Here is a 144,179-nt window from a genome sequence, read left to right as displayed (position 1 = left end):
TTGCTCACTGGTGGTGGTTGAGGAGATTCCCCCTTCTATGTAAAGCATGTTGAGTGCCCAGAAAAGTGCTATATAAATGCAAGGAATTATTATAAGACCATTATATCATAATGCGATTAAGATTAAGGTGTTTGTGGTGGCATACAGGAGTCATAAAGTAAGCACTCGCGAGTCCATTATATTAATATGTGTATGTGTGCTCTTGATGCACTGATCGCACATTGTATTTATGCACGCGCACAGACATTTCCATATATTCCATGCTTTTTTAAGACATCTACATTTATCTTGAAAAAAGCTTTCAAAAAATACAGATTTTTGAGAATCACCATTTAATCTATTGGTTTACTTTGCTGAATATAGCAAATGATGACAAAATAAACATTTGAAACAAGATAAATGGTCTATGATTAATTTCAGGAAGTGTGCGATTAATCACAATTAATCACAGAAAAATGGTGTGATTAATCTGATTAAATTTTTTATCTATTGATCTATCTGACCTAATGACATCATCACATAGCATAGCTGATTGGTTCACTCCTGTATTGGTAGCCGATGAGCTCAACATTCAAATATATGACTAGAGCTTTCCGTAGCAGTGCAGCTTGCTTCAGAATGCCTCCACCTTCCCCAGCTTCACCTGTATAGATCTGTTACAAAGTGATTTGTGTATGCTTATTTCATGTATGTTATATTTGGAGCAGCAATATTTCTTACATGCTCATAGTAGGGTCTTGTGAATGTAATGGCAGTAGCAAGTCTATGTACTTGCTCTGCCACAGCAGCAGCAGCATAGCAGTTCTATTCCGCCAAGACCAAATACATTAACATTGGCATGTACATTACCATGACAATCTCTCGGAGAGTTGTCAGGACAGAAATATATATATATATATATGCCAATTAGCACTGCATTGTACTTTATTTATCACATGCTGGAGATTTTTTTGGACTTGAAAAAAAAAAAATGTTTTCATACAGCAATAGCTGAACGCTGTTGTCCATATTAGGAGTTTCCAGGTATGACTTTCTGCGCGAGAGCGCCCTCCGGCTTCGAGTATTAATGAAACACACACACACACAAACACACACTGCAGGAGATTTTAGCGCTCCGTGATGTTCATTTCGCCTTCTGAGTCCGAAAAAAAAATCAGGTAATCCGCAGACTATCCTGTCTCTTTGAGTTTAAATCTTTATTTATTCACACCAGTTCTTGAAAATCTCTATACGAACATACCTGTCCGAAAAAGTGTGGGGGACGAATTTCTGTGATGATAATCTACGCCCCTGGATGTCATAGAGAAGTAGTTAGGTTAAAGGTAAGGGTGGGGTAATTGCTCAAAAACATAAATAGAATATACTTTTCTCCTAAGAATTTTATATGCAATTATTATTAATATATTATGGATCTTTCTTTATAAATAAACAGATGTGTGGAAACATTTTAGCTAGCAGGATAAACTTCTGGGTATTTTATCTTTACTAAGCAACTATTAAGCAACTATTCAAGATGTCCATAATCAACTACACAAACAAATTATCTCTTGTTGAATTTAAACATAAATAATTTTGGGTAACATGAGTCAGGATCCGGATCGTTGATCAGGTTTCAGTATGTCCAAGACCAAGAGCCCCACTTATGCATAGTGACTAATAATACAATTGTATTTAGATTAATTCCTCTATATTTATATTGACATACAGATTTTAAACACTTTTTTAAATTAGTCTCTTTAGGTAAATACAAATTACTTTTAGTGAACTACTGAATATCAGTTGAGAGTTACATCACAAAGAGCTGACATTTCAGTGAAAGATCAGGGCTTTTCAGTGAAACTTGAAGGGGATATTTCCACCAGTCACATGTAAAATATGTTCATCATTTAAAAACATGTAAAGGTTTCAGTAACACTTTATTTCGATTGTCAACTTTACACATTTTACTTAACACATTTTAGGTAACTTTGCAAATACATGTCAACTAGCAGTTAGTAGAGTATTAGTAGACTGTCTACTTTATATCTTCTAACACTTTCTTTGTCAACTTACTGTCAACTTATACTAACCCTAAACACTAACCCTAAACCTACCCTAACAGTCTACTCTGAGAGTTAGTAGACATGTAGTTGCAAATGAATGATAATTACATTACATAGTTACAAGGTTACTCATAGTTAGTAGAATGTCTAAAGTGGACTATCAAAATAAAGTGTAACCAAGGTTCCACTTCTGTCTCTTCAAATTCACAGTTCAGGGTTGCATTTCCTATGAGCATTAGCTGACATAGTTTCTATGTTACCCAGATACATTTCAGCAATTTTATGTTTCCTAAAATCATCACAAAGCAGCGTTGCAAAGTTTTGTTACTGTAATTACTACTGCAAGTTTGGGTTTGGTGGATGACAGGAAACTGTTACCTGCCTGACTGTACTGTACTGTGCCAACTGTAAAGTTTAGTGGAGAAGGGATAATGATATGGGGCTTTTTTCAGGGGTTGTGCTAGATTAGAAAGGGAATCTTTCACACCAAAAAAGGCAAAAAAAATTAACTGGGTTCTAAAAGAGACTTAATATCCACTTCTAGCGTTTTGTCAGCACTGACATCATCTGTTGAGAACAAACTTGACTTTAATAATGACACAATTGTGTTTTGCTTTATAGTTTAAATTCATTTGCTCGTAGCTGATGAATTGCGCAACATTAACACTATTACTGAACTATCTCCTCTCATTCCATCCTGATGATCCGACGGTAGCTATTCGCATCTCAGCTTGTCTAACTGACATTTCTTCCTGGATGATGGACCATCACCTTCAACTCAACCTTGCCAAGACAGAACTGCCTGTGATTCCAGCAAACCCATCGTTCCATCACAATTTCACCATCAAGTTAGGCACATCAACCATAACTCCTTCAAAAACAGCTAGAAGCCTTGGAGTTATGATTGATGATCAGCTGACTTTCTCAGACCACATTGCTAAAACTGTCCGATCCTGCAGATTTGCTTTATTCAACATCAAGAAGATCAAGCCCTTTCTTTTGGAACATGCTGCACAACTCCTTGTTCAAGCTCTTGTTCTGTCCAGGCTGGACTATTGCAATGCCCTCTTGGCAGGTCTTCCAGCCAATTCTATCAAAACTTTACAATTAATTCAGAACGCAGCAGCAAGATTAATTTTTAATGAGCCAAAAAGAATACACGTCACACCTCTGTTTATCAATTTGCACTGGCTTCCAATAGCTGCTCGCATCAAATTCAAGGCATTGATGTTTGCCTACAAAACTACCACTGGCTCTGCACCCATTTACCTAAATTCGTTACTTCAGACTTATGTGCCCTCTAGAAGCTTGCATTCTGCAAGTGAACGTCGCTTGATTGTGCCATCCCAAAGAAGCACAAAGCCACTCTTACGGACTTTTAAATTAAATGTTCCCTTCTGGTGGAATGAACTCCCCAACTCAATCCGAGCAGCTGAGTCCTTAGCCACCTTCAAGAATTGGCTTAAAACACATCTCTTCCATCTTTATTTGACCCTCTAACTTTAACACTCACTATTCTAATTCTATTCTTTAGAAAATCTAACTACCTTTTTGTATTCTATTTTCTTTTCATTTATTATGCAATTGTATATGTATGTGTGTGTGTATGTGTAAAGACCTCTAACTAGCTTGCTCTATTCTTTTATTTTTTTATTTTATCTGTTTTCTTTTTATTTATTATATTAGTTAAAATACCATGCTACGTGTACTGTATTAACCTAACTGAGACTTGTTATAGCACTTATATATCACTGCTCTTTTTGTTGTTTTTGATTCCTTCCACTGTCTTCATCTGTGAGTCGCTTTGGATAAAAGCGTCTGCTAAATTAATAAATGTAAATTTAATGTAAATGTCTCCAGCAGAATAATGGCAGTACTGTCTTCTGTAGAGCTGCTTATCATCACTGAATATACAGAGGACTCCTGTGGTCTTGTTCAGTTGTCCTGGTCTCCGCTGTCTTTCTGGGCTTTAGAGGTAATTTCTAGGCGCTGAGGTCCATTTCTAGGTCCAGTCCAATATAAAAGTTAGTAAAATTCTCACTATTTACTTGTTGCTTATTATCGTGCATATTACTAGCATATTAGCTCTTTATTAGTTATTAAAAAGCATGAATGAATGTATTATTCTGCATGATCATATACATAGACCAATGCTATATAACATTATATATATTTCACCCAAAAATAGCAATTCTGTAATTATTTACTCGCCTTTATTTATAAAACGTATAGTTCTGGTCCTTGATTCTGATTGGCTGAGCTGCGTTCAAAGCTGTTGTAAATTACTCTACAAACACACACCTTATATTCTAGTTCTGTTAATTTGACCACATACCTAAACTTAACAGCTACCTTACTAATTATTAGTAAACATCAAATTAGAAGTTTATTGTTTGTTTTCTTTTTTTGTTTGACCAAACGTCTCATAACCACTAATCAAAATAAATAAATAAATCAAATTCTGGTTTAAATTTGATTCCAACTGTAATGTGTGATTTAATGCTTTTCTAATCTGTTTGGTAAGACATGTAAACACTGTAGTACTGTAGGACAATACTATTCCAACAGTACTTGCTTCTGACTCTTATCCACCAGTGCAGGAAGAGGCATTTGTACTGCTCGTTAAGTAGCATGGCACCCATGTGCTTGTTGTTTCCTAATTAGAGCCAGCAATAGAAAAAAAATCACTGTAGCATTTCAGCATGTAAAACCTGTTTGGTATTAACAGTTTGAATAAGCTGTCCAAGTAAACATAGCTACTGTCAATAGGTGCATCTCAGAGCACATTTAAAAACACACAGTAAAGCAACTATATTCCATAATTCATTGGAACAAGATCACTTCCTCAAGAAAAAACTTGAGACAGTGTCACAGCTGTTTCTTTTGGTTCACAGGTCAGGGGGGTGTTCCCAAAAACCACTGTTAGCTGACAATGGTGATAAATTTCTTCATTATTCTCACAGATCAACAAAACCATAGTAAATATTTGTAAATATTTGCAAAAAATCATGTGGTTACAAAACAGCTCTATATCTGTGGTTAGAAGCGTAGTTGGTTGTCAGAATGCAAGATAATAAAAAAATAAGATGACATGCTGTATAATCTGTTTCATTTCGTATATACAGATTTCATTCTACAATTTTTCTTGTGTAATGGGAATTAAATGTTATGCTTCTGTGAAGTGTGAGGCCTTTGCCATCAAGAGGGCAGTTCTGGAGTTGAGCTATCTCCTTGGCTTAAGTTTAAAACTGTTGACAGGTCTACTACAGTGGATGGTCTGAGCCAAGGAGCCAATTTCCCAGGTCACCTATGTGATATTTCTTAGTGTAGGACTTCCACTCTGCCATGAAACATTGAGCAAGGGCAGCCATGGGAATATGCCGAGCTTGGAGCCCTCACTCAAGACAGCATGCCAAATATGCTTATGCAGGGTGCGATTTGTGAAAAAAACAGAGGGGTGGGGGGGGTGTTTTTGTAATGATGAGACAGAGAGGTTCGGATCTATGTGCAGAACTTTTAATGAGAATGGTCAGACAGGCAATGATCAGCAACAGCGTCAGGTATATATGGATAACCAGAATCGAAAACAGGAACAAGCAGATGTCGGGGACAGGCAGCAGAGAATCAGAGTCGGTATAAACAATCCAAAGGTCAGGTACAGAGAGATCAAACACAAGGAAAACGCTCGGAAATGACAGACACAGCAAATCAAGACTTCGCAGAGAGTGGGAGTCAGTGTGCTGCTTTTATGTGTTTGTAAATGAGGTGCAGGTGTGGCAAGGAAATTGGCTGACGAATGATGTGCAGGTGTGGCAGGGTGAATGTGATGCAGTGACTCATGGGGAATGTAGTATGGTGTGGTGCAACAGATAAGAGGTGCTAGAGTCCGAGTGACATCTGGTGGTGAGTGTGGAATTGTCCTGATTGGAGTGCCCTCTACAAAAGGATACTATGAGGGCTCAAATATCTGAAATTAATGCTCAGGTTGCTGCTATGCAAACTTCAACTTACAAGAAGTGCCAGACTGATTCCAACAAAAATTCTGATTTGATCCAGCTAAAGAAAGAGCTGATAGATCTACAAATACAAGTAGAGGCCATGAGAACATCCGTTTCTGGTAAAATGGCAAAAGGAAACACAGTATATAAGGAAATAACTGGACTGAAGAAGCAAGTGGCAGAGTTAAAGGCTCAATTGTCAGCCCCAGAAATACCACAACATCGGTCAAGCAAGATGGCAAAATTCCAGCTTAGGCAAACTGAGAAGGATGAGATCAATCATTTCAGAAGTGGTTCAGTGACGTTCACTCGTCCTCATCCTGGATACTGTCTTAGATGTGGTGAGGATGGACACCTTGCCATCAACTGCGAAAATGAACCAAACCTTTCGAAGGTGGATGAGAAGACACATCAGTTGAGAGAAAAACAAGCTCAGTGGGAACTAAAGAACCAAGCCACTACTACTTAGTCAACCCTCTGGAGTCGATTAATGCGTATACGCGTTATGAGTCATTTTCTCCTGATAACCCTGAAAAGAACTTAAATTACACTTTCAGTTTTAATCATACAGATAAGATCAATCCATCAATCAAATCTGTAAAGGTCTACTTTTTTTTGGATACAGACATAATAACAACAAAACTTTGTGAACTTATAAAATACATGTAAAGAACAAGGTGTGCTGTCTGAAGCCTTTGTCTGCGTTGATCTTCATTTACAAACACATCATTAAAATTAACTGTAACTCCGTGAATACTCAATGAAATGAGTATGAAAGAGATATCTATAGAAAGCTTCACATGTCTACTTTTAAACTAAACAAGCCGCCGAAAACAAATATTCTGTGATAAAGTTATCCATATGAAAACAACGCGATGTCCGTTTTTCACGTCTCCCTTCATTATATCTAATGTTACCATGCCACCACACTGAACGCGCTATTCAGATTCAAACTGAAGAGCGCGGCTTGAATACGCCCACAAAGAAGAAAAAGCAGCAAGACTGTTCTTCAGGTTTTTTATTTTACTGTTTGCTTCGCGACGAGAGGAATAAGACATAATTAACCCCAAAAAGATGGGATGTGGTTGAGGATTTGAGAAATGGATTTCCTCAGAAAAAAAGAATGAAGCACTTTATTCAGCAGAGATCGTAAACATGATTAAGGGGCCGTTCACATATCGCATCTTTTGTGCGCTCAAGTTTGTAATTTCCAATGTAGGTGCCCGGTATGCACGCTCATAATGGAAGCAACGTGCATGTGGTGCGACGCGCCCATTTTTTCCAGGAGCGTCCGCACCGCATCGAGTTAAAAACATCGCAACTTTTCAGAATGCTGCAAGCGCACCGCGGGTCATGTGACAAGAACTAACCAATCAGCTTCATCCAAAAACGATGAATGCTCAGCCAAGATGAAGGAACAGCTGTATATGGATTGCCATTTTGAAATACATTTAGTAGCAGAGCTACTGCGAGCGATTTTTAGTGCTGCAAATCCATTTATCCTTTGCTGGAATTTCAGCGTCTTCATGGACACAGCGCATCATTGTTGCTTAGGAATGGCAGACGCCTCAGGAGCGCTTCTGCCAGAGCGCTTTGGAAAGAAGGAGAAAGCAGAGCGCCTAGCGTTTTCCACGCGTTTTTAGCCGTGATATGTGAATGACCCCTAAGTCTCTTTTTTTTATTTAGATACTTGAACTAGTTTTCACATAACCTGTACACATTTTACTAGTTGGACTTTTTCCAAACTATAATTCCTGACTAAATGTATAATCAAGTGAAATATTATGAAGTTTCAATAACAATATACAATACTATACCATTCAAAAGCTTGATGTAAATAATATAAATGTAACAAATAAGGATTACTAACAAATGTAAAAACAATCGTCTCAGGTTACAAATGTAACCATGGTTCCCTGAGAGGGAACGAGACACTGCGTCCTCTGAAGGGACACTTTGGGGAACACCTCGTCATGATCCGTGTCTGAAGCATACTTTGAAAAACGCCAACATGTTGGCCAGCGACAGCCTCTGACGTTGCTACCAGCGCGACTATAAATACGCGCCCGTAGGACCCGTCACTTATCTTCTTCGTGAAGTTTGTGTCCGAAGCATGGCAGGGAGCTAGAGGACGCAGTGTCTCGTTCCCTCTCAGGGAACCATGGTTACATTCGTAACCTGAGACGTTCCCTGTCAAGGGAACTTCGAACTGCGTCCTCTGAAGGGACACTATGGGGAACAGTATACCCACGCCGCCATGCTGAGGGGAGTGCAGGCCAGAAACATGGCAAACACTAAGTACCAACTCTATCATTTCACCGGAAGTCGCCTCTGGGACGGTTCGACGGCTGTCCGTGACATTATCCCTTATGGCCAAAGGCCTAAGCTACATACCCAACTTACCTGTGGGGCCTCAGCCCGGGGTAGAGCTGAAGGCTTGGAATCACAAAAGATTCCTTTAAAGGGATATGGCTAAGAACCTAGCACTGTCTATTACCAAGTCTTGCCTGTCACAAAGGAGGGGCTTTCGTGGCACTCTGATAGAGCAGCTCGTAAATGGAATGGCCCGGGAGCAGAGCAATTGGAGGACGGAACGTACAGATGAAGCCTCGGCCACACCTGTACCATGGCGTCCAGCCCCAATGGAGCTGGATGAGTCAGAGGAAGCCAGAGGGGATAGTGCGATGCTCTCGAGCCGCAAAAAATGATCCACCTAAATCTGGCCAACCTTGCCAACTCTGCTTCAACACCTTGGTGTGAAGGCGCCATTCCTCTGCCTCAGCAGGATGTCTGCTCTCACAGTGCGTCTCAAAACAGTATGTAGTACTGGAGCGCTCTGAAGAAAAAAACGAGAATTCAGTCTCCCATGAGAGGAGGAGTCCGAGCTCCGAGCAGCATGCTCATAGGCGACCCTTTCAAAAAAGGGGAGCGCTGCTAACTACCACGAGAATAGCCCACACAGCCCCCCCCCCCATGTTGAGGGGCGGTGCTTGAGGTGTATACTTACAAATACATACTGGTTGAATGAAGCCCAAGGAACCTCGGGGCTAATCATCTTAAGAAAGGGAACGAAGCGGAGCGCGTAACCCTTACTGTACAGGATTTCAGAAAGTGTGCAGTCTTGCGTGCACACTTACCACTTACGTGGATTTCAGACAGTGCGCAAAGCGTAAACGTGCACACTGACCACCATGTGGTTTTGAGAAAGTACACAGGCTTAGCATGTGTACTGAAAGGTTACCTGACAACCACAGTCTGTGGGAGCTCACCTTCAGAGAGACCTGTGAAGCCTACTATCTGATAACCACAAAATGTGGGAGTTCACCTACAGAGAGGCCTAGAGAGGCCTACTACCTGTTACCAGATAACCACCTCAGTGGAAACTGAAGTAATATGGAACTCGACTACAGGGAGGCCTGGTGAGGCCTACTACCTGACAACCACAAACTGTCGCACAGTATGTGGGAGCTAAATCTCCAGGGAGGCCTGGTGAGGCCTACTACCTGACAACCACAGTATGTGGGAGCTCGCCTTCAGAGAGACCTGATGAAGCCTACTATCTGAAAACCACAATATGCTATTTAGTGGAAACGCACAGTATGTGGGAGCTAAATCTCCAGGGAGGCCTGGTTAGGCCTACTACCTGGCAACCACAGTATGTGGGAGCTCACCATCAGAGAGGCCTGATGAAGCCTACTACCTGATAACCACAATATATGGAAGTCCACACAGCCCCTCATGTTGAGGGAAGCAATGCTTGAGGTGTATAACAAATACACACTGGTTGGATGAAGCCCAAGGAACCCCGGGGCTAATCATCTTAAGAAAGTGAATGAAGCGGAGCGCGTAACCCTTACCGTTCAGGATTTTAGAAAGTGCACAGAGTCTTGCGTGCACACTTACCACTTACGTGGATTTGAGACAGTGTGCAAAGTGTTCACGTGCACACTGACCACCATGTGGTTTTGAGAAAGTACACAAGCTTAGCGTGTGTACAGAAAAGCATTGCAGAGGCGCTGGATCGTACAGGAGAGGCGAGCTCCAACCCTCAAGCTTGGGGAGAATCACCTGAGGCAGCACATACAGAAGGACTCCGTAACCTCCCCGGATGCGCCAAGCGGCCAGGCGGCCCCTCAGGGTGACCTGGCCGGACATCCATGAAATTTCCTGCAGTGCTGTGCCAATTCTGATGATCAGCCAGGCTCTGTAAAGGTAACTCACAGAGTTGTTAGTAGACATATAACCACCAGCAACATAACACCCATAAGCAGGTAAAGCAAGGGTTATGTACTCACCCACCCTCCTGTACTAGAGTCCCGCTTGCGGGGCGCCCCCTTCTGGTCCGGACCGTCAGTAAGGCGGTTACTATGAGCATAGAACCAACCAAAACATCATAGGTCCAGGAAAGGAGACTGTTATGTGAGAAACTTTCCACCTAGCAAAGACTTATAGAAGAAAAAGATTTATTGTTGTTTTAGAACCAAGTGATTCGGGACATTGTCTCCACAATGATGTATGACAGTGACTCTGTCACTCTGAGTTGTTTATTTCAGCTTCTCTGACAGAAAAAGAAGAGAAGTAGAAGTAGAACATTTGGCATGTTCTATACAATCATACAGTACTTGTAAATTATGCTTTAAATGCACAAGATGCCTTAATTACAATAAAAACGATTACCTAAAATAAATCTTAATAACATAATGCCTAAACAGTTGTAGACAAATGTTAATTTTACAGCTCAAACAACACAGATTATTAGAAAATTTGATTAACTAGAAAATTGCATGAGATGAATAGATAGTACACTGTAAAAAATTTCTGTAAATTTACAGCATATTAACAGCGTAAATATACAGTACTGAACTGTTTTCTAAAATTACGGTGTCTTACCGTAAATGCACACGTGATCGGTGGGAGAGGGGGAACCAAAGGCTAGCCGACACATGGAGGAGCATGGTTTCAGTCAAAGTTTTATGGATTTCATCTCAAGTTGAGGCTCATTTACAGGTAAGCAGATCAAAGTCTGAATACATTTTTATCTTAAACTGCAGCGTTTTTTTAATGTGGGAACAATATTTTAATTTACCTTTGACAAATCTTGCCAAGACGGTGAACTAGCATGTATGCAATTTTTACAAATTTCTCCTGAAAGTTAAGTGTGTGTGTTTGTGAAGGATTTGCATCGTTTTTTTTTCTTTCCTGGTGTAAAATCCTGTAAATGTTAAACTTGTAAATAGTTAAATATAAAATACTTGCGTTCGCTGATTATTTAATTGGATATGAATTGAACATATTTGGCAACTTTAGAAGATGAGCACGTGATCGGTGGGGGAGGGGAGCAACGGTTAGCGTCTGATACCAGAGAAAAGCATCATCAGTCTCTGTGAATAAAACGGATATTATCTCAAATATAATCTCGATTACAGATTGCAGATAACGAGGATATGAAGTAAGTGTGTTTTCCTGATTTTCTGAAACACTTATTTGCACAATTATATTTACATTTTGCATTGGCGCCAACCCAGTGTAGTTTAAAATGGAGGATTTGTTTTATTTGCATTAATGTTGCTAAGTTAGGTGCGTATAAAGTTGGTAACTTATATATTATCCTTATATGTTGGGAAATCGAAAATAGGCCTGTAAACTTAATTTTACTTAGGAAGCATAAACTCATCGCCTTTTGCATGAGCACTTGACTGGATAGATGGAAAGAGTAGCGTTAACGTTATGGTGAGAAACGTTTGTTTTTTTTCGGAGTGACACATTAGTCTTTCAATATAAGTCGTATCTAAAACTAGTTAGAGTGTAATCTAAATAACTTATTGTTAATAAAGTGGGCTTTGTATGTGAGCACATTTTAATTTTAATTTTGCACTGGATTTATTGGCACAAATCTCTATATCACAGAGGAAACGTTACTTCATTCACTTACATTCTAACTTGTTCCTCAGCCTCAAATACAGTTTTGTGTGTGTGTGAGAGAGAGAGAACGAGAGTGTGTGTGTGTGTGTGTGTGAGAGAGAGAGAGTGTGTGTGTGTGTGTGAGAGAGAGAGAGAGAGAGTTAGAGAGAGAGGAAGAGGAGAGAGCAGTAGACAGAATATTTTTAAGTGTTTTTAATGAAAAGTTGGAGGATGTCCCTGGATGAGAACAAAGATATGGTACACCTGCTTGTCAAGATTCTAACGTTAATGTCCCACTTCCAGGAACACGAAGATGGACTGGATTCGCATGCAGATGTAAGTATTTTATTTTCTTCTTTCCACTTCACCACATTATATTATGTAATATTATTATTTGTGTATTGTGTGTTCTCTACAGGTTGCAGCATCTGCATCTGATGTTGAGAAGACACTCAATCTACCTGCCAATCCTCATCTGATTTTGCTGGGTTAGTGTGTCATTGCACATGATGAAGAAGAAACATTTACTGATGGCTGAGATATAAAATTGTTAACATTGCTGTTGTGCACAATTGTTAAAATTGCTTCTTCTTTTTTTCTTTTTTTTTTTGTGAGTGTCCAGTCAACATTTTTGACTGCAGTTGCAAGTGTTTGCTGTGCACTACATCTTCAATCTGCAGTATCAAGAGGAGGCCTGTTGCACGTTAGAGTTTTTTCAAAGGTAAGTGTTTTCCTTTTTGCGTATGTTTTAATCACTCTCTTAGAATCTGTGGTAACACTTTATAATAAGTATACAGTAGTAAAGTAATAAATTATTTGCAAACTAGTTAGCTCAACCTTTCTCCTGTGTTCTACTTGTGTTCTTCCATTTCAGTTTTTTCAGTTCATCATCTGAAACACTGTCAAATGTGGTTTTATTCGCATGCCAGACACGGAGAAAATAGGAGAAAGGCATGTAGATCCACATTAAATCGAAACGAGTCAGAATATATATATAGATCGTTTGCAAATGATTTATAAGTGCTTTATTACTTTATACTTATTATAAAGTTTTACAAAATTAATCTAAATTCTAAACCAAATTAATTAATCAGAATTTTGAAAAATGGTTATTATACACTTCGGTAATGTGTAATGCAACTTTCCTTAGATGATTCTATGGAATAAACCCAGAAAGAGGCTCAAAGACCTGCCGAGGCAAGGTAGTCTCCAAGAAGACGGGGAAGGTGGTGAATAAGAAGTCCACTACAGTCAATCCAAAGGTTGCCACTCTACAAAAAAATCGAATGGACTTCAAATGGGACTTCATCTAGGCAAGTGAAGTTACACATACATTTTCATTAAATACAGTTCTTAATACAACTTATTTCACAGTTTACACACAGAATATTTCTCACATTTAAACTTGTTTAACAAAAAAAAAAATCAACATTTAAAAGTAGTCAGTTGAAAAAGACTGGTGTGACTCATTTTGGCTACTAACGTTGCGTCCCTGTAGTTTGCATTGCATAAAATAAAATAATTTACAGCAAAGAAACGGTTTTATAAATAAAATCCACAAACCTATATTTGACCCAAAAAAAAGTCGTCAGTGGCACTGAGAACTACCCTGAAGAGGATACAGTGCGCACTCATTACAACCCCTATGTTGTTGCGACTGTTCAGTCCCAGGTTACACAAAAACTATCCAAACACACAAAAAAATTTCGAGGTTGAAATAATATAATGATTTTATTAAAACCATGATTTTTTTTATTTTTTATTTTTTTTTGAGTACATGCACACTATTAATCAGTTTAGTTGGTCCACTAATGTTGCTCAAATGCACCGTTACCTCTCCGTCCTCTAACCGGTCACCCCACTTTATTCCGGGACCTAGCAATTTACAAATTAAGTACTGGTCATACTAATAGTGTGGAAACAATGAGAAAAAAAAGAGAAAAGAAGCATTTCCCATTTCTATGAATTATAAAAAATTGTATGCAAGCGCTCAACTTTGAAAAAAATTAAATAAGATTTACTTTGCGAAAAGTATATTATAAGTAAATTTGACTGTTCTAATATAAAGTGCAACTCACCTGTCATTCTCAGGTAAAATCTGCTTAATATTTAACTTAACACTCATGAAGAAATTAAGTAAATATGTTTTATAATTTTTTTTTGTTTTGTTTTAACTTTTTCAAATTACATCTTAATGGTTAAAATACATTTTAGAAATATGTTTTATTCTCAAATTCCATTTTTATTCCTGTTACAATTAAAACATGGAATAACAATTGTGTAATTATTCCTTAAACATCATTTTTAATGATTATTATTATTTTTATTACTATAATTCTTATTTGTATTATTATATTACTTTGAAAATGACATATTCTACTGTACAAAAGTGATATATTTCCGTCACAATCACATCACATTAGACCGAACCTTTATTTTGAAGGATTGATGTGAAGACGCTTGATTTTTTTTTTTTGTGTATGTGGGATAGAGCTGCAACTATTGATTATCTTTTCTGTAAACTAATGTGACGTGTGGGCGGAGCTAAAGAATCACGAGCGCCAGTAGGCTTTTGCATTGAGAGCGTTTGGAAGTTGTGACATTAGCATGAGGAAAAAAAACCATCATCCAAAACAAACCATGGTTAACAGTCAGATTCAGCCGTTTATTTATGATCCAGAATCAGATCCTGAGGCTGAAACTGAACGAAAGCAGCAGCAGCAGCAACGACTCGCTCCGAGCGGGGCTCGAACCCGGGTCTCCGATGGGAGGCGGACGCACTAACAAGAAGGCAGAGATATTTTAAGCAGTTTTACTCACCGCCTGCGGTTCCAACACACGATTGTGACCCTTTTTCGTTGGGATTGCATCATCCTTAAGAAATAAACGATACGCAAATCCGTCGTCAAACTGGGCCTTGTTTGTAAAACAAGCATCTTCAAAATGCAGGGAACAAACAAAAACACTTGCACAACTCCGTTGATGCTCTGTAAAAATAAACTCCATCCACTGGTCCCTTAATGCTGTTTTTTTTGGTAATCTGTGCAGCGTTGTCTTGCCCTGGCAACCAAAAACACAATTCTTTTGTGACTTCTCGCAACGCTCTCGCTCTGATCAGTGAAGTCTGTTGTGCTCTCAGTGCTCTGCTATACGGGAGCGCGCTCTTCCGGCAGAAGTGCCTCAGGACCCATATAAGGAAATTCCGCTCCATCTAACGTCACACAGAGCCATACTCGAAAAAAACTTTCCGAAACTTGTGACAAACCGGAAGGAGTATTTTTGGAACTTTGTCGATGTTTAGCATGGGAATCCAACTCTTTAACAGTGTAAAAAACTCAGTATGCATGAAATAGCATTTCACCCCCCCCCCCCCCCCCCCCCCTTTAATCTAGTGTTCCTTTTTTTGATTAACTAATTAATCCTTTGGATAACTTTACAAAAATTATAAGTACAACTTCTAACATAATATTGCAACTTTTATTAATTAATACACTAATCCACATCGCGATTTCAGTTAGTGTTCAACACTATTTTATTGTATTCATCACAAATGTGACAAATTCTGTGACAATCCACATTATTTGCCTAATTCCGTTTTCATGATTTGATTCTGTGATTGCCTCCATGTTTTTCACATCGTGGAAATCGTAGGGTCCTAAGTTTCTGAAATGTTTTATATTATTATACAGTATACATGTTTTTTGTTACGTTCTATTAAAATTCTGCTGATGTTATTTTAACTTAAAAAGGATTTTTCTCAATGTTTATGTTTCAGACTACACCCCTCCCTGGCTACACTTGCATCAGAGTTGGTGACAGTTTTATGCTTCTGAAACGTTCTTGGACTGTTCTACAAATCCTTGCCAGGTTTTGACTTATTACACCAAAATAAGATTCTTGTTCAGAAGTTGTTTGCCATTTCTTAAAGGCTGTTTTTAGGGGAACGTACACTCCAAGCCCATGCCCATGCATTGTCATACTCATAGCACAAAGCTAGACCTAAAACGGCTGCTTGTTTTGTGTTTTATATGGTCAACTTAAATTAGTTTAAATATGTCCACAGACTTCTGCAGGGTTCATTTTGCACATTGTCTGTTTTGTAAATTGGTTAATTTTCTTCTCTCTTCATCTCATCTTTCTCTAACACATACAAAGACTGATTCTTCCATTTTGATTGCTTATTTTTTTTTTTTTTTTTTTTTTTGAGAAAGCATTTGAATTATTGGTTGGGCACTTAAATAAATAGTGTTCTATAAGAAATACCCCCTTGGTCCTCTCTTTTCTGTCTATTTGCTGCCACTTTTTAGTATAAATTAAATGCCAGTTTGTGAATTTGTTAAAATACAGGTATTTTTAATAAAGTTAATGGTTGGCAAAATTGCCAGTTCTACGGTTTAGAAAAAAAAAAAAAAAACTAGAATACAGTAATGATCCTGAAAAATTACGGTACACCGCTGGAAACCCTGCTGCCAGTATATTACTGTTAATTTACAAAAAAAGCTGTAATTCAGAAAACTGTAAAATAACGGTACACAGCTGGAAACCCTGCTGCCAGTATATTACTGTTAATTTACAGAAAAGCTGTAATTCTGGAAACTGTAAAATAACGGTACACAGCTGGAAACCCTGCTGCCAGTATATTACCGTTAATTTACAAAAAAGCCGTAATTCAGAAAACGGTAATAAAACTGTAAAATTACGGTACACTGCTGGAAACCCTGCTGCCAGTATACTACCGTTAATTTACAGGACAATTTTTTACAGTGTAATTTTGTGATAATATGCCACAAATGCTGTTTATTGAGCCTAATGTTTTGTGATATGTACTCCTTTGTCTGTCTTCCTCATCACTCTTTTATTGCACTGAGAATTGTCATTAAAGGGGTCATATGATGCTATTTTCAAATCTCATTATTTTGTGTACGGTCGGTGTGTAATGGAAAATGTTAGCATGCTTTAATATTCAAAACAAAAATTCAGGTACTGTCCATTATTGCAGATCCTCTATATACAGTCTTTCTATAATGCGTTGATATCTACAAAGCCCTTCCTTTGAAATATGCATTGTGCTCTGATTGGCCAGCTGACCCAGTGCATTGTGATTGGCCGAAAATTTCAAACATGTGTTGGAAATCTACAACCCTTACCATAATGTGAGCTTTAGCTTCCAAAGCAATTATAAGACCAGTTTATGATATCATAAGTTTTATTATATCACAACATGCGTGTTCTGCTTCCGCTCTACTTGAGCATCCAGTGTGAAGCAGAACATGTGGTGAATCATGTTTGTCATCTTTTTTGCCGCCATTTATTAGTAGAGAAGAGAGGATACTACATTTGTAAACTGCTTTTGCTTTCGCATACAAACACAAAGTGTCTCCACAACATGGTGGCAACAACACTACTGCGATACCTGAAACCACGCCTTCTTTCTTTGCTTATCTATTTTGGTGGTATTATGCAAATATTTCCACGTAGTGAAGTAGATATGTGAGGGAGAATTCAATCGAGTCGTTCTTGGTTGGTCTAGATCAGCCTTCCCTTTTACATAGAAAAATTCATTTTGTGGGAGACTTTGAGCTTTGTAACTTTGCAGATCTTATACATGCACAAACAGAAACAAAACACATTAAAGTTTTGTGACATAATTATTACTTCAGAAAATCAACAGGGTTTATAGATACAGGATTGACTTTCTGAATGTGAATCTTAGAATCATCAGATTCTCGTGAATAAAATTCTGGGTGAACTATTGCTTTACAGTTCTATTTTCTAACAGTACTACATAAAAACTAAATCATCAGCTACCACATTCAGAATGCTATTTCATTTGTTTTAAAAGTGGCAGTTACCTTTTTGAAATGGATTTGCTTTGTATTAAAACACTAACAGGCATTAACACTAACATTTCACATATCCAACTGCAACATCAACAGTTTCTTTCACTCTTGGTTCCTTCCACCTTCCCCTGAAACAATAGGCCATCATCAACTAGTAGCCTCTTCATTCAAACTGGTAGTTTAAAAAAAACAACAATGAAATATTTAGTAATTACACAAATACTGTTACTATTCCAAGCTGGGATGGCAAAGACACAACAAAGGCAACACTGTAATGTTTACCTAAAAAGGAAGCTATATTGTTATTGTTTTTTTGTCAGTAGGCTGTAATTAATTATGTGTGATTATTTATTTTATTTTTTTATTGACTGACAGACAGCACTAATATTTTTATAGATGTTGGTGTTGGTAGTATAAGCTGACTTTACTGTTGAATATGCATTTGAATGACAACGCCCCCACCTCAGCTACTCAGACCACATCTCTGTTATGCTGATCCAGTGTACAGACAGCTCGTCAGACGCGACAGACTGGTTCTGAAGCAGATTAGAACCTTGCCGGCAGGAGCCATTTCCGCTCTCCAGGACTGCTTTGAGCAGACTGAGTGGCGAATATTCAGAGAGGCTGCAGCAACTTGCAACTCCATTAGCTTGGAGGAATATATGGCATCGGTTACCAGCTACATCAGTAAATGTGTTTTATGACATCACAGACACATGCCAACCAGAAGGCATGGGTGACTCCGGATGTGCATGCACTGCTGAAGTCCCGTAGCTCTGCCTTCAGAATGGACGATAAGGCAGCACAAAGAGAAGCAAGGGCCAAACTGTCTCGGGCAATCAGAGAAGCAAAGTGTGCACACTCCCAGAGAATCCACAACCATTCCACTACAGTTTGTGTACTGCCCAAAACGCTCAATAGATGATGTCATCACCACCTCTCTACATCTAGCTCTCACTCATCTGGATAAAAAAGACACCTATGTCAGAATGCTGTTAATAGACTTCAGCTCAGCATTCAATACAATCATTCCTCAGACCCTGATTAAAAAAGCTGAGTCTGCTAGGACTGAACCACTCCCTCTGTAACTGGATCCTGGACTTCCTGTCAGAAAGACCTCAGACAGTCTGGATCGGAAACAGTTTCTCCAGCACCATCACACTGTGCACTGGAGCTCCCCAAGGCTGTGTCCTTATTCCATTGCTGTTCACGACGGTGCATCAATGCACAGCTCAAACCACATCATCAAGTTTTCTGATGACCCGACCATGGTGGGTCTTATAAGCAAAGGCCATGAATCAGTTCATAAAGAGGAGGTGCATCAGCTTACGGATGGGTGTAAAGTCAACAACCTGATAAAATACATTTTAGCAACACACAAAGATCATATAAAATATAGTAAATCAAAAGCCAGAAAAATTTTATTGAATAAACTTAATTGGTTCTCACATGTCGCAATAATTTAAGGTGCAATCTTTATGAAAATGTAGTGTCGTATGTCTGTACGTATACTACATCACTAGGTTTGAAACACAGCTTACAAAGAAGTCATATTTAAAGCAAGCATCTCATTTGATCCATGTGAGCAGCAATTTATAAGATTGATTTATTACTCAGGGCTGTAACCACAATGAGGGGGACCAGCAGGGACGTACATTTTTTCTAACAGTGGGGGGGGGGGGGGGGGGGGGGCAGGGTTAATAAACGTAAAATTTCTCAAGAGCAGTTTTTGAATGCGACACAATGATAACACATAATAAATTGTACTACACAGATGAAATCCTTGATACTATTGATTTTGAGATGATGATTTTAATGAGTGCACACACTTAAAACATGTCTCTCCTCTCACTTAAAGTGTGCATGTGTGTAAGCAAACTGTGTCCTGTGCAGTCGCAAATAGACCATAAACACTTTATCTGATGTTTAAGTGAATAAAATAGCCAACTGACAGCCTGGAGTTCCTTAATTATTGAATTTGTTCTTTCTCACTGGACTTGTGTGTGTGATATAAAAGAAGAAAGCATTTGGACAAAAGCACTGTTAGGCAGGGGAGGGAGACTCAAAATGTTTCTAAACTTAAAATGCATTTTTGCACCATTTGTGTTTGTGTTTTAATACTTACACAAGTATGTACATATATAACATAGTATAAAACAGTATAAAACATTATTTACGATACACAGTATGGTTTTTAAATCATATTTTTAGGCGGGACAGCCCTCAAATCAAATCAAAAATAAAATGAGTATAAGCTGAATATAAAATTTTACTTTTTCTGCAAATTCTGTAGATTAAATTAAAGATATTTTCTCTATAATGTAACTTTTGTACGTGTTATAAGTTAATTTATGTACATGTGCAGTCATTCAGTTCCATTTAATTGCGTCTGGAAGTGTTTGGGGTTTCTTTATTGACATCAGAATGTTTTAACATGTTCTAAACTCTTCTTAAAGTCATTTGTTTTGTTTGTTTGTTTTTGTTTTGTATTTATTTATTTTATTTATTTATTTTTTGGAATATCTGGTGCAATCCACTGCGCCAGATGTTTTTGGCTTTTCAAACTCTCAGTGAATAGCTGAATTAGGATTGTGCATGGACATTTTCATAGAAATCTGATTACTCTTAGACAATACAGGTTCTCATGGAGGACATATGGGAATGTAAATCAGCAGCTATAAATGGACCATCTCATTATTCATTTGCATGCTGCCATTGTCCCCTTGGTTTGTTCTTTTGGCTGATTCCCCTTGACCCCTAAGGACAAACCCCACAAGCAAGTCAACCTGACCTTAGCACAGCTGACCTCACCTTCACTCCTCCCTGAAAGAAAACAGCCTGGACTTGCATTGGTACCTCAGACCACAGTCATCTCTGCCTGGAACAGCACAATCAATCCTACCATTACATATTAATTCCCCTATTAAATTTCAGTTTGAAATCAATCATATTAGAAAATGAATTGTTGCCTTGAGCAAGAGTATTTAAATAGGCCACTGTTTCTGTTTTAAATATTTTGGATTATTTATTTTTTTAACTACTGTTTTAAAGCACTTTGCAAATCACGTTTCAGGTTTTAAATATTCTTTCTTCTCTTTTTCACTTTATTAACATTTTGCTAAATATTATACATTGTTAAACACTGATATTATAAGTTGAAGTTGATAGATAGATAGATAGATAGATAGATAGATAGATAGATAGATAGATAGATAGATAGATAGATAGATAGATAGATAGATAGATAGATAGATAAATAGATAGATAGGAATGTCAACTAAAGACTGCTCCATGGGTTTTGCTCAAACCCTCATTAATATCCTTTATTATTGCTCAGTTCAATGTTAATGTCTTGCTGAAGCCCCTCTGCCAGCAGCTGCAGTCCCACCGCCCCCTGCTCCTTTCTCACCCTCCTCTCCTCTTGTGTGCTGTCCAGCTGCTGGTGCTCCCTGACCTCCCGACCCTCACTCCTGACCTCAGTGAGTCTTTCCCACGCCACACCCTTTTGTGTGAAGTTTGCCATGGCATCACAGTGGTCAGTGGTGATATATGTGCTATACTGCTAAAGGGACATTTCATAAAGGAAATGATTTGACTTAGAGTCACTAAGCCCAAAGAGTCAACACACTAGAGGGGCTTAGGAATATACTTTATAAATCACACCGCATCCTCCCAGTATTTGATGAGGCGTAACTTGGGTACTTGGGTAACTTGGGTACTGGGGCATTTACTGGCCCAAAAGTGCTTGTAGACAAGTAACTATGATATTTTGTACTATAGATATGGCCTAGGTTCTTTCTTCAATTAATGAATTTTTTTTTTAATTCAAATTATATTCCTAAAAGCTCAGAAAAATAAAATGACACATTTTCTCAATAAGCTACATGATTTAAGGCATCATTTAAAGCAAACTGTGCACAAACGTTTAATACTTACAATTAATGATCTGTTTAAATGCCTAGTTGTGATAGTGACATATCAAATCGTTTAAATCAAATCATCTCCAATCAATCTAAACAGGTACCAAGTTAAAACAAATGTATTTTATTAATATTCATTTCTAATGTCATGTGCTGCCATCAAGCATGAAGTAATACAATTTCCCTTATCAGGTTAACAAGAGGAAATATTTGTCATTTCATCCTTCCAGTATTTGGTACAACACTATTATGCTGGCAAAGGCAAGCAGATCAGTAATGTGCCTTTTTATTTTATTTTTTTTACATATTTTATATATAATATATTAACTGTACAGAACTAGAGTAAAAGTGAAATTCACACACAGATTGTCTTAAATATACCTACATGCTGTATATATTTTATGTATCATGTACTTTAGTGTTCTATTTGTTAACCTGTAATATGTCAGAGATCAATGGTATTTGACAGTAATGGCAAATTTTAGATAAGGTCTTGGAAAAAGTTCAGTTTGCTAAGCATATCATCAAGCCATATTTTAGAAGCCAGACTTAAGGGCTTGAGACACTCTCTCCAACAGATAGACTATCTGCAGCATAGTCACACAAGCCAATGTAGTTATTCTTCCATCCATCCACCTGTCATCTACTTCTCCCTCTCTCTTTCTCCCTCTCTCTCAACCCCCCAATCCTGTGTCACTTTCTCCATGTATTGTAGTACAAGAGATGTTCTCTTTTCAGGCCTGGTCTCTTAGGCAACCCCACTGCTGCATGTAATGAGATGGATAGAAGGAAAGGGAGAGAAAGATGTGGACACACACAGATACCGACAGAGACAGAACAGGATGCTGACCAAGACGGTCACTGACCACAGAACTCCTGTATGGATTTATCAACGACATTTGAAGCTCATGAGTGATGAAATTGGACAATGGAACTAAAGGTAAAGGAAAGGGAAAAGGATCACAGTGTCATGGGATTTCCATTTAATTAAATAATGGACATAATTTAACTGGATTGTACTTTATTTGACTGGTTTGGCATAAAATAACTGGTTATAAAATAACTCAAAGTCAGAGTCAAGATTATGATTTTCTATTATTATTTTATATATATATATATATATATATATATATATATATATATATATATATATATATATATATATATATAATATAAATCAGTCTTCTCTGGTAATGTCAGTGAAACATCTTCCATAGAGTCTATGGAGAGTGGTGATACTTTTTTTAACAAAAGTTTATGATTTATATGTATGCTTTATTCTTTGTTTCAGAAGACTTTTTATGTCATCCTGTTATCTGTGTAGCAGCTTGAGTGAAATGGATTTCTGTGGCCCTCTGGCTCCAGTTTCTCCTGTCCTCTGGCAGTCAGAGTCTGATTGTCCAAACGCAATTCTTGAGTCTTCCTGATCATTGTGCAGGAGTTGTGGATGGACATCATGCCTCTGGCTAGCCGCACTCATCAGTCTGGAATACGGTTCTTGAAGGATAATTCACCCATAAATGAAAATTCTGTCATCATTTGCTTACCCTCATGTCAAAACTATATGAGTCTCTTTCTTTTTGTCATCCTTGTATTGTTTTGCAAATGCATTTTCCATAAGGAATCCTGATGATAATTTATGAGAGAATTTAAAAAAGAATCACATTCCCTATTGGAATAATGCATTCCTTAATATATATATATATAAAATTTATTTTACTGAACACAGAAATTGTATGAAAGATCTGTTATTTAACAATGAGAAACAGTTAAGTTAATTCTGTGGAGTGAGTTTCTCTAGAAAGGGGGAAGAACAGCTTGTGTAGAAAATTTGAAATAGAAGATCAAGAGAATAGTATTATTGAAGAAATGCAAATGACCAGGTCAAAGCACAACAGGCTCACTGACCAGGCTAATCTCCATTACACACACACACACACGCGGAGAGAGAGAAAGAGAGAGAGAGAGAGGGAGAAAGGGGTTGTGGGGGGGGCGTGAAGTGACACAAACTAATACACAAATAGATGTTGAAACATTTTCACTCAAATATAATGAAATATAAAGACAATTTTTGTTTTCTTGTGAAACATACTACAATTATAATAAGTTATAATAAATTATTTGTACAGTGTATGCTTATATTTCTGTTGTTTCCTATAAACAGCATAGACTTTTTTATATTTGATGTGCTCTGTAAGGCAACCAGGACTTGGTTGTAAAAAAAAAATGAAGGACAGGCACTAATTTATGCAAGTTATTTGTCTTCTATAATAACACTGAAAAATGTTGGATTATATACAAATATTTTTAATAATATTTATGTTTTTTTGTGTACACTTTATACAATGCTAAAGATGAATTAGCCATTTAATGAATCTTTTTTAACATTGTACTGCATGGGATCCACAAGCAAGACCTGATGATATTTTATCAAGTATAATTTGAAATAAATTTGAGGAGCATCTTGTGTTTCAAAGGAGCAAGAACATCTTACCTTTTGTTCAAAGAAGTTGCAAAATCAATGCTCAGATCAATCAGTTCTATATATTTTTTTCATTTGAAAGAAAAAAGTAAAATCATAAAACTTTCTATGGAAATTAACTGAATTTAATTTCTTTTAAATCACATTTTCAGAGAATGTTTCAACTAAATCCAGTAAAAGACCATGGACCTAGATAATATCGACTGACTTTGTATTACATTTTCAAAATGTACCACTAATCCAAACAGAATTGAGCCAAATGGCATCAAATCATTGATTTGTTGCCCTTTTTGTTTAAATTTCTTTCAAACTTTGGAGAAAACATTTTATGTATCTAATGAGAGAGCACAAACCCCAGTTGTGTGATGACAGAACTTTGATAACCCCCATTAATCTCCATAATAACATTCATTCAGTTGCTCTTTTGCAACATTTGCATAGCAGAGTTGAGAGACCACAATCTGCTTGGAATTCTCTGCTGCTCAGGAATAACACCCTAATCATGGTGCAGTGCATGTGCTGTGCTATTCAGGGAGAGAACATAAAGAAGCAAGTATTATACTACTATTATTATTATTATTATTATTATTATTATTATTATTATTATTATTATTACTTGTAGTAGTTAGTTTAATAGTATTATTATTAATAATGTTAACCAATAGCCAAGTAGGTATTTAGGTATTGTTTTAGGCTAGGTGATACATGCTTATTAAAATCTTGCTAATAGTTAATGCAATTTAATGGCAGTTTAATTTAATAAAAGTTTCAGCCATAATAATGAATAACAATAGTTTTGAACAAGCTTTACCACACTGTGCCTCAAGATGAGGTTAAGCTTGGTGTTTAGCTTAAAAATCCTGGTGGTTGTTAGTGGATTTTCAGGACATGTAGTCTTCCACCAGCCACTGCAGACTCATTGGGCCCGGTGCAATGTGGCGCCAGGCATGATTCAAGTGTATGCTAGTTTTAGCCCAACGCAGTTATAATTTTTATATTTTGCGGCAAGTAGTTTGAATAGCAAATCCATCCATTTGTTCGCTCATGGGCATTCTGGTCTGAAAACGTGGCGTGCTCAGGCGCATTGCTGGTACATTGCAATTTTGAGGCAAATGAAATAGACTGCGCCATTGATCAACTGAAACCTGGTCATATTTATAAATAATTTTTTAGTTCAATGAAATTGTCTTGGTTTATGTGTGTGTATGTGTGTCAGTTTGAAGCAGTGACTCTTGAGGTAAAGAAAATAAATGTCTAAATGAATAGAAACATTCTCATGTAATTTAATCCCAAATCAGAAGTTTATTTTAGCAGGACACATAATACTTAGTTTTGTAGCTGTTGAAACAATTTTCAAATTATATTACAAAAATGACAAAAAGCATTTTCAAATTATAGAATAAAAATGATATAAGCATCTTGTTACGGCTACTGGTGTCTTAAGGAAGGCGCACGAGGAAGAAGGTATGCAAAAGGGTTCTTTTAATGATCGCGGGAGAATAAGAGAACATCCAACATAACGATACAATATTACATTAATCACGGACAAGGTGGAACTAAGAAGACGGTATTTAAGCATGAGGAAAGTAATCGGGAATGGAGACAGGTGGGGATTAATCAAATCAACCAAACAGGAAAAGGAACATGACCAAATAAGGAAACTAAAAGTCCATGAATGTAACAGTCTGCCCCCTCCCAGAACGAGGAATACCAGTGGAAGGAGGGAGGGTGGGGGTTCTGGACGCGGGTGTGGGGCAGGCAAGGGGCAGGCAAAGAGGGAGCAAGGAGCTTGGAACCCGGGTGGAGTGGAAGGAGGGAGGAGCCAGGGAGGAGCCCAGAGTAGGAAGAGCCAGATGGTGCTCCAGAGACCAGCCAGGATGACGATCCACGGTGGAGTCGATGGCGGGAGGAGCCATGGTCGAGGAGGAGCCGACGACACCAGGGGGCCAACTGACGGAGACTGCGCCGGTGGGTGAGGAGCCCAAGATGGATCAGAGCAGATGCAGTGCCAGGGTGATGCAGAGGGTCCAGAGGTGCAAGGCAGTGCTGAAGGCACCGGCGACCGGAGCCGGAGGGAAGGAGGAGCCTGACAGAGCCGGAGCGATGGAATGACGAGGCGAAGCCATAGGTGTGGAGTCCCGAGGCGACGGATGGTCAACGACTGACAAAGGTGGAACTGGAGGGATGAGGGAGCCCGGTGGAGATAGTGGGATGACGGGCGACGGTGAAGATGAGGGACTGAGGTGGAGTCCAGGGCTCGGAGGCTGGAGGCAGAGACAGGGAATCCACACGCCAAGATGGAGCTGGAGACTGGAAGTCCCGCGCTGAACCATCGTGCCCAGATGGCACTGACTGAGGGTGAGCTGTGGGACTGACTGGCACCAGCGGAGATGAGGTCAAGGAACTGGCTGGTCTAGGAGGAGAAGAGGGAGGGAGGCTGGGAGGAAACATAGGAGAATCAAGGCTGGACAAAACCAGCCAAAAAAACACGAGATTCAGGGCTGGGCCGAACCAGCAGAGAAACAGGAGATTCAGGGCTGGAGTGAACCAGTTGAAATGGAGCAGAGGAACTGAAAGGTCTAAGAGGAAGCAGGAGAGGGAGGCTGGGAGGGAACACAGGAGGATCAGGGCTGGACGGAACCAGCTAAGTAACAGGAGATTCAGAGCTGGGCAGAACCAGCAGAGAAACAGTAGATTCAGGGCTGGGTGGAAACAGTGGAGAAACGAGATTCAGGGCTGGACTGAACCAGTGGAAATGGAGCAGAGGAACTGAAAGGTCTAGGAGGAGGCGGGAGAGGGAGGCTGGGAGGGAACACAGGAGGATCAGGGCTGGACGGAACCAGTGGAGAAACAGGAGATTCAGAGCTGGGCAGAACCAGCAGAGAAACAGTAGATTCAGGGCTGGGTGGAAACAGTGGAGAAACGAGATTCAGGGCTGGACTGAACCAGTGGAAATGGAGCAGAGGAACTGAAAGGTCTAAGAGGAAGCAGGAGAGGGAGGCTGGGAGGGAACACAGGAGGATCAGGGCTGGACGGAACCAGCTAAGTAACAGGAGATTCAGAGCTGGGCAGAACCAGCAGAGAAACAGTAGATTCAGGGCTGGGTGGAAACAGTGGAGAAACGAGATTCAGGGCTGGACTGAACCAGTGGAAATGGAGCAGAGGAACTGAAAGGTCTAGGAGGAGGCGGGAGAGGGAGGCTGGGAGGGAACACAGGAGGATCAGGGCTGGACGGAACCAGTGGAGAAACAGGAGATTCAGAGCTGGGCAGAACCAGCAGAGAAACAGTAGATTCAGGGCTGGGTGGAAACAGTGGAGAAACGAGATTCAGGGCTGGACTGAACCAGTGGAAATGGAGCAGAGGAACTGAAAGGTCTAGGAGGAGGCGGGAGAGGGAGGCTGGGAGGGAACACAGGAGGATCAGGGCTGGACGGAACCAGTGGAGAAACAGGAGATTCAGGGCTGGGTGGAACAAGAGGAGAAATAAGAGATTAAGGATTTACCTCCAAAAAAACAGTCTATAAGGTCCATTAATTCCTTCATATAATTTACAGAAACCAGATGCAGCTCACCCTCAGTTGCAGGAGTGTTGGCAGGGCTTTCCTCCATAGCCTCGATCTCCACCAATAATCCCACGACGCACGGTGGTGCGCTTACACACCTGGTCAGTCGAGCTCTCGAGTCCTTGCTCCCCGACAATGATAGGCTCGGGCTCTGCGGCTGCGGTGGGCTCTGGCTTTATCTCCGTGTAGCAGAATGACAGCTGGCTGGTCTCTGGTTCAGGAGTGGGGCTAGAGATATCCTCTTTGGCGGTGCAGATGGTGAACGACGATCCATTTTTCTCCAGCACCCACTCCACGAAAGCAGCGAAATCCTCTCTGGGATCGTTCGCTGGCAGGCGTGCCTTAGACCGCTCGCTCAGGCCGGTGTAATAAAAGTTACAGAGCGAGCAGTCGGGGAAGTGGGTAAGGCACGCCAGATCGAGACAGTCCCTGGTGTGGTTTTCCAGCGAACGGTCCAGTTGCTCCAGGCACAGGAGTTGGACTGCTGGTGAGGCCATTCTGGGAGAGGGGAAAAACAAAATAAAAAAAGAAAGAAAAAAACACTAAATACACTTTCGGGTCCGTGATTCTGTTACGGCTACTGGTGTCTTAAGGAAGGCACATGAGGAAGAAGGTATACAAAAGGGTTATTTTAATGATCGCGGGAGAATAAGGCCACATCCAACATAACAATACAATATCACATTAATCACGGACAAGGAGGAACACAGGGTATTTAAGCACAAGGGAAAAGGAACATGACCAAATAAGGAAACTGAAATGCATGAAAGTAACACATCTAAACTGCCCTACATAGGCAAAGTGCAGTAACTGAAACACTGAAACTGAGAAAAATGCCTTTAAAGTTTTTACATAAGCCAGTCAAACATGTTATGGGTAGATTAGTGGCAATGTCAAGTCAAGTCACCTTTATTTATATAGCGCTTTAAACAAAATATATTGCGTCAAAGCAACTGAACAACATTTATTAGTAAAACAGTGTGTCAATCATGCAAAATGACAGTTAAAGGCAGTTCATCATTGAATTCAGTGATGTCATCTCAGTTCAGTTTAAATCAGGGGTGCCTAACCCTGCTCCTGGCGATCGACTGTCCTGCAAAGTTTGGCTCCAACCTTCAGAGTACCTACTATATGTATATGTACAAAGATTATTTGGAAAATAAATTACATAATGATAACACTATACTATTCAAACTCACTTTGGGACACTATCATAGCTTTGGAAACCTTGTCGGTGTTTGCACCAGTATACCAGAAGCCCCCATCTCTACAATAAATACACAGCACCGTTCAAGGGAGGTCTGAGATGGAAAAGCTGCTTTTTGGAAAAAAATGAAAATAAAATGGAAAAAGAATTATAAAATATAATGTCACAAATGTTTGAATAACAGTACTGAAATTATACTTTCTATTAGCTATAACACATTCACATTAATGGTAAACCATGTAAAAAATAAAAATAAAAAAATAAAGTTTTAATTATTATTCCTTTTAAATAAATAAAAAATAATGTAGCTTCAAAATGTTGGGTAAATATCTGGGAAAGTCAAACGAAACACTGACAGAAAACCAACAAAATGGCTAAAGAGAATGAGGATTGAAGTGGTGGATTGAATCCTGTCCTACATCTAAAATACTGCGCCACGACACTCACTTGCTTGCTTGCGGTTGTCCATCGAATCCAATGATGACGTCCACTTCTGTCGTTTAACCGGTGAGTTTTCTGATGGCTGAATAATCCGATCCTGGATCCACAGGTTCTATTGCATGTGGGTATATCGGTGTTACTGGTATTTATGGGTGTTTTTCTCCTGAGCCAACCTGAGGGTGATTGTGGCCTCAATACTCTTGCAGCCTGCTCTCCTCAGGATCTCAGTGTGAGGCACTCTGTCACACCAAGTGATTCCCAGGATGCACTGGAGACAGCAGATGTGGAAGTGTTCCAGGGACTTGATGTGGCGGCTGTAAGTAACCCATGCTTCACAGCTGTAGAGGAGGGTGGTGATGCAGACTGCTTGGTAGATGCATATTTTTGTGTTGAGATGAAGGTTCTTGTTCTGAAAAACCCGCCGCCGGAGTCTGCCAAAGGCAGCTGATGCTTGATTGATTCTGTTCTGTGTGAATCAGAATAAAATGTGTGAATCAGATAAGAGAGACAACAAAAACGTGCAGAGTTGGGGTTCTCCAGGACCAGGATTGGCAAAAACTGGGCTAGAGTAATGTCAGTCTGACAATGCCTGTTTGACATTGGTTCAGAGTGCTGTCAATTGCTGCCAGATTCATGCATGCAATATATATATATATTAATTATGAAATAATTCACAATAAAATATTCATCATATATATATATATATATATATATATATATATATATATATATATATATATATATATATATGTGTGTGTGTGTGTGTGTGTGTGTGTGTGTGTGTGTGTGTGTGTGTGTGTGTGTGTGTGTGTATTCCTTTACTGTTTATTATCATTTGAAAAACTTGTCATGTGATGTTACCAACATGCAGAGAAAAAAAAACACAGACAGCACTTTTCTTCGAGAAGACCCCTGCAGACTTTTATGAGTGTGTCATTGTCAACAATTCTCTTAAAATATCAGATCATTTTTTGAATGATTGAATTAATATTTAATATAATTTTTAATATAATACACATTAAATATAAATATGTTTTAGGGGGAAAAAAGTTTCTACATACAATATATTTTCACATGATTTTCACAAACAGGAGATGTTCAGTGCATGCCCATGCAACAGGTGCATACACTTACTTGTGCGCACATTGTTAATTACATGTATTTTGATTGTTTTTGATAAGGAATACAAAAAACTGTTAAACTAAACAATTACACCTGCCTATCTGTTTGACTGACAGTTTTAAGCACCGAGATAGCATTGATTTGTAATAAAACGTGTTCAACATAAAAATGTAATTTTTGTAATGTAATAGCTTAGATGTAGCAAGCTACTGTTGGTGTAGCTTAGCTTGCTACATTTCCCAGGGGGGTAGCTTCAGTGTAGTGAAGCTTCATTTACTGTAGAGTAACTGGTAGCTTAGCTCACTACATTTTCCAAGTAGCTTGCCCAACACTGAAGAGTACCAAGTTGATGGATGCAACATGTAGTCTGAACTGCAGTTTGAGGGAATTTATTTACTCAACATCTCACTTATAGCAGAAAAGGAATCTACATGTATTCTGAATTATAAACTTGCTTTTATTTTCTTGCTACAGATTATTGGAACTGAGAACCTGTATGACATACACATGGTTTAGCTACGTTTTAGCATATCTGTTTTCATGATTTAAAATGATAGTGCTTTACAAAACATTTCAGATTCGGTATCAACGAAACAATCACATTAACAACCATAAGGCGTCAAAGCTAAATCTTTTTTCTTTTCTTTTGGGTATTTGAGACACTCTGTGTTTAATAGACAGCTTAGCAGACTAACATTGACCACACACAGATGAATCAAGACATATCAATTTAAGTTTATAAAAACACACACTTTTGAGGCCTCTTTCACATCTTCCCGCTGGGTTTCATGCCAGTCCAGTCTTTGAGACATGATTTGTCATAGTGGGGTGATACAGCTTCCTAGGAGTATTTATTTTTTCTGAAGACTCATTTCATATCTGAAGAGGAAGCTGAAAGGGCAGTGCATCACAAAATCTGTGTCATGATTATTAGTGCTTGGCATGCTAAACCCTTGTTAGTAAAGCTTCTTTTAATCTTTTGGAGGAGGGAGGAAAAGAGGTTAGAGCACCTCAAGAGTACAGGAGGAGAGTAACAGACCCAGGCTTTATGCTCTCATATTATTCTCTGAGAATTGGTCCAACATAAGCAATACATTGGGATTGGCCATTACTTCAAATGCTTTTGCATCTGTTAACATCACCTTCATTTACTTGTTATGCATATCTTGAATTGTTGGATGTTTCCAACATGACCTTGCCGACTTTCATGTTGGTGCAGCCCAAAGTATATAAAAGACCTCAAATCAACTAAATCAGATTTTCACATCACTGCTGGAGATCCAAATTAAGCTGGAAGGTTACTAGCTGTGCATTAGGAAGTTAGCAGACCATTTTTGACAACAAACCTACAACCTGTTCATACAATTTTAAAGGTTAATTCACAATGCATACTGACAAATGCCAGCCAAAGCAGTATGTCACTTCTCAGGCGTTCCACAACCGAACTGCTATCAAGAAAAGGTGGTCAAGCTGGTTTTAGAAGGATAGCTAGCTGGATTCTAGCTGGTCTAAGAGCCAACAAATGGTTTAAGTTAATAGACCATTTTAAAACATGAACAGAGCAGCTCATAATTTTTTGTTGATCAAACTGGCTTTTCTTACTCGTTTGAGCTGGTCATTAGCTGGTAGATCATAATGGGCTACAGAAACAAAAATCCAAACAAAGAAAAGAAGTAAAGGTGGTCAAGCTGGTTTATTTAATGTGGTAGGTTGTTTCTAGCTGGTCATGAGCAGGTGGACCATCACTGGGTTAATAAACAAACATAACATCAAAAAGCATGGTAGGTGGTCGAGTTGGTTTTTTGGAACATCCTGGAACAAGAAAGTATAACCTGGATATACCAGTTTTAGATGGCCAAGCTGTTTTGAAACAAAGCAAATGGACACCCATCCATGAAACAGCTTGGAGCTTGAACCCAGTTATCATGTTCCAAAACATAGATACTATCATAAACTGAATTCTCCAATGACTATTTTCATAACATTCAGTAATTACTCACTTAAACGTATATTTGCAATGTTAATGGCATCAAAGCATCGACCTTATACGTGTACAATATTGAGATTGTTTTTAAATCATTTCTTTGCATGCAGGGAATAAAACAGTCTCAAAACACAATTAAGCCTTTAGAAACTCTATTAAAAACAGAATTAGCTTGAGCTGTTACACATACATACAGTTCGCCCATGCATTTGCTGAAGTTGAGTAGCAAAAATGTCAACAGAGATCTCACAAAAGCTAAAGAGAATAAATATTGTATTACTTTAGAAAGGCTAAGGATATATGAAGATTTCTAAGACATTTAAAGTTCCTAGAGACACAGTTCTCAGCCTTATTTCTTAGCTTAAAGTATGTTGTACCAGAAAACCTTTGAGGGTGTTGAAGAAAAAGCACAATATCATAAAATGTTTAATCAGAGCAACTGAAGAAAATCTGCAATGTTAAACCAAAGACTTGCAAGATGACCTGATGGAAGGAAGAAAACCATTTCAATGCAGCTTGTAAGAAGAACACTAGACAAGTATGGCCTACATGTTGAGACATCTTGATGAATACCACTCTTGATCAAGTAGAACAAAAGGCAGACTGGAACTTTATAAAATTCATTTCTGTAGACCTGTGGAGCAGAATTGTGATGCCTTTGGTGCAAAGACTGAAGCTGATGATCAATGGACTTTCCTGCATAACAGTCATCCCAAAGTACACATCCAAATCTTCTTCTGCTTGGTTCAGTGATCAGTCATAGAATGTTCTTTAGTGGCCTATTCAGTCTCCAGAATGTAATTCTCATTGAAAATGTCTGGCTGAATTTAAAGAAAGCAGTGATGAATGTGAAAACCAAAGATTATCAATGAACTGAAAGCTTTTTCAGGCCATGAATGGGCCAAGACTGTAGTAGAGAGCTGACATAAACTTCAAAGCACTTACAGACAGCATTTAATGTTGATTTTAAAGAATAAAAGATTCTGCACAAAATTTGAGTTTTGGGGGGTTGAATAATTTTGAACATAAATGTTTAAATGAAACCGTTGCTCATAAACAACAACAAGAAAGTCTAGAAATTACAAACAAGTGAAATACAACTGGATTAAAGTGTTTTGTTTAAATAGTGGTAAGTTTTTGGCTCATGAATTCCCAGAAATGCTTGTCAGTAGATGATTGTTTTGTTAGGTGTGTAAACCTCTCAAGGCTTGGCACTGTTTTGACTAAGAGGGTAAGGTCAGGTCAGCAACAGAGCAGTGGTCTAACTGATGTGGACCTGCTTTAGCGTAAGCATCATTACAAGTAGCCACCCATCATGTCCCATCCGTGGACATGACAAACACTCTCTGTGTTTCACTAGACTCGAGGATCTTCACAATCAATCACTTTCATCAGGTGGTATACATTTTAATCAGGAACATAACATTGTAATACAATTTGTTTTGCAATTATCAATTTAATTAATCAATTTAGTAAGTAAGGTGATAACTATTAGTTTTTTTTTTTTTTTTTACCCTGTTCACCTGCAGTGTCACACCTTAAACTTTAATGATAAATGGAAAAGTTCACTACAAATACAAGAATTTGGTTACCATCATTTACTCAGAAATGTTGTTCCAAACACATTATTTTCTTTCGTCCATAGAAAATGAAAGATTTAGCACAATGTAATAAATTAGAAAAGTAATAAATTAGAAAAGAATTTTAGCACAATGTCCATGCTGCTGTTTTCCATACAATTAAAGTGAATTTTGGCGAGGGACTGAAAAAACTCCAAAGATTAAAAAAGCACCATAAAAGTAGTACATAATATCTATATGCTATTCCTAATATTTTAAGTCCTAATGTGAGCAACAGATGGAAATTTGTGTGAAAGATAAACTATTTTTTTTTATTTTGCTTTTTATCATTTTAGAGCTTAAAGGTGCAGTCAGCAATTTCTCAGAAACAAGTAATTTTGTGAATATTTGCTAGTTGTCTGTGCTATATTGTTTTTTCCATAGACCTGAATGTGCAAATAGCGTGAAAATGAAGTGGATTGGATTGATCAGACAGAGTATTACATAGCTCTGTAAATATAGCCTATCAGCATTAAAGGGCATATACGATAGGGAATGAACGGTAAAATTAGTGGAAAGACTGTAAAGAAAAAAGAGATAACTGAGACATTACTAAAGAAGAAGACTTTAGAGAGCAGGAAGACACTGGTTCCTTTGTTTTTGCATGACACATGAATAACATTGGTTTTAGGACTGCAACAACGATTATTTTGATAATTGATTAATCTAACGATTTTTTAGAACGATTAATCGACTAATCATCAATTTCACTAATTAATCAATAGAATTTGATTGATTATTCAGCTCTTGCAATTAGTTAAAATACTGTTATGCATAACAAATAAATAAAATATAGTCTAATCACTTCAGCTTTGGGAAATATTATTATGTAATTACAATTATTATACAATTTATACAAATAAATATATTTGACACACAAAAAGAGATGACAGAGAAACCTTCTTATTTACCATTTAATTACTATATGAAAATTAACTGAATGACACATCATTCTGCCTAACATCTCCTTTCATAAGGATATAATATGGATAAGAAACAAAATAAAGTCAAGCGATTAGATGTTTTATTTATTGATACACAATTTTATTCACAATATACACTACCAGTCAAACATTTTTGAACAGTAACATTGTTTTTAAAGAAGTATCTATCAAGCCTGCATGTATTTTATCCAAAGTACAACAAAAACAGTAAAATTGTGAAAGATTTTTCACTATTTAAAATAACTTTTTTTTTTTTATTATTGAATATATTTTAAAATGTAATTTATTCCTGTGATTCAAGGCTGAATTTTTAGTATCATTTCTCCAGTCACATAATCCTTCAGAAATCATTCTAATATACTGATTTGGTGCTCCAAAAAACATTTATTATTATTGCTGTTGTTGTTGAAAACAGCTGAATATACTTTTTTCAGGTTTCTTTGAAGAATAGAAAGTTCAGAAGATCAGCATTTATCTGAAATGGAATTCTTTTGTAACATTATAAATGTCTTTGTAAATTTAAAGCATCCTTGCTAAATAGAAGTGTTAATTTCTACAATAATCCCCCACCCCAATAAAAAAAAGAAAATAAATAAATAAAAAAATATATTGACTCCAAGCTTTTGTATGGTATTGCGTATAATGTTACAAAAGCTTTTTATTTAAGATAAATTCTGACCATGTTACCTATGAATTCTTAAAAATGAATATCTTAAAGAGAACTTGGAGTGTGTAGGCGGCTTTTGGTGCTTGGTGCTTCTTCAATATTAATGAGATTCAGGTTTAGGAATCTGCTAGAAGTTACAATTTTAAAAGCGTTAGTGCAAGCATTGCTGTGAAATAGGAACGACCAGGCGGCAGAGGATTCTGCAAGATCTTAAAGCCTTTCTTAATTGGCTACTGGCTATGTTTGCAATTCAAATGATGATTTGTGCAAAAAGAATGATTAATTGGTTATTTGTAGGGTCTAGATCAGCCCTTCTCAAAACTCAGACTCCGGTCCAGATTCAGACCGGGAGGGAATTCGATCTGAAAAGACCTCCACTTTGTACTTCAAGTTCACTATTTGTATCACTCAGACCTCCGTGGTGCACACACACACACACACACAGTGGCGCATGAACCAGTGTTGTGTTTTTTACCAACTTCTTTGTGAGACAAAGCTCATAGCAATTAGCGACATTTTGGATAAACCTTTCATCTTTCATTCAATAGAAAATCACCGATTTCACCCTGCGAGAGCTAGGTTTTTCACGACCGGCAGAGTTAGCACCACATTCAACTGACTGAGCCCCAACAGACTAGTGAATGAATGAGTACAAAACAGCGTTTCCAAAAAATCTATCATTGTTGACTGTCTGGGCAAATGAACATGAATGTAGTTTGTCTGTAACTGTTAGGCCTAAATATGCACATATTTTGTTACACAGATTGACATTTGTGCTGCATGAAATAATGTAATATAATTCACTGCTGTATAACAGCGTATTTCAGTTATAAAAATGCAGTAAGCTACTTTATTCAAGTTAGCTAACAATTCAAAGAGTAAATGCAAGTACGACTTAATGACAATGAATATGATAATTGCAAGATACTTTATTCAGGTTAGCTAACAGTTCAAAGAGTAAATGCAAGGTCGACTTAATGACAATGAATATGATAATTGCATATATAGTTGAATTGTTATATAAAGTTATAATCATATTTATTAAAAACAAGTTTTGTAATAATTATTTCAGAGCTTTTCACGTTAATGAAAATTCAGATACGGACCTTTGAATGTATACTTTGAGAACCCTTGGTCTAGATTGTCATACGGCATATAGCTTTTATATGGAACTTTTTTCTGATGCTTTAAATACGGGACAATATCGTATTATACGGAACGGTTGGCAACCCTATTTTGCATGGATAGACTATATAAGTTTTTCTTGCTTAGGGGTTAACATCTTAACAAGCAAAGCAAATCAACATTAATTTTCACAATGTGTCTGTGAAACGTTGAGGTTCCATCGTAGTAGTTTCGTGCAAGCATGAATGTCATGGCAAAGTACCTCACGCAGGAAACACATAACACATAAATGCATGTTACTAATGTAAATCAAGCAAGCTAGTATACATAGGCCACACATTAGTAGACCAGAGGGAACAATATGGATTTTTTTTCCAGAAAATCTCTTGCACAAAATAAATTCAAGCACTTTCAAAGACCTGTATTGATGTATATCTACTTAGGTCTACTTAGACTTAAACCAGCTTCATGAAATAAGCCACAGATCTACAAGTCTATAAACAATCATTCAGCACAAAGCACATCTTGTTTCCAAATTATACAGGTTCAGAATAAAGTGTATGAGGAGCTGTGTGGTGTGCTGGATGTGCACTACCCTCAGTACAGTGACCGACACAGAATCCCATATATGTGTGCTCTGATCAGTGAGATGTTAAGACTTCGACCTGTAGCTCCCCTTGCTGTGCCCCACAGAGCCATACGAAACAGCAGGTGAGTATCAAGTCAAATCAAAGTGCTGTGATTGCTCATGATTAGTTTCAACTCTTCATTAGCAATTTTAAAACATGTAGAAACCAACCCGGCAGCCCATTCTGGATAATGCATTGGTCATATTAAACACAGGGCTGATTACTCACATTACTCACTAGCCCATCCAATCTGTTTTCCAAGAGCTTGTTATAGAACAGTGGTTTTTAACTCTGCATATTGTGTACTGTATCTGTACTGTATCTTGTAATGTAGTACTGTCTCTTCTATCTACCACACTCAGTTCAGTTCATGGAGCTATCGACTGATAATCTTAATCAGGTGCTGCTAATCAGAATTTTATTGTGAACAATACACGTATATGTTTCAAAGGGAAAATAATTATTTAAATCAAAATGTCTCAACTGGATCTTCTGGTGAAAAACAGATGATGCATGCATGGAATATACTGTTTGTAGTGATCGGATCTATCTATTGATCAGTCAATTCATTCATTTTTCTGAGGTCTGAACTTTTCTTGACAGATGACTGTGTGGTTTAGTTGACTAAAAATCTAAATTTTAGACTAAAAATGACTAAATTTAGTTGAAATAATCGTAAATGTGAAAAGAGGAGGGAACTGGTTGGTGAAACCACGCCCACCTAGCGGCAATCCACCTGTCACTCAAGTGGCCACGCCCTTAATAGAAATTTAAGGCTTAATATAATTAAAGGGGGGGTGAAATGCTCGTTTTCACTCAATATCCTGTTAATCTTGAGTACCTATAGAGTAGTACTGCATCCTTCATAACTCCAAAAAGTCTTTAGTTTTATTATATTCATAAGAGAAAGATAGTCCGGCTGGAGGCGTGACGTGTGGGCGGAGCTAAAGACGTCAGTAGGCTTTTGCGTTGAGAGCATGTGGAAGCTGTGACATTATCGTGAGGGAAAAACCATCATCCAAAACAAACCATGGCTAACAGTCAGATTCAGCCGTTTATTTATGATCCAGAATCAGATCCCGAGGCTGAAACTGAACGAGAGCAGCAGCAGCAACGACTCGCTCCGAGCGGGGCTCGAACCGGGGTCTCCGGCATGGGAGGGGACGCACTAACAAGGAGACAGAGATATTTTAAGCAGTTTTACTCACCGCCTGCGGTTCCAACACACGATCGTGACCCTTTTTCGTTGGGATTGCATCATCCTTAAGAAATAAACGATACACAAATCCGTCGTCAAACTGGGCCTTGTTTGTAAAACAAGCATCTTCGAAATGCAGGGAACAAACAAAAACACTTGCAGAAGTGCCCTAGGACCCATATAAGGAAATTCCGCTCCATCTAACGTCACACAGAGCCATACTCGAAAAAAACTTTCCGAAACTTGTGACAAACCGGAAGAGGTTTTTTTGGAACAAACTTCATTTTTGAAACTTTGTCCATGTTTAGCATGGGAATCCAACTCTATAACAGTGTAAAAAACTCAGTTTGCATGAAATAGCATTCCCCCCCCCCCCCCCCCCCTTTAAACGGATGAGTTCACCCCTCTCACAGTTCTCATGAAGGGCAAAATTAGCTATGTAGACCAGGCTGTAAACATGTTTTTTTTTCTGCTGTAAAATTAGGCATTTCAATATGGGAAGTCTATGGGATTGACTCCCTTTTGCAGTCAGCATCTAGCAGACAATTAACAAATTTACAGTTTAAGACACTTCCGTCTTGGCATCACGAGAGAGTGGAAGGGGGAAAAAATTATGCGTTTCAGAGCCATCAAACTGCACGCTGATTAAATAAAATCCCATGACCCAAATGTGTGAGAATTTAAGCTTTCTTACATTTGAACTGAACTTTCTTTCTTGGATTGCTTTCAGTACAAATATGCAAGAACTGCTTTCTTGGATTGCTTTCAGTACAAATATGCAACAATACCATAGAATTTTTCCAAAATAAAGTCATTTTTGACCGCATAATCAAGATGCCAACTTTTTGGAACAGCATCTGCTTTGTTGGCATGATGTCCAAATGCTGAATCCTTAATGCTGCCTGTGTAGGTTGCTCACTGGGTTCTGTAACAGATCAGTTTGAGTAATATTTAAACGACAGTGCTGCATTAAAGCAAAATGCCACAATTTTTTCCATATTCCACTATGTTTTTCCCTCAAATCAGATGAGTTGATGTGTATCTCTCCTGTCTCATTTGCAGTAACGTGGTACCACTATGCTAAAGTTTAGCTTAGCACTATTCATTCCTTAGGATTCAAACAGGGATAAATTTAGAAGCCACCAAACACTTCAATGTTTTCCCTATTTAAAGACAGTTACATTAGTAGTTACACAAGTAAGTATGGTGACACAAAATAAAACATGGCGGATAAAAAATGATAACTATAAAGTATGGCGGAATAGCACTTCGACCTTGGAGCAGTAATATCATCAGCTTTCAGGAGTGGAAAAAACATGGAAGTGTTTGGTAGCTTCTAAATTAATTCCTGTTAGGATCCTAAAGAATGAATGGCTCTAAGCTAAATGTTAGCATAGTGCCACCGCACGCTACATCGATTGAGTGCACCTACTGAGAGGGGAGAGGTACGTATCAACTCGTCTAAATTGAGGGAAGAACATAGTGGAATATGGAAAAGCGGTGGCGTTTTCTTTTAATTTGTAAGTTAGATTCCTGTGAGAAATTCATTCAGTCCTCTATTTAGTATTGCAGGCCATTTCATCCCCAAGAATACAATAATCATTCCTAATCTATATGGTGCCCACCATGATCTAGAGGTCTGGGATGATCCATACAGCTTCAAACCAGGTACAAAACCACACATACTGTCCAACTTTTCTAATTTGCATATTTACATAGTACACAATGCAGTGCTGATTAACTGTCACAGTGAATCTAATTTATTGCAGAACGCTTTTTGGAAGGTGGTGGAGGGTCCCTTCGTGCCCTGATTCCTTTTGGAGGAGGGGCCCGACTGTGTCTGGGAGAGGCAGTAGCCAACATGGAGATGTTTCTCTTCACTGCCTATCTACTGCGAGACTTTCAGTTCCTGCCTGCCAGTAAAGAGGAGCCTCTGCCTGACCTGCGAGGCGTCGCCAGCGTGGTTCTTAAAGTCAAACCACACACAGTTATAGCACACCCAAGAGAACAGTAACTGATTATGAATAGAGCACCGCAGGAATGAGTCCTAAAACGCACAAGCTGATTTTTTTTTTTTTTTACTTTCCATTCCATCATCCCAGTGTTAATGGTTCTTGAATAGGTTTTCAGTTAAATGCCTGAAATAATGTTTGTAGTTAACACAAGCTCAAGCTATTTTCCCATTTCATTCTACAGCATAAAGTACAGTACAGTAGTAATACCCTACTCTTGATTTTTTTGTGTGTCTTCAAAAAGGTGGTTGCTAATCAGGGGATAAATGGGACTAGAGGTTGTCAATGACTTTCAACGACATCACGCTAAACTAGAAAATGAATCCACTCGCTACTCCACATTTTGCGTTTATAATCACGCTCTTGCAGACCATTTTAACTCAAACATTCCAATTTGTAGATATTCAATAAAGATAGCAAGATCTGTCAGAAGCTTAAGTGGTGATGCTGAAGTCATGTGACCGTATGTGTAGTTCATTTACAGTCTAATTTTAGCTTTTAACTTCTAGCGATTGTATTTAGGCTTCAGAATTCATAAAAGTTGTGTTCATTTGTTTCTTGATGAACAAAATGTTTTGGAATCATACATTTATGAACAGAATTTTAGGAATCATACATTTAAGAACAGAATTTTCTTACTATCTGAAAGACAAATCCTGTTGGCTTTTTTATGAGGGAACCAGGGTGATGCTAACTTCCGGGTTGGCCTGCAAAAAATTCATCTCTGCATTATATAAATTATTTTATAGTTTAAGTTATAAACACCTTGATTTTTTTTCTATGCATTTTAGCTCTCATCACAAAATTTTTATATATGTTTAAAAAAGCAGTCCCATTGTTGACTACACTACAGTTCATTGTTTTGTTTTTATTATGTTGTCATTGTTATGATTGTCTGTAAACATGGTGATGAGTTAGGCCATTTGAGTTTGAGTTAATAATAAAGCTAATAAGATGTTTGAGTTGAACTGAGTAATGTTTTTGTGACGAAAATATATTTTAAATATATTCTGCCCCTTATATGATTTTAATGTGAGTTTGCATCGTTTTTAATTCATCAAATATTCTTGAAATGTCCTATACAATTATCTATCTGTAAAGCTGTTAAAAGCTATGGTAGCCAGTTTCTGCGCCACTAGTTTCGCTAACGGAAGTAGGCCTACAAAAATACAGCATGTTTTCAAGCTCCTTTTACTTCACCTGTTGAGAAGAAACTCCACAAGTTCGTTGTGTCGACTAATACCCTTTCCATCCTGAAAAAACACTGCACCTTCCACAGAAGATATACATTTATATTTTGTTTATATTTAGACCACTTTAATTATGTATTTACATTTATATATATATATATATATATATATATATATATATATATATATATATATATATATATATAACATGTACACATGAAAACACTGTATTTTTATTTCAGTGATGTTATACTTAAATATAATGTTCGTAGTGCAGTGCACAATTATAAGTGCATTGATTTATGCATCTATGTTTTATGAGTTCACAGGGCGGTGATGGAGAGTGTAACGTTACCACATCCACGACATTATGATTTTGTCTGTCTCATGCATGCTGCTTATCAGCTGTTAATTATCCAGTAGTGATTATATACATTCTGTTAGTAAGATGTTTATGCACTGTTATGACTTTTCTTTCTCTGTTAACAAGACCACAGAGCTTTATCGTTGGGCTTCCTCCTGATTGGCTGTTCCTCTGTCCTTTCAGCCTTTTGGCATTAGGATGCTGGACCACCTGGAAGGCCTTAAATAAATACCTGCTTGATTTAAAAGGCTGGAACTGACTTAAGCAATGGTTTCCAAAGACAAAGAGAGCCACAAAATGCTACTTTCATACTCTCAGGCTATTATCAGGCTTATACACTCTGGATTACTGCATGTAAAGCCCTTCTGTCTTATGGCGCTATAAAATTGTAATTATATTGTATTGTACTACAGGGTTTTTTTAATGTCTGCAATCAATTAATAGAGTGATTTGTATAAACATTAAATCCATTACACTGACATGGAGGGCTACAAAAATCCATGAGCAATGAATTCATTGTTTTAGCATCTTCTACAATGAGGTCTTTGTAAAGAAAGAATGGCACTCTGTTTAAACCAGTGTTGCCATGTCCACTCATTATGAGCAACTTTGGTAAATGCATTTGATGAATATACACATGGATTTCAATGTCCATTTATTTATGTGTAACATAAAAAGTTTTGTAAATTATATAATTATTAAAAATATGTTTTCTGAAATGCAACTTTAAGGGAAAGTTCACCCAAAAATGAAAATTCTGTCATCATGTACCCACCCAAATCTGCATGATTTAACATTTATTCATTTAGCAGATGCTTTCATCCAAGGTGACTTAATAAAGAAGAAAAGAACAAGCGATTCATCGTAATTTCTTCCTCCTGCTGAACACAAAAATAAGATATTTTGTTCTGCAGGTACATTAGTTTGTTCTGGCAATAGTGGTATGAACATAGTATTATATGATTGTGCAGTGAACAGGTTGAGCAGGGTCAAACAATGAAGAACAGAAAAGAAAAATCAGTGTATGCTGTTACAATTTATTTTAATTTATTTATCTGAATTTAGTTGGTTTAATGAAGTCACTAACTTGTGTTATAAAGCTATAAGCCCCAAGAAGCCATGGTTTACTGTGAATTTATAACAGCTAAGGGTTGTTGTTAGGCAAAGTGGTTGCTGAGCAACACACAGAAGTAAACTAAAGTGTATGCTTGTAGTGTAATTTACAACAGCTTCGAACACGGCTTAACCAATCAGAATCAAGGACCGCAACTAACATTCAAATATGAAATATTTAATTAAACGAAAAAAAAGAAAAAAACATCTCTAAACATTAAATGTGGATCCAGATTCGAAACACATGGGAATCACAGGCCAATATTTAATGCTTGTACATCAACGCTAATGTAAAACTATTTTAGGAAGTCTCCATTGACATATGATTTTACATTAGCCATAAGACTTTTATTTCTTCAATATTATGACACTTGTAATAAGGAAGGGGAACATTATGAACATTACTTTGGAAAATATTGCATCATCATACAGAGCTTAATATCAATTAAGTGTCCCTTCAGTTTTAAATGTATTATAGTAGCAGTACTTTTTAATACTTTTACATCAGAAAACCCTTCTACTCCTGCCTCAGTTTAGTGGTACTAGCTAAGTGAGGCACCTATTGGTTTTGCTTATGCAATTGATTGTGGAATTGCTCATGCACATAATTTTTAAAAACTTGTGACTCTCAGTTTTAATCTTAGAGGCAAATGATAACCTTCTTGCCTTATTTTTGCCTTTCTATGGGTTGCTAAATGTCTCCTATATTGGAACGGTCAAAGTCAGTCAGTAAATACTTGAGAGCAAGTTGACTATGTGTCTACAACCATAGTTATAGGCATGTATGATTTATATATATAGCAGATTGTTTTGGTAAACTAACACAATACAACGAGTCAAAGCTGTTAGCTAACACAACATTAAAAAGTTTCCAAAATTTAAAAAACAGTAATATTGACTTAGTACATATTAAAACAACAAATCAACACATTCTTACCTGTAAAAGTTTATCAAATTTCTCTGGGAATGTAATTTTTTTACCAGCAGAAGCATTGATTTATACTCATAGCATAATTTAACTTCAATAGCAAAATAAACATAAACAAACACTCGCATTTTCTTCAGAAAAGACCACAGTCTTCTGCTAACAAACACAAAAGATCATCAACTGATTTTAAGCTGTATGAGTCTCTATGTTCATTCACAATCCCACTGTGCTAGAAACAAAGGAACAAACACTTTTGGTTCTTTATGATTAATCACCATAGAATCCCTTTCTATATTTGTCAATTTGAACATAGCAATATCAGAGTGCTTTGTTGAGCACTTGACTTCCTGTTCTCCTTCCCTCATCAATTTCCATTAGTTTTACCCCACCACTGCAGTGAACGGCGCCTCTGTGCTGAACGAGAGGAGAGAGAGAGAGGAAGGGGGAGGAGAGAGATGGATATTGAGAGAGGAGGAAAAGTAGGAGGGGAAAAGGGAAGCCAAGAATAGCAGGTTGGACAGATGTGCATAGTCAAGAGCTGGTGTTGCCATCCAAATCCCAGAAACACCGGTGAACAGGCACAAACACGCCTGCAGAATCGCCGTGTAGAGCTTCAAAGCTGAAGAATGAGGATACAGTGACTTCAGCTGTTGAGGATCAGCCTCAGCAGATGGTAAGACTCTGCAAAACAATGGGAATAGCATCGGTCTGTGGAGCTTGACGACAATGGGAATGTCTTTCATACTGGAATTGTTGTACTGGATTTGCTTCGGGGGCAGTGATTTAGTAACACTTGTCTGTTTGCATTGCAGTGTGAAAAGAGCAGAGAGATGCTGTGAAGCCAAAGCATTTCTTTCCAGCCGCTGTCATTGTAACATCTTCTACTCAGGAAACATGTATGCCTTCTATTCTCTGCTGGTGTACATTTTCTACACTGTTTTCAAAAAGGAGGAGGAGGCAGCGCTCGAGGGGGTGCACAAAGATTCCCCGGAGGTATGTGTGGCTGCAGCGGACAGAGGCCGATCGACATTCTAATATATGCATTCCCTATTGTCTGCATAAAATATGTGCAAACAAGTCTTGGTAGAAAAACTGAATGATTGATTAAAAAACTAAATAAAATAAATTGAAATATAAAATAAAATGTTTTTTTATAAAATATTATTTATTCAATATAATATTAAATATAATATTAGATATTAAAAATGATATCAATATAAAAAACAGCCAGTTTCCTTAAAGTGTGAATTCGATAATGCATGCATTCACAGTCCCGTATCGTATGTCCTCAGGGGTTGCTTTAACACCTTCCAATAATCACATTCGTCTTCCCTGTAACTGACAGGGGCCTGGCCATGTTTCCACGGAAACAGAGAGGAAGGGGAAAGGTAGCCACACCCCCGGGTTGGGCAAAAGAGGGTGTCCAAGTCTGAGTTATTCGAGTAAGATTGTTTCCATAGTGTTGTTTAGTTACATGATGATCTAAATACAAAGAGATGATGTTCTGTGTAATCAGTATACAACCATAACTGAATGTGACATTTCAGGCAGCAGTAGTGATAGTGATGGGACGTCCCTCAGTGATGAAGATGATGAGTTAAATGAAGGTCATGGATTACCTGCCAAAACACCATTAACAGCTTTCCTGTCTTTCAAGCAAGAGGCAGAAAAGAGAAGAGCTACTAATTCTCCAGCAGAACCAAATGAAAAGGTGAAAAGCTCTACCTACATTTGCATTTGCCCACATTTCATTGTGGGGGTGATTTGACGAAGTGGTAGTTTGTATTATTTGAACAGACACTTTGTCAATGTTATAATGTTATTAATGTTCTATTAATGTTATAATGGTAATAATGCTTATAATGCACAGTTTGTTCAATGGTAATGAATGATAGTTCAAATTTTTGTGGCTTGAAGAATTGTGCTATTGCATTTTGGAATAAGTAAATTTGAAAAAATAACAGAAATGGAATGACCCAAATCAAGGACCTCATTAGACATTAATCAGGATGAGTGCCATATTTATTTTTTTAATGAAGTAAAATGGGGCTGAATATTGATTGTACTATATGTCCCTTGGAGCCTAATTTTCATTACCAAAACAATTCATATAGTCTCCTTATTTGGTGTGCTTAACATTTCCTAAATAGAATTTGTGGAAAGCTAGTTGAACATGAAAAAAAAAAGCTTGTTATCATTGCACAGCTTTTATTAAATAATTGAATAAAATTGTATGTGTGTTTTCCAGGTGACAGAGTCTCCATTGCTGTCTGTGATGACACACCTCCTGAGTTTCCTGGAGCAATATTCCCACCTGCAGCAGCTGCAGCAGCAGGCGGATCAGTACCGTCTGCAGCTGCGCAGACACCGCGTCCAGCACCGGCGGAAAATGAAGGTCCTGCGTGCTTCCTACCGCCAGCGCCTCAGAGACAAGAACAGTGTGATTAACAGCCTGGAGGAAGTGATCGCTCAGCAGCAGAGCCCATCGTCTGAAAATGAGGGTGAGACCTTTTGAACCTAAAGAAATAACAGAATTTCAATGTGAAGATTTTAGCTGTGAAAAATAACGAGTTTAATATTAGATGCTGCTATTACCTCAATATTGATTTGTTGGAGGATGCTAAAACTTTTTACTGTCCTTGCTGTTTGCTCTGAAGTTATCAGCCTTTAAAATTATATTTCTGGCTCACTTGACAAAGATGCTGCTGACTACACCCCCCCCCCCCCCCAAAAAAGGGATCAGATTCCTAAAAAATGAACTGTCTTAAGAAAACAAATACATCCTTATGTTTTAATTTTATTATTATTTTTAAAAAGAATATATGAAATAATCTTAACTTTATTCTTAGGTTAGAAAATAAGAAGATAGCAGTTTTATCATTTAAGAATTTTAGAACAGAATTTTATCAATTTGATATAGCTCTAGGTGATGTCATTTGCTGTTTGGATTCTGAATCTTGACGTCAATGGTGAAAGAGACGAGGACCCATTCACATCATGTGCACAGCTAAAAATTGTTTTTTAATTAAGAACATTGGAGAAAGGTGCTAAAAATAGCAGACAGATGGCTTTAGAAACTGGCAGTGACCCTCAGACCTACAGAGGGCATCTGGACTCTGGCGGTCTGTTTCTCCTCAGACTTCACCAGGTGTTCCTCTGTCACCTGCCAGCCAGACTCACTATTAAACACTGCATTGGTTTAAATTGCATGTCTCTTGCACTAATTCGATGTCAGATGTACTTGTCTTTGTAGTTCAGTGGATGCACATGATGTGCGTATTCCGTCAGGATTTACTGAGCTACAGTATATTAAACCCAGGGGTGTTTTAAAGGAGGTCTGAGATTCTGACGAAAGCTATCTGATCTGGTTCATCTTCATGGCAGTTGTGCATCCAGCATCTGGCCTCCCAGAAGTATGTGAAATCAACTAACACATTCATGGAAATGCACAACTACTTTATGGCCATTTTTAATCTAAAGTTTGGTTCACACCAAAAATGATAATTATGCAGAAAACTATAACCATAGCATCCACACCAATGCACACCAAACGTTGTTTATTAGTGCTGCATTTATGCTATCTGCTGCTTTCTGTAAAGTCAATGCTTCTGTTGAATCTTTGCACCCTTTCTATCCTGAGATACATGAGTTCTGTATAATTACATCATGATAAACCCTTCATTGCAATTATAGATATAATTCTCAAGCTGTGATTGAGAAGAAGCTAGAAGAGAAAATATAACTCCATTTCAGGGTGTTAAGATCCCTCCAAAAGAAAGAATCAAACACTGTTCAAATGTCTACTATTATATAATGAAATATATGTCAAATAAATGTATGTGCTATTTGCATACCTATGTATAGACAAAAAGGGGGAAAACAGTATTTCCATCAAAGGAGAAAGCTAGTTGCTGGTTATCTTACAGCAAGGCTAACTGGGATATGTTAAATCTATAGCCCCTTTGTCATGATACCCACATTTCAGAAAATTCTGTATCAGCCTGAAATACAGATATGATTCATGTCAATCAGATGTCTAAATGCCTCATGGGATTGGGAATACATGTGTTTGTTGCTTCTGAGACCTCAATATTTGACTATATTTTTACTACATTTTAGCCATGTAGTAAAAATGTCCATCTGTATGGCTGTCACATGTCTGCAGCACTTGGCTTGTTTCTCAGTGGCTCACAGAGATGAATGAAACATTGTGGGAGCTGCTTACAAACACTAGCAGAGCTTAATGTCATGTGCACCGCTGCTACTAGTTATTTAAATATAGTATTGGCATCAGTGGCTCCATGAAGAACCTTTAAAGGGATAGTTCACCCAAAACGTTTACTCACCCTCAAGTTGCTCCAAACCTTTATGAGTTTGAGTATTTTGAAGAATGTTGTTAACCAGGCAGTTGACGGTAGCCATTGACTTCGGTGTCAACATTTTGGTTGACAATATTCTTTAAAATATCTTCTTTTGGGTTCAACAAATGAAACTGTTGCAGAAATTTTGTTTTTGAATATCCATTCTTTAAAAAAAAACTGAAACCTTTATATTCTAAGAGTGTAAATATGCTTGAATGATTTCAGGTTTATTTTCTTACGAGAAAGAGACCAGTCAGCCAACAGTAGCAGAACTAAGTCATTGTGTAATATTTATTTAGCATTATTTTGTTTAAGCCTGTTCCTGGTCACGTTTGTTCTTCCACCACATTTGCAGTGGGATCCCCGTTAACAAGTCTCGATTCATCCATCTCACCAATCCAATCGCTTCACCTGCAGCACCTGTCTGACAGCGCCTGCCTCAGTAATAAGTACACAGCACAGGAAAAGACAGCATCTCTTACTCTGCATTTCCATAATTAACAGCGGGAAACTAAGTAAAATGTTTCAGAGCAGTTAGTCCACACGTTGCACAGGCCTTCGAGTTCAAAACTCATTGTTGATATTGTCTTGAACTTGTTGCTTAATGGAATCTTGCTTAATCGAGTTCTTATAAAAATTACAAATAGAGAACAACTGGAACAAAATTTGAGCTTTGATTTGGTATCTTGGCAAACTCTGGAGAAGAAACAATGTTCTCAAAAGTTCACAAAGTTTATAAATGTTCTCCATGTAATACAGTTGGCACAGTTTATTTTTTTATGTTGTTATAAAATATTTAATAAAAAAACTTGGGTGATCTTCATAAAACACATTCATAAAACAATATATATGCTTTTCTCTGTAATATTTATACCCTTTTGGGTGTGGAGGAAAATCCATAAATCAGCTGAGAAATTAATTAAGCAGTCGATTGTTCATGTGAATTAAAAGAGCCTGGAATTAGATTATTAAAAAATAATTCAATTAAAAATGTTAGAATAACTCGAAAAAACAAATAAAACATTTACTTTATGTGGCAAAAAAATCATGATATAATATATGATATTTATCTATGCAATATAAGGTGCTTAATTACTACAATTTCAGTTTATCTATTGCTTTTTAAATTTATTACCACTTTATTGGATTAATCATTTAATTGAGTTAAAGTCAATATGGATTATTAAATTATTTAAAATACTTCTTATATATATTGGACCCCCTTTTTTTCTTCAGAACTGCCTTAATTTCTCATGGAATAGATTCATCAAGGTGTTGGAAACATTCCTCAGAGATTTTGGTCCATATTGCTTGATAGCATCACGCAGTTGCTGCAGATTTGTTGGCTGCATATCCATGATGCAAATCTCTCGTTCCACCACATCCCAAAGCTGCTCTATTGCATTGAGATCTGGTGACTGTGGAGGCCATTTGAGTAAAGTGAACTCATTGTCATGTTCAAGAAACCAGTCTGAGATGATTTGAGCTTTGTGACATGGTGCATTATCCTGCTGGAAGTAGCCATCAGAAGATGGGCTGTAGTCATAAAGGGATGGACATGGTCAGCAACAATACTCAGGTAGGCTGTGACATTTAAACGACCCTCAATTGGTACTAAGGAGCACAAAGTGTGCCAAGAAAATATCCCCCAGACCACTACCCCACCACCAGCAGACTGCACCATTGAGACAAGGCAGGATGGATTTATGCTTTCATGTTCTTTACGCCAAATTCTCACCTGAATGTCACAGTAGAAGAGACTCAGACCAGGCAACATTTTTCCTATTTTCTATTGTCCAATTTTGTTGAGCCTGTGCAAATTGTAGCCTTCTTTTCCTGTTCTTAGCTGAAGGAGCTCCCCCCCATCTGCTTCAGGGTTCGACGTGTTGTGTGTTCAGAGATGGTATTCTGAATACCTTGGTTGTAACAAGTGGTTGTTTGAGTTAATGTTGCCTTTCTATCATCTCTGATCAGTCTGCCCATTCTCCTCTGACCTCTGACATCAACAAGGCATTTTCGTCCACACAACTGCCACTCATTGGATATTCTCACTGGTTCTTCATGGTGGAGTAAATGCTACGAACCTTTAGTGATTCTGAGATCTACAGAACCCCAGGGAGAGATATTGCCATTCCATGTGGCTTTGATCAATGCGCGCTCTCTAGTAAATAAGACATTTATATTAAATGATTTTTTTACTCTGCACGCTCCAGATGCTGATCACTGAAACTTGGATTAAACCGTGAGAATTGAGCCCATTCACTGAACTGGTGCCTCTCTTCGAGTCTGTTAACCTGAACACCTTAATCAAAACTCTTGTCTAGTCTGAAACCTACATTGTGTCCTCAGGACATTATTCGTTTTCTTTGACAGATTACTGACACTGTCAGTCCTGACTTGTTGTCTATTATTAGTAAAAGTCTCCAAACTGGGACTGTGCCCCACGACTTTGATCTTAAAAAAACTAATTTGGACTCGACATTGCTGGCTAACTTTTGCCCGATTTCAGTCTATTGCTCGGGTCTTGTTAGACCTTAGCTCTGCCTTTGGTCAACCATGATATTCTTAAATCTTGTCTTGAGGCATGTGTTGGTTTACATGGCACAGTATTACAGTGGTTTAGGTTATACCTTACCAATAGGAGGTATGTCATCAACATTGGGCATCATTCCTCTTCTGAGATGCTTTTAAGATCTGGTGTTCCCCAGGGATTGATTCTTGGTCCGGTAGTTTTCTTAATTTATATGCTTCCTTTAGTGTTTATTTTTACCAAGCATGGGGTCTCTTTCCATTTATATGCAGATGGCACCCAAATTTACATCCCCTTAAAGCGTTGTAATAAGTACGCCATTAAGCCCATTTTCTATTGCCTGAAGGACCTGAAATTTGGCTTACAAGTTTTTTTTTTTGCCTTAATGAGAACAAAACAGAGTTCATTTTGTTTGGTCCTAATGATCATATTGTACACGACTTCAAAACTACATCTCTGTCATCATATAGTACCACCCGTGTCAGAAACTTGATTTGACAATAACCTTAAATATGAGACTATTACATGGGTTTTAATCTCACTTCATTGGCTTCTAGTAAAGTACAGAATTGATTTTAAAATTGTACTGTTTGTTTTTATATCTCTTCACAGTCTGCCCCCACTGTACTTAACCGAGTTGTTACAGCCACATACTTTTATCGAGAGTGCTCAGATCTACTAATTCTGAATTGCTGCATGTTCCTAGGAATGTTGTTGGCCCAAAACTTTGGAATGGTCTCCCCTCCCCTCATCAGAACCGCCTCAATCTGTTTTTAAATCCACTCAAAAAACGTATTTATATTATTTATAATTTAATTTATATTTGTTATTCTTCATTAATCTACCATTTTGTCAATTGACATATTGATATTATATTTCAGTCTAATTTAAAATTGAATGTTACTTGCTGTTCTTTGTCATTTTTGTGAAGTTTTCTACAATTGTCTTAGTGAAAATTGTTTTACAGCTTTTCAGTGTACTTTTGAAATTCCACTCTAAACATATAACCTGTGTGTGTGTGTGTGTGTGTGGGTAACTGCATGCTTCCTGCAGCATCTCCGGTTGGGTTGCATAAGTTGGTTCAGTCCCTATGCGGGCTGCAAGTAGAGAAGAGTCAGCTGAGAGGAGAGCTGCGTTTGCTTCATTCCCAGCTGGAGCAGAGAGAACGAGACCGGCATACTAAAGTACACGCTTTCCAACAGCAGGTGCTCAGCATTATACTTTCCCTCTATTCATTCAGTCACCTATTCTATCCATTCCACTGCTCATTCAACCCACTTAGTGTTTTAAATAGCATGTCTACCACACCAATGATCCTGAAAGTATTTTGGGTTTTCAGAATCAGGTTTTAAGCTCTGCTGTAATCTGTTGGCTGCACATTTCCTCCATTTATCTGATCATACAGTATCATCGCCTTCACCCATTTTTCTTTCCAGACTTGCTAAGCTGACTGCACTGATTTTGTCCCTGTAGATTGATGAGCTGAAGAGCTGTATTGAAGAAAGAGAAGAGGAGCTGTCCAAACTCCGAGTTGCATCGGTAAGCTCTTGGAAGAATCTGTTCCAGTGCTCTGCATTCGAAACTGAGCACATCACAAACCAGGCCAGACAGTTTCAAAACGAGTTTATCTGGGTTGTTTCATTAGATACTTCTTTTCCAGGTCAGCTGTGACTTTTTATAGGGTGTGTTTTCTTTTCACCAGGGAGTAACAGACTCAGAAAAACGAGTGCTTTGCTTATCAGCAGAGAATGAGAGTTTGAAACATAGCCTCACAGTGACACAGAGTCTTCTGCAGCAGCTGTCAGTCATCCCTTCCCAGTCCAGCTCTGTGCTCATCAAGGTAATGCTGGCTTTTAATGCACTGGGTATACTTTAAATCTAACACATCAAAACTTCTTGTTTTGCATAGGTTTTTCTTTAGCTTACTGTCCTATCCTGCAGGAAAATGAGAACCTGCGCAGTCGCGTTCTGCAGCTGGAGAGTTCACTGCAGCAGCAGACAGAGCAGCTGTCGCGTCTGGAGCAGCAGAGGGAGCAAAGCAACTGGAGAAAAGCAGAAGAGCTCAGGAGACGAGAGGAGTGCGTGAGAGAGCTGAAGCTTGAATTGGACAAAGAACGCAACAAGGAAGCTGTGGTTAAAGTAGGAAAAATTCAAGATTATGAACTTTAAAAACCTAAAAATGCAAACACAATGAACTTGATAAAATATATATATATATATGTGACCTAGGCTAGCTGGTTGTTATAAAATAGTCGACGAAATTGACTACGCCACCCACAAATTCTAGGACGTGGGACCCTAACAATGATCTAATCTCTTTTTTGTTTTTCTTTGAATCACACAGGTGGTTCAAATAAATGAACTAGAAGCCAGAGTACAAAAAGGGTTGCTTTATTTTCCAGAATGAGCAAAATTTTATCTTCTCTTAAGAGTAGGAGGACTTGGTAAAACCATCCATGACACCAAAGAAACCAATAAAAAAATAAACTAATTACAACAATTAAACACCACTCTGAATGGATTTAAAGTAAACCAAATTAATTTCCAAAAGAAATAACACTCCAAACAAATCGAAATCTAACAACATTCAATAAGAGAAACCAATCATTAGACTGATATTCACATTAATTAAACAGAGAAATCATACTTTAACCCAAAAGAAAACATAAGAATGGCACTCAAAATAACACCCAAATCAACCTAGAATACTAAAATGGGAAATATACCACATGGGAGGAAGAAAAAAAACAAACCCAAAAGTCAAACCCAATCAAAAAAATATAAAGAAAATAAAAATCAAACCCAATCAAACCATTATACGTAAAACACACAAATCAAACAAGGCCTCCCAATACAACACTCTACCATTCAAATAAAACAGGCAGATCCTGCAAAATGAATGCCACAAATCAAAAAAAACAAAACAACCAAATCCCAAGTTTGGTGGGGAAAAAAACGATGGCCACTTGCCAAAGAAGGTTTTGATGTCCTGTAATTAAAACCATTTAAATTTTATTACACACCACATTCTACATTTAACAATCAAGAAAATACTCACGTTGCTAATGTATTAATGCTCCTTTAAAGGATACTTAAAGTGTATAAGTCTTTAAAAACTAGCTTAATCATTACTTACGTCCAGTGGTCGTAACAAAGCGCAAAATGACAAGTGCACTCTGCTCTCACCTCGATCATTAAAACCGGAACAATCCTACAACACATTTACTATGGTAAATGCGAATCTTACTACCAAGCATCTCCTTTACGATAAACATGATTAAAACAACAGGTTTACTCACTCCGAGTTTTCGGACACAATAGGTCAAGCCGTTCCTTCAACGCGCCAGCAGAGGAAGAAACACAAACTCGCTCACCAAGCGTAGAACGAGAGCAAACGCTGTTTCCTTGACGCCCGCGAGACTTTATACGCCACCTACCCATTACGTCATCTACCTACCTAACCGCACAACATACTCATACCGGTTACATCCACCCCCTCCTTCAAAGATCACCGTCCCGGTGACAACATTTAACTCCATCATAACCAATTCTAATCCCAAGGTCTAAAAGGGACATAGAGGGAACTAACGGAGGCTGAATTTGGTGGCCTTTGATTTTCCAAGGATCGCACTGGTCTTGGTAGATTGAATACATTTGAATGCTGGCCAGCCCTCGTCCTAAGCGACCGGCGTAACAAAGGTTCCGCCCGTTCTGGCTCGGATTCTCGTTCTAAAAAATCGAGGTGAGAGCCAGGGCCCGATAAATCAAGTACCTGCTCCACTGGACACTGGGACTCTGGGGGATGAAGGACCCCAGTTAAACATTGGTCTGGCTCCGACTCACCCAAATCCTCCCTAACAGCTGCCACCGAACCTCCCTCCTGGGCTACATGAAAAACCACAGTCTCTTCCTCTGACATTTCCTCTTCCTCAGCTAATGGTCTCGGATGGTCGTACTCTGACAGCAATCCTACAGGGGGGGGAATATTTACTACACCCTCACTTTTATCCAAGGTTACGTACCCATCAGGGAGCTCTCGCAGATCCGAGCGATGGACATTCTTCACGTGCTTCATTGTGTCTTGTTGTCTTACCTTATACACAGTGCCTACCATATCTAAACACTCTACCACCTCATACACCTTGGAGCCCCACACATCTTGGATCTTATGCCGGCTTGGGAAATGATTCTTACACAGAACCAGCGTACCAACTGGCAAAATAGGCACAGACTCTGGATGATGATGTGCTCGCTGGGCTGCTGCCACTCCCAGCTGTTCCCTAGCCTTAACATATACAGAGGCCAGATGGTGCCGATGGCTCGCCACCCAATCCTGGGCAGTCACTGGAGTGCCTCCTTCCTCCATCCCTAGAAGACCATCCACAGGAAGTTTTGGCTTCTGGCCAAACATAAGTTCATAAGGGGAGTAACCAGTGGACTGATGGGCACATGTATTATAGGCAAAAAGTAACTGAGGTAAAGACTGCGGCCATACCCTTTTCTTTTCGATGGGCAAAGTACGCAATAAATCATGCAAAGTGCGATTAAATCTTTCGCACTGCCCATTTCCCTCAGGATGATATGCTGTAGTCCTACTCTTCTGAATCCCATAAAGGTGGCACAGTTGTTTAAGCAATTCTCCCTCGAAATTCCGCCCTTGGTCCGAATGGATGCGTTTTGGCACACCATAAACATAGAACCACCGCTCCGTCAAAATGCGAGCCACAGTACTTGCCCTTTGGTCTCGGGTTGGGTACGCTTGGGTAAATTTAGAAAACACATCAGTCACTACTAGCACGTTCTCACATCCATTACTGGCCCGCTCCAAAAGTGTAAAATCAATTGCGAGAATTTCCAAGGGCTTTGAAGCCATCAAATGCCCCATGGTTGTACGAACTTTGGGGCGTAAGGCTTTAGAGACCACACAACGCTCGCATTTGATACACCATTGCTCAACATCCTGGCGCAAATTAGGCCAAAAACATCTCTCCCTCACCAAGGTGGTTGTCCTCTCTATACCTTGATGCCCATGACGGTCATGAAGGCTCTCCAACACTTCCTCCCTTAGAACCTCAGGCAATAAAACCTGAAGCACTCTAACCTTCCCTGGAGCCAAGAAAACTTCTCTATACAAAACACCATCTACTTGTCGAATACGTTTCCATTGGCGAACAAATTCCATTACTTCCCTAGACTCCCTTGCCCTTTCATAACGAGTAGGGGCCACTCCTCTTTGCCAATATTTCAGAAATGCAGCAATATGCACATCTGCCGCCTGTAGAACTTGCATATCTGCCTTTTCACGACAGGGCAGAGCTGCTATTTCTGAAGCTTGAGTACAGGTCGAAGCAGAGCTTAAACACTGAACTAAGGAAAGTTCATGAGGCAAAGTGATACCAGAAGCAATTTCCCTAACCCTTTTAGGAGCTAGATCCACAGGAAGACGGGAGAGTGCATCCGCATTGCGATTGGCTGTCCCAGGACGATATTTCAGCTCAAAATCAAACAACGCCAGCTGTGACGCCCACCGCTGCTCTACAGCAGCCAACTTGGCGGTCTGAAGGTAACTCAAGGGGTTGTTATCTGTGAACACCACGAACTTGACACCCAGCAGATATTCCCGAAACTTCTCGGAGATGGCCCACTTAAGGGCCAAAAGCTCCAGCTTCATGGAACTATAGTTTAACATATTTCTTTCTGCAGGGCGCAAGCCCCGACTGGCATAAGCGATAGGCCTCCGCTGGCCCTCCTGTTCTTGAGACAATACAGCACCAAGACCAACCTGACTAGCATCTATCTCTAACACGAATGACTTTGTGAAATCAGCATAGCCTAAAACTGGGGCCTCTACCAGTGACTTCTTCAAAGCCACAAAGGCATTCTCCGCCGCCTCTGTCCATCGTCCTTCCAAAAGGGTGTCAGTGCCTGAACCCCGCTTCTTACCCTTACCTTGGAGCTCCCCTACTAATCTGTGTAGAGGTGATGCTAATTGAGCAAAACCCTCTACGAACCTTCTGTAGGAGGATGCAAAACCCAAAAAGGAACGCAACTCCAAAAGGTTACTGGGTCGCTTCCAGTCAACTACAGCGCTGATTTTCTCTGGGTCAGTGGACACTCCCTGGGAGGAAATTATGTGACCAAGATACTTAACCCTTTCTTGAAAAAATGTACATTTTTGGAACTTCAATTTCAGGTTATTTTGTTGAAGACGCCCCAAAACCATCTCCAACCGTTGAAGATGTTGTTCAAAGGAACCAGAAAAGATGACTATGTCATCCAAATATAACAAAAGGGACTGGAACCGTTGATCACCAAAAATCCTTTCCATAAGCCTTTGGAAAGTACTGGGTGCATTGCACAAACCAAAAGGCATTCTGTTGTATTCAAAGAGGCCAAAAGGAGTGCAGAAAGCAGTCTTCTCTTTGTCCCGTTCGATCACTGGGACTTGGTTGTACCCACTCGTCAAGTCAAGAGTAGAGAACCACTTAGCACCAGTCAGCGCATCAAGTGATTCCTCAATCCTTGGAAGTGGGTAAGCATCCTTCCGTGTTTTCGCATTGAGTTGGCGGTAATCCACGCAAAGACGGATACTCCCATCCTTCTTTTGCACTATCACAATAGGTGATGAGTAAGGACTAGAACTAGGCCGAACTACACCCTGCTCAAGCAGCTCACTAATATGAGTTTTGACTTGCTCATACTGAGAGGGGGGCAACCGGCGATAACGCTGCCGAACAGGAACATTGTCTAGCACTGGGATCTCGTGTTGGACTAGGTGAGTACACCCCAAGTCACCCCCTTCTTTGCTAAAGACAGAACTAAACCGGGTCAAAAGGCATTTAACCTGCTGAGACTGCGTAGTGGATAATGAAGGCCATGACGCCTCATTGAAATCCAAAGATAGCCCACTACCTGCCTCCATGACCTGATTACAGCTCACCATATCCTGGCTATTCACGCTCTCCCCCAACGCAGATTCCAAAGTTGACTGCAGATTGACCACATACAATTGGCCCAAAAAAGTTTTTGGCCTAAGCCATTGGTCCTTTTCTCCCAAGTTTACCACCGGAACATGAACTACGCCCTGCTCTACTGGTAATAAACACTTTGAGATGAGGATATTCGCAGGTAGTATACCATCCTCCCCCATTGGAGGCTCCAAGAATACAGAAGTAATAACACGTGCCATACCTTGACTGCGACTTATAGGAACCCATTGCAGGGAACCCGCTGGCACACGTATAGCCGATCCTGCCCTTACAACTGCCTTCCCCAAGAACCCAGACTCGGCAGTAAGAGCTAAACTTTGGCACTCCAACAGGGCCTGCTTCCACTCCTTCCCGGCTTGCTTAACTGTGGGGGAGGAAAATAAACGCTCTTCGTGTTGACAAAAAAGCTCTTGATAGCAACAATTCAAAACATTCATGCCCAAGAGACCTGGGACTGCAAGCTTTTGTTGCCGTATAAGAGGATCTAGTGGATCTCTCATAATTAGTATCCCCATTTTAGGGAGGATCCTACCCAAAACCTCGACTTCCAGCTCCAAGTAGCCACAATAGGGAATGTCCAGCCCATTTGCAGCCTTCAACCGCAACCAGCTACAAGGTTTCAAACATTCCCTAATATGCAGTGGAAATGCAGACTCAAAGAAGCTCTCTGTGACCATTGACACCATAGACCCCGTGTCCAGTAAGCAGGGAGTTTTCACCCCCCCAAAACAAACTTCCACTATAGGGCACTGCCCAATAAGTTGGACCCAATCTTCCTCAAATACCCCTTTAGAGCCAGAAGAACCCCCCTCTGGTGTCAAGCTCCCAACACCAGAGGGTGCTAGTTTTCCGGCTGCTCGGGGGTTTCCCGTACAACCGTTCGACCTTGCCCATGGGATGACGGTCCCGGACCAATTCCTACACCCTCTCTCACATTCACGTGCATGCCTGCCAAGTCAGATCTGCAGAACCTTGCAATATGACCAGCTTTATTGCAACGCATACAGATTGGCTTGCCGTCGGCTTGGAACCGGGCAGAAACAGGCCGGGAGCCTACAGCACCCCCTACAGGATTTGATGGATTTATACTCAAGTGCTTCAAAATAGCATCCAACTGCGTCTGTTGCTTACGGAGACAATCTTTAAGCTCACCCAATTCATTAGTGGATTCAGAGGAAAATTGAGTTGACCTATACGTACCCACCACCTGAACATCTGCAGTACAAGAATGAGCTCGAGGTCTTATACTAGGAGTGCCTCCCTCATCTGCCCACCGTATAGCCTCAGCACGAACCTCTAGGAACGACATCTCAGCATTCAACCGTACCTGTCGTTTCAGCTCCCTACGAAGGGTATTATCCCGCATGTGTTCAATAAACTGATCACGTAAGGTGTGGTCGGGGTTACAAATGCCTGTCAAGTTCTTACGTTTCATTGCCTCCATTAGAGCCATGAGGGCGTGCGAGTATTCACGAAGCGATTCTCCCTCTAGCTGGCGACGTTGAAAAAACTGCTTCTGCAAACCAACCAAAGACTGAGAACAACCATACATCTCAAGCAAGATTGTAAAGATTTTTTCAGGATCATCCCGGTCGCTAGATGGGTGAAACTTTACTTCAGCCTTCGCTTCTCCATCTAAAAGATCATAGACGAACAAAGCTTTCTCGGCCACTGGAACCGGCCGAACGATCAAAGACCTACGTACTTCTTCAACCCAGTCTTCTGCCGTCAACAAATCAACAGACCTCCTCCCAGAAAACCTGGGACACTTTCTTTCACGTGGAACATAAACATAACGTTCAGATGCCGGGATGTTAACAGATGGACGGGCACCAACATCCAGTCTAGAACTAGCAGATTGAGCCTCATCAACAACCTCAACAGGCCTCCTTACAAGTTCTTGCCGAAGTTGCTGGTTATCTGTCTGCAATTGTTGTACCAATTCTGTCAAGACTTTAAGTTGTTCCTCCATAGCAATCTGTAACATACACACAAAAGCAAACCAGAAGACAACTGATGATAGATAAGGATCACCGCTCGTAACAAAATTAAATTCTCGGCCAGTTGCGACCACCGTTTCTTTCCCCACCCCACAAAATACACACTCTAGAACAATACAACCATTTGCACTCAGGCTTCTTTAATGTATGGGACCCTATCGACTACGCCAAGTGTGACCTAGGCTAGCTGGTTGTTATAAAATAGTCGACGAAATTGACTACGCCACCCACAAATTCTAGGACGTGGGACCCTAACAATGATCTAATCTCTTTTTTGTTTTTCTTTGAATCACACAGGTGGTTCAAATAAATGAACTAGAAGCCAGAGTACAAAAAGGGTTGCTTTATTTTCCAGAATGAGCAAAATTTTATCTTCTCTTAAGAGTAGGAGGACTTGGTAAAACCATCCATGACACCAAAGAAACCAATAAAAAAAATAAACTAATTACAACAATTAAACACCACTCTGAATGGATTTAAAGTAAACCAAATTAATTTCCAAAAGAAATAACACTCCAAACAAATCGAAATCTAACAACATTCAATAAGAGAAACCAATCATTAGACTGATATTCACATTAATTAAACAGAGAAATCATACTTTAACCCAAAAGAAAACATAAGAATGGCACTCAAAATAACACCCAAATCAACCTAGAATACTAAAATGGGAAATATACCACATGGGAGGAAGAAAAAAAACAAACCCAAAAGTCAAACCCAATCAAAAAAATATAAAGAAAATAAAAATCAAACCCAATCAAACCATTATACGTAAAACACACAAATCAAACAAGGCCTCCCAATACAACACTCTACCATTCAAATAAAACAGGCAGATCCTGCAAAATGAATGCCACAAATCAAAAAAAACAAAACAAAACAACCAAATCCCAAGTTTGGTGGGGAAAAAAACGATGGCCACTTGCCAAAGAAGGTTTTGATGTCCTGTAATTAAAACCATTTAAATTTTATTACACACCACATTCTACATTTAACAATCAAGAAAATACTCACGTTGCTAATGTATTAATGCTCCTTTAAAGGATACTTAAAGTGTATAAGTCTTTAAAAACTAGCTTAATCATTACTTACGTCCAGTGGTCGTAACAAAGCGCAAAATGACAAGTGCACTCTGCTCTCACCTCGATCATTAAAACCGGAACAATCCTACAACACATTTACTATGGTAAATGCGAATCTTACTACCAAGCATCTCCTTTACGATAAACATGATTAAAACAACAGGTTTACTCACTCCGAGTTTTCGGACACAATAGGTCAAGCCGTTCCTTCAACGCGCCAGCAGAGGAAGAAACACAAACTCGCTCACCAAGCGTAGAACGAGAGCAAACGCTGTTTCCTTGACGCCCGCGAGACTTTATACGCCACCTACCCATTACGTCATCTACCTACCTAACCGCACAACATACTCATACCGGTTACATATATATATATATATATATATTCCTTTTATTCCTGTAGTATGTTACTCAAACTGTGGAGATAGAGTCACCTTCAACTCTACGCCAACTATCCGAAGCCAGACAACAGAATGAACAGCTTTCTGAGAAGCTAAGCAATCAGAGAGAACGATGCCGACATTTGGAGGAGAACATCAGACATTCAGATGAAGTCAGCTGCAATTTACAGCACAAGGTTTTTAAGCATTATCCTTTTTTTTTATGATTGTACATACAGTATAACTTCAGCAAAATAACTCCAACTCTGTTGCTGGGATCTCAGATACAGAAGTCATAATTTATACAGTACATGTCAGAACACAACTGTAGAAAACCTCAGCTCTTCTAAAAAGTAGTGGCTCCACAGATCGCTGCATATGAGAGGGAGATTGGGACATTAAGGGAGGAGCTGCTGAAGGAGATCGGACATCTTGAGGAAAAGAAAGAAGAGGCTGTAAAAGTGGCAGCTAACTGCTCTCAGGAGCATCTCCAGAGCTTGCAGGCTCAGTTCACAAGTGAGTTTAGTTTACTGTAAATATACTACAATTCCTATGGTTTAGATCTGTTTCTTAAAGGAACAGACAATACAAAAATGAAAATATGCTGAAAATGTACTCGCTCTCAGGCATTCTGCATCCACACATTTAAAAATTACATCTCTTACTCACCAACGGATCCTATCCAGTGTAATTATGGAATAATAATTTCACAGTTTAGCATAAAAATGTCTGAATAATATGTTTTTATTATTATTATAATTATTTATAACATGCAGTTTCTTACTTCACAATAGATTTACTATTGAATTAAAGTCACGTTTAGCATTTGTGGATAATTGTGATGTTTTTATCAGCTATATGAACTCTCATTCTGACGGCACCCATTCACTGCAGTGGATCTGTTAGGGAGCAAGTGATGTAAATTTCTCCAAATCTGCTCTGATTAGGAAACAAACACATTCTTCTCTTCGTGTTAGATCACTTTCAGCTAATTTTGTGGGTTAACTTTTCCTATAAAATGGTTTTGGTGATTTCTGGAATTGCGCTTGACATTGTCTTCTGAGTGTGCTCATGAGCGCCCCTTTTGTTGACATTGTTAACGTGCATCTTTAATACATCAATGTATTGAGCTTAGTGCATGTTTATATGTGAAATTTCCAGCCCTCCAGAAGCGCCTGAGTGCGCTCCCTCCAACATTACGTACCATGAAGACCGATTATGCCAGCCTTCGCAGCCAGGTCCGCAACTTTTCGGACTTCTATGGAACAGCTATCAAAGAAGCCAAGAAACAGGTAACTAAACACCATACTTCCGCACAAACGTGTACTACATGTAGAACTTCTAAGATCTAAGAGTTGATATAGTCACATTATTTCTGTTGCTTTCATTTATGAATCATTTTCTGATATTACCACAGATTATGGCAGGTATAAATGAAATGTCAGAGGCCAACAAAGAACTTATGGAAAAATACAGAAAGGAGGTAGCTCTCCGCAGGAAGTACCACGAGCAGCTGGTTGAGCTTAAAGGTAGGCAGCATTCACGGTTTGAATAAAATTTTTTTTTTTAAAATTAGCAAAATCTAAAAGGTTTTTTTTTGTGTTTTTTTTCACCAGGTAATATCCGTGTGCTGTGTCGTGTAAAGCCAGTACTGAAGGAAGATCAACATGAGGAAGGCCAGACAGTAGTTGTGACAACAGACCCCAATAATGAATCTGCACTTACAGTTCTAAGCAAAGGAAAGGCCAAAAACTTTGAACTGGATAAAGTCTTTCATCCTCAAGCCACTCAAGAAGAGGTAAGTGGGGTATAAGCACTGATCTATATATATGACTATATTATAGATCAGTGGGTATAAGTCATATTTACATTAAAAACTACCTCGCTGTCACTAATATTGTCATTTTAATGACCAATATTAAAATTCATTACTATTCTGTCTAAATAAATGTACAAATTTAACACTCAAAACTGAAAATAACTCTTTTTGATATGATTTTCTTTATCACTCAGGTGTTCCAGGAAATTGAGCCGCTCATCACATCCTGTATAGATGGATATCATGTTTGCATCTTTGCTTATGGCCAGACAGGATCTGGCAAGACCTATACTATGGAGGTAACACATGGGGATCTGTAACTATATACCTGTCATAACACACGGTTCCAATTCCATACTTTAGACCCAGATGATCTGTTTCCATTAATTATTCAGTAAGTCTGTCAGGTCCCGTTAACCATCTGTGTCTGCTCAGGGTACTGTTGAGAACCCCGGCATCAACCAGCGAGCCCTGAAACACCTGTTCAATGAGATTGAGGAGAGAAAAGACATGTGGACATTCACCATCAGTGTCAGCTCAGTGGAAATTTACAATGAGGTCCTGAGGTATTGCATTTTACCTCTTCATAATGCCAAAATCTATGGTAATTGTTGGTAATTAAAAATGTTAGAAGCATTCAGTGAAGTGAGCTTTCAGCTCATGAAATAACCTGATATTTATGAGGAATATTAAAGGGTTAATTCACCCAAAAACGAAAATTCTGTCATAAATCACTCGCCCTCACATCGTTCCAAACTCATAAGATTTCCATTCGTCTTTAAAACACTAATAAAGATATTTTTATGACACGTGATTTCTGTTCTTGCCTTAAAAGTGTATTCCACCAAAGCTTGATACTTCAAAATATGAATTGAGTGTTTTAATTGAAGTCTTTTGATGAGACATGATTGCATTTTATAATAGACAGATTTAAATTAGGCTATTATTCATATATAAACATACATTCAGAAAATCCAATATACGAAGTGAAAACTCAACTGTACTTGCTTGACATGCAAGAACAAACCTCACTGGCAAACATATCTTCCCTTTTTCCATTAGTCTTTTAATGAACATTTCAGTTTCTCAAAGTTTTGGTTTAATGACAGGGTTTTCAAGGGTGTGAGTTTGACACAAAGAGTTTATTACAATTAAATCATCAACATTGTCTTGTTGCCATCAGAGATCTGCTCAGTAAGGATGGAGAGAAACTTGACATCAAGATCAACCCCGATGGGACGGGTCAGCTCCACGTGCCAGGACTCAGGGTCATGGAGGTCAAAAGCTTCCAGCATATCAAGAAAGTGAGTCCCAAGGTGGCATCTGTCAAGATAATGCTGACTATACAAAAACCGTTCTCTCCAATCATCTGTTGTTGTTGTTGTTGTTGCAGATTTTGGCCATAGCTCGAAAGAACAGGATTACATTTGGAACACAGATGAACCAGCATAGCTCTCGATCTCATGCCTTGCTCACTGTGACTGTGCTGGGCACAGACCTCGCCAGTGGAGCCAAAACCACCGGTCAGTCCAAAGATTCTGCATCTTTAGATTGCTTAAGTTGTGTGAGAGTTCTCAAAATCATGAGTTCCCCTTCAAAAAGCCCTCGCTATCCTTGAATGACCTTATTTTCTTGACCTCTCTTTTGCAGGCAAGCTGAATCTTGTGGATCTGGCTGGTTCTGAAAGGGTGTGGAAATCTGGGGCAGAGGGGGAGAGACTGAAGGAAGCCCAGAATATCAACCGCTCGCTGCTGGCTCTAGGAGATGTGATCCAGGCCTTGAAGGCCCACCAGACTCACATACCCTTCAGGAACTCACGACTCACTTACCTGCTGCAGGACTCACTGGGAAAAGGCAACAAAACCGCCATGGTTGTTCAGGTACAAAGATTTACAGAGACTCACTAGATAACCCTAGCAGCAGAGTCTAGGGTTACTAGCAAGGTTTAAAAATACAGTAACCCAGATTTGGTTTGATCATAGGGTTAAAGCACCACCTAACTAATAATTTCAGCTTTTAAATAAAGCCAATGAACAACAGTGCTCACGTACAAATAATTTGTCTTCTTAAGGTTTCTTCTCTTGAGAGCAACGTTGGAGAGACCCTGTGCTCGCTAAAGTTTGCCCAGCGAGTGTGTAAGGTGGAGCTGGGCCCCGCTGCACGAAAAATCGAGACGGCTGGACATAACGAAAGTAAAAATTAATGCATACCATCAACCCTCACAAGTAAACACCAGAAATGGCATCATCTCAAGTGCAGATGGACAAGCCTTGCACTTTTTAACCCGCGGCTGAGGTTTCCAAACCTACTCAAGGGCTACAGTTCTGGAAACATCTGTGATGCCACATACGTTCTAGTTTCTTCCGGCTGCCTAGCAATGGCTTTTCTCCTTCAGCTGATCTGCATGTCAAAGTCTCACCAACACCAATATCAAGACAAGCTCTCTGTCCCCATAAGTGCAAGGTATTACAGAAAATGCTCAACAGGGAAGACCTTGCATAAAGATCTTGCATAAAATCTTGTGTAATGCTTGAAGATATCCACTCAAAAAACTTGAAATTATTTGGTATAATATATAGTCTAGGAACTAATGACCAAACGATATATTTTTAGTGTATGATTGGTGTGGACTTCTGATAGGATTATGTGTGTTGAACCAGCCAGGATGTCTTTTATTAGGTTCAGAGTTCAGCCAGTTCAGCATTTGCTGATTTCATTTCTGACGTAGGTGGTATGTTAGCATTTCAAAATCCAGGCTAATAGCCGAAAGGTCACATTATTTTAACCCTTGAAGTGGTGATTCATGAACAGGACGGTTCTTGAGTTATTTGATAGCACCACTCTGTTCTGAAGGAGGAAATAAAGGCAAGATTTGGATAGGAAACCATCTGCTAAACAGGTATCTATACTTCACAAAATTATGTGCAATTGCACCTCTTAGTGGTGAGCATCTCATTTTTCATTTAAACATTATTCTATATTTTAGTACATTTTCATTATCTATTCGTTATAAACATACAAACATCTAACATATCAATATATTTAAATAAAGGATATATGATTATTAATTTTCTGGGATGTTTAGGATAAGTTTACGTTTAATGTGAAATGTCATTGGTCTCTTAGGTTCAGCCATGTTACAGAGGGAGGTGAGGAATGCACTTTATTAAAAAGATTTGTGCGGTCCATACAACTTATCTTTTAACTGAAAATGTACTGTAGGTCTATCTGTTTGTTTCGGAAAATTTGCATCTTTTAAATAATGGGAGAATAATTCTAGGAAAAAATCAAATAACAGACTGATTTAACCCTCCATGTACAAAAAATTTACTTGATTTTATAAAGTGCTTGAAGACACTGGCTCAAGTACACTCACTAATTTATTCAAAAGATCTTGAAGCCAGATGAATGTACTTCGATTTTATCTGTACTGTTCTTATCAATTATGATATTGTATTATTCTCTGCAATGGGTCTGATTTTAGCTCTTCTTTATCCGCATTCAGGTTCTGATTTAAAAGAAGCCTACTGACATTGGATTTTTATTATTATTATTTTAAGGCCCAGAGAAAAAAAAAAAAAAAAAGACAAGAGTCAATTTAGAAAAGAAAGAACTGTTTACTTATAAACAAAATAATTATAATAAAAAAAGAGAAAGTTTTCTTTGTGTACTCGATCTTTGCGCATCTCTTTCTCTCTCACACAAACACTCACTCATGCTGAGCTCAGCATAAGAAATCCGTTTTAAACACACACTGCTATGTAATGGGAAATGGGCTGGAAACTTCTAGAAAGTCTGTTGTGCGAGACTCATTCTCAACACAGATTCAGTCCGAGTCTCCCTCTTCCACGCCAGCTGCTCCAACCGCTCCAGCCAGCTCTTCCTCACTTCCCTTGAGCCGGTCACCTGTGGAATTACACAAATGCCGAGAAATAAACAAGCTATGGACATGAAGAATGTGTTTCACCAAAGATTCTCTAGTTCTGAATTGGTGATACAAAAATATTTGTTTTTAAGATATACTAAAGTAGTAATGTTAGGTCTAGTCTGTGCCAGAGAAGCGTATAGGGACAGGAAATCCATATATGATGTCATTAAGAGACATCAGAGCTCCAGGGCTTTTGAACCCACACAGCAATTAGCCTTTCATAAAGCCCTGGCGGAGCTCATTGCAAAAAAGCTCTATAACTACAGCTGCGGTATATTACTGATAAAAGAAGCAATGAAGAGATTGATTAATGTTTCAGTTGTACATTGTTGTTGTGGTTTTTATATCATTATAGATATGGTCATTAGTGCAGACTGGCCTCGGTCTCAGTTAGTGTGTGTCTTGTCATACTCACGTATAAGTTCAGCAATAGCCTTCTGTGTTCGCCTCTCTAATTTCTCAAGCTTCTTGGCAACGTCCCTCTTTAGATCCCTATTACCAAAACACGACACAAGATTTTAAATGAATGAAAATAGAAACTAAAATGGATCTCAATGACTATGATGCATGATTGTGTTTTAGAGGTAAAAATTGAAGGTTTGTACCAGTCTGGTTTTCTGGGGGCAAGATTTGCCAGATCCTGAGAACAAAGGACAAAAAAAAAAAAGGGAATAAGATTAGTTTAAATTCAGACAAGAGCTGCCCAGTGATTCTTGCACTGTTCGAGACAAAACTTTGCCACTACAAAACTAATTAGAATGTGAGCTTGTTTTATGAATTAATCATAATTAAAATATGTAAGACAGGGCACACATAAAGAGCAGCCAGTGTAATTTGATTAAATGGGGTCATATGATCAGTGTTGGGGAAAGTTACTTTTAAAAGTAATGCATTACAATATTGCGTTACTCCCTAAAAAAGTAACTAGTTACGTTACTTAGTTACTTTTTATGGAAAGTAATGTATTAAGTAACTTATATGAGCCGGGCTTGATTGTTTTTGATACAAGTACAAGTAGCTCTATGTATAGCAAATGTAAAAGCCCTTTCACACCAAAAATTTTAATGAATAAACCTCAGGCTGAAGGGAAAAAAAAATTCACAGAAGAAGGTTCAACACTTCAGCAATAAAAAACTTTTTTTTACAAAAACAATGAAGCACAATTGTAAGTTTATCTAAAGTCATTCTTGCTTAGTAGTGTTGAACTGGATCATCAAAGGTCAGGAGCAAAGATATTAGTTAATAGAATGGGATTAGATACATTTTTGTTATTTAACATTGCAGGTTTGCGTCATTTTCTGAGTTTGTATTTCACCGTTTTTATTTAATTTTGATGCCGAATACTAAATCAGTTTTTTTTTTGCCAGTGGGATGGATTAATGCACATTCACATTTAGTCTGGAACTACATGATTACTAGTAACTTGAAAAAGGTAATGGGATTACATAACTCACATTACTTGTAATGCATTACCCCCAACACTGCATATGATGCTGCTAAAAATAACATTATTTTGTGTAATTGGTGTAATGTAACGTGTCTATGCAGTTTAATGTTCAAAAAACACACTGGGCCCTATTTTAACTAAGTGCATGGTCTAAAGTGCATGGAGCAGATGCATTCAGGGTGTGTCCGAATCCACTTTTGCTAGTTTAACGGCGGTAAACAGTCAGCACCCCCAGGCGCATGGTCTAAACGTTTTGTCCTTATTATCCTAATGAGTAATGGGTGTAACGATTTTGGCCGTAGCTATAAAAAAAAAAATCAGAGTCTCATCTCCCTCCCCTTTAAAAGCCATTTGTGCTCGTACCATGGCCGGTTTGGTATTTACATGGCGGAATGAATGCACTGCATACATCTGAATATTTGGGTTGAACTGTTCTGGAACAGTGTTGTAAATAACTTAATCACTGATTTCTAATTGTGTCCTCTTTTGAAAAGTCAAACAAAGTAGCTTCGCTTTCACAATGAAACACACAGCATCTCCATGACATGGCACCAGCGGCAACAACAATACTATAGCGAGAATCAAAGTTACTCCTCCTTTCTTTGCATAATTATTTGGGCGGTGTTATGAAAATTTCCCCACATCGTCACCTAGACACGTGGGGTGTGTTAGAACATTTGAGGTAGGCGTGGTTAACTTTTATGAAGAATATCTCTTTGAATATTGAGACTTTAGTCTTTGCAACTTTTACAGATCTTCTTTATGCACCAAGAGTTTGTAACACTCCAAATAGAAAGGAAAAATTTTAATTGTATCATATGACCCCTTTAATGAACAGGCAACTCATTTGATATGGTTCTTTTAATGAATTGTTCAAAACAAGGCTCACAAATTACAGGTTTCTATTTTTTGTAAATGAATACTTTTATTTAGCAATGAATAATCAAAAGTGACAGTAAATACATTTATAATTATTTATATTTTAAATAAATTGTTTTTTTTTACTTGTTATTAAAAATCAAAGAATCCAGAATTATGGTTTCCAACCTTGATAATTATAACCACTTTTAATAATTGAGCATCAAATGCAAATATCAAAGTGATTTCTCAATGATCACGGGACACTGAAGACTGGAGTAATGACAGCTTTACCATCACAGGAATAAATTACATTTAAAAATATATTTAAAAATGAAAACAGTCATTTTACATTGTAATAATTTCACAACGCTACTGTATTTTTATTTCATTATTTCATTAAAAACATCTGGATTATTTAACATTTGACTGGTAGTGTATATATTCAGGAAACACTGGGGTTGTCCATATGGCATCACCTTTGAAACCTAAGACTTTGTATATAGGGAAAAATCCACTCACCACTTCCTCAATCACAGGCTCTGGGTCTGCAGCTTGCAGCTGGTCCTTGACCTTGTCCTCCACTAAAGTAATACAAAACAAGACCAGTCAGACAACCTATAACCCAACACCTGATCACCTGCTGTAATATCACCCAGCATTACTATTACTGAACGGTCGGTTTAATTTTCAGGTATTACATCTAAAAATATAAATTAAAGGTACATCCAGTTATATTTCCTGCAGGTAAGCCAGAAGTGTTCTCACCTGATGCAGGTTTTGCTTTGGGCACCTGTCTCTCCTTCAGCTCCTTGTCCTCCGGCGTGTAATTCCTCAGCTTCAGCTCTCTGCAAACATCATTTCAGGATTATGTAACTCACTCAGTCATGAACAAGTGTTTTGTCACTGCCTCCAATCTAACCTATTTGAGGATATTTTTAAAAAGCGATCACACATTCAATCACAGGAGAAACAAGTAACCAGCAGGTGGCAGTTCACATAAACATTTAGCTTGGACCATGAGCAGCTGGTGCTATTTGAGCGCTGAATCCGGCCTGTGATAGCATCCAGAGTACATTGGCTCGCCATGCTTACAAAGCGTCCCTTCATCTTTGTAGCACGAGCTAATTAGCATGTAGCACCTGACTATGTCTAGGGACAGCAGCCTCAAAGCTGAGAGGGGCTAAATCAAGCCCAACATCGCTCAACCAGCAAAAGTATTAACATCTCTGTAAGTTACAGCAAAATCGGCTGCTGGATCTCCAGGGGAGCATTGAGGGTTCTCCACAGCATGATCAACAGAAGATGGACATGAAGATTTGTTTCAGACGGTCCTATAGGAGATAGTCATATTATAATTTATAGTTTTTCTCCAGAGATGTGTGCCCATATTGACCTCAGAAAAGGGGCTATAGCAGGCCCACATTCATAACCACAATAAATCATTTATATTTGGGGGGGGGGGGGGGGATAAGATGTATACATTCACATGTAATTAAGGTAAATGTAATTACTTTTTAACCTGACGATTACTATAGTCATTAAATTGAAGCTTTTCTTTAAAATGGTATAAAACCTTGAAACCAACGCAAATAAAAGCATACTGTACATTTCTAAGAACCCGATAAATAATTTAATTAAATTAGATTTTCGTACCACATCTTACCCAGTTGTTTCAGCATTTGAGAGGAAAAAAATGAATGAATGAATGAATGAATGAATATGGACCTGCTGTAGTCAGGTCAATGACAGGTAAGAGTGTTCCATGATTATTTGTTTATTTAAAAGGATCTCCATTAGCTGACGCCAAGACGACAGCTAGTCTTCATATGTAAATACACATGAGAGAGAGAAAAAAAAAAAAACATTCCAAAAAGTACTAATTTAAATAATAATAAAATAATGAAAAACAACATAGCACGACAAATTAAAAATACAACAAATTAAAAAGAGTATTATTGTAATTTAGCATCTTTAAACACTTTAGATCTTTTAATCTTTAAAGTGTGAAACATACCTTTATCCAGGGTTTAGAATAGGGTGACCACCTGCTAATAAGCCCAAGGGGGGACAAGGGGTATGTTTCTGAGGGACACTGCCTTGCGCGGTGGTCCTCCCACCCCATGGGCAGACTCACTGATAGTGGTTTACTTATTTCTAGCACATACCACCTTACATGGTATATTAATAATGCCCTATTCCCCTAAACATGTGTAATTGCTGATGTATGCTCATGATGTATGCTTCCACTTATGATTTACTTTAGCTATTTAACTTATTTTTCATTACAATTTATTCACTTTAAATAAATTATAATATAAAATTATAGGATTAAAATGAACTGTAGTTGCTCAACATCACAGGAACAGTAAAAAAAAAAAAAAAAAAAAAGTCTAAACTCACAACTCCAGAGGTTATGCGTGACACATTCTCAATTTGTGGGACGCATGAATTGGGCTTCAAACGCTGTGCGCGCACGCGCTACACGGGACGGGTGGTCACCCTAATTTAGAACGACATTATTAACGACATTAAAATGTTTGTCCTTCAAATAAAAGTCATGTGATGCAACCATCATTTAGAAAACAATATTAATATGTCAATTTTTTGGACATGCTTGTGTGACTTTTTCACAAGGCAAAAATTGTAAAATGTAAAATGTCATGTCAGCTGTATGTCACTATTCCTTTTCAATGCTCTTGGGTGTAGGGTTATCAAACTAAAGCTTGATTAATTGGGGAAAACACTCAATTAATTTCAAACTCAGTCAAACCCCATTAAGGTCCTGCAAAACTTCATCAAATATTATAATCCCAAACAAGAGCATTGAAGGGTTTTTGAAAAACACTTGAAAACAACAGACTGAAACAAAGAGCTGGGAAGTCCTCCCTGTCCTCAACTTTCCAGGAAAGACTTCCTGACCACCCACTGGAACAATACAGGACCACTGGCTTTCCTCATCTACAGTAGAGCGGCCAAACAATCCAACACTTTCAGAGAGTCAAGAGCCGTTTTTCGAACTCTAAGTGAGCATTTCGAACATCCTGGGGTCCTGAATCATTTGTGGCCACGGCTAGTATATTGTTTTCTAATTTAATCACAATACAGAAAGACAGATTAATGCTTATGGGGGAAAAAAATGTTCTTGAAGTGCGAGGGGACTATCATCAGGCTTCCTTCAGCCTAAAATAGGCAGCAGTGGTACTGTTAAGTCTGACAGCTGACAAAGCCCATTTACAAAGAACAGTAATAACAATGTGGTTGGGCTGTAGAAGATTCCAAGTCAATTTGGACATTTGCCCTACTGCTAAGTTGTGACAAAATACTGTCTGGCGCACATGTGAAAGGCTGAGCTTCATTCAAAAGCTGAGCAGATATTCATTATCTGCCTCACCTCACTTCAGAATTTTGACAGCTTGAACAAAAAGACTAACAAAAGTGGATGTTTCCACTTATTCAGCATGAAATTCAATAAGCAGAAAACTCTTATGCACACTACTGTTCAAAGGTTTGGGGTCTGTGATTTGTTTTTAATGTTTTGAAATTATGTTATGTTTACTAACCAAGGCTGCATTTATTTGATCAAAAATACAGTAAGAACATTCATATATTTTGAAATCATATTATTATTTTTTTTTTTTCAGTATATTTTAATTAATAATATTCCTATTATGGCAAAGCTAAATTCTCAGCATCTTTACTCCAGTCTTCAGTGTCACATGACCCTTCAGAAATTATTATAATATGCTAATTTGCTGACGAGAATAGTTTTTTTTTATATATATATAATAAATGTTGAAAATTGTCAATTTTGTTATGCTGCTTTATAATTTTACCCCAATTAGGGTCATTTTGATTTTTTCTGGATATATTTTATCAAACTTTTATGACTAGTTTATTCAATGTTTTTTTGTCGCTTTGTTTTTCTAAAGTTTATCTGTCGAGTACTGCAGCATGGGAAGTGTCAAAATAACAAGTGTGCTGGGTGGTGAATTACCTCTAATTGTTTCCAAACCGTGTTGTCATTTTAATAATGCATTTTTATGGAGACACACCTTGAAACATTCTCTGCCTGACAGCCACCAATATCTCCTTAGGGGCGGGAACCGGAGCGGGACTAGCTGACATGAGGGGATCATGGCCAGACAAGCTAGCTTGGCATGCTAACCTGCGACGGCGGCTAAGTTAATGCCTTATAACCACAAAATGATGTATCAAGTGCTAAGATATGGTTATTCTATTATTCACTTGCCATCATGTCGAACCAAAACTGCATCATTTTCTTCTAAGGAACATAAAAGAAGATTGTCATACAGGTTTTAACATACACTAAGGGAGAAGTAGTCCATATTTTGGGTGATGATTGTTTAGGAACCTTTGCAAACTGTCAATTTAAAAAGACCTCTTGAGCTCAGGGAGGCGAGCACGAGTTCTGTGAATCTGAACATAAACAATGGAAAGAAAAAAAAAAAAAAGCAAAGAGCTTGAGGCTTTGGCTTGAGCGTGAAACAGAGCTGAGAGTGAAAGAGACCTTTACTTCTCAGCCCTTCTTATGATCATATAAACAGAGTGCAGCTTTTTATTTATTGTCCATTTAGAACAGGAAGCCTATTCAGCTAGGTCCTTTTTGTTTCTAAATGGTAGAACTGAGAATTTAGTTAAGTATCCTTATGTAAAAATGACACACGATTTTATATCTGTGAGTATTTTGTTATTTACCGGTGTCTGTCCTCTGTCTCAGAATCCTCCAGAGGTCTTTTTCTCTCAGGCTCTCCATCCTCAGGTGCATGTCCCTGTAGTAAAAACTCTACTAGTTATTATGAGCAAAGAGGCAAATTCAAGTTATGATCCAAAATTCTAATAAGACTAAGGTACAATAAAAGCTCTAATTCGCAGTGAATCAGTCAAAGATCTTCTGTGCACATTTAAAGGGATAGTTCACCCAAAAATGTAAATGTGATGTTTATCTGCTTACCCCCAGGGCATCCAAGATGTAGGTGCCTTTGTTTCTTCAGCAGAACACAAATGGAGATTTTTAACTGAAACTGTTGCAGTCTGTCAGTCCTACAATGGAAGTGGATGGGAATCACGGCTTTGAGCGTCAAAAACATACACAAACAAAACCAAATTAAACCCTGCAGCTCGTGGTGATACATTGAAGTGTAAAGAAACAAACGATCGGTCTGTGCAAGAAACTGAACAGTATTCATATCATTTTTTACCTCTGATTTTCACTGCAATGTCTGAACTGTCCTGAGTGAGTTTGCTGTTCTTCTTCGGCCTGCGCGTGAGTAGTCGTCTTCTTGCTTTACGGCGGATCGCAGACTTATAAGTACATTACCACAACCTATCTCTCAAATGGACCTTTGACACTCCCAATTGAGATTGCAGATAGAGTGTCAGTGGTCAATAGTTAAGAGATATGCATCATCACCAGGCGCAGGGTTCAATTTGGTTTAGTTTGTGTATGTTTTTTTTTACTCTCAAAGTCATGATTCCCATCCGCTCCCATTATAGGACTGACAGACTGCAATGGCTTCAGTTAAAAATCTCAGTTTGTGTTCTACTGAAGAAACAAAGTTACCTACATCTTGGATGCCCTGGGGGTACACAGATAAACATCAAATTTTCATTTTTGGTGAGCTATCCCTTTAAGGAAGCAAAAAATAAATAAATAAAACATTCAAACAGGGTTAAAAGGAAATTCCCAGCTTCAAACTTCAAAGTTAAATTCTAACAAAATGTGTGGCACGCCGATATACCACTGAAAATAAATGACTTGTTCCTCATGTTTTTAAATGTTACATAACACTTAAAGCAGAGACAGAAAAGCATTAGATCTAGTTATGTTATAGCTGCTTTTCAAGCTTTTGTAATGTTACAGTGTAACTGAATGTTGAGGCATCACTGAATTTAAAAGGGATGTATTCTGCTTAGTACAAATCAGTCAAGCACAAAATACAAACTGACAGGTAACTGCTAATATTATTTAAAGCTAAACGCCCTTCCTTGGATAATAATAAATGCATTCAATGTGATTAAAAAATAGAGCTTAACCCCTCTGGTTGAATTTACATGATGACAACTGATGTTAAATTGAACAATACTATGCTTTACTGTTATGCTAACTCGCTAACTACAGCATGTTAGCCTGCGAGAGTGCGCGTATTTCCCCGTGTCTTCAAGAAATGAACATTTATTTTCACACTCACTTGAAGTTGGCGGTCTCGCAGAGCTTTTAATCTTTCTTTCCTTTTCAAAGCTTGCTCTTGTAAAGAACCCACAGGTTTCTCCATGGTGAAAATAAAGCATGTGTAGAAGGATCTTCTTCTTCTTCTTCTTTTCATTTTTTGGCAGATTGCAACCATGACTTTTAAAGGTGCATACCGCCACCTACTGTATCAGAGTATGTAACATGAGCTATATCCATTGGTACTACTTTATATCAAAAAAAAAAAAAAAAAAAAAAAACCCCTAAATAAAAATTCTATATCCTATTGTATATCCCTATATTTTTTAGATATTGTATAACTGCTTTCTGTGTATCCTTTACCCCATCTCCTGTTGTGCCTAATAAACCTTCAAGGTTCCACTTCCTTCCTGTCTGACTGATCTTTTGTTTTAGCCTCATCCTCTCATCTCTATATTTATTACAATATAATGTGTAGAAGGATCGATGAATCTGTAATAGGTTATGCAGTCTGTTCAGCGCCGAGGTTGCTAGAAGAGCACCGAACACATCGATTTTGCTACTCAACTTGCCAGACTTTAACGTTTATAAACTACCTGTAAAATATGTAAATAACAAATTCATATACATATATTCATACATAGGCAATTATTTGATTATTTAGTTACTCGGATTCACTGATTCTAGTGACATATGCAGGACTTCGGATTTTTGTGAATTTGATAATTGACGTGAGGTAAGAAGGATGTGTAATTGCTTTCTACTGAAAAATGACCAAATATACAGGAATATTGTTATTTACATCCTCTAATGTCATATAATTTTCTTTCTTCCATGAAACACAAAAAATTACTCAGGAGCTTCTGTTTTTCACACAAGGAAAGTGGATGGTGATTTATACGTTAATATTTTAACTAACATTAATACTTTCATGTTAAGGCTGAAAACTGATAAATGGCTGATTTAAAAAAAAAAAATCTAAATTATTTAAAAAATGTAATACAATAAAATTAATAGTTTGCAAATTGACTTAAAAAAATAATTTACAGTAAGATATTTCAGATGGATAACCAATATCCTCTGGTCTGTTTAAAAAAGAAAGAACAAGTAACATTTAGAAAGATTGTGCAAATATTTATTTAAGTGATCGACACATTTTAATACACACACAGCTCTATGCATTAATAAAATCAGAAATTATTACTCTTCTGAATAGAAAAATGACATGACATGACATGATGTGGAATGTATACATTATACCTGGCCAGGGCAATACTGTCTCTACTGTAGGTCCAAACTTGTATTACTCCCATTGCATTTAGCAATGGGATTAATACAAATGGTGCAATATGACTCACTCTCACTTACACTATAATTTTATTTAATTATTAAAATGTAGAGTAAACTGTTAAATATTTTATTGTTTAAAGGTAATGGGCACATATTTGTAAAAGGGGTAATAGAAAGGATGCATTGTTTAAGATGTGGTATATTTTAAGTTATTTTAAAAGGTTACAGTCAAAACCATATTGTTGTTCCAGTAAGGCACCAAACACAATAGACCTTACAGAATTATGTTAAATGTGGTGGTGTCACTTACTGACAAAAACAAATGTGCCAAATGAAAATGGGCAAGCACAATAAATGGATCATTCAGTGTCTTCACCAACACAAGTTTATTTGCATAGTGTTTGCATGGGTGCTCAAGGGATCCAGTGACTATATGGATCTTAAATATTTTTGAATGTAAAATTGTGAAATTTTACTCTCAAAAGCTTAAGCTGTGAAAAGTAACCCGTCACATCACACTGTTTCTGTGATCAAAATGACAAGAAGGAAAAATAACTTTTATTATAACTTCTGTGGATACCACTTTCAATAGCTTTTCCGTGGTTTGTTCTCTATACCAATTCATCCAGATCCTGTTTGCTTCTAAATGGTGAACAGAGAATTTGTTTTGTCGAGTATAAATAATCCTGCAGTGTAGATTAATCATGGTTTTTCTTGTGCCTCAAAGGCGTTTTCAGGCTCTCCAACCTTAGGTGTCCATCCCTGTAGTTCAAATAAATTACAAACTAATTAACATGAGCAACATGACAAATCACAGCAAAGCCGTTAGTGAGATACAATGAATCAGAGCTAACGTCCCAATGTGTAAATTTCAATCAAAATGGAAACATTAAATATTCAAACAGCGTTAACTATACATAAACACATTTGTTATGCATTGCACACCCAGGACAATCAAACCCTCATCACCAAACAAGACTCAAGGCTTCTTTCATGTTTGGTGAACTAACACTTTAAATGTCATGACAGAACTTCCAAATCTTTGGAATGAATTGAGATGAAAGGAAAAATCCATGTTTATACTCCATTTATAGATAGATAGATAGATGGATGGATGGATGGATATTGTTATGTATTGTTTTATCTGTTATTGTGTAGATTGATTCTAATATTCACTTATATTCTGTTTCTGACCTTTATATGTTTATATGCTTTCAACAAAACCAAATCACCAGGAGAAGTCCCTGCGCTTCAGTGTCACATTCCATCCCTGGCGAATTCTCCCGATCAGCTGTGGCTCTACGATGCTCAATGGTTTCCCTTCGAGTCTTGTGCAGCTTTGAGGCTGAACTCCTCCCGGCTGTCTCTTGCTTTGCTCTCTACTGCCTCTGTAACGCTCGAGAGGAGGGGAGTGGAGCGCGAGCAGGGTAATAATGCGTGCACAGACAAGTGCGTTAAACTCCTCTGGAATTCCTCCAGCAGAGATGCAGATTCATCCAGCGCCTGACCCGCGATATTTCTCAAATACTGCTCTCTACAATCTCTAGTTTCTTTGCTCGGGATTGTCATTCTGACACGCCTTCCTTCTAAAAGACATGCAACTTTGGAAGCGCTTGGCAACCAGGTAGTGGACAGCTGTAGAGCAGCATGCCATTTCTAGCAAACAGTATTCCTTGGATCTTCGCTGAGTCAGTCCATGGCCCCTTCGTTCGTGGATGATGTATATTCAGATTGGTCTGACTGACGCCTAAGTGAATGGATCACGCAGAAGGGCGAGGGAGAATGGCTTCGAAAGAGCGACTGTACGAGCTGTGGATGTTATATTACACTAAGGTGAGTCACGGACAGGCGATCGCGCGAGCCACTCGACACCTGTTGGCTTCGGAGTTTATGTTGTCGCAAACTTGCCACTGTCATTTCATATTTTGTCGCGTCCTGCATATAGTTAAAAGGCAAGCATATTCGCCATAATTCCTATCCCCTTTGTGTTGAAACAGTTTCAGGAAGTGCGTCCGTGGTTATTTTTTGGGAAGGTTGCGAGCGCGTGCACACTGCACAGTGATAACATTTGACGCTCACTTAATATTTAATCAGTACTTTGTTATGAAGCGGGTGGCAATTGTGATGACAAGGACTGATGATATATTCGCTAATCATAACGCTATGGTTCATCACCATAGGTCAATTTGATGTTTACAGTTATCCTGTGTTTCCTAATTCTAGTGTTTACCTGTATGAGTCAGGTAATGCCATACTCTTCCTGCTTCTCTTTTTCTTTTCGTTATGCAGATAGTTTTTGATTCATAAGCAACATGGTTTCCAATGTCTTTAGTTTGTGTATTTGAAATAAATGAACAGCAGTACAGATAATATAATGTGTTATTTAATTTTTTATATTTACTTATAATGCATATCGGACCTCGAGGTACTTTAACTAAATACTTGAATTGTTTAAAGTTTATTTAAAATGTGCATTTTGTGTTTACTGAAACGCTTTAGATTTACTTGTGAATTATCTATGTCCGATTCGCGAACGAATCGTTCTTTTGAGTCGGATCTCCTAACGATTTGTCGACGAATCGGACTCTCGTCAACAATTCACTGACTAGAGAGTAGGAAATTGCATGTTTACAGTCTGGGATTTGACAGTTTTATCAGCAGTTTTATGACTTTGTTTTTATGAGCTGAATCTTGGTTGTAAACAAGTGAACTGGGGCCAATGGAATTACAGTGCAAACTGTTATTAATAATGCTTAATCCAGAAGCAAAGAAAAATACATTAAAGAAAAACAATATTAAAATGTGCAGTGTTAATATGCAGAAATTTTCCATATTTTCATTTCTACCCGTATTTTGATTAGTGTTTTAGGGTTAAAATGTCTGTAAACCTAATGGATGATGTCCTGGTCCTCAGATTTTTTCTTTTTTTAATTACATTGTAATCATCGTCAATATATGTGTACCCATGGATTTTTTATTTCTGAGACATTTAAAACATGGAATATGCCATGCAAGGATGTCAGGGGCCATGAGATTATGTCATGATGACTAAGAATCATTTTTTTTTAGCCGTTTGAAAGAAACTATTCAGGAATAACCTGATTCATAGAAATGAGTCGGGCTTTCCTTCACTATGAATGGAAAATAAATGGGCATTCCACATTAAGGATGGTTATGTTGACAACACCCTCTGGTGCATACAAAGTCCACACTGCACTCTTGCACATTTTTAAGAACAATTATTTTTAAATGATTAAAACGACATGTTGAAGTTGGGCATCTATGTATTCCATCTGAAACCCTGTCATTTATTGCCACGTTACTGGTCAGCAGCTGAAGTCGGCTGTAATGCCTCACTATAGCAAGTGTTCTTTATGAATGGCTACCATGGTAACCAAAACACCAGGTGCAGAATACAAGAAGCACCAGGGGTCACCATAGAGAAATGTCTACTTGCAGATCACTGTTTTAATTTGGCACTCACACTCTTTTAAAGAATATTGTATAGTTAGCAGATTGCATGGAAAATAAGCTTTATGAATTATGCAAAAGTGTTCCAGTCTGGTCTTGGCACAAAGTTCTCCAGATAGCTGGCAGTGTTTCTCTAGATCTCATTCATTTTATGATCTAAAAAGAAACCCTTTGTCATTTCATTCCCATTTATTAAAAACTTCACACGTACGGCTAACAGGGATCCATATCAGACATGCAAAGTAGATGGACTTGTTCCTCTGACTTGTTGCAGCAGGCATATTATGAGTCTGCCTTTTCCACAGTTACACGGATATAAATCTGATTTTCTGTGAAACATTGATAAAGGGTGTAATGTATGTGATTTTTGCACACCCATATTTATGAGTTAGTTTCCCCCTGCATGGTTGACAACACAGTGCTTTCCAGTGTTTTGAATCTGGTTTGATATACTTATTTTAATGCCTCTGCTGGCCTCTGTCTGCTGCGATTTTAACCAGATAAGGTTGAAAATTTGCTTGTTCATCTATGGGCTTATGAGGCCTTGCTCTATTTTAAACCCATTTAAAGCTCTCCTCACCTATTATGCAAGTCATTTGACCATAGAATGAGTCCTATGTCCTCCCAATGTAATGATGTCTCATGGGAAACTTGTAAATTTAATTTAATTTTGTATCATAATTGCAATTACATCTTAATTTAGAATCCGGTTACAGGCATAAAATGTTTTCTCATGATGTTAGCTTGAAGTCTGCATACATAAAAATTCACCCTGTTTATTTTTTTTTAATTTGTTACACTTGGATGTACATCACTGTACAGTAGGGATGTGCTTTACGACTAATGTCACTGCTATTTAAATAGAAATTTTGTAACCAACTAATTGTCTAATAAATAAAAAAAAACTCAGAAGACAACTGCATTGTGTGATCCATTTGAAACACTAAAACTCTGATTCAAAGTGTCAGATAATATTCAATTTGATCTTATTTTCTATCAAATGGATCAAATTTACAACACTGACAGCAACAAAAACAGCAGATGGGCTGAATGACAATCCACATTAAACTCTCTGACAGTAGGTGGCGCTTTTGGACAAGCAAAAATACAGTGGTAACAATGGTTGCCCCTCAAAACAAAGTAGCGCTTTGCTTATAAACACAATTTTATTCAGCATTATAGGGAGATAACATGAAAAAAAAAAAAACTTTTCTGTAGAAAGTTCCCTTTCATTCGTAATGTGTTCCCCTTTAAACCAGTAAACACAATCCCACACCTTCCTAGTGGATATTTCTCGGATTTTGTTTTCCACTCCAGATATTTTTCAAAATAATAATTATTTTTAAAACACGACACTAAAATGACTAGATTTCAACTATTTGACTAGTATTTCCAATGTCAACCAGCAGCTGCAGTTCCAATTAGTCGACTAGAGTATGAATAGAGTTCTGTAAATAAGAAATAAAAAATCTGCTGCTACTTTTTCATTGTGAATTTAAAGGTGGAGTAATATTTTATTTCTGGCACTGGCCAATTTGGCAGTAATCTTGGACTTACTGACACCTAGTGGTGTGGATGTAGCATTGCACAAATGCAAATGCTTGCCATTGTAGAAATGTTCCATTTGTAGTCAGACATGATTAATGTATTCTGGGCAGAAATGTGCTCAGTTAGGGGAAGGCTACCAAGACAGAGTGAATAGTATTTGGCTGGTCATGTGATCTTAAGATGGCTGCCCCCATATGGCGACCCTCTCCATGTAGAAGAAAACCGTTATGAAAAGAGTTTTCATCGCATGAGTCTACATGACTTTAAACAAATTGTGAATTAAATTCTTTAAACGGAAAACTTTTTTCAATGAGACCAAAATCTAAGAGCTCACTGTTAAGCAAGTGTTTAATGTTTTCAGTGTCATAAGAAAGAAACCCCATCAGAGGCAGCTGTGCACGATCGCAGAAGAACAGCAACATTTAACGTCATGTCATTCTAGTGATCTTGCTGTATTGTAATAATGTTTTCTTTTGGCTGCGAGAGCAATGCTGTCTCTCTGTCAGACCACTTCCGCTTTATCGATGTGATAAAACCACTTCCTGTCATGGTTACATGCTACCATTTGTAACCTCCCTGAGCAACCTGTTTGTCAGTTGACAAACACATAGTACACAGCATCACCCCTATTCAGCTGAAAACATATTGAGGAAGAGGTTTTGGAAAATAACAAGCTTGTGTTTATCTGTTGTGATTTTCGTGAGTTTGAGGGTTTACACGTTCTGTGAGCATCTGATATGTGGAGGGCCTTCATGCAGGATGATGTTGAATTAGTTGTCTGAATCTATATTTGAACTAGCCTTCTACAACGAAAGCAACAGTCCACGCAAATATTGTCATTTATGTACATTATTTTTATATGTAAAACAAAAGGAGGTTCTGGAACCTCTAGTTTCCAAACAAGGAACATTGATGGTGATTTATACTGCCAAGTTGCAAAAAAGAACAAAAAAAGAGTCATCAGTGGGGTTGAGATGAGGATGAAAGTGAGTAAATGATGAAAACATGGACAGAACATCATTGAATATTTCACCAATTCTATGAAATTTTCAGATTCAGACAGACTGATGTTTACGTAGTCATGCATAGTATGCTGTAAAACAGCTATTTATCGGTTATTTGTTGCTCCTTATCTTTCCTCCTATAGCAGGAAACTAACTTGGCAGGTGTGTGTGTTTTTTTACAGACAACAAACCTGCTTGTTAAACTGAATAGATTTTAGGCGGAGAGTCCTTGTGTAGGCAGCGTTGAAAAAACAGCACCCACCTCAATTCTTTGAACGGTCATTGTCTGCCTTTGTCATGTACCTGTAAGTCAAGTTTTTGAGATTGATGTCACGTTTAAGACAAATGTTTGTATACAGGTGCCTTTGTTTGACCGTAATCTGGTGTGAATGCCAGTGTTTCGCATGTGAGGCTTCAGAAAGCATTCTCACCTCTTGCTTTATCTTCCTTTGCTTTATATTCTGTAATTTAAAGGTAAAGCAAATCTTTGTGTTGGATAGTTCAATACTTTAATAGATGCTTAACGCTATTGCCTTTCCAGAGTACTTGTTTGTTGTCAGAAAAGTTGGAAAAACTAGTTTAACATTCGCTTTTAAAAATGAAAGTTCTTTATTGGCATTGATGGTTCCATGAAAAACCTCCTTGGAAAAGTACAATGTCACAGAAGTTTCTTTATAGTAGAAAAAGTCTCTTGAGATTATTGAAATATTCTTCACACTAGACAAAATTGGTCTTTTAAGTGCTGATCACTTCCTTTTTTTTCCACATCCACCTTTTGGAGAGAAGGTGCTTGATGCAGAGCCGTGTAGCTGGACGTCCAGCTCCCCTTCTTTGGATATAATGAGTGGAGCTTGAAGGCCCAACCACACTCTAACCCTAAACAATAACCCTGTCCATAAACATAACTAGATAAAGTTCCACCCATTAGGTCCACAGGGGTGGAGCTGGACTAGATCAAGCTCCACCCCCTAACCCATTTGGCTCTGGAATGAGTACCACTTTTGCTGCTTTAAAGCCTTTTTTAAGAGTATCCTGTGATCCGGCTGGCCACTTAAATCCATTTTATTCCATTTCACGTGAGACATCTGATTCATTATTTTAAAAGTTCAATGTTTTCTTGGGAATCTCTGGCTTTGATATATGCTACAGCATGTTTTAGCACTGGATGACTACTTAGTCATTCATTTGTACATAACTGCCACCAATTATTCATCCCAATCATACTTGGTGTCCACTAAAAAGAGGAATATCTAAATATACCAAGAATGTCCAAATGTAATATTTTGGAAAAAAATATCTGCAATGTTTATTTATTTATTAATTTCTTACTTTCTTTCTTACCTCTTTATCTTTTAAATGCAATTTTATCTTCACTTGACTTCGCTTGCAAACAGTTGTCTAAACCATTGGGTGTTTGCAAAGTTGTACTGCATACTTATCACTCTTCTGAGGCCTAAGGTCACTTACTGCCCCGTTTTAAAAATGAAACATCTTTATAAGTAGAGCATATACTTGGCAGTTACCAATGCTTATCTGCCAAAATCTGCTCTCGCCGTAAGTAACGTTTTTATCTGCAAATCTTTTTAGAAAATCCAATTACAGTCCACGATAGACCTCCTAAATGATTTCAATCAAGGTCTGAGTATTGGGCGGGTATGAGAATGAATCTGTGCTGTCAAACCCAAAGAGCTGCGACGTGTACTTTGAACGGCAGATTAATCAAAAATATATTTTAAAAAGGTGGCTACTTCCTGATTTTGTAATGCGTTTTATGACTGTCACATATTTTGTTTGAGTCACTGACGCAGCTGCTGACTTCATCACCCGCTTAAAGAGGCAGAGGATGTGCAGCAGCAGACTGTCTGGAACCGAAGTCTAAACCAGAAGGCTGTGATCTAAGCTTTGACTTCAGGCTTTTGCGTTGATGTGCCAATACTATTGTTTGTAAAGCTATGGCTTTGTTTTTATGTTGTAAGATGTTCTGTGATACTAAACTGCATGTTTAACTGAAGACCGTGTAGAACTCATTCTCTAGTTGTAATAATATGAATGTAGATTTATGTACTTGTTTGGTTATAGGCTGTATTAAAAAGAAATTCCATTACCGAGTAGGTTACATACCTAGACACCATTTTACTTTGGCTTTATAGGCTGCTTTTGACTCAAATCTAAGGCTATATCTAATCTTAAAATGCATTACGCAGGGCTGCATGATTTGGGGATAAGAATTGAGAATGAGATTTAAAAATGGTGTTTAAAAAATTTGATTTGCTGTGCTTGGTTATTATGCATATTATGCATTGGTTATTAACCTGTGCATTAATATGAGTAAATAATAATAATAATAATAATAGGCATGTTGATATATACATCACAAAGTTTTGGCTAAATTAAAATAAAATATTATTACTACATACAAAAAAAAAAAAAGCAATATTACCACTGTAATATTTAGTTGTAAAAAATATTTGTTATTTATTAATAATACAATTTATTTATTTGTTTGTTTGTTTGTTTTTATTTATGTATTTATTTAAGTGTCCCAAGGAAATATATTTTAATGTGTAATATGACTTGGAAGTGAAACTACAACTATTCTCTTCTTAGGCACTTTAAAACGGACAGTGTAACATTTAGCTGAACGTTGACTTATTTTTGTCACATTTTCAGCTTTTCACAAAACGTATTAAATGATTTATTAATAAATAATTGTCAGACCCATTGAAGACCAGTTCAGTGTAGGTAGCAAGAGGTGCTGCTGTAAGGTTTTCAGTGCTGCAGGGAAATCCACTTCACTTTTAGAGAAAGACTGTAAAAAGCCCCAGGTGGAGGGATAAGTCCAGGCCGCTGCTGTCAAGGAGCTCCAGTACTTTCCAAAACTTACCCATGGGACTGTTTAACTATTTTTAGCCCTCTTTGACTCATTTAGCAGCTTCAATCATCTGGAAGAAGGCTAATCAGGAACGGTAGCCACATTACTACTTTGTTCAATGGTATGTCATGAAGCTATTATTTATTTATTAATAAGAGGAAGTTATCATTTCCTTCTTTTACACTGATGTTTCACTAACGTTATTCTGTTTGCTTGTGTTGTGGGTGAAGCTAGTAGCCGTTGGTGGAGATGTGGGCTGTTTGTATGGAAACTGGTTGAGCATTTATAATTTGGCTAGGTGTGTATAAAGTTCAATAATTGTGAAAATAGTTTAATCTTAAAGCATTTTGAATGTGTGTTTCCGTTTGAAGAATATTTGAGGATTTTCACATGTATCCTGAGGCCTGTGTTTACTGACATTGAGAATAATTAATAAAAACCTCGGAGAAAAACTCTCTTTGTGTCCGCCGAGCAGCTGCGAGCTCTCGGAGCCGCCAGGAATCTCAAACAGAATGGCTCATCTGTGATCTGCCATCTTCAGAGAACACCACCAAGTAGCATTCAAGAACTGACCTGAATTTAACTCTACTTTATCATCACAAATGATCATATTAACAGAAAGGGGAAATGAATAGTGGTTTCCATGAATAGGCTACAAATTGGTGTCTCATTAGAGAAACCAATTTGATAAAATATTGTCTATGGCATGAAATTAATCTCGCATGAAAATGAGTTCGTTTTAAACACATCAAATGTCTCTGTCTCACCTTAAAATGGGGATTTGGCCCGTTTTAGACTCACTTCAACATAGCAAACAATGAAAAGCAAACTGTCATGATTTTTAAGATTAAATTACATAACTTTTGCATAAAATTGTGAAACCCTTTAACTATTATGGACAGGAAGACATAAATAATCTCATTCCAATTGTTTAATTTTAATCATTCCATTCTGTAACCAAAACATCTGGATGTGCATACAAAAAAGAAAAAAAGAAATTAAGACCGTTTCACGATATATTTCAGTTCTTAGATCTGCCTAAAACCTTTTCTTTTCCCATTATCAATTAAAGAATTTTAGCCTGCTGGCTGTTGCTGTTATTTTGGACTGTTTGTTTGAGGAAGTGCAAATTATATTTGTGTTGAAATGAAGCACCCCTGACAGATCATCTAGTGGTGTAACACAGGTTACAAAACCACCCACCCTCTGTGTAGACAAAGTACAATAATATAGTTATTTTCACATATTTCATGTGCAAATTAATGTTTTTGTGTCTTTAGAAAAGCAAAGCATCCAAATAGAACATGATTGGCGTAGCTGTCTTGTAAATCTGGTCTCAATAAACGAAATCTGTGTCAAGTTCAAAATCTAATTTACTGGATTCAGCTGTACCAGAGCTTAAAATGGAAAACTCATTAAGGGTGATGATATAAACTGTAGACAACACTGGGCCCACGGAGACACACTGTTGGCATTTCCCCCTGTTAAACTCAACACTTAGTTAGGATCAAGTGATCAATCGGCAAAGTGACTCAACCAGCTCAACTTCACTTCTGTCATTGCTTTAAAGTTTAAACGTAGAGTTTATTCCCCATGCTTTAAATATTTTTATTTTTATTTTTGATTGTTTTCATGCATCTGATCAAGTCAGGGCATGTCATTTCCACCTGACTACTGATTCAATGACTGAATCGACGATCGTTGCTCCATCTTCAGGATTCCCCCCAGCTATTACTTGAAAGCCACACCATATCTTTTTGTGGGATGAAAGCGTGCTATTACAGCACACTCAACCATGGTATGTGAACCAAAATGAGAGGATTCTCTGTTGCCCAACTGGGCTTTCAACTCTGTCAAGGTCTATAGAAAGAATTCAGTTCAATTTACAGCATCATCACTTCTTTTCCAGTCAGCTGAAGGTAGCATGGTGGTTTACGATACAATTGTTGCTTTTTTCAGTTTATTGAAAGTGAACGAGAAATGGGTTTGTCCAGCGTCAGATTTGAAGGGATGGTTCACCCAAAATCAAAATTTCTGTAATCAATTACTCACCCTCCTGATAATAGCCTAAATGAAATATGTTCATGATATAAAGTGATCACATCTCTTCAGAAGACTTAAATATACATGTCTTAAAGGGATTGTTTGCCCAAAATTTAAAATGACACCATGATTTACTCACACTCAAGCCATCTTAGGTGTATATGACTTTCTTCTTTCAGACAAATACAATCAGGGTTATATATAAGAAAAAATGTCCTGGCTCTTCCAAGCTTTATGACGACAGTGAAAAATAAGTCCAATAAAGTGTGTCCATCCATAAAAAAGTGTTCTGCACGGCGCCCTCTCGCGGCTGTAGACGGTAATGTTTTCTCTTGGTTCTTGGGTCTAAATAAATGCGACTTATAGACCAGTGCGACTTATATGTTTTTTTTTCCTCATCATGGCGTATTTTTGGACTGATGCGACTTATACTCAGGTGCGACTTATAGTCCGAAAAATATGGTACATTTCTCCTGAAGCAAATCTAAGCATTTTTTTATGAGAAAAAAAATAGCTATATTCGTGTACATGCATAGGGCAGTTAGCGGAAGCTAGAGATTATGGTTTATAACGTTCTAGATATGGATATTTTTCTTACAAAAATGCATTAATTAGTTTCAGGAGGCTTTTACTAAACCCCAGAGTCATGTGGTGCACTTTTTTTATGATGGATGGACGCACTTTATTGGACTATCGAATAGTGACACCCATTCACTGCCATTATAAAGCTTGGAAGAACCAGGACATTTTTTTATATGACTCTGATTGGATTTGCCTGAAAGAAGAAAGTCTTATACACCTTGGATGGCTTGAGTGTGAGTAAATCATGGGGTAATTTCAATTTGTGATTGAACTATCCCTTTAAGGGTTTAAAATGATGTGAGTGTAAGTAACTGATGACAGAATTTTTGAACTTACAGTGAACTATTGGGTTATTCTCTGAAAATCTTGACCTCCACAGTATCCGAATTCATGAACCCCAGAGTGAAGAATCAGAGTGATCCAGTTCTCAAGTTGAACTCAATTATTAAGTAATAGATGTTAACAGCTCACTTAAGAGGAAAATAAGCAATAATGACAAAAAATCTGAAATGTTTATGCCATCATATGACTACAGAAGACTTGCACTATAATACACACGCTTTATACATCACTCTTATGAGACTTTTATAGTGCCTTTTGTCGTTTTCAAAACATGAAATCATGTTAGAGGAGCAGCCAGTAAATTATTCAAAATTTATCTTTTGGTGTTCCTCGAATGTAAGGAATTCCTGGTTTAAAATGGCATGAAAGTGAATAAATAAAGACAGAATTTTTATTAAAAATGTTGTGAAAGGTTGCATCAGGCACACCATAGCTTACCGGTTTTAGTTCGTAGTGAGGTGAAACATACTCTACCAATAAATTTGTGGTAGCTCCAAAGGAGGAAGAGAACACGGTGACGATGTGCCCAGCTGAGAGAAGACAGGAAATGTGGCTCAGTTAAAGTACCTTGCCATTTCCTGGTTGCCTGACAGAAGTACAGACAGCAAGAGAGCAGAAAAGAGCAGAGAGGTGAACCAGCGGAGGCGTCCTGATGGATTCTGAATGATTCTGAGGCTTGCAGGTGGACACATTCTGGACTTTGTTGAAGCAACTTGGTGGGGGCTCCGCTGAGACTGAGCCCCTCCACCGCACATCACCTGCCATGAGACATGGACTGTCCCCTAAATGAACAACAATTGGTAAAGTTTTTATTTTTTTATTTTTTACACCTTCAGCAGGTTTAATGTTATTTTACAGTTCCTTTCTGCTGTAGTGCACATTGTTTATGTATACCAGAAGCCCTCTGTATTTTTCTATCGGATTGTGTACATAACAGAGAGTGTTTTATGAAGCTGCTGACAGCCCAACTTCCCCTGTATGAGTGGGTGGATCGAGCCGCATCATTTTAAGCTAAGCATAGCTCCTCGCACTTTAACATGTTTTCCACCAGCCACTTTCCAATGACAGTCGCATGTGATGGTTTGTTGGTGTTGGTACCCATGTGACTCATTCTTGACAGAAGTTTACAGTAAATGTTATTGTGATCTCTCCATCGAAGATGAATTAAGTCATTAGTTCCTTTCATTCATTGATGATGACTGAAAAAAAGAAAAGTCCGATTTACGATTCCACTGCATTCTGCTTACATTGCATTCAAGGTCTACATTTAATCAGTTAATGCGTTTTCTTGGAATCTGACCTATGACAGTGCATTGCTACATGAACATTCTACGAAGACTTTAGCATATTAAATTACCCATAGGACATGTGATCTGTTTAACCAGGCCTTCTGTTTCAGTTAATGCTGATTCGTGAGATTAAAAAGCAGGTCTTCAGTATGACTGATGGTTTAGGCACTTTTGCTGGCATTAGATCCAATCAAAGTTGTTCCTTCGCACTCATTCAGGACCAGTTTTCCTTGCTCCAGCTCATTCTTGGCTAGTGGAAAGATGACAAAATTTCAAGCCTCACACCTCAGACAAAAAAGGGACTTCTAGCAAAAATATGATTTGAAGAGCGATAATGGGAATTTCTTGTAGATTAGGTTGCAACGGTGGCGATATTAAGATCTGTTTATCAAAGAAACTAATACAACTCCAGATCATTGTTGGCATATGGCAAACATTGTAAAATGTACACTATTAGAACAAATGTGAAAAAAGATATTACATTTAGGTGTACCACAACCTGTTACTGGGGCAGTACAACTTCTGGACAACTTTATCTTCCCCTAAAAGGTGCATATAAGTACCTTATTTTAATTGGCACAAACATAATTGTGCAAATGATTCTTGCTTTTGTCCCATTGACAAAACCACTATCACTGCATTTATTGCATTATCACAGCATCCAGTGTTACACTGCACAAGTTTGCATACTCTGTAGTTTCCTGCTGTGTTAACACAAGTGTGTGCATGCTCTGATTTTGGAGATAGTGCCTGGTCATGCTCTTGGTCTAAAGGCATATTATGCATGTGCAAAACTACATCATTTCCATGTTAAATATAGTAGTTGGGTTGCCACAGTATTGACTGTACTAGTTGATAGAAGTTCAGAATAATCTGACTTCGTGTTCACCTGACCCTGATAAGATGCGTTTCTTAAGGGGCTTCCTGTGTTCAAAAACAGCTGGACTGAGCACAATGGATGGTTTTTTAAAAAGTGGATGTTTTTAATTTAGATGCAAAAGGTGTACGCATAGACACACCGAGATCAGCAGTTTGGATTTCCTTAAGTGTGAGTTTGTTTAGTAACCTAAACCTCTCTGTCCATTGGGTTTACCTATCAAAAAATGTATTATAGACTCTTACTCTTTCCTTTTATCTCTCTTTGTGTTTCAGAAAGATGTCGTTTACCTGCAGCAGTGGTTGGAGGCATTCGTGGCGTCTTTTGAGAAGGTCATTGATGTGCAGTCGACGGAGCCTCGCCGGTGAGTCAGTTACATGCTGAGCTATCAAAATGTCACAGACGCAGGGAGTTGATCTGTGGGTGGTCAGGTCCAGATGGACCTCTGACTATGATGGTATTTTAAGGCCTGTATTTGTTTAATTGCTCGTTTAATGGTTGGTGAGTTGGAAATGCTTTCATCTCATCCTGCAGATCTGATGTATGTACATCAGATGTGCACACCAGATCTGTGATCTAAAGATTAGCACATATACTTTAGGTATATAGAGCTGCGGTGTTGAAGATGAGGAATTAATTCCAGCAAAATGTTGTGGGTCAGCTAGAGTTGCCCCTTTGAAATTCAGAAAAACATAAAGTATATAATATTATATAAAAACAAATGACTTATGGCTGTCTGGAAAAGATTTTGAGGAACACCAAAACAGCAAACTGTTATGCAGTGGATGAGACATGCACCAAAACAAAACAAAAAAAATAGGGCAGACGAAACATCAATTTGTGTGAACAACCCCAATGTGCTTAGACTTTTTTGATGTCTATTTATCCGTGCTTTATCAAAACAAAATGAAATCAAAACAAGACAAAGCAAACAAACAAAAATCAAAACCAAACAAAACAAAAAAACAGGGCAGACGGAACATCAATTTTTTGTGAACAACCCCAATGTGCTTTTGACTTTTTGGATGTCTATTTATCAGTGCTTTATCAAAACAAAATGAAATCAAAACAAGACAAAGCAAACAAACAAAAATCAAAACCAAACAAAAAAAAACAGGGCAGACGAAACATGAATTTGTGTGAACCACCCTAATGTGCTTTGACTTTTTTGATGTCTATTTATCAGTGCTTTATCAAAACAAAATGAAATCAAAACAAGACAAAGCACACAAACAAAAATCAAAACCAAACAAAAAAAAGCAAAAACAAACAAAAGGCAAAAACAAACAGAAAGCAAACAAAACAACCTTCTCTTTTGTCTGCAGGCTGGAGGAATGGAGTGTCGATGTCCCGCTCCTCCCCAAGGAGGTATTGGTGTTCCTCAGCACCCAGCTCTGGCACAGCGCCCTCCACATGTCAGGGAAGGATCAGAGCAGCACGGCTCCACACCCACTGCTCCTCATCAAGTTCTTCATCATCATCTGCAGGTCAGTACCCACTGAGCACAGAGTGAACTCCATCGTTCTCTTTGCGATAATGCCCCAGTGACTCAAACCCCTGTTGATAAGCTTCTATGTTTGAACAGCAGGGATAACGAACGCATGGCTGCAGTTTATGCTGAATTGCATAGCTGATGTGGATCTTCCCTGAGTGTACAGTAATACCAATGTGAATCTCTGCTTGCAGAAATATGGAGAATATAGACTCTGAAAAGACCCCGGGGTTTGTGTTTGAGACGATCAAGCTCCTAAACTTCTGCTTGACTCAGGTGAGAAGTCGAAACGTCTGTGAAACCATTTTATAGTGGTTTGCACCCCATCTGATAAACTGAGCCACGTTGCTCATGTGGGGATTGCGAGTTTGAGTCTAGTTTACCGTATTTTTCGGACTATAAGTCGCACCTGAGTATAAGTCGCATCAGTCCAAAAATAGGTCATGATGAGGAAAAAAACAGATATAAGTCGCACTGGACTATAAGTCGCATTTATTTAGAACCAACAACCAAGAGAAAACATTACCATCTACAGCCGCGAGAGGGCGCTCTATGTCTTCAGTGTAGACTACAGGAGCACTGAGCAGCAGCGCCCTCTGGCGACTGTAGACGGTAATGTTTTCTATTGGTTCATTTCTCTCGGTTCATGTCAAATTAATTTTGATAAACAAGTCGCACCTGACTATAAGTCGCAGGACCAGGCAAACTATGAAAAAAAAGTGTGACTTATAGTCCAGAAAATACGGTACATCAATTCCTAATTAAGTTCCCCTTGTGTAATTTTTTTCCCTCTTCACCTCTACATTGTTTTATCAACAGAAGAAAGCCCCATAAAAGTCAAATGTTATTTTCATGATCAGTTTTCTATTGTAAGCTAGTTCAAATTTATGTTGCAGTTTTATTTATTCTAAACATACCAATGAAACATTTGTTCATATAATTGTATTTTTTTTTATTACACATCCGATTGAAGGTTTCTGAACTTAACAGAACAGGTTTAATCAGAAACCTTTGGGTGGAAGACATCTGCTTTATTCAAAGGAATGTTTGTGTGTTAACAAGCCGAAAACAGATAGATTTGTACTCGAGAGTATTTATTTATGTGTGCTACAGCTGAAGAAGCAGCCTGATGATCACGGCACTTTACAGTCGGTGGTACAGCATGGGCTGCTGCTGTGCGAAAATCTCTTTGACCCTTATCAGACGTGGAGGAGACGGCAGGCAGGGTGAGTGGGTTTCTATGAGTTGGACAGGTTGTTAAACCACAATAGGAATGCGTAGGAGCCATTAAGAGCGGCAAGCTCTGTTTCAGCTCCACTTCAACAGTTATAAACACACATTCAGTTTTCTTCTTATGCTCAGCTGTCTGAAGCACACACAGCATTAACTTCCCACAGCATGAGTGTATCTCTTTAAGGAGCACTGTTCTGCCCATCCACTAATGTGCGGGTTTGAACTGAGGTGTATTATGAAACATTCCACTTTTCATAGACTAATAGATTATTGAACCATTTGTTAAATATTTATTAATTGCTAATATGTGTATTTGGCAAGCGAACTGATTAGGTCCTTGCACTTTCGTCTCAGCATAATGGTGTATACAGTAGTAGATTAATCATATTGTACAGTGTTATAGCTGGAGATATATTTGGAATAGCCTATATCTCAAAATACCATGATATTAAAACATGGTGATATCATTTTACCTTTTGTTGTTGTAATTTTTGAGATTTATGCTTAAAGCAAGAGAAAAAATAAATAGCAGTGGGTAAGAAAAATAAAGATAATTCATAGCAACACCATGGTTTGAGTCGATTAAGGAACTTTCGACCTGATAACATAATTTTTTCGGCCATTATTGATATTATTATGCTAAAAACAATATATTTATGCTTAAAAGAAGAAACAAGTTGCCACAGGATGAGTCAATTAATCAACTTTATTATACCATTATAGTACCATTATCTATACATTGGTGTTGTTCATTATTATTAAGGTCACACTTTATTTTAGGGTCCAATTCACACTATTAACTAACCATTAACTATAACTTTTGCCTCAATTAACTCCTTATTTGATGCTTATAGTTTATAAGGTAGTTGTTAAGTTTAGGGAATTGGGTAGGATTATGGATGTCATGCATTATAAGTACTTTATAAGCACTAATAAACAGCCAATATGTTAATAATAGACATGCTAATAAGCAACTAGTTAACAGTGTGAATTGGACCCTGTACTAAAGTGTTACCAGAAGATGATTTACTGTAGTGTCCTGTAGCTTATTGCTTTGGTAGTAAGTAAGAACAAAGTAAGGAAGTATGTATTTCCATAAAAGGCTTTGATTTGTGTGTCTTTCAGCGAGGAGGTCAGCATGCTGGAGAGAAGCAAGTATAAATTCTCCCCCCTTGCTCTACCAGAGGAGCTTCCTTTGCTCTTCCACGGTATGTCACCCACTCCTGCCTTCTGACACAATCTTTAACCTCCATTTACTCCCATCTTCACATCCTGGGAGATATCACACATCCCGTCTCCCAGGAGACAAATGTTGTTTGTAAAGAAAGGCCGCTCTGATCCCTATTGTATTCATCCATAGTGATTCAGAGCTGTGATTTTTTTCATGTTATTTGCCTTTAAATGTTGTTCATGCAGCACAAGTTGTCCTTTTATAAGTTATAGGCAATGACTTGTATCGTGTTGGTGTCATGCTCTGTTTGGACATGTACTTGTGTGGTAGCTTGAAGAAGCAACCTATCATGTAGATATAGGGAGAGATCTACATTTTGTTTATGGACGTTTAATATAATGTACTATATAGGACAGTTAAGACTGGAATAAGAGAGAGGATTGGGATTAGGATGTGATGCAGGCTAGATTTGAACTGGACTCTGGACTGGACTATGTTACAGTTTGCAGGCAATAGCTAAAGCAAAAATCCTGAGAGTGATGCCAGCTTTGTTCAAGTGATTATTAGCTCTTTCCTCATCTATAGGTTGATAGGCAAGCTGAAGTGGGTCCAAGTGGCTTGTGGTCATGAGGAAAAGGTTCATGTTTATGATGTAATGATGTATATTTGTGTGAGGTTTGTTAGATTTTCTGATCTACCCAGCATGTCCTTAATTTTAACACTGACTTTAACTGTATGGGAAAAACAATAATAAGAATTCTGAATATTGTCTTCTAGTAAATGTGTACAGGTTTGGAAAGGTGTGAAAGTGAGTAAATGATGACAGGATTTCCATTTTTGAATAAACATTGTCTTTAACAAAAATATGTTTTTGCGCCTTAAAATGTTAAAATAAATACTATTGCACAAACAATGCTCCGCTTTAAAGGGGTCCTTTTATGCTCCTATTATGGTCCTATTATGCCACCTGCCAGCTTCAGTATAAATTTTGTGTCAAAATAAAATCAATTTGAGGGTTATTGTAACCAGTCTAAGCTTTTCTGCCTTAGGAAAGCTTGCGTGTCTCCGACATAGTCATAGCACTCATTAACACTCTAGTGCAGCTCAACCAGGTCTCATCCCATTTATCAATCTTTGTGAAATCACAAATCCTGGAAAAAATGCAATGTCGTCCAAATGAGTCATTTCGTAGTAGTTTTTGTGATTACTATTAAATAAAATATCTCCCTTTGAAATTGACTTTTTTTGCGCAAACAGCAACATTACATACTAACTAAAGTTGAAAAAGTGGAAAAGCATTATAATAGGACCTCTTTAGGATTCTAGTGACTAAATGACTGGTTGCACCCACAGACTGCCTCCAAGAGAGTGAACTAATCCCAGAGCCACTCGTGGTGAGGCTGGTACATCTACAGGGAGCTGTAATCAGTGGATGCAAGGTAAATGAGACTCTCCGGACCTCGTTTCATTGACATGTATTAACGTCTGTATTTACATCAGTGTGTAATGCTTTATGTGTTTGTGTGTTTCAGAAAAACGGCCTTCGCTCCATCACCCCCCAGGCTGTCAAGGACCTCATGTCTGTGCTGCGTTCCTGGTGCCTCACTCCTGCCTCATCTCCACAAGAGCCCAAGGACCCTCAGCTGCTCAAAATGACCCTGCGGTGCCTGACTGCAATGATCCACCTTCTGCACTCCAGCAACCTGAGCGACAGGCAGGTGGAGATCCGGATTGTACTGGACTGTTACTTCCAGCTGCTCAACTGGAACCGGCCTCCGGACAGCCAGCAGAGAGATATGCAGACCTGGGAGGATAACCTCATTACACTTCTCGAACATATGTTGAGTAAGAGAATATTCCCCATTACTCTTGAACCTCAATGATACATGATTTTCTTCCGTGGAGCACAAATTAAGTTATTTTGAAAAATGTCTCAGCATCGCCACCATTGACTTTGGTTAAAAAATAGTGTGTATATTCTTCAAAATATCATATTTTGTGTTCCAAAGGACAAATAAAGTCATACAGGTTTGCAAGGATGAATAAACGATGTCAGAATTGTCATTTTTGGGTGAGCTATCCCTTGAATGAACCAGTATTCCCTAATTGAATTATTCTGCCTTATGAAATGCCTAATTTCAGCCTAATTTGAACTCAAACTGCATTGCATGGATCCTTTGTAGAGAAAGCAATCCCAGAATGCCTTGCAACAAGCACAGTGAACAAGTTTATCCAAGATGGCCGAATTGGTAATAGAAATGTTGATTCAAATAAGTATTTAATTTTGTTCAAATAGATTATTTTAACCAATAGTTGTGTATTTTTTGTGTTGATTTGGTCTTTGCAGCATGTTAATAGCCCCTATCCCACAAACAGTCTTTACTGGTAAATTACCGGTAAACTACTGTTAAGAGATCATGTGTGAACTCGACCTTTTTTCAAAAATAATGCTAAATTCGATGTCTCTGAGCAAAAAGCAGCTGCATGAATGTGAACGATTGACAGAAAAGAGGCACAGCCATTTAGGGGTCATTTCCGGTTAATGATGTCACATAATTTACCAGTATTTTGAAACGGAGTTTTAGGTTTGAACTCTTTTCATTGGAAGCATCCAGTATTCTAAGATGGGTGGTTTCCATTCAATGAAATTTATTTTTAAAGGTGACATTGGATGAAATTTTCACTTTTTTAGCCTTGTTTTGCATTTAGTTAGGTTTCTGGCATGTCTGCCAGCTCAGGAAAGCTTAAAAGAAAGCACGCAGCCTGTTCATTATGCGCTGTCTGAGAGGTGTTGTTTTAAATGATCGTTGAGGTAATGTTACAGCCATTTCATGAAGACCCTGAAGAATCATACTGACATGTGGAAAATGGTCTTCCGGTGTCCCCTTTTAAAGAAATGATGCCATCACGTTCTTCCAGACCGACATAACTTGCTCTTGTGGAAACCAAATGACGATACACAGAATTCATGACTGTTAGGATGCTGCCTTAGGCCCTGATGAGACACAACACGTTTTTCAGGTTTGAAAACGTGAGGCTCAGTGCACCGCCCTTTTGTGGTTGACTCCTTTTAATTAAAAAAAGAACAGAGCAGTGCCGGGTCAAAAAGACAGTACAAGTCATTATAATCAGTAATTATGTCCCCACTGGATGCAACAAATGCCTCTATGTAATGGTTTTTATTGGTTTTCTCTCATTGTGCCGGGAGACGACATCACAAGTGTGTTAAGGGACGTAACATTTCCATCACACGATTGAAGCATTCAGCCAATCACAATGCACAGGATAGCTGGCCAATCAGAGCACACCTCGCTTTTCAGAACGATGAGCTTTGTAAAAATCAGCGTTTCAGAAAGATGGGGCATAGAGGAGAAACATTAATGTACAGTATGTGGAAAATAATGTGTTTTTTGAACCTTAAACCCCATAAACACCAAATACAAAAAAAATAATGTTCTTTTCAGTAACGTCATATGACCCCTTTAAACACTTTTTTGCCTTCACTAGTTCAATTATAATTTAGATTTAAATGGTCCTGCGGTGTGACAAAATCATTTTTGAAATAAAAATATTCCAGGTCTCTCAATTAATATAAGGTCATAAAATTGCATACATTACAATTATAACAATTGCATACGAAACAAATCATAAAATGCTGCTTGACTAAGTTAGTACATGATACATAAACTTCCCAAAAGTATTTCATGTAATATGATGTTATGTGATAATATAATGTAATATAATATATTGTAACTGTTGGCTTCTTGCAACAAAAAAAAAAAAAAAAAAAAAAAAAAAATCTAAATCAACACAACAATGTTGTATCATAAATGGTGAATTGCAGAGCTTCTGATCTAACCCAGATCACTGTGTATGATATGTTTAATGTATTTATGGTGAACTTCCACCCCTTTTGCAGAAGTTAATTGTAGCCAGTTCTCTGGAAGCAATATGATTCGAGAAGTTGCGAAAGCCCACAAAACAGCTATTTTATTGCATTAAATTTATTCTACCGTGAGTAATGCTGATGTCAAAGCACTGTTTAATAAAGTGCTTAAATCTGGCACTGTTTATCTCTCCAGAAGGCACAGGTTAAAAAGAGTGAAATGTTCTTGTGTTTTTGCCCTGCAGATGCTATCCCAGAGATCCTGCAGTGTTCAGACCGGCCTGTGTTACAGGCTATTTTTCTCAATAACAACTGTTTCGAGCACATCCTCCGCCTCATCCAGAACAGCAAGGTCAGAATGCTACCTTCTTAAACCCTCTGAGATATCTGCAGCAGCGCTGCACATTTCCAGCCCTGAGGATTCAAATCAGAATGGTTGAAATGTGGCAGACTGCTGATGTTTGGCTTGAAAAATAATAAGCAGACTACTGAACTCTGAACCAATGTAGAGGTTGCTTTTATTTTTTTTGTCATTAATCAAGATAAAAAATATATATATTTTTTAAAATGATTTTTACATAAGATACCAGCTATGTTGTTTATCTCTACTCGGGAAACGTTCCCACTGAAGGATGTCAGTAAGGATTTGAAGCATTTCTTTTAAATACATTTCATCAGCTGAATAAAAAGAAAAAAGGAAATTAGTGCAACTGTCCTAATATCAAAAGCCTCAATAGGTTTAATGAATTTCAGCATTTTAATAAATAATTTTTCAAGCAGTAAATTTTGTCTGCCAAATCAGTGTCAGGTGGTGCAACAAACATGCAGAAAAAAACAGCCGTACCACAGGACATATCAACTTTCCCAAAAGTACCATTTTGTTTGTGTTATTTTAGTATTACTTATATACTTATAGTTTTTATTATGTTTCTATATTCATATTTTAATTGAATTTTTAGTCATTTTATGCTTTTTTATAATAATTTTTTAATGTTTTTATATATATAATTTTTTATATATATCTAAATGTATTTTTATTTCATTCTGTCATTTTAGTACTTCACCTAAACATTTTTCAGTTACTAACGCAACATTTCTAATTTTCATTTAATAATTTAATACTAATATTTTATTTCAAATATATTTCAATTAACATACGAAGCAGTTATTTCACATACAATCTGTGAACAGAACAAAAAGGAAAAGATTAAAAATGTTTAAAAAAAAGTCATACAGCTGTCCTAATATCAAAAGCCTCAATACGTTTTATTTTCAAGTAATTTGAAAGTGAAAGTGAAGTGACATACATCCAAGTATGGTGATGACCCATACTCGGAATTTGTGCTCTGCATTTAACCCATCCAAAGTGCAAACACACATCAGTGAACACACACACACACACACATACACCGTGAACACACACCCGGAGCAGTGGACAGCCATTTAGGCATATTATAAAAAGAACAAAAAGAAAAGAAAAAAACATTTGTCTGCCAAATCAAAGTTGGTGCAACAAACATGCAGAAAAAACAGGAAATGATATCATAGAGAGGATCCCTTCAGACAGAAATAACAGATAGTTTCGTTTGGCCTTTGACAGGTCTAGTTCATTTCAGTATTAAAAGTCATGTTGCGCAGCTCACTACGATATTTATTAATTGAATTAAAATTGTATTGAAAGTAATGGTATTCAAATTATAAAAAAATATTTTTAAATAATTATTAAGATGTGTACACATGCATTCAAGGAAAACATGTTACTACTTGACTACTCAAATTGAAACCTTCTTTGAAGATGATCTAAAAATGTGATATAAAACCACATGAAACAACACGAAAACAAATGTTTCAGTTCTTAGAACTTTGAAAATGTATTTTAAACTAGATTTGTCATTCCCCCGTTCAGCTAGTATATTACTAAGACAGATAAAAATAGCCCATGACAGATGGTTTACAACCCAGTGCATCAAAACGACGAACAATAATTATTTGTAGCACAGCCTCTGTTTCGGTCCTGTGATGAAGTCAACTGTAGGTCCTGTGTCATATGTTTTTTATATAATCACAGTTGGTTTTGGGAAGCTGGGTGGTTTTTGAGCGTGTTGTAGCTAGCCTTTATGTCGCGTACTGAGGATTTCGCAGAGCTGCTCTCTTTCGTCTCTTACCCATTCATTTCGTTTTGCTTGATCTGTCAGTAAAAGTAAAATTTCTGCTTGCATATTTTATCTCGGACTCACTTGTGTTTATGTGTCACTTGTGATGCTGCGTGTGTGTGAATGTGTGTCTGTCCTGCAGCTGTATCAGAGTAACAGGTTTAAGGTGGAGTGTGAGGGCCAGTGTGACCTCACTACACGTTTGCTCACAGAGGCTGAAGTGGAGCAGGTACTTTCCCTTCACCGCTGATCAGTGTGGCGTTCGTCAGCAGGAAACCCACCCTTCACTTGACTGACACAAACACAGACACACAGACAAGTGCGCAGACACACAACCGCTGACTGAGCAACATTAGATTCTGCATAACAAGCTCGATGTAAGCGTGCAGTGTTGTCTAGATGAATATACAGAACCAAAGCATCTGAACGTGCCGTTGCATGTGCATGTTTAATGCAACCAAAAATATGGAACCGTAAGACATTAGCTGTTATTATGGTATCATAGCAGTTGGATATGACATGATGGTACTATCGTGTTCTAATGGTAGTTCTTTGCTTAAAAATGTGCAGATATATGAATGTCAGAAATGTGTCTATTTCTAACATTCAAATGTGCATGCATAATTGTATTTTAGAGATATTTTGATTATTAATAAACCTATGCATATTGCATGATTTTATAAGAGCTGTGTTGATGCAGTGTCAGTACACAGAGTTGGAGGGTGAGGATCCTGCTTGTGGTGGTGAAGTGTGTGTGTGTGTGTGTGTGTTTGTGTGTACTTGCAAGGCCTGTCACCTTGCATGTTGTCTTGCAGTGATCTAGATTTTTAGCATGTCTGGTGTAGCTGTGGTGCTGTAGGTGTAACATTTGGTGTGTGTTTCATTCGGTGGTCCTATTTGTGGTGAGGTGGTGGTAAATATTTCAAGGGTAAATTAAAGGGAAAATCGGTTTTACTGTTGCATGTTTGAATCTCTTTAATTAAATTCTTAACATCAGTTTGTATTCAGTTTGTTTTGAACAGAATCTTGCTCTTCAGGGAGGAATGTTCCAAATGTATAGATATTCTCCTTGCATGCATCTCTTTGAAACTGTTTTATTAAAAACAATATTTCACAAAAAATATGTTCAAACCACTGATCAATCGTTTGAGGTCGGTAAGATAATTTATTTATTTTTTCTTATGTTTTTGAGAGAAGTCTCTTATGCTCACCAAGGCTGCATTTATTGAATCAAACTTACAGTAAAACGATGATGTCATGTAATATTTCTGAATTTAAAATGTCATTTATTTGCTTTGTTGGCAGTGCAGAATTTTTAGCAGCCAGTATTATAACCTTCAGTGTCACATGATCTTTCAGAAATCATTTGGATTTAGTGCTCAAGAAACATTTCGGATTATTAAGAATTGAATGAATGAATCAGAATTTTGGAATTTGATCAATTAAATGCATCCTTGCTGAATAAAAGAGATAACTTCTTAAAAATCAAATGTTTAAATGAAAGCGTATATCATTATTTACTCACCTAATCCATATTTTGCTGTTATTTACTGTGGGAAACAAAAGGAGAAATTCTGAAGAATCTTTATTCAGCTCTTACAACAATATTTATAATGAACATATCGGTCATGCTCTAAAATGGATTAAACACCATAAATGCAGTAAGTAGTCTGTATGCACAATATTCTGCGTCTTCTGAAGCCATATGATAGCCCCGTTTGAGGAACAGACCAAAACATTTGTCATTGTTCATTGAGAAGTCAATGAAGCTTTGAAAGCTAATTCATGTACATCTTGAATTGTCAGAAAAAATGGCATTGGTACTTCAAAGAAATTCTCCTGTGGGCTTGGACAGAATATTTATCCTCGGGTGAACTAATCATTTAATACATGAGAATGTGAATATGAACTAAATGAGGTGTGTATTTTGGATATGTGTGTGTAGGTCTGGGAAAAGGGCTCTGACTGCATCACAGTGCACGCCATTCGAGTTCTCACCGCCATAATGAGCAACTCGCCCTCTGCCAAGGTATGACATGTCTTAAACCTCCTCTCCTCTCGCTCCTTATGCATGCTTTTCCTACAAGTCTCTGAAAGGTCAGCTTGCAGACATCTCTTATCTGATCGTGATAAGTCAATGTGCTTGCGTATGATAAATGTGCCCCTTTTGTGTATGTGGTTAATCTTATCAGCACATTTGATGTGGTTCTGCAGAACCAGGTCACCCATGGGGACATTACAACATGCACTTCAGTTATTTGGTCAGGTTCAAAAGTATCAAAATCCCATGTCCTGTCCTGTTTCATATATATATATCTGCATAGTGCATTTTGTGTTTTGGTTTATTTTGGGGAACAGGGTGGTAAGAGCACTCGTTGTATTCTGTGCTGGTTCATCTGTAATGTAACTGTGGTTTCGTGTGGTCTGTCTTCCCAGGAGGTCTTCAAGGAGCGGATTGGCTACTCGCAGTTGTTTGATGTGTTGAAAAGTCAAGGACAGCCCACTAAAAGACTCCTGCAGGAGCTGATGAACATGGTGAGTGAGAAGAAACTGACTGTAACTACTATCGCAGATGGTGTGACCTACATTTCCTTCCTTTTTGACATTTAGTCAGATGAAATGTGTGCTCGGTATTTTTACACAAAGTGAAACGTTCTCAATAACCATAAAATTAAAATGACATAATTTCACATGAGTCTCCTATTAGTGGCCTCATAAAAGTGGGGTTTTTTTACACGCAGAAAGGCGGGACAAATTGAGATCACGTGACCAACGGAATTCCATATCATTTAGAAAACAATTTGAATGGAATAAAAATACATTTTTTCAATAATAATTGAATAATTTAAAGCTCCCTAAGGCCATATGACAGCAACTGTGTGAAGAGCAGAAATAATGTTGTTTCTGAAAAAAGTATTTTAATGTGTGATGATATGTGTTATTATTTGATAATCAGCTCATTAGAAGTGAGCTCCGTGCATGAACTGTGTTCACATTGTCCATTGCTCCCTACTCCCTGAGCAGGGGAAATCTGTTGAAGTTTACCTCACTTCGGAACATTCATTCACTGATTTGTGCTGCGCAGCACCTTTACACACGGACAACTGTGACATCATATACCTCTGTAAATCAATACAATTTAAATTCACGTCTCGCACACTTCAATGCACTTTGATAGGAACATATATATTTGCTTCTAACTGGAATCATGGCGGAATATCTTGTGATGACCACTTCGCAGGGCACTTATGTTCGAATAGAACAAACGTCTGAAGCGCTAAGAGAAACGTACAAAATGTGGAGAGCAGTGGGGTGCGGGGACTGGAATTGAGAACCGCTGTTCTAGAGAATTCGTTCAGTCCCGCTCCAGGAAGGCTCTGCATATATTTGATGTTTCCATTTGACACAAATCTGACATGTAATTTCAAAGAATACTCCACATCCAAATTTGACTACTTCCATGCGAAAAAAAAGTTTATATCTAAGGTTTCCACTGATTCTGAAATGTGCATTCAGTGGACACTTACTATCCCATAAGGCTACAAGAGAAGAGTCCTATGATGTTGAATCCTGTCCTGTGAAGATGTTGCAGGTCACCAATCATTATTGTTAACTTAAACTTGAACTATTCAAAAATATAAAATATGAACGTTTACTGAAATAAAATTATATGTGTATGTATGTGTGTGTGTGTGTATATATAAAACTGTTAATTAGTAGCTAAGCCAATTTCCAATTAAAGTTGGGAATTAGAGTTGAAAAATCAATATTATGATAATTGAAAATAAAATAACTAAAATAAAAAAAATATTACAACTATGTAGATATTTATAATAAATAAATAACAATAACATAAAACCAAAAAATTCTTAAACTTGTAAAAAATTTAAAATATATATATATATATAAAACTTTAAATCTTTTATGAAATAATGATTCAGTTAGTTGCTGAGCCAACATTAAAATCGAATTAACTGATGCCGGTATACTAAAATAACTAACTTATATAAATTATAACTTATGTAACTTATATAACTTATATATTAAAAATAACTTATAACTGAAATAAGTAGACATATTCAAAATAAAATAGTACCAAAAAAATACTGAAATATATAACTTGTAAATGTAATCTATAATAATAAAATATAATAATATTATAATAAAAAAATCAAAATATGAATACAAATATGGATACTTTATATTAATACTGTAAAACTACATTAATGGTATTGAAATAACACTGAATTTCATATAATGTATACTTATAAAACATACTTATTAATGCTCAAGAAGTACGTTTTTCATCAAATGCAGTACGTTGTGTAACTATGAATTATTTCTGGATCGTGACTATCGCACTATCATAAAATATTTGTATCCTCATAGCATCACTTTTTGTTTTGTCCTTCCCCTTTCTTCATGTTTTCCTCTCAGGCTGTTGAAGGAGAGCATTCCCAGGCCATGCAGTTGGGCATCAGTAACGAACAGCCTTTGCTCCTGCTGCTGCAGTGGTTGCCTGACCTGGGCTCTCGCTCTCTGCAGCTGCTGGTGTCCCAGTGGCTGGCGGCCGTGTGTCGAGGAACTCTGTCCTGCCGCACTGTAGCCGTTGAAGCAGACTTAGTGGGTGCTCTGCTGGAGGTGCTGTCTGAACCCCCAGAGCGGCTCGACCGGCAGTGCGTGGATGCCCTCTTGGGTTTGCTGCAAGACTTGGGATCTCTTTCTCTAAGGCCCTGTGAACTGAAGAGTCTGCTGAAGCTCTTGCGGACTGAGCCCGGTGCACCCCCTCATCCATACTGTGGGCGCGTGGTTAGGGTGCTTTCTGCCATGGCGGCCCGTGGAGAGGGTGTGTGCAGCGCCTTGCAGTATTTTGACCTTATGCCCCCTATGGCGGGTATTATGGTGCCAGCTATCCAGCGCTGGCCAGGAAACGCATTTGCTTTCCATGCATGGTTGTGCCTCAACACAGACTTTCCTCCACCCCAACACCACTACTCCGAATCCCACCTGACAAACCCGGATAATATGGTTCGAATGGCTAAGGGACCACGCAGGAAACAGCTTTACAGGTTTGTTTCGAGACTACTCACGATAGATGGGTGTTATAATAAAAATTTCATCATCTGCTGTATCATTTCTTGTAAATGTTTTAGCCTTTTTGATATATATACATTCTTCAGTGTAACATGATCCTTTAAAAATCAGTTATATTTGGGGCTCATTCTTTTTTATTGTCATAGTTGAAAATTGTTGTGTTAATGCACATGATCAGATAATTATTAAACTTAGTAAATTATTAAAATTATTACTTATATTAAATTATTCTTTTAAATGCTATAGGTCGTTTTAGGCATCACATCATTATTATGTATTATGTTAATGTGGGTGTAAATAATGTATATTGTGCATCTGCAGTATTTGCAAATGTTTCTTTATCTGTAATCAGCAATTTACAAGCTTAACATTAACAATGATTTTACTGCTGAAAAGAAGATCAGAGATGGCATTAAAGTATTTGTCTTAACACTTAACACTGCAGTTAAACATTGCTATGATTTTAACCAGCATTTAGAAATTTTCCATATTTAAAATTTTTGCTTAATTTGATATGGCAAATAAAAGGATCATGAGTAAGTGATGAATATTCTTTATATTGCCCATGCCTGCTCGTTACAAAAGGCTTGTACGTATTTTATATCTGCATGAGTTTAGTACATTGATATTAGTAGTAATCTAGAACTAGCATTATTAAAAGCACGCTGTATTGGTGACCAAGAGTTCTTGTTTTGTGTGTGCTTATACCTTTAAAAGCTGTATTGTGTCCTGTGTGTAGTTTCTTCACAGCAAGCGGAACTGGCTTTGAAGCGTTTTTCACCACAGAAGAAGTTTTGGTGGTGGCAGTATGTACTAAAAAGGAGTACATGGCCATTTCTCTGCCAGAACACCCATTCAATGATTGCGCCTGGGTTAGTGACCTTACAGACAATTTTCACGCATATTACCATAGACCTTCAAGAAGACGAGAAAGCAATATTAGGAAATATCACATGTATTTTTACTGCTGAATTAGCTTTAGCTTGACTAGCCACTTTAGCATGATTTCAGTTAAAAATTAACCATGGTTTTATTATAGTAAAAGTGTAGTAACCATGCTTTTGTTTGGCATATTACCATTTGTATAACCACAGTTTTACTACAAATACTATGGTTAAACTAAAACCATAGTTCATTTGTGGTTATCATTGATTTCGTTTTTTGTAGTAAAACCATGGTTAATTTTCATAAGGGAAGAACCTCACTTATTGATATATATATATATTTTGACATAAAGTAATGCATTACAATATTGCGTTACTCCATTAAAAAAAGTAACTAACTGCATTACTTTACTTCTTATGGAAGGTAATGCATTACGCAACTTTTGCGTTACTTTGTCACCTGGACTATTCTTGCTTATTTTATTTTTTTTAATAACAAAAATGCCAAAATTTTAATTTACGGCAACTGTAAAGGTTCTTTTACTTCAAAAATAATAAACTGTCGGCTGAAGGAAGCACCTCTGCCTCTGCACCTCACTTCTAGTTTCTCTCAATATGGAGACGGGAGACAGGTGAAATGATAATAATTCAGATATTTTGTTGTTAATTTACAAGTAATGCATTACTTTACTAGTTACTTGAAAAATGTCATCTGCTTATGTGACTCGCATTACTTGTAACGCGTTACCCCAAACACTGATAATATCATTTCTATATTTAGAGTCTTATTCTTAGCCTTCTTTTCTTCGTTCTAGCACTCGGTTGCCATTGTTCACGTTCCTGGCCGTCGGCCCTTTGGACAAAATGTGGTCAATGTTTATGTGGACGGAGTGCAGCGTAAAACAGCACCCCTGCGCTTTCCTTCTCTGAATGAGGTGAATAAATGTTATTGTCTGCGGTAGTTTGATTTATTATGAACATGGTTCGTTTCATTGGTCTGTTTGACTGTCGATGTTTCAGCCTTTCACTTCCTGCTGCATTGGATCAGCCGGTCACCGGACCACTACCACCACGACTACCTCTCCGACCCTGCCCAACCCGTCCCACTCGCCCTCCGAGATGGCATTTGCGGCTCATGCTGGGCCACCCACCCTTGCACGTTCCCAGTCCTTCCCTGCATCCTTTGCAGGAGCCGCAGTGGGGCGGCCAGGTGTGAGTCGGGACAGTCTAGTTCACACCATCCCGGCAGGGCTACAGGACACAGCGTGGGGCTGTCCTTCATCACTGGGCGGCCTTTTAGCCACAGTGTTCATCTGCCATGAAGCTCTGCAGCCTGCCCAGGCACGAGCCCTGTTCACTGCAGGTATAAATGAGACATCCAGCACATTCATACAGCAGAAATTCACCTATCCATCCACAAAGAATCAAGCGTTTAAGAATGTCTATCTCTGTTTCACTTGACAGGTCCCAATAATGTTTCTCTGTTCAAAGCTGATGGTGAACCTTCAGAAGTCAACAGTAAATTAGTTTTATACTATACACCCCAGGTAATTATCTGCTCAGAGATTCATCAATACGTCCATCTGACTAACTGTTCTGTATACATATGATAATAGCAATATAATATCAATGTAAGGTTCAAAATTCTAAAGGACAAGAGCCCAGAAGTGAAAAAAAGTAAAAAAAACTCAACAAAAACTAAGTATTAAATAAATAAATTATATATGAAAGTAACATAAAATAAACCATATTCAAAAGTTAATTAATATCGATAAATATGTCCAGATAAATATAGTTTACATATGATTTAAATTGTAATATTCTAGGCCTTTAAGAACCAGATCTGTTTGGATTTGTCCCCCAACCATCTTTACGATGGCCGGCTGACTGGTCACAGAGTGGTGAACTGGGACGTGAAGGTGTGTATGCATTACTAAGCTTCATTATCTTTAAAGATCAGCATGATTCATCTTGTTCTGACATCACTACAGGCTTTTTTTTGTTTGCCAGTGTTGGGAAATGTGTGTATTCAACACGTACTTCTAGAGCAAAACTCATAAGCTCATAGATCCCTGCAGGAGCTGTAAATGCTAATTATGTTTTATTATCTTGTGTCGTGTGTAGGATGTGCTGAGCTCTGTTGGTGGGATGGGAGCTCTCCTGCCCCTGCTGGAGCAGGTGTGTTTACTGGATCAGGGCGAGACTGTGGGTCAGGAGACGTCAGATCTTCTCGGGCCAGAGCTCACGTCCTCCAGGGGCCCCGCCGGCATGCTGCTGCCACTGGGGAAGTCATCTGGTCAGTACTCTCTCAGAAGATATCCGATTCCCTACCCTCTCTCACTTCCCATGATTCATGTCCATGCATACATCAAGTAAAAAACATTAGCTAAAAAAGGTTTGTTGAGTCCTGCAAGCATCTCCAGAAAGAAGTCTGACGTTTTCACCAGAAGATCGATTTGGCATTACAAGGTCAAAAATAAATAAATGAAATGCATGCATGGATGAATCATTACATAACATTACATAGCAGTTGTGAAATGTTTCGCTATGTCCTTAGCTGGGTCTTTTTTTGTTGTTGTTAAAACTGACCATTCACGCTGGAATGTACTCTCTGCTTGCTTCTGTGGACCATAAACCCTGCCTACTTTGATTTGATTGACCATCTCTATCATTGAACATTTCACAAATTCACAAATTATTTAAACCTTTAATTGGTGTTTATTGCATGTTATAAATAATCATGCTCATAAAAGTTATAACCACAATGATGAAACAACATATATATATTTTTATATAATGCATTATGCATTCATTATAATGCGTTAAGGATACTATTTTACTGTGTAATAAATACGGGCTTCATAGAAAGCGCTACTGTTTTTTTTTCACAGTCTGCAGTGTTACAGTATGAAACATGAACCATTAACAGATTGTTATGTGGCTTTTTAGGGCTTCTTATAACATCGATGATGTCAATTTTCCTGTAATTGCAGTATGAGTCACCATTGATGTTTTCTTAGTATGCTATTTGATTTTGCTGTGGGTTAGTGATTCATAAAGTTGTGTTTGAGTATTCATACATGTGTTTATGTGCTTGTGTAAGAGGCTGCAGGGAGTTTGTGTTCTGCAGTTGAACTTTGGTGGTTGATTTCCCATGTAATGCCATTGCGGCAATTTGTCAATGTTACATTTTGCTAATGTGAAACTGATTGCTGCTTTGTTTGTGTGTGTGTTAGAGGGCCGTTTAGGAAAGAACAGTGTAGCAGCGTTTTTGCTGATGATTAAGAACATGCTGCGCAACCATCCAGCCAATCAGGAGAGTCTGCTTCAGTGCCATGGGCCGCCCATCATCGGAGCCATGCTCGGCAAGGTACACACACACACACACACACACACACACACTGGTGAATAGAGAAAGCGTCTGGAGGTCTAACAAGACATATTGGTGTATGTGACTTCAGGGCAAAGCATCCTGTTAGGAAACACTTGTGATAACAATCCCTTGATATTGCACAAAAGTTTTCATGCTTTAAGGTTTTATCTGGTGCCAGGAATCTTTACAGAAATGAATAAGCAAGGTTTGAGTGACTGACATGAATGCATTCAAATCAAGAGTTCACACATTTATCACAACATCTGTGACATTTAACACATAATCAATATGAAAGTTTCAAATCTGTAGGTGCTGTATAGTTGTCAGTACATGAGTGCTTCCATCTGATGCCAGGATATTAAGCAGATAATTTAATAAGACACTGATAAGTAAGTAGCAGCTGAAGTTCAGAGAAACAGATGCTGATATATTTCTGATCTGCTGCAAGAACATTAAGTTTAGGAGTGGCTTTTATAGTTCCACAAAATTAAGTCATATCTGATCTGCTTTTGTTGTACTGTGATTTGAAAGGCTTGTAAAGTCTTCTGAAGAGAGTTTCTTGGGTTTGAGAGATGGAAAGTACACACACTCATAGTTACATAAGTATACCATCCTCAGGCTTTAAACCCTGTCTGTCAATTAAATCCATTATGTAGGACAAGTATTATATTTAATTCAATTAAAAATTATACTTGCATTCCATTATATTTGCCTTCAAGAATCAAGAGAAGAATCAAGATTTGTATTCGTCACTTACACAATTATATAGAGCATATATAAACAGCAGTGAAATGTGAGTCAGATCCGCTCCATGGAGAGTGCAATTATTCAAGAATACAACACAGATGAATATATATATATATAAATATAGCTATGAAAGAATGAAATAAAAGTAAACAATTTAAATATAAGAATAAAATATAAAAAATATGTATATGTAGAATTAAATATAGAACGCAAAATAATGTGCATGAAAGTAAACTGTAGTCTTAAATATTAAGATACACAGGAATTTGCAAGAGGCAAATGTGCAAACAGGTTGACACTGTCAGTATGTCAATGTGAGGTAGTGAATGATGATTTTCTTACTGATAAAGTGAATATTAAGTGGAGACTTGAAGATGTTAAGAGGCTGGTTTTGAGTTTAGGAGCCTGATGGCCAGAGGGAAGAAACTCCTCCTGAGTCTCTCAGTTGTTGCCATCAGGCTACGGAAGTGTTTACCAGATGGCAGCAAAGTGAAAAGATGGTTACTGGGGTGGATAGAGTCCTTGTTGATTTTAACAGCTTTGCTTTTGCAGTGTTTGAGGTAGATGTCTTGCAGAGAGAGGAAAGCAGATGCACTCAGCTCAGCGCACGACTCTGCAGGGCTTTGCAGTCTTGACTGGAGCTGTTACCATACCACACTGATATACACTGAGTCAGTACACTTTCTATAGCCCCTGTATAGAAGGTTTTCAGGATTGCTGGTGAGACCCTGAATTTCCTCAGCTGTCGCAGATGGTACAGTCTTTGCCTGGCTTTATTAACCTGTGTTTGAATGTGGGTAGTCCAAGTCAGGTCCTCTGGGATGTTTACACCAAGGTGCTTGAAGCTGCTTACCCTCTCCACAAGGGGTCCCGCTGATCATAAGAGGAGTATAGGGCTGCTGCTGTCTCTCCCTGAAGTCCACAATCAGCTCTTTAGTTTTGCTCACATTTAGAGAGAGACAGTTGTCCTGGCACCATGATGTTAATTTCTCTACCTCATCCAAGTATGCGGACTCATTATTGTTTTGAATGAGGCCCAGAACCACAGTATCATCAGCAAATTTGATTATAGACGTGGAGCAGTCATATGTGTAGAGAGAGTAGAGCAGGTTGATGGAGTTGGATGTGCACTGGCCTAGTTTCACCACTTGAGGTCTTCCAGTGAGGAAATCAAGAATCCAGTTGCAGAGTGAAGAATTCAGGCCAAGGTCCATGAGTTTGGAAGCTAGCTTTATGGGGACTATAGTATTGAAAGCTGAGCTATAGTCGATAAATAGGAGCCTTACATAGTTCCTGTTATTGCTGTCAATGTGTGTGCGAGAACAGTGCAGAATATGAGGCTTTACACAGTGTCAATTAAATGCATTTATGTAGGACAAGTATTAGATTTAATTAAATTAAAAATTATACTTGCATTCCATTATATGAATAGCTTAGAGAATTTTTTTCATTCAAAGGTTTGGGGTCTGTAAAAGATGTTTTCTCTTATGCTGAACAATGCTGCTTTTATTTGATAAAAAAAAATAAAATAACAGTAATATAGTGTGTGTGTGTGTGTGTGTGTGTGTGTGTGTGTGTGTGTGTGTTTGTGTGTGTGTGTGTGTGAGCAGGAATATATCTCCACACGTATTGATGTACTATATGTGGTTAATTTGATCATTATATCATATGGTTATTTTGAATTGATTTGAATTGATTGTAATGGATTGATGGCTTTAATAAATAAAAAAAAACACTTCATCTCCTCTCTTGCATTCTGTTTCTCCTCCAGGTTCCCAGCAGTATGATGGACATGAGTGTACTGATGGCTTGTCAGTTCCTGCTCAAGCAGGTGTCCAACGAGGGTAACAATGCCCTCCTATCACAGCTGTACCAGTACCTGCTCTTTGACTTCAGGATCTGGAGCCACAGCCACTTTGCAGTCTGCCTGGGTAAACAACCAAAACACATCACAATGGCTTTATTTATTGGGTCAATCCGTGTCAAATCAACCAAATGTTCTGAAATTTCCCCTGCTGAAATATTTGATTTTGTTAATATTTTTTTCTGTAGGAAGACAAATATAAATAGTGATAAAAGACGAAATATTAAATGTCACAGATGTATATATATACTGAGTAACCCACTATTTTGTAGAGGGGGTCAAACTGACAATTTTCACTGAGATTTGAAGCAAATTTACAGGGGTGTAAAAATGACTTTATAAAACTGGCAGCATCATTATTTTTTATTTTTTTACTCAGAGATCAGTAGGTTACAGTTGTATGCAAAGTGTCCCACATTTGTTTTTGACCTCTGAAAATGTTAAAGGGTTAGTTCATCCAAAAATGAAAATTATGTCATTAATGTCTCACCCTCATGTAGTTCCAATCCTGTAAGATCTCCATTCATCTTCAGAACACAGTTAAAGATATTTTAGATTTAGTCCAAGAGCTTTCTGTCATTGGTGAGTCATTAATGACATCATTTTCATTTTTGGGTGAACTAACCCTTTAACAACCCCAATGTCTGGGATTAAACCATCGAGAGCCTTTAAAATGAAGATACCAAAACGAAAGTTTGTTAAGAATCAGAATCTAAAAGGATATTAAGATATCTTTAATACTTATTGAGTAACAGGCATGCAAACTTTATGCATTTTTGAATTGTCACTGTTGGCATATATTATGAAACAAAGAATAGTTTACCCAATAAGGATACATTTGTTCTTACCTAATTCATTAATTCCAAACCCTTTTATCTGTATGTCTGTATTTGTGTTGGTTTGCAGGTCATGTGCAGTACCTAACCACCATCATCAATGAAGGCAAGCTGAAGACTCGTAAGAGGTATGGTGTTCAGTACATCCTGGACTCGATTCGGACACACTACAGGTGCGTTTTTGCTGGTTGAAAATGCAATATTTAGTGTGGGTACAAGATGTTTAGAAGTGTCCTTTGTGTCCACAGTGTGGAGAAGGATGGCAGTCCTCTGTCTGATGAGAGGCAGACGGTGCAGATCTCTCTTTTTGCTCTGCTGAAGGACCTTCTGAAATCTCCCACTGCTGAGGAGCTGCAGAGTGTACTAGCCTACGCTGCTATAGTACAAGACGAGCAACAGGTGACCCACACAAAAACCAACCTGCTCTGTCCCACCTAGTCTGTTGCTTCTGAGATACTTTACATTGGTAGATTGACTTCCTGAAAAGAGTAAATAATGTGTCTTTTTGTGACCGGTCAGTGTTTCTTTGAGTATCCCAACCAGCTTGACACATTGGCTCAACCAATGGTGTTATTCTGGGGCATATCTGTTTGTTCAACCCAAGGAAGTTGGAAATAAAATATATTTTTTAAATGAATTTAACACTGGAAGTGTTCAGCTAATTGCAGAATGAATGTTCTTCCTCTCTGTAGATGATCAGTATTCTGGATGTGTTACATACTGTATTGAGGAGTTCTCCTTCTCCACGGGAGCAGGCTGTGACGGTTCTTCTGGAGCGAGGGGTGGAGCAGCTCTACTGTCTGCTGCTCAAAACCAACTATGGGGACGAGGCTCGTGAGAGAGTATTCAGGGTATTCAAACTTGCACTTTAAATGGTGTCACTGCAGTGAGGCGTGTGTTGAGGTGAAGGTTTGAAACCAAAACGGTGAGATCAGTATCTTTCAGAGTGATAGGAATACATCTCTCCTGCTCTGCTGCAGGTCTTGTATAAAGTCCTGAAGAGTGAACGTGTTCCTGAACGCAATAAAATGCGCATCAAACTCAAGGACTCCGGCTACCTTGGGCTGGTCTGCTCCTTTGGAGACGTCCCCATCACCATGGCGACTGTACGCTGTCTGTATGAGCAGGTGCTCGCTACAGGTAAACTGAAGAAAATGGGGATTGTAGTTCTCAACTTCACAGTTCAGGTGTTGATTGGTCTGTTTTGTTGTCTGTTTGGTGTAGATCCCACTCCGAATTTTAGAGACCTGTTGGCTGTGGCGTACCTGTCCCATCGTGCTGACCTCAGTGTCCGACTAGATATCTGTCGTAAGGTGAGTGACTGCTGGAAAAACAGCTAAAAACAACTAAAGCTGGTTGTCTAATCCTACTGGTCTTTCAGACTGTTCATAGCTGGTTTAGCAAGTTTTAAAAAGGTTTTGACAACTTATTTAATCGGCTTAGTTGGTAAAGCTGTGAGACCAACTAAAACCAGATACATCAATCTTAAACCAGCTAAGACTAGCCTACCAGCTTTAACCAACTAAGACTAGCCTACCAGCTTTAACTAGTAAAAGCTTATTTTATGGGATGTTTATTTTAAGAGGTGTTTTCAGTTAGACTTTCAAAACGAAGTTAGTGTTTTCAGTTAGACTTTGGTTAGCAAACTTGGTTAGTGCTAGCATAGTGCTTGCTGGTTGGAATGGTCTTTGCTTAGCTATCTTTAACAAGATATAAAGATAACAACCTATGCTTTTGATCATGCTTTCAAAATGGATAGCAAAAATGGATAAAATTGTCAGTTAGCCTATGGTTTGCAAGCTTGCTAACAGTTTAGCCTACTATATTAGCATAGCGTTAACTGTGCCTTTTAGGTCAGAAATATCATAATGATTACTTCACAAAGCTTATAAAAACTGTAAAATTCTAGATGACACACAAGTTGTCTAATTGTGACAATGGACAGGGATGTTTCGATTTAGTGGAAAATTATTCAAACAATCACCAGTTCACTCACTCACCAGTTAAAGATCTGAAATAGTCTGATGAATATTACACTAATAAATCACTGCATCTGTCATTTTTAAAGAGTGTTTAGCATCTCGCTCACTACTAAACTGCAAGTCATCATATCAATTTCACATGCCCAAACAAAAGTCGGTCTCTCCTTTAACTTGAAATTGTAAACTTGCAAACATGTAAATTTGTGACAATATCTGACAATATCTGACAATACAGAGTTCACTTGCTTAACCTAAGAATACAGTCCATCTGACATTGACTTGTAAAATGCAACATAATGGCATTGCATTCAAAACACTTTAAAGGAAGACAACACCCTTTTCTAAGATTACTATATGATGTGACTTTCCTGGAATGGTCCTGATAACACATGAACATCACAGAGCTTATTTGACGTCTGCAACACAGTAAGAGCTTCTCAGGCATGAGTGTGTTTGCGCATCTGCAATGCATCTTTAGGACGTTTCCCATCAGATATCAAATAGACGTTTCGAAAATCTCTTTAAGTTGTTTGTGATGACATCTTAAAGACGTCTACCAGATGTTTGTACACAGCAGATGCTTTCCAGATGAAGCGGTCTCTAACAGACATCTTGTAGACATATGTGTGCTGTCTGGGGGTTTATTCTCAGTTAAATAACTAATTGTTAAATTAGTAAATTAACATTTCTTTCATCCCTGTAGCTCTTCTACTTGATCTACTCCAACGAAGAGTATGTGAAACAGCTCGCGCGTCAGCCAGGCTGGCAGGATGTTCTCACCAAACTCTATATCAAAGAATCGTACGAGTCTCGTGCTCTCAGCCAATCCAATTCTTTATCCAGCCCCACCAACTCTCTGGAACCCGTTCTTCCCAGATCCGTCTTCCGTCGTGAGTACAGCGTAATGGAGGACACGCGGCAGAACGTCTACATTTCCCTCACCACCCGACATGAAGAGGAGTACGAGGAGGAAGAAGGAGATGCTCAGGATGTGTCTGAGGGCTACTCTGACCTCTCCCAGTCTCCTCCGTCAACCGGACAGCTCAAGAATGATCCCCTCCACTTCAAACCATTTGACTCCGGAGAACAAAGCAGTCATTCGTCCACCCAGTCCAACACTGTGGACATTCCATCATCGTCCCGTTTGCTGGAGGAAGAGGAAAACGCATATCAGCCGCTCTCACCCTTCAGCACATCCTTTGAGATGGAACTAGGCCTTCAGAAAGGGCCCCAGACACCTGTGGGTAGCCATCCAGAGACCCCCTCTCCTCTGGAACACAGTAAGAGCTTCTCAGGCATGAGACCACGCAAGAGCTCCAGTCTGTCCAATGTTCTGGACGACACAAGCTACAACACCGAACCTCCCACAGACACCATCTCTAACACATCCAACCCACAGGTACTTGCTGAACACTTGCTAACTTGTTGTCACTTACTTATTCAGTGGAGTGTATTAGTAAAGTAATGTATGGAATGGTAAATAAAGGTTGAGGGGATGATTTCAGAATACAACTCCTTAGACAAGATAACTACAGACACAAACAATGTTACTTGTTCAGTGTTCAGAAATAGTTGGTTGGAAACCCAGTCGAGAGAGCAGGATGTCATTCACTCTTGACCCTGCTGGATAAAAACCAGACAAGCTAGACCAAAATAAACCAGCGAATACCAACAAACAACCCAGAATTGTTTAAGCAGTTTTTGTCTAATGTTTTTTGCCTTTTTCACCGAATGTGCTTACAACCATTTAGAACTCCTCAGCAACTGCAGAGCAATGCTCTTGTGACGACTTTAATATTTTATAGCGCTGTATCAGTGGCTATGTTTACATGCGACCCAATAATGCATTAGAAATCTAACAGATTGAACCTCTCTGTCTCCCCCATTAGGCTCCCGAGGAGGAGTTGTGTAATCTGCTGACGAACATCGTATTCTCTGTGCTGTGGAGCGGCACTGAGGGGTCTGAGGATGTGATATGGAGAGAAAGGGGTCAGGTGTTCTCTGTCCTCACCAAGCTTGGCTCATCCTGTCAGCTGGTGCGGCCCCCTGATGATATCAAACGCAGGTCAGAAGCTTAAAACTTCAATGCTCTAAAACGTTCTGATTCGGACATAATGACAGCTCATAAAAGATAAGAAATAAGCCACTGCATTAACAATTCCTCTGTCCCAGAGAGATGAAAAAGGATACTGAAGAGTTTTCAGACTGATTGAACCTTAACGTTTTGAAATTGAATGAACTTTGAACCATTTCCTAACCCTCCTGAAGTACTTTCATGCGTAGCTTGTTGGGAGAAGTGCAAGTGAGTTTAAAGTTTCAGTGAAATGGAAGAAAATGGGCATCTTTCTGTTTTATTTCATGCGCAGCGTATTTTAAATTGTAACTGAAATCCATTATGAGAAAAACTACTGCATTTGAAATCTAGCAGAGATCAGTGAGCTGAGACTGGAGGGAAGTAGCGTACATGAAAGCGTTCTGTGGATTCCTTTGGTTCAGATGAGGGCAGGGTGGGGATCTCTGGAGGAAAGATATTCTTTGCGCTACTGGGCTGTTGCTTTTCTTTGGTGTGGCTCCAGCATTGCATCACCATAGAGCTTGTTTTTACTTTAAATCTTAGGGTGTGCCTGTCTGATGACTCGTTCAGGTCATTGTATTCTATTTGTTTTGCTGCCGTGAACAAATATCATAAGCTGACGGGGGTGTTACAAATGCATTTTCTGTCTTTTGTATGTTGTAGTCTGTTGGAGATGATGCTGGAGTCGTCCCTGTCAGATCTGCGGGACTCTCAGGGCGTGTCTCTGCCACATTTGCCTTCTTTGCTCCGCCTCCTCAGACTGCTCCAGGACTTCCTATTCGCTGAGGGCACTGACAATCAAACACTATGGAGTGAGAAGGTGGGGGATTGGATGGATCTATTCTCACTCTGATTTTATAACTTGCACTCTTATTCCAAAGCCAAAAGAGTTTGAAACAGGAAGTTGGAAGAAATCCAGATTTAGGATTTTAGGATGTTCACAATGCATGCAAATACAATTAAAAATGTTAATATGTTATGTACTGTTTATATTATGTGTATTAGAAGTTATAAGTTTACAAATTCTCTTTTAGGGAAACTTTATTCTGTCATTTTATTGTATACAATGTGTCTATTTGTGGATGAGTATAAGAGTGTGTCCTTATTTGTGGCAGATTTTTGAGGGGGTGGTGAATCTGTTGGACAGGCTGCAAGCATGGCACACGACCCCGGGGTCAGCCGGGTCCTCTGAGCTCAAAGAGATGTCTCTGATCGGCCTGCGTATCATCACTGGATACATTCAGCAGCAGCAGAACCCACAGGTACACAGTATACACCCGTCTTAATAGGGATTCCCGGGTTGTGTTCCAAAATCCTCACTCATTGACATTTTCAAATGTGTTTTTATAAGATAATTATGTGGGATTAACTGGAGAATTATTATGACTGTGTCAAACAAAACAAAACAAATCTCTCATGGTGTTCCCCATTCTAAAAGTGGAGCATTGACAATACACACACATGGTTATGTTTAGGATTATTAGATATGCCTTTGGGCTATAAACAGCTTTTTGTTAATAGCTCCAGTTCATTCCATTGGAGAGCAGATGACCATATATGGGCATGAGTGGGGTTTTTTTTTTTATCGTTTTCCTCCAGACTCACTCAAACCCATCCCAAGCTCAAATTAGATCACATCAACTGACTGAAGAACTGACAGGCAGTCTGGGTAAACATGGGCCTGCCTCAAGGCTCTTTACAGTCTGTTGTTCAAGAGCATGTTTGTTTTCTATAGGCAGGTTGTCCGATTTATTCCCAAATAAAATACAAATAGTTATCTGTCATAACTGTTTCTTAATGGCCATTGAACTTCACTATGCATGTTTATTTAAAAAAATGAATTATCTAGCTGATTTGACATATATTGGGTATTAGGCAAGTATAATTAACCTAATTAATAAAATAAAATAAACTAATTTAAATGTATCCTTAAAAGCATAAGAGATTGTGAGCTCATAAAAAAGCTGCATAAGCTTAGACAGACGAGCGCTACTCAGAGTGAAAGCCGTGTTTCAGAAATAGCCCTAGACAAAGACAAGAGGCAAACACGAGTAAATAAACAAGACTAACAAGGGCACACGACACAGATGTGCATGATCAATAGAAGAACCCCTTTTTTAACATTCGGAAAGGAATAATAGCTTACTGTTTACTGCATCCTGTGTCTTATCAAGTAAAAAAAAACATTTTTAATAGAAACTATTATTCTATTAATGTAGTATTTTAGTACAATGTATTATACCAAACGGTGGCGTGTAGTGGTGTTCTAAAATGAGGAGACAAAGTCCACAAAGTTTTTATTTTTATTAAAGGGACAGTAAGTAGGAATTACTCCCATCTAGTAGTGAAATTGTATTTTGCATTCAAACTAATTTTGCTCTCCAGCGCCTCGCTTTTTCAAATGCGCGTTGCATCTACGGTAGGCGATATGTACCAAAAAGCTTTGACGGGATGTCTTCTAATAGCACCATGTATATAAAGATAATAAATTCTTCATTTACGAGGATTAGTTTAAACATTGGCATAGGTATTTGTACACCATTGAGGGCATATTTATGAATAAAAATATTGATTTTAGATAATAAAATACTTAAAAAGTTACTTATTGTCCCTTTAAATGTTTTTATCAAATGTAAATTAATGTCCCAGTCACAGTTTATTTGTTAAAGAAACATTACTTACACTATCAGAAAACAGCTATATTTAATATTTTTCCATTTACTATGGTAATCAACATTCTGTTTATTAAAACCAAGTATGAATCTCATCAAGTTCTTAAGCATATTACATTTGTTCTAAAATAACTCGAGGCAGTAACAATTTAAATAATATATTTTATTTGTGAACTTAAGTTCTGCTATTCTTTTTAATAGGTAACTTTTGACTATTTTTGAATTATTGGGTTCATCAGTCGTCAAAGCTCGGTAAATATTGGTCACAGACAAATTTCAATAAGTTGATTACTCACTAAAAACTCCCACAGATCATGTTATCATGCCACTTTAAGTTTTATTTTGATGTAACAGAGTATTTTATCTAAGAGCTGTATGCTTTTTTATTATTATTAATTTAGATTAATGCCAATATATTGTTAATTGAGACTGATTCACAAACGCGCACATTAACATTAGAGGCGGAATTTATTGCATGAACCAATCACAGCCAATCATAACCAGTTATATCAGACCATATCATTATGGAGGCATTGTCTCCTTTCAAAAGAATTTTCCCCTTTTCTCTCAATTATCCCACACCAAACTCAGTGTAACCTTTCCTGCTGATGTCAATTGTTTCAAAGTAATTATTTCAGGGTTTTATACTATATGGTGTACTGTATATATCACATAAAAACTATTTCTGATTTCTCTCTCTCTCTCTCTCTCTCTCAGGTGTGTGAGATGGCATGTTTAAAGCTTCATAGCCTGCTGCAAACTGTGTTATGTCTGTCCTGGGAGGAGGTGTGTTTTCTTCTGGGTCGTCTCGGTGCACCTCTTTGGCCTGCAAACTCTGGCTCAGACCCAGGCGCCGAGGCTTTGCTGAGTCCGCTGGTGCCCATCGTCCGAGCGCTTTTAGACCAGCATGCGGATCGCACCACCCTTCAGAAGATGCTCCCCAACCTGCCCGCCACCAACGGCAGCCCCTACTTCGCCCAGGACCTCCAGAACTACTGCAGCACCGCGGAGTGGCAGCAGTTCTACCAGAACCACGTCAGTACAGCCCGATCTCACACACACACACACACACACCACACACTTTACTTAGAATACAATCGGTTAGACTGTTTACCTTACGATAAGCTGGCAGCTTCTCCACCACAGCCTTTTCAGAATACATTACCACAAAGTGTTTTACCTTTTTTGGATGCAGAATGTCAGAAATAAGTCTCTCAGCGCTCATTCTCAGTCGAACACGAGATAAGCTCATCATTTCACACAAGGCTCTGTGTTGAAGGATTATATACTTATTTTCTTTAAAACAAGCCATTCCTTTATTCACATCTGTAGCTTACTATATATAATCATATTGGATTCATTTAAGTTTACCCAAAGCTGATTTGAGCATTGTTGCAGCATCAGAGCTGTAGACTGCTCTCTCTAAAGCTCAGCAGACGTGTGTTTGTTTAAGCATGAGGGCGCTTTGACGGTTAATCCGCCTCCATTGTAGGGATGAACTCTTTTATTTAGAGTCTTTTGTTCATCCAATCCCAAAACATCTCCTGATTTATTCCCTTCATCTCACAAGTCCAAAACGAACCATGTGTTTAAATTAAACAGACATCTTACCAGAGTGACCAGGAGATGAGTTATGAAGGCTGGCGTGTGACAGTGTGTGTTTCTAAATCTACCCTGTTTGGACTGTTTGTGTATACAAAACACACAGTATTACCATTACCATGCCTTGAATCAGGAAATAAACCAGGCTCTACACTATGCTAGTACATATATCTAGGTTAGGGGAGGTGAAAAGAAAGAGAAAAAAATGTGCTTTGTATGTCCAGCATTACAGTATAGCTTTGTGTGTGCTAGCTTTGTATGCAAAAGTTGATAAAGTAAATATAATATATTTTCATTATAAATGAAAGCAGCAAAAGGTCAACAACAGCAATATGATAGAAGATATGAATAACTCTGATTATTTTAAAGATATAATATTTTAATTTGTATAAATTTATTGATTATTTTAAAGTTTGTAAATTACATATAGAATATAATTCAAAATATTTCATTCAAATTGTATGCACAATATTGTATTTATACTGTAATATTGTATTACATTATTTTTATACATTAATTTCAAAAATTGTGTTCATTTATAATTAAAATATTTAATGTATATATTTTATTTTAAAATATTTAATTTATGCATTCATTATCACTAATATTATACAAATAATACTATTTTTAAACTATATTATTATTATTATTATTATTATTATTAGTTTATTCATTTATACATTTCAACACAGCATTGAAACTGTTTTTGCACAACTGTTTTTTAAACATGACACATTTAGTTAAATATTATTGCAAGAAATACCCATTTTTAAACAATTTAAATATTTTGCATAATGTATGCCTGTAGGTGGGGCCCACAATGCATCAGTATGAACTAGACACTTTCGGGAAGAGTCATGACCTGATGTCCAACTTTTGGAATTCCTGCTTTGATGACCTCATGAGCACCGCCCAGAGGAGAGACAAGGACCGCTCCGACTGCAAAGCCAAGTTTAAGGTATCTGTTAACCCCTATAATGTGTTGGGCTGGTAAACTTAAGATTGCTGTTCACGTTGAGCAGACCATGAGTTTCTAATACTTGGAATACTGGGATTACTCAGCACACATCCCAGACCATGTGTTTCTGATAGATGAGTTAATAACATGGACTGTTTGTGTTCTTCTGTTAACAGGAGCTCATCATTGACCCGTACCTAAAACGAGTGCGCTCAGAGAACAGCCGCTACCACAGTGTGCAGAAGATGAGTAACAGCCAGCAGGGGGTGGTGTGGAGGCACTGGAAATCACTGCGCAGGTTACTGAGCAGTGAGAGAGGAGCCTGGGCACTCAGGTCTGCATGCAGTAAAACGGCCTGATTCATAGTGAATATCATGCCATTTATCTCTCATTTATTTTGCACCATTATCACTATCAGAATAAATAAATAAATACATAAGTACATAAATAAAAGAGAGAGAGAGAGAGATTTAAAGGGATAGTACACCCAAAAATGAAAATTTGACTTTTTTCTTTAGTACTTTAAAGAAGATTTTTCCGTATTTTCCGAACTATAAGTCACACTTTTTTTCATAGTTTGGCTGGTCCTGCGACTTATAGTCTGGTGCGACTTATTTATCAAAATTAATTTGACATGAACCAAGAGAAATGAACTAAGAGACATGAACCAAGAGAAAACATTAAAAACCACGAGAGGGCGCTCTATGCTGCTCAGTGCTCCTGTAGTCTACACTGAAGACACAGAGCGCCCTCTCGCGGCTGGAGACGGTAATGTTTTCTATTGGTTCTAAATAAATGCAACTTATAGTCCAGTGCGACTTATATATGTTTTTTTCCTCATCATGACGTATTTTTGGACTGATGCGACTTATAATCAGGTGCGACTTATAGTCCGAAAAATATGGTATTTGAAACTGTGGTCCTTGGGGATTCATAAAATGCAAGTCAACAGCTACCAGCATTTTGAGAGTCAAAAAAGCAACACAAGAAACACATCCAATGCCCGTGGCTCCTGACAATATATTTACATTTTATGAAAAGAATTGATTGTTCTGCAAGAAAGTAAGCATTATTACATTATATCATCAGAACTCATAGGTATTAATTCTGTGTTGCTTCTTTGACTCTTAAAGTGATGGTAGCCGCTGACTTGCATTTTATGATAATGGTTTAAGCAAAAAATCTCCTTTACTGTTATTCTGAGGAAAAAAGTCACCTACTCCTTAGATGGCCCCTTAGAAGAGGTAAGCAATTTTTTGGGTGAACTGTTACTTTAAGATAAATTAGATTTAAAGGGACGGCTAAAAGCCTGAGACTACATGGAAAAATATAGACATGGGATTTTAAAAAATACAAATAAAAAATTTATATTAATATTTTTCTCTAATTCTGGGTCACTAGAATATATGATAAAAATCCCAAGTGGAAGCAGTCAGACTTTCTCTGACTTTTGTAGCTCACTGTGTTGAAGTGAGGTTCAGTTGTATACACTGATGCTGTATGTTCAGGGGTTGCATTGCGGTGTGTGATGATGGACTGAGTGGAAGTGTTTGTGTTTCAGGGTTCAGCCAGAGGTGAAATGGAAACTGTCAAGTGCAGAGACGTACTCTAAGATGCGTCTGAAGCTGGTGCCAAATTACAGCTTTGAGTCCCACAGTGATGCCAGTGCACTGAGAGATAACATGGGTTAGTATCACTGTGGAGACTGCCTCTGTAATCTGTCAAATTAATATTAATGAAATAATGATGTTAAAGAAAATCAGTGATGAGTAAAAGATCTCAGAATGACTGTCGCTTTGACTAGATATTTTAAAATAATCTCTGTCCTCTTGGAGTCAATTTCAGTGTGAATGTTTATATGTTGGAGTGTTTTGGGGGGGTTTCTGCAGGAGCCGACAGTCCCCGGAGCTCAACCGAGCCCATCCCTCTTGCAGTTGCCAAGGAAGCTAAAGTTAGTGACATGGAGGATGACAAACTAGAGGATGAGGACTTTGCCTTCATTGACGAGTGAGTGTCCTAACGTAACTCTGTTGTCTTGCATCCCTAATCTACAGCTTAATTAATACAGCCCTGAAATAAATATTGTGTGAAACCATTCTTTTGCCTCACATATTCCTTGAGTGACTTGTTACTTTTACAAACAACCACAACAGCAAAATGATACCTAAGTGAAAAAAATAATAGTTTATATAATAATAATAATTATAATGGGAATAAACAATTCTACCAACAAATAAGCACATATTAACTGAATATGTATTTTTTTCTGCAATTTATGATGGCTTCAAATGTAACTTTTTATTTTTCATCTATTTTTAATTTTACTTTAAGTTTTAGTCATTTTGTTGCATGCTTTTGTCTGGTTTTTTTTTTTTTTTTTTGTCTAATATTTTTGTTTAATTTGAATATAAATCATTTTTATGCATTTAACTTATTTCAGTTAGATGCCAAAGCAAAATTTTAAATTTTTGTTTGTTTTTCTCATTTAAGTTTTTCTTGTGATATTTAAAGTGTACTTAATTTCAGCTTTATTTCAATTACCAAACACACTTTTTTTTTTTTAAGTTTTAGTTAACAAAAGTCTGTTAGTGCAAAGGCTTTGTGTGTCCAGCTTTTGAGCAGGGTGTGTGTGTGTGTGTGTGTGTGTGTCATTCCTCAGGGCGGAGGAGGCCGAGGAGGAGAGCCAAAAAGAAAAGCTGGTGCTCTCAGAGGAGTGTGAGCTCATCACTATTGTTGCCGTGGTTCCAGGTCGTCTGGAGGTCACGACGCACCACCTGTACTTCTATGATGGCAGTAGTGATAAAGAGGAGACCGAGGAAGGTGGGTAACAGCTTGAATTGTGAATTCTATCCTGTCATTTTGTTTGTCTTGCTAAGAAGACCCCGCTCATTGTTAACATAACTTTGACTGGTGTATAGGATAAGAAATGATTCGTGATTATAATGTGAATGCTCTGGACTGCCCATCTTTGCAGGCATTGGTTTCGATTTCAAGAGGCCATTGTCACAGCTAAGGGAAGTCCACCTGAGGCGCTACAATCTGCGGAGATCAGCACTAGAGCTGTTCTTCATCGACCAGGCACACTACTTCATCAACTTCAGGAAGGGGGTGAGCTGGACACATAATAACTGCCGCACTGCAGGAGAAGCTACAGTTGAAAAGGATGCACAGTAGATGCATCGGTGTCATCTGAGGTCTCTGTGTTTTTATATTTGTTTGGGTTCTCCCACAGGTGCGGAACAAAGTCTACTCCAGGATCCTGGGTCTCAGGCCACCCAATCTCTTCTACTTTGGTTCTCGCTCTCCTCAGGAGCTCCTAAAAGCCTCCAACCTGACTCACGTATGTCTGATGCAATGTCAATTTTTGCTGGTTGCACTCTTTCCTCCCTTGTCCCCCATAGACTAGTTTCCAATGCCTCTCTATACTGTATCTGGCAACAAAAGCTGTCAAAAGCCCCACCCCGAAAAACTTTCCAAATCAAACTATTCTTTGTTTTCATTTTTGTTCCTATTGCAGAGATGGGTTTGCAGAGAAATCTCCAATTTTGAATATCTGATGCAGCTCAACACCATATCTGGCCGCACATACAATGATTTATCCCAATATCCAGTGGTGAGTCCTCACAGATTTTTTTTTGTTTTTTTGCTTGTCCTATGCAGTGTCATGGGAATGCTATAGCATACCTAGAATTTCAGATTTTATTTTATTTCATTTTTTTTATTTTTCAGCCTTTGATTTCATTTTTTTTTTTAAATACGGCCTTTATTTTAGTAAACAAAGATTAAATTGAATTCATTTAAAATGAGAGATTGATATGCATTTAATATCCATTTAGCTGAAAAAAATCAATGTGCATGACTGACACCTTTGGTGTTGGTGAATAGTGCGTGGGTCACATATGTTCTCATTTCTTCATGCGCATATCTGTATTCTCAGTTCCCCTGGGTGTTGTGTGACTACACATCTGCTGAACTGGATCTGGAGGACCCAGCAGTTTTCAGAGATTTGTCCAAACCCATCGGTGTCGTCAACCCTCGACATGCACAGAACGTCAGGGAAAAGTGAGACAGTGTTGCAGTCCTTATATCAGAACTCTTAGTATCAAAGCATGTGTTGTTAAAAGGTGTAACATAACTAGAAAGATGGATAACAGTACCAATATAACAATATGCTTTTGAGCATTTCAGCTGATTTCCTAAATGTCTTCTTGTTGTCGTTTGATTAGGTTTGAGAGTTTTGAGGACTCAACAGGCACTATCGATAAGTTCCACTATGGCACACACTACTCTAATGCTGCCGGCGTCATGCACTACATGATCCGCACAGAGCCCTTAACCTCATTACATATACAGCTCCAGAGCGGCAAGTAAGACACACATACTCTCACACCACTGAACATTAAATAAAATGCCTTCTAACTGATAGTTCAAGGTAGTGGTTTCCATACAGGAATGTGGATCACCACAATCAAAATGTGAATATATTATAAATAATTTTTTGGCACCCCATAGTACTGACCACTAGGTTGCAGTGTTGTTTACCTGATGGTTAAATAATCATGTGCATTGTCTTATGTTTGGGCTGCACTTATAAGAGTGATTGCGTGTGTGTTTAGGTTTGATTGTGCCGATAGGCAGTTTCATTCAGTAGCGGCAGCGTGGCAGGCGCGCATGGAGAGTCCAGTTGATGTGAAGGAGCTCATCCCAGAGTTCTTCTACTTCCCAGAGTTCCTGCAGAACATGAACGGTCAGTGTGTCTCTCTGCAGCTTCTCAGTGATGGAAACCACACTGGCACTGCGATTTGTTCAATTGGTTTTGAATTGTAAATTTGTTGTGTGCAGGTTTTGATCTGGGCTGCTTGCAAATAAATCAAGAGAAGGTCAATGATGTCTTACTTCCTCCTTGGGCATCTTCGCCAGAAGACTTCATCAGGAAACACCGCAAAGCTTTGGTGTGGAAACCGATACAAATCACTGATTTCAAATCATAGATCCTAAACAACACTTTTTTTTTTTTTTTTTTTTTTTGCAAATATGTTTTGTAAGATACAGAATACTCTTAAAATACAACTGACTAACCGTCTTATAAATCGAGTGAGTCAGATGCTTCTGAAACTGCTCCGGGATATATAAGTGATTTGATAGTTTGATTCCAAATTCTTTTTGAATTATTTGTGGAAGGAATAGTTCACCCAAAATTTACATTTGCTTAAAATGTACTGGCCATTCAAGAGATAGATGAGTTTGTTTCTGCATTAGAAAGATTTTGGAGACATTTAACTATACTTCACTTTCTCATTGATACAGTGAATATGTACCATCAGAATGAGAGTTTAAACTGCTTTTAGATCATAGTTAGGTTTTTATCAGCTGTTTTAAAGTGCCCCTATTATGGGTAATTAAAGGTAAATTATTTTGGTTTTGGGAGTCCCTAACAACAGGTTGACATGCATGCAAGGTCAAAAAACATTTGAATTGTCTTATAATATGCATCTTGGCAGCGCGTCACTCTCAGATGGCCAGAGGTGGGAGCTTGTTTGGTGAAGCCACGCCCACCTAGCTCGACGGCACTGTCAGCAGCGGCAATCCATCTGTCACTCAAGTGGCCACACCCTTAATTATGCAGAAATGCAAGGTTTAATATAATTTATAAAAAAGTTATAAAATAATTCACCCCCTCACAGTTGTCATGAAGGGAAAAATTAGCTATATATACCAAAACCACTTTTTGTACCAGGTTGTAAACACTTATTTTTTTTTTTCTGCTGTAAATTTGGGCATTTTAACATGGGGAGTCTATGGCATTGACACACTTTTGGAGCCAGCCTCTAGCGGCCAGTCAATGAATTGCAGTTTTAGTCTCTTCCGTGTTGGTTTCACCAGAGAGACTGGAAGATTACTACTTGTTTGTGTTTAGTGTTACCGGGGAAAACTGCATTTTTTTAATTCTCCAAAACCGCCACCTAGTGGCAAAGAATTAATTTGCACTTTCATTAAAGTGGGCGGGCAATATGCTAATGCTTCATGTTGACGAAACTGCTTGGGATCAGTGATCTATATATATTATATATCAGTGCATAGGATTCATTTTAATGATTCAGAGTCGACTCTTTCTTTTGAGAGACAATGGCTTTAACCACAATGCACTTTCTGATTTAAAAGTTTGCAGGATATTTTCATTCGCTAAGAGTAATTTTCCAGGGAGGCCCTTAAAGAGAATTTTTGAGTGAACTATTCCTTGAAAAGAATCAGCTCATAGAAATCATTTGCTTCCGAATCAGACAATATTTGAGCTATGTTTTTGGATGCATCCAGCAAACACAACTATTCTAAAATTATTATAATAAACTTATGTCGTCACATTTAATTCAGACTGCAAATGTCAATATGAAAAATGCTTTTAAAACACACACTCTTTTGTTCTTTATCTGACACACTCTCCTTGTGTATCTGTGTGTTTAAAGGAGAGTGAGCATGTGTCTGCTCACCTGCACGAGTGGATAGATCTTATATTCGGGTATAAGCAGCGAGGACCTGAAGCAGTGGAGGCTCTCAATGTCTTCTACTACTGCACTTATGAGGGTAAGAGACCTCTGATGAGTTTATATTATTTTAAACGTGTTCCTGCATGTAAATTATGATTGATCGCTGTGTGTTTTGCCTGTCAGGTGCTGTGGATCTGGATGCCATTGCTAATGAGACTGAGCGTAAAGCCCTGGAAGGCATCATCAGCAACTTTGGCCAGACGCCCTGTCAACTTCTCAAGGTGGGACACCTTTTTTTTTGTGCTTTTTTTTTAGTTGTAGCTAACCCTAACCCTAGTTTTAGTTTTTAGTTATTTCAAGTTATTGTCATATTAGTGCTTAAATGTATTTCATGCAGTTGTCATTAGTTTGCAAGTTTTAATAATTTACAGCTTTAGTTAATAATAAAACCCCTGGATCTAAATGCTTTTGTGTAATATTTGTAATATGGCACCAGTGAAACCTCTCTGTGTAATTCAGGAGCCCCATCCTCCCCGTATGTCAGCAGAGAATGCATTCAGGCGGCAGGCCCGTCTGGACATTCTGCCCCCCAACCTTTTTGATCAGCTCAGTAAACTCAGATCTTTTAAGGAGGTGAGCCTGAATTTATCAGTGTATTACCTAAACTCAATAATATGCCTATATGCAACTTTATTTTAGCACCATGTGCTAACGGTTTGATTTATAGAGTTGCATTGATTTTGATGTTGGTTCATGTAGGTGGTGAGCGATGGTCTGCCTTTAGTGCAAGCCGTGGTGCCCAGGAATCAAACCCGCTCTTTAATCAACCCTGGTACTGACATACTGGTAAGATTATTTCTCAGTTATGTTCACTTGTTGTGAACTAATGTTTGAATAGGATCGGAACCAATCACACAGAGCAGTTTGAGGATCAAGAGGGTCTGTGGAAGAGGGTGTTAGTGCAGTGCTTCTCAACTATGGGGCCGGGGGCCAGTAGGGGGCCTCAGCAAACTTACAAGACCGCTCTAAGATGACTTAAAATTATGTAAAATAAGACAAAACAAGCATTTTTTTCTAATGAATATGCATTTAAAATATTTTATGGGGTAAAATTATTGAGTAAAAATATTTTAAACATCCTTATGCTGTAAATCTGCCCTTTGAAGTTTGTTGCTGACAGTAGGTTGAAATCACTTTACTATAGGGTTTGTGTAAAAATGTGAGAGGAAAAAATATATATATATATATAGTGGCTATTATTTTATATGCTGTTTTTTTAATATTTTAAAATAGGGGTGCTCCGATCGCGACCGGACGATCGTTACGAACTGAGAAGCTGAGCAAATCCACTTTGATTTTCAACGTATTTTGGCGCATCTTCTCAGTTAACAATGACTCTGTGTAGAACAGGAGCTGCTCTATGTGAAATCACGCACCTGAGGGAATTTACCGCTGATTAGAGAACCGGCTTTACTGACGAGATGCGCATTAACGATCGGCCGATCATGATCGGAGCACCCCTATTTTAAAATAATGAATATTTTATTTTATTTCATTCTTCTTTCATGAATAATAAAATATTTTTAGCAATAACAAACCTTTTTTAAAAGAAGAAATAAAAAAAAATCTGGATTTAGTGGGAAAAAAAATCCATATTTGTGTTGTTTCTATGGACATGTTTTAGCAATTCACTTCGGATCAACAAACTCTGTAAAACTGCTTTGGAATGATATTAATTGGAAAAGCACTGTACATATGCATTTGAATTAAAAATGTTACTCGAGGGTTTATACATGAAAGATTCATGTAACAGTTGACGTAAAGGGGTAATTCACCCAAAGTGAAAATTCTGTCATCTTTTGCTTACCCTCAAGTTTATTTATTTATTTATTTTGATTTATTTATTTTTTGGCACCAAAATTTTGTCTGTCTCACTCAATTTTGTTTTCACTCTACATATATTTTGGGATCATATTTAAGGCACGCTTGTTGCAGAACAGATAGCTGCATCTGAATGTGTTTTGAATGGCATTTGTCCTGTTTCAGGTGACAGTGAGTGCTAATGGAATGATAGGCACTCATAGCTGGCTCCCTTACGACAAGAACATAGCTAATTACTTCACCTTCACCAGAGACCCCACTGTGAGCAACCCAAAGTAAGTTTGAACATGTACACATGTCTAAACACATTATATAATCATGTTCGGAGACTTAGTGATGTCATAGAGTTTTAAAGACAAGAGGTTTTGATTAGGCAGAAAGTTATTTTTATGGTGACAACATTGGTCTTTGGATAAATAATCAAATGCTTTATAGCAGCTTATAAACAGCAGCTCTTTGACATTAAGCTCTGGTGGTTTGGCTTCTTTAGTCTCTATAAATGTTCTTCAGTCAAACTGAGTTCTTTGTAGTAAACACTAATTTGTTTTGCCAAGCCTTTCTTGTTTTTTTTTTTGAGTGGTCGGCTAACATGTGTCGAATATGATGCTTAAACAAAGTATTGCTGTATTTCGAATGCAAGTTTAGTCCCATTTGTTGGTACTAACATTTGTTTGATCTGTTTTTAGGACCCAGCGGTTCCTCAGCGGGCCATTCTCCCCAAAGGTGGAAATCGGGTCCCAGGTGCTGGTGGTGTCCACAGACGGGCGTCTGCTGTTCAGCGGGGGGCACTGGGACTGCAGCATTCGGGTCACTATGTTAAGCAAGGCCAAGCTGGTGGGGAGGATCTGCCGTCACATTGGTGAGAGCCGTCTGTCCGACACAGGCGTACCGAAATAGTACAGAGCCAAGACGCAGCTGTAGGGGTTGGAATGAGCTTGACGGAGTTGTTGAGCTGAATCCTAAATGCAATGAGCTGCTGTCAGATGTAGAACCGCACAATTAATCGCAAAGGCAATAAATCGTGCTTAGGCAGAAGCTGTGATTGTCATGCGTTTCTTTCAGTGAAGCACAGTTCTGTGATCAGCAGTAAATATCCATCCAAAGGCCCAAGGGCGCTCTCGCACTGAAAATCTAAATATGCCCCAAAGAAGAAATCCAAGAAATCGCTGCAGCTGAATTAGTCTCAGCCTCAGATGTCACGCCAATGGACCGTTGGCTAAACATCTGATGCATATGGGACACAAAAGTGGAAACACTTTAAGAGTGTCAAAGTCGTTATCGTATTGGTTTAATTAAATGAAAAGGATTGCCCTGAGACGTGTGTATCACGTTCTTTAACGATCCACATGGAAACAAAAAATACAGTGGCGCCAAACCCCCTCACAAAAGAAGAAAACCGTCGAGTTTACAACTGTGATGACCAGCGCTTATCAGGATCAACTTAACAATGGATTTTCAAAAGTATGAAATATTTAACGTTCGCGGCATAGAATCTTTAAAATATGTTAGAGAGTTTTACACACTGGTCTGTTATTGTGGCGACATTTCCACGCCTCGAAACGTGATGCTGAACGAAACGAACTGTGATTGGTTGTTTGAGATGTCAGTCAAACAGCCTCGTTTGCGGGCCTTGGCCAATGAAAGCTGCCATGAATTCCAGACCTTCAGCCGTCAGTCTATGCGAGACTACAGCTCAATAAACAGAAGATTTAACTGCTTTCATTGATTCGACGGGACTAATAAACACATGACTACGGCAGCATATGGGTTATCTGAGTTCTTCTTATTATAATTTTCATCATAATAAAGTATATCTTATAATGAAATGTTAATAGCCTTTATCACTGCTTAGAAAACAATGAAATATTGGGTGCCTTAATTATTCTGTTTAAGAAGCCACATCATCTCACAGAAGGAATTATTTTAAACACTCGACTGCCGTTATGAAGTGAATTTGGAGTAAAAACGTTATTAAATGTGTTTTCACGTGCTCTCAGATGGAGCAGCAGTTTCTACACAGAGCCGTAGTTCCCTGAGAAAGATACACAAACAGCTGTCATTATCGCAAACGATTTCGTCAATTTCATAATCCTACAATTATATATCGTCTGCAGTTATGAACGTGATTTGCATGCCTTGTTAGTGAACTACGGCTCTGTGTAGAAAATGCTGCTCCACCTGAAAGCAGATGATGGAGATTTACTGCTAATCACAGAACCAACTTTAATGACTAAATGCGCATGACAGTCGCGATTAATCGCGTTCGATTAACCGTGCAGCCCTAGTCAGATGTTTGAATCATTTGTTGCTGAAATAGAAGAATTAAACCTGTTAAGCGTGAAATATGACAAAATGTAAAAAAGAAGAAAAAAAATAAATAGTTTGCCTCTGTTTTTGATGATTTGTAATATTTGATACATCAGGCATTTATGACTCCTATAATATGAGGCATAAACCGAGCAAAAATATGCAATATGGTGCAGTTGCTGATATTTATATGGCCAAAAATATAAGATGAAATTCTGATTGTGATTGTAATCTAATGCTTAGTTTATGATCAAAGCTCTGTCGTTTTTATTGTTTTATTGTGGGAGATAAAAAGAAATTACAATACACAGATGATTGAGAGATGTACAAATAAACATTCCTCAAAAGCCTGATGGATCATATTTGATATTAACATTGATATTCACATTAACATGATTTTTCAACAACAAAATTATGTATGGATGATCAAGTAAACCTAGGTTTGATCATTCCAGTTACTAACAAAGTAAAGTTATGAAGAAAAAAAAAATAAAACATGTAAACCATGACCTGAAGGTGGACATTTTTTGAATTGTACTAAAAGGCCTTTTACTTTTTTTAAAGTATAAAGTGCAAAAGGTATGTAGTAGATTCAGGTTTTATCCATGTTGATAATGTCAAGGCCCTAGAAATGTGTGTATTAAATATGATAAATTAGACATTATAGTGTTAACAATTAACAGCTCCCTATTGATTTCAGATCTTCAGAAAATGTATGGTGCACATTGCTGATTATACTGTATAACGCATTTGATTATGAATACATGTTATGATGGCTAATTTATATGCATTTTTGTGGGATGTAGATGTGGTCACGTGCCTGGCTCTGGATCTCTGTGGTATCTACCTCATCTCTGGCTCACGAGACACCACCTGCATGGTGTGGCAGGTCCTACAGCAGGTTCGATCTCACAAAAAACGTATAATGAGATACCAAGTTAATATGAAAATATAAGGGTGTGAAGGGTACATCTGCACCCATGAGCAGTCATTTCATTTGAACTGAACTTACGCTATTAATCAAACGTTTGGGGTCAGTACGATTTTTTTTTAATGATATTAAATCTTTTATTAAGCAGGGACACATTAAATTGATCAAAAGCAAATCAGCATATTAGAATGCTTTCTGAAGGATCAAGTGACACTGAAGACTGGAGTAATGACTGCTGAAAATTCAGCTTTGCCATCACTGGATTAAATGACATTTTAAGATATTAAAAACATCAAAAGTTGTAGAAAATGGAAATAGATTAGTTATTTAAAATTGTAGTCTTATTTCCGTAGAGTTCTGTTTTTTACTGTATTTAAACAAATCTATACACCAAATACATTAGCATTAGAGACTTAAAATTTAGAGAGAATAAAATTTGCACTGAACCCCAGCATTTTGAATGGTAGTGTAAATAGCCAGGTGTTAAAGTTTAGGCTTTAGACCTTAATGTGGGTAAATATATCTTTTGTTTATTTTTTTATATCAGGAAGTTTCTTGAATTATGTGCTATAAGGTAAATTAGGTGTTTTTATATTTACTTGAATAATAACTTGATGCGTTACTTACTTGAATTACCGTATTTTTAGGACTATAAGTCGCACCTGAGTATAAGTCGCATCAGTCCAAAAATACGTCATGATGAGGAAAAAAAAAAAACATATATAAGTTGCACTGGACTATAAGACGCATTTATTTAGAACCAAGAGAAAACATTACCGTCTCCAGCCGCGAGAGGGCGCTCTATGTCTTCAGTGTAGACTACAGGAGCACTAAGCAGCATAGAGCGCCCTCTGGCGGCTGGAGACGGTAATGTTTTCTCTTGGTTCATGTCTCGTAGTTCATTTCTCTTGGTTCATGTCAAATTAATTTTGATAAATAAATCGCACCTGACTATAAGTCGCAGGACCAGCCAAACTATGAAAAAAAGTGAGACTTATAGTCCGGAAAATACGGTGTGTAGTATAACTAGTGACTGAATCAGAGTATATTGTCTTTTTTCTAAACCTGTAGGGTGGTTTCTCTAGCGGTCTGTCTCCACGGCCCATGCAGGTGCTCTGTGGACATGATCAAGAGGTCACATGTGTCGCCATCAGCACTGAGCTGGACATGGCAATCTCAGGGTCAAAGGTCAGTTTAGATAAGACCACTTCATAAAATTCTCTTCTGAAGTTACTGCATTGCCATAAGGGTTCATGAGTTTTCTCTCACGTGCTCTCTTTTTTTCTTTTGCTCAGGATGGCACGGTAATCATGCACAGTGTGCGTCGTGGACAGTACCTGCTTACCCTGAGACCGCCGTGTGAGAGCTTCCTCCGTGCCCCTGTGGCACAGCTGGAGGTCGGCATAGAAGGGCACATAGTGGCACAGACTGTTATTGAGGGCCGCTCTGCCGGAAAGGTGCCGATTGACAATGTTGGAGAATAACAATGAGTTACTGTGAGAATGGAAATTAACACATGGTTTTGTGGCTGCAGGAGAAGTACGCACTGCATGTGTATTCTGTGAATGGCACCCTCTTAGCGTCTGAGACCTTGGACGAGAAGATTTCAGCTCTGCATCTGGTGCCTGACTACCTCATCGTGGGCACAGAGCAGGGGAACCTTCACATTCGAGACTTGTACAGGTACGGTCAGTTCAAATGTAGGCGTACAGCTGCTCAGTTTAGCATGAGCTGTTTGATCATACTCTTTTCTTTTCTTTATTTTTAACACATTGAAGTAGATGCATTCTCTGTGTCATCACAGTAAATCTTCAGCAGCTGGGTCCATGTTTGCTTTTCATTCCCAAGTCTCTTTTTCTATGTCTTCGTGTGTGTGTGTAGCTTGAATCTGGCTGTGGCGCCCTTGGCCCTGAAGGTCCATGTTCGCTGTGTGTCTGTCACGAAAGAGAGCAGTCATATTCTGGTGGGCCTGGAGGATGGCAAACTCATTGTGGTGGGAGCAGGAAAACCGGAGGAGGTGAGGTTGAGGGGTTTGTCAGTAGGTTGTTACCGATTTAAATAAAATCCATGCTGCAAAACTGATATTAGTACATCGTAATGCTGATAGGCACAATTTACACCACTAAAAAGGATTCATTTAAAAATAAAAAATCCTGCTTCATTATAAGTGTAACAATTAGAAAACTATTGCATAAGTCGTAAATGAGGAAACATTACAAAAAATTAATTTTTTTATTTACACTGCGATGTATATAACAGTACTTTAGAAAAACTTTGACTACTTCTGTTACATCAGGATTTTAAAAGAATGACCAATGGATCTGTCACTTCTGTGAGGTTATAGTGTTATTAGTTCATCATAATATTGATAGGCATATTTACGGGTGCATCTCAATAAATTAGAATGATGTGGAAAAGTTCATTTCAGTAATTAAACTAAAATTGTGAAAGTCGTGTGTTAAATAAATTCAGTGCACACACACTGAAGTAGTTTAAGTCTTTGGTTCTTTTAATTGCGATGATTTTGGCTCACATTTAACAAACATTTTATATATACAATTATTCTACTGTTATTATTCAAAAATATATTATTCCAAAAATATACTATTATTTATTTTTAGTTAATAATTTATGTAATGCTAAACATTTTTTTAAATGTGCATGAAACAATTAATATTAACCAATATTAATAAATGCTGAAAATTATGAAAACAAACACACACAAAAAAGATTGCCTATTGTTAACTATTGGGTCAAGTACTGTATCATGTTACCAAAAAATTAATAAAAACCACCATCCCTTTGTTGTTATTTTTGTATAACTTATGTGTTGAATTTTGTTGAGTCAACCAATTTTTTTCTCAAGACCTAAAAAATTAAATATTTAAACCTTTTGTCTTTAATTCAGGTGCGGTCTGGGCAGTTTTCCCGCCGACTGTGGCGCTCCACACGCAGAATCTCCCAGGTGTCCTCAGGAGAGACCGAGTACAACCCCGTGGAGCATTCTGCTAAATGAGCCTCACACGCCTTCAGCAAAACCTTTGCATCCACAAGAGACGATAGCGTCAGCTCTCCTGCACCTCTCGTCCGCTTTCCTTCCCTTCCTAAACAGAGAGCTTGGGAACAAGAGAGCATGAAGGGAACACAAGGGGTGAACATCCAAACATGCACTTTTTACGAAAAGGGAAAAGAACATTCTTCTGGAAAATGCAATGATTTTATACTGCTTTTAACAAACAAACATTCCAAAGATTTTTGATCAGGCGAATCAGGCAGTGATCGGCAAACTTTTTAAATGTTGACGGCTAAGACTTTTTAAAAGCAGTATGTTCTGTCCTGTGAATCACAGACTGTCTTCTCACTGGCTGGCGTCCGAAGCACTGTAGCTCTGCGTGATGGACTTAGTCTCTGTCACTAAGTGACAAACCGTCATCACCTGAGCCGTTTATAGTCTAGTAGATCTTCCTATGCTGGTTTTTGCTTTTGTTTTTGCTGATCGCTCTCAGCACAGCAACACTGGTACTCAGTCTGACACTTGAAAACCTTCTTATATTCTTATATTGAGCAATGTCGTCTATGGAGCCAGATTTTTTCCATGGGACAGGCACCAACAGAGACACTTCAGCTCTGTGTATGTATGTGGGTGTGGGTCTTTGCATCGCTTTGCACGGTTACTTGCAGACGCTTTGTATAACGCAATAATTAATGTGACGCCTAATCAGAACAAGATCTTTTTATGCCTGTTTAATGATGTGAAGCGCTTTGAGCCCTACTTAGTCTTTAGACTATATTCAGTACCTCTAGTGCCTTAAAACAGGTAAACAATATAAATGTCCAGAATTATGATGGATTATTACACCTGAATACATTCGCCCTAAAATGATAATTTTGTCAGCATTGACTCACTGTCATAGTGCTCCAAACCAGTATGACTGACATTTTTTCCTGAAAAAAAAAAAGAATGATATGCATAATACATTATATAGTTTTTGTTTTAATTCAATTTGGTCCTAAACACAGAGATTTTAGTAACAAAAAAGGTTTAGGAACAACATGACGGCGATTAAAGATCACCGGATCTTCATTTTGGGGTGAACTATCAGTTTATTTAATTAGGCCCTGCAGATCAAAACAGCTTTTTCAATATTGCCTCATCTTTATCTTTCTCGCACCATGGAAATCTTTCATATCCTGTTATACATTATAAAAGGAAGTGCCTTTCCTGCCATGGATTTGCACAGCCATTACAAACATGCTCTTAAGCTTGAATAAGACTATGAGTGCATTTCCGTGTGTTTTCCACTATAGAGCAGCACTTTTCAAATGAGCATATATTGCACTTGATATAAAAGCGCTTTTGGCTAATTTTCACATAATAGCTGTGATACGGTTTCAGCACATCCTCCCAAGCTGCTCAATGTGCTGTGCTTAACAACTCATTTACCCAAAATCTTAATCTTAACAGGAATTTTATCCATTTTTAACTCCGCAAAGTGCCTCTACTGTGTCCTTCACTGTAATTATGGAACTATTTGTAATATGTGAACCATAAACCAGCTAGTCTTAATTGTCCTGTGAATGTGTTTGTTGGCTGGGGCCACAATTCTGTCTGTTACCAATGGAATTTTTTGTCTAGATGTTTTCTCTCTCTCTCTCTCTCTCTCTCTCTCTCTCGCACTGAATGCTTTGAAGGCTGTGGTGTCTGTGTGACACATGGGTATTTGTGGGGGGGGGCAGAGGACACATCTCTGGCTTCTCTGGGTGGTTACGTTAATTCTGCTGCTCTGCACTGGATAGAAAAGCACTGAGCACAACGGCCAGCAGTTATACACGGTTTAAAGGAATAGTTCAACTGGAAAAAAATGTCCAGTATTTACTCACCTTTGTGTTGTTTTAGACTCATATGACTTTCTTTCTTCTGTTGAACACAAGTAATTGTGCTGATTGCTGAACTACAGTGAATGAACACTGAGTGTTTTGGGCACAAAAGCACCATAAAACTCGTCCAACTTGCAAGTTTTCTCAAGTCATTCTTGTGAGTAATAAATGGATATTTAAGGTGTTATTTGCTAAAAATCTTCTCCTCAGGTGAGCTGTTAACTGCAGTGACCAGAACAGAGAGTCAATTTGATTCGTGAACGAATCATTCAGGCTTTGTGAATTGGATTCAAAAAGAAAAAAAGAAAAAAGATTTGTTCATTTTCGTGATTAATGACTTAAAATTCCACACTCAGAGCTACTGTATGAGTTCAGAAGTGAAATATAGAGCACTTAAGACTAGTATGGATCACTTTTTATCTGGTTCTTTTAAACATTCATTTTAATTGCATGAATGAGAGCAACCGGAATGAATCTTCTAAATCCTCTTTTTGTGTTCCATAAAGGAAAAAGTCTTGCAGGTTTCGAACGACATGAGGGGGAGTTTTTATTTTTTCAATACAACATTGTCTTCTGTGTCACGATCACTAATTTTTTACTGTGTTTCACCGCTACACATGCTCACACACACACACACACACTCTTGTTTGAGTTTAGTCTGGAAGACCTAATGATAAAATTGAATTTGTGTTGGAAAACTGAAGCCATAATAGATTAGGTCCTGTTTCTTCTGAAATGCTTATGTCTAAACCACGCCATGATCCTTGTTATGCGGTAACTGTGATGTCGAACGGGATGAATTATTTTAAGCTTCATGTGTGTTCAAACAAATAATGGCTATAAAAGAGAAAAACAGCCATCCTCTGTTGAACGCACACTAACCTGTTTCACAGCCTTCCTGTTTGAGTGTGTGACGTGATTGTGTACATGTATAACGTCTCTTTGAATTAAATCTATTATAAATTGACTTGAGTTGTGACTTTTCATTAAGCAGAAAAAAAAAAAAAAAAGGGAACAATCTTTCTCAGTTTTGTTTCCTACATAATACAAATATGTAAATGATATCAAATCAAGATAAAATTACCTGAGTTGCAAACTGAACTTGTGAAGCCCTGTTTTCTGATAAACTGTGTAATGTTAATTTATGCTTAAAACATTGAAAACTTGTGTTCCCTTAAGTTTCTGAAAAGCTGTAATGCTAATCAAGATACTTTTGATTAGAGACCATACCGATGTATTGTGTTCCGTTCTATTTATTTCTTACATTTTCTTTACTGGGTTCTAAGAAGTCTTAAATTTACCTACAAAAAACCTGCAAAAACCTGAGTTTTTATTCATTTTAATTTCAATCTTCTTTATTTTAGCACATCAGATTTACTAAACAAAAGTGAAAACTGTCGTCTTGGCAGCTAGCTGAAATACTAGTAAATACTTATTTATTTTACTTTAGTAACAAAACATATTTAGTAACATATTATTTTATCGTTTAAGTTAACAATGCTTTTAATTTTATAATCGACATTTTTTTCATTTATTTAATTTGCTTTCTTTTTTATAATATAGAACTTATTTTCCCCTGTAAAGAAGTAAACCTAAACATTAGGGTTATAATTGATCTTACATTGGTTTTTTCCCTCTTCAGTTTGACTCCAAGATGCATAAATGGGGGTTATAAAAGTCTTTTCCTGTCTCAAATGAAGTCTCTGTTTCTCTCTCACGTCTCAGCCTTTTTATTCCCTCCTCCTGTCCTGATGTGTTAAACCCTATTAGAGTTGAAGAGGTCACAGTTACACCACATTTATCTGAGCTGGGCATCCTTTGATCTCTCAGTGGGCCGAATATCCTGTTGGCTGACCCATAAACACCCCAAGGGGTACGTTTGAGTGGACGACGAGAGGAAGAGGGGGGCAACTCTGGCATAGAGGGATGGAATGCGCCTCTTCCCGTCTCTACATGCAGCGGGGCAGAGAGGAGATGGGACGTGCTGGTTATGGAGGCAATTCTGCTCTGATCTGTGTGGCTAACAATGGGAGGAGGGTCTGACACCTTGCTCTTAGTATAACAAGGCATCCCCCCTCACCCCGAAAAGAAGAGAAGGAGAGAGGGATGGGGTTAAAACATCCTCACAATCACTTGTTGGTTAGTTCCTGAACCACAACAACCTACAAACAACCACAAAACCCTCCAGTCTCCCCAAACCCCTTTATCCTGTCTCTGTGTTGTCAGGCCATGGAATCATCTTCAATGATCAAGTTCTATTATTTCTTTCCCCACTCCCTCGTTGAAGCAAACTCATTCTGAAAGTGATTCCAATTAAATTGTTTGTCTGTATCATTATTGCTGTAGCTGTGGCGTGGACTTACTATTCTCGTAAAAACATTAATTATCATCCTCCGTGTGATCCTGAGTTAAGTGTGGAACTTTTTTTGGCTTGTTTAGGCCCATTCACCCCAAGGACGATTACTAACTGTATCGATAAATGTTCCATTTATTAACTGTTTATTACATGTGTCTATCGCTTTAATAGCTTGAGCTCTTTAAATTTGGAGAGATTCCATGGTCTGTCAATGTTTTTTATCATTCATCAGCTGGAAAACTGTCCTGAAGGCATTCTAACTGCATCACTCCTGTGTTATCATTGTAGCTGTGGTGAAGGGGTTTTTACAGTGGCACACACTGTATTAAGGTCCTAGATAACAGAATTTTCACAACTCACATAATGAAAAATAAAAAAAGTATTACTTGGCTGGTCTCCTTAAAGTTGTTTAGAGGTTGGAAACTGGCTGTCATGTTATTAAGTCGAAAAGTTTGTCAGCAAAGACAGAAAGAACGAAAATGAGACATTCTTTTATAAACTGTCAGAGCTTCTTTAATAAATAAACGCTTTATATTTACTCTAGCAGTTTCCTACTCACAGTTTCAAGTCATTATTCGGTTATTATAGGCAGTGTTAATTTCGTTGACGAAGACTATGACGAAAAATATTCGTCAACTAACCTTTTTCACGGACGAAAACTAAATAAAAACTAAATAAAAAGTCAGATATGATGACGAAAAACGTGACGAAATATAACTGACACTTTAGTCAACGAATAAAAATGAGACGAAAATATATGGGCGGGACGAATGGAGAAGAGATCCAATCAGAGCGAATCTTTGAGGGTATGTTGATCTATGCAGAAGCAGCCGAGCCATTATAAAAAGCCGCGGCAAATGCAAGCGCCACAGCTAAACAAACGCAGCAGCAGTTACACAGAAAAGAGAACAAAGATGAGTTTGCAGAAATTCGCACAGTTTCGAGGACGTTTTCATAACAGTTAAGTTGTTTACACAGGGAACTACACTGCGACCTTTTGAAATGCCATTGCGACCCAAATTTTTATGGGGTCGTAAATGTATCACTGATTATTTTTGTACCTACTTATGTGTAATGCTATGTTTTAATATGAGCATTTATTAAAACAGAAATGTGTAAGAATACGTTTTATAACGTGCTCCAAGCATTCAACACATCAAGTTGGCTTCAGCCCCGCGCTTCGGGAAAGTTGAACTGAGCAGAGCAGCTGGTTACTCGCGTAACACTGAACCAAGCTCTCTTTCAGGACGTTTGCGTCCTCCTGCACCTGAACGAACAAATACAAATCGCATTTTAAATAAACATAAGAAAAAGAGCGAGAAGTGAAAGAGCTCAATTCAGCAGCGCGGTGTTCTGGTGTTCAGGGAGCAAGCAGAGACGCGTCTCAAAGTCTTCTTGCTTTTGTACCGACAACAAATACATACTAAATATGTCGAAATACCCGTCTTGGAAAGTGTGTTCGAAAAGGTCTGTAGTTGTGTCTTCAGTGAAAGTAAAGAGTTGGAAAGAAATCGGATGTGTATCTTTATAATGGATGCATTTGTCTCTTAAAGTGACCGCGCCTAATTTACTAGCTCTGCTGTCAGTGTCTTTAATGTATGAAAATGAAAGTAAATCACTCACTGCTCTTGATTAAATTACTTTGTAGTTTTAACAAGAATTTATCCAAAGTCAATCCAAAAATCAGATAGAATAGATTATATTGTTTTACTAGTGACTAAAAAATACAAAAAAAATAAATAAAAATTATTAGGGACCTGAGCATGTTTTGCTTAAGTGTTTCTTTCTTTAATTGCTAATACAACCTTTTCACACCAAAGACTGAACCAAATTAAGCATTGCATCAGAAATTATCAAGATGAATTTGTTGTTCTGACACAGTTTAACCCTGAGTTATTGTCATATTTTATTACCAATTCTAAACTACAGCAGATAAACTGTGATATTGTAAGAAACGTTGAAGGTGTCTGAATACATTTTGGTTTGATTGTGTATTTTATTTTACAGTGAAGACTATGCAGTGCTATTTTAAATGAACAAAAACAAACTTAAAAAATGTAAACTTTGTGTAAATATCACAAATAAAGAAATAGAATGAACATACAATACAAATATAATATAGGTGGTTG

At 38.0% G+C, this 144,179-nt stretch overlaps 4 protein-coding genes across 6 annotated transcripts; 3 read left to right on the top strand and 1 right to left on the bottom strand.

The window, feature by feature from the left end:
* Window positions 1–29,542: 29,542 nt before the first annotated feature.
* LOC128030216 (steroid 17-alpha-hydroxylase/17,20 lyase-like) lies at window positions 29,543–40,887 on the top strand. The gene is made up of 4 exons (XM_052617688.1): window positions 29,543–29,764; window positions 37,400–37,566; window positions 40,235–40,350; window positions 40,452–40,887. The coding sequence occupies exons 1-4, from the start codon at window positions 29,543–29,545 to the stop codon at window positions 40,694–40,696; spliced, it is 750 nt and encodes a 249-aa protein (XP_052473648.1). The 3' UTR covers window positions 40,697–40,887.
* A 3,882-nt stretch (window positions 40,888–44,769) lies between these two features.
* Window positions 44,770–67,120, top strand: LOC128031166 (kinesin-like protein KIFC3). Its single transcript, XM_052619407.1, has 20 exons — window positions 44,770–44,962; window positions 45,102–45,282; window positions 45,635–45,731; window positions 45,837–46,000; window positions 46,538–46,790; window positions 52,234–52,385; window positions 52,654–52,719; window positions 52,883–53,020; window positions 53,122–53,319; window positions 61,655–61,828; window positions 62,000–62,147; window positions 62,793–62,923; window positions 63,049–63,160; window positions 63,248–63,429; window positions 63,645–63,749; window positions 63,886–64,016; window positions 64,634–64,754; window positions 64,844–64,973; window positions 65,101–65,330; window positions 65,522–67,120. Exons 2-20 carry the CDS (start codon window positions 45,184–45,186, stop codon window positions 65,651–65,653), a joined length of 2,763 nt encoding a protein of 920 aa, XP_052475367.1. The 5' UTR covers window positions 44,770–44,962; window positions 45,102–45,183; the 3' UTR covers window positions 65,654–67,120.
* Window positions 67,048–76,058, bottom strand: LOC128031167 (coiled-coil domain-containing protein 12-like). Its single transcript, XM_052619408.1, has 7 exons — window positions 75,896–76,058; window positions 74,403–74,476; window positions 70,452–70,531; window positions 70,206–70,267; window positions 67,984–68,018; window positions 67,794–67,870; window positions 67,048–67,356 (listed from the first exon to the last, which is right to left on the bottom strand). The coding sequence occupies exons 1-7, from the start codon at window positions 76,049–76,051 to the stop codon at window positions 67,277–67,279; spliced, it is 564 nt and encodes a 187-aa protein (XP_052475368.1). The 5' UTR covers window positions 76,052–76,058; the 3' UTR covers window positions 67,048–67,276.
* A 2,592-nt stretch (window positions 76,059–78,650) lies between these two features.
* On the top strand, window positions 78,651–140,661 carry LOC128030805 (neurobeachin-like protein 2). Of its 3 annotated transcripts, none has more exons than XM_052618801.1 (55): window positions 78,651–78,996; window positions 91,467–91,555; window positions 92,517–92,678; window positions 92,878–92,959; window positions 93,797–93,909; window positions 95,042–95,124; window positions 96,441–96,526; window positions 96,620–96,932; window positions 99,219–99,325; window positions 101,269–101,355; window positions 103,072–103,155; window positions 103,563–103,661; window positions 105,564–106,195; window positions 106,960–107,092; window positions 107,920–108,039; window positions 108,125–108,467; window positions 108,569–108,651; window positions 108,931–109,023; window positions 109,229–109,400; window positions 110,341–110,474; window positions 112,996–113,155; window positions 113,995–114,097; window positions 114,173–114,323; window positions 114,617–114,775; window positions 114,905–115,064; window positions 115,149–115,237; window positions 116,610–117,305; window positions 117,796–117,971; window positions 118,644–118,800; window positions 119,096–119,242; window positions 121,370–121,687; window positions 123,063–123,212; window positions 123,389–123,546; window positions 124,774–124,898; window positions 125,102–125,219; window positions 125,872–126,032; window positions 126,187–126,320; window positions 126,445–126,552; window positions 126,730–126,825; window positions 127,150–127,274; window positions 127,439–127,579; window positions 127,829–127,959; window positions 128,055–128,164; window positions 129,677–129,794; window positions 129,881–129,978; window positions 130,217–130,330; window positions 130,457–130,543; window positions 131,744–131,853; window positions 132,265–132,437; window positions 134,692–134,786; window positions 135,888–136,004; window positions 136,112–136,273; window positions 136,351–136,499; window positions 136,698–136,833; window positions 137,725–140,661. In XM_052618801.1, the coding sequence occupies exons 1-55, from the start codon at window positions 78,919–78,921 to the stop codon at window positions 137,830–137,832; spliced, it is 8,433 nt and encodes a 2,810-aa protein (XP_052474761.1). In that variant the 5' UTR covers window positions 78,651–78,918; the 3' UTR covers window positions 137,833–140,661. The 3 variants fall into 3 exon arrangements, with proteins under 3 accessions (XP_052474761.1, XP_052474763.1, XP_052474762.1); XM_052618802.1 differs by lacking the exon at window positions 78,651–78,996 and adding an exon at window positions 89,591–89,825; XM_052618803.1 differs by lacking the exon at window positions 101,269–101,355.
* Window positions 140,662–144,179: the final 3,518 nt, after the last annotated feature.

This window comes from Carassius gibelio, chromosome A16 (assembly GCF_023724105.1).
Source record: "Carassius gibelio isolate Cgi1373 ecotype wild population from Czech Republic chromosome A16, carGib1.2-hapl.c, whole genome shotgun sequence".
NCBI lineage: Eukaryota > Metazoa > Chordata > Actinopteri > Cypriniformes > Cyprinidae > Carassius > Carassius gibelio.
Note: the sequence above shows the minus strand (reverse complement) of the source record. Positions and strands in the feature narration are given on the sequence as shown.

Excerpts from the sequence above, each read along its gene's own strand:
- LOC128030216 (XM_052617688.1), top strand. The coding sequence starts at position 29,543 with ATGGGTGTTTTTCTCCTGAGCCAACCTGAGGGTGATTGTGGCCTCAAT. Across the intron at positions 29,765-37,399 it reads GTGGTGATGCAGACTGCTTG|GTTCAGAATAAAGTGTATGA; the intron begins GTAGATGCATAT and ends CAAATTATACAG. Across the intron at positions 37,567-40,234 it reads AGAGCCATACGAAACAGCAG|TCCTCTATTTAGTATTGCAG; the intron begins GTGAGTATCAAG and ends AAATTCATTCAG.
- LOC128031167 (XM_052619408.1), bottom strand. The coding sequence starts at position 76,051 with ATGGTTGCAATCTGCCAAAAAATGAAAAGAAGAAGAAGAAGAAGATCC. Across the intron at positions 74,477-75,895 it reads TGCGAGACCGCCAACTTCAA|GGACATGCACCTGAGGATGG; the intron begins GTGAGTGTGAAA and ends TTTTTACTACAG. Across the intron at positions 70,532-74,402 it reads GAGACAGAGGACAGACACCG|AGAGCTGAAGCTGAGGAATT; the intron begins GTAAATAACAAA and ends TGATGTTTGCAG.
- LOC128030805 (XM_052618801.1), top strand. The coding sequence starts at position 78,919 with ATGGATCACGCAGAAGGGCGAGGGAGAATGGCTTCGAAAGAGCGACTG. Across the intron at positions 126,553-126,729 it reads AAGCCTCCAACCTGACTCAC|AGATGGGTTTGCAGAGAAAT; the intron begins GTATGTCTGATG and ends TTCCTATTGCAG. Across the intron at positions 134,787-135,887 it reads TGTGGCAGGTCCTACAGCAG|GGTGGTTTCTCTAGCGGTCT; the intron begins GTTCGATCTCAC and ends CTAAACCTGTAG.
- LOC128031166 (XM_052619407.1), top strand. The coding sequence starts at position 45,184 with ATGTATGCCTTCTATTCTCTGCTGGTGTACATTTTCTACACTGTTTTC. Across the intron at positions 52,386-52,653 it reads TACACGCTTTCCAACAGCAG|ATTGATGAGCTGAAGAGCTG; the intron begins GTGCTCAGCATT and ends TTGTCCCTGTAG. Across the intron at positions 63,750-63,885 it reads GCAAGACCTATACTATGGAG|GGTACTGTTGAGAACCCCGG; the intron begins GTAACACATGGG and ends GTGTCTGCTCAG.